Below are 116,258 nucleotides of genomic sequence, written 5' to 3' on the forward strand. Positions count from 1 at the left end.
AGTCTTAATTCCATTTTTGTATCTGCAGCTGGAAATTTTGGTCCACTCATTTCATATTCAGTGTTAAAGAATGAAGACCTTCAGTATGGTACCTGGTATGACTATATTTTTCTCTTTTGTTTTTTCAATCCCACTCTCTCCCCTAATTCTAGACTCCACCTGAGTAGGTGCTGCCTTAAAATTCTCAGCTGATGGCCAAATGACTCAACAATAAATGGAAACATTTCAATTTGGTCTGGTGAATATGCCCTAAACTATCTGTCATGTCCCATTTCTTGGAACAGAGTTGGCTGACCCTAAAATTCTTAAGTGAGAACTATTACATTTCTGCAAAAACTTCTAAATTGCAGAAAATGTTTGTGTGTGTGACAAAGATGTAAATTTAGGACTTATTTAGCTTCTTAAATGCCGAGACTCATTAGGCATATTACAGTGCATTTATCATTAACTGTAAGTAGGGTCTTTTTATGTTTCCTAATTAAAACTCATTTTGTCCTCAAAGAGGAGTCCTTCTGCCTGAACTTTCAATCACAATTTGAAGAATATCAGAAAATTTTAAGCTTTTAGTTGCTTATTCAAATAAGGTTTATTCAAATAAGGCTTATTCAAATAAGGTTCTGAAACAGAAATCTTCTACAATGTTCCTTCTCAACCTTTCTTTGCTCAGTTCCATTCATATTCACTGTCTTTAACAGATAAGCATTCTGAACTCTAAAACTGTATCAGCTGAGCTGCTGAATCCTTCCTCTGTATAAGAAGCAGGTTCTTCTCCTTCGTTAAATTGACATTGTAAATTTAAAAGAAATATAAAAGAAGTTAATTTGTCTATGCTCTTTTTCTTTTGAAATCATTCCAAATTCTACTACATATCTTTTCCTGAAGTGACTCTTTACTTTTGTACAATCATGTCACTGCACATTGCTACAAACATATAATGGAAAAGAAGATATTATTTCCAGTACTAATTCCTGAAGGAATGAACTAGATGTCTTCTTATGTCACTGAGTGCATATCCACTGTCACCTAAAGTACAGTTTATCATCTACTCACGCAGTCCTACTACTACTACTGATTTTACTGACTGGTATTTAGCACAGTAATACAGAGAATACTCTCCTAATACCCCAGGCAATTTGGTTATGACTACACTTCATGGCCCTAAGTCAATTATTTTTTAATGCCTCAGAAATGCCAATCAGATATATTATGTAATTATGCATACCATCTACTTTTACTGTACTTACCCAGCATACATAGCCCATTTGTAGGTATTCTGCCACAGTTTCTCTGATTAGTATTTCCAGTATCTTACTCTCAACAAGTAAAGCTTACAGGTCTGAAGTTTCCTGGATAAGGCCATTACTCTTTATCAATGCTTTCTGATAAAGTAGTGCTGTCAGACTGTAAAGAAATTTTTGGTCATACTCATTCATCTTCTTGACAGAGGTTGTTGCAATGTAGTTAGGGCTAAAGTATCAAATACAAATGGGAATATTTTTGGAAAAAAACACTTTGGTAGATTAAGTTATTTCCATCAGTTTCATAAATAAAACCACAGTAGTAAACTATTGAATAAGCCCACTGTACCTGGATATCAATGTTTTTTCTAACCTTTGCAATCTTGCAGTTTTTATCCTGGATTATTCTCAGAGAACAACAATGTCATTTCTGAAGCATTCAAACTTTTCTGGACTTCACTGTTTATGAAATTTCTTATTTCAAGAAGGTGGAAGTTAATACAAATTCATGAAAACTGTCATGTAGCAAGGCAGACAAGGCTTCATGATTCCCATTGAATACACTTTTTTTCAAAGCCTTTTACGTTACAGAAAAAGAGATAGCACTAGAAAGATGGCATTTCAGGTAAAAAATGCCATTAACAGCAGGGAAATACAGTTTCATAGCAATGAATGCGTTGGAGAATGATGTGGAAATTAATCTAGGAAATTATTAAAGAAATTAACAATATAGTGCACATTTGCTATACTGAACAACAAGTGTGGACATTTGCTTCATTCAAGAGAAATTGCTTCTTCAAACTCAGAAATACTTGAGTTTCCCAAATACCATGCATGGGATTTTAAAAAAGCAGCTGCATAATAGTGATGCAACGAAAAGGTACCCAGTTAAGACCTAAAAATAAATAAACAAATAAATGCGAGAACTTGGGGAAAGGGACTCATGCCAGTATCTGGTGAAACATGGCAACAAGTTCAGAGACTTGAAAATACCTTACACTGAATCCTTAATTTTCAGGCTGGATAACTTAAGTACAGTCTATGATCTCTTCTTTACTTAATTTGCATTGTTACTGAATGACCAGATACATGCCATAAAAAATATGTCCTATGTCTAAATAAAGAAGAAGATTACATATAAAGGGAATAAAAATCATGCATGTTATGGAACACAGTTTGACAGAGCAGCTGCAGTTCATATAAGGTCATCTAATTAAACTGTGAGAGCAAGGGGGAAGGAAGCACAAATTTATATTCTATTGTGTGCATGAAAAAAGTATTTTGCATGTCATGATTTTGTAATTATGGTCTATATAGCCCTATAACTCTTATCAGGTTCTAATTAACTATAGCACAGCAGGTAGACAAGACAGTATCTTTTCAGTGCCATTTTAATGCTCTGTCAGGAACACAAAAAAATGTATCACAGGAAACAGACATCACCATTTTATTGGAAAAAAAAAAGAGACTCTTAAAATGGTTTTAGTTGCAATAATGATCAAAACTTTGTATTTTCCGTAAGTGCTAAATTATTTTACATTTATTTCTACCATTATCATTACAAATAAAGTTTTAAAGTACGTATTTTAAAAATACATTGCTGATTAAAAGAGCATGTTACAAAACCTATACACGTAATAATCTTATTTGGGATTTTGGAATAATTGAATGTATCTTCGTATGTTATTCAGGAAAACTATAGGGAAATAAAGAAAGCAAAAGTTATTAAACATTTTCTTTAATATTACCTTGTTTTCTAATTAAACTACAACTACCACTATATAAAAAGTTAAAAATCAATTCACTCAGAATAAGGTGACTTGGTAAATTTTTCAGCTATGCTCCTGATAAATCTTCCATGTAAAAATAAAATACGTCAAGGCAAAGTTTTTCCAAATGTAAATACTGACAATGATACATTCCAATTCCACTCATGCATCAATGCCCAAAAATACTAGCCTAATTTTCTTTAAGATGTGTTGGTACTCACCAAATTCTTTGAAGAGATTCACTGAGTTCAGAAAACCTTAGAGTACTAACTGAAATCTCTAAAAGAAATGTTCTTTGATATTGTCCTGACACTTATTCTAATATCAAACTGTTTACATCTGAAACAGAAATCAGTCTATCAGCAAAACGTACATTTTCTTAAGCTCACCTCTCCTTAGGCCATATAGAAATAAGTATCTGCCACACCTTTAAATGCAAAGTGTGCCCTATGCACAGTGTAGTGGTATTCCTAGTATGAAAACTCTGACACAAACTACCTAATAATTATGTTGGGTAAACCATATAGCACACAATTAAAAAATGATGGATGAGTTGCAGGAAGATTTGAGGAAGTGTGAATGGTCTGTTCTTCTGCTTTGTCTCTAGGAGAACTGTGAGAATCCACTTCCACTATAAAAATATTTTAAAAACATTATTATTTCTGAATACAACTGAATATAAGAATGCTTTAAGTGCAGTAATTTATCACGTCTTCTCTTTGATTAATATTTGCGGTTCTTTTACATTCTTTTTATAATATTAATAACTGCCACTATATCCAAGAAGCATTTTCTAAAAAACCAGAAAACTAGGCAACATTTCTGATCTGAACTCTCTCTCTCCTCAATTCTATGACACTGTAAGTTATAATTAAAATTTATTTTATTTACCCTTGTTTTAAGAGCTAAGTCTCATACAAAGAAAAATATCTATATAATTTTAAAAACAGTATATTAAAAGTTGTTTTACTCAAAAATCCTTCTCCCCTCTCCCACAAGGAATTTCGTATATACAGTGTGCCCTTTACAATGCAGACCGTCTGATCACTGCAGGTTCAACTTACCATTTTCCAGTCTATAATCCATACCATTTATATTGTTCATGTCATGCTCCTGATGTAACTTTTCAGTCACACTACTTCATTTTATAACAGTTCAGTGGAGCATAAATTTTAGCTTTTGGTCAGCTATGACAAAGTCTCCCCAAAAATTTTATATATGTAAAATACAGCTACTCCAATTATAATATTGTATCAGTGGTCTTCCCACTCTCAATTCTTGTAAGAAGTGTCACAAAAATTTGTCATAGCTCATCTGAAAGATTTCACTTATACCTGTGAACTACCCATAGGTCTATCAGGTTCTAGTTAACATGCACTGCCAGTCTTTTGTACTAAGCTTTTTAATTCTTACTTTTAATGGAATCCCTTTCCCTGTGAATCTCACTCTTCTGAAGAATATGGACTGTCTGCCCAGTTGTTCTACCAATGCTCAACAAATCTGGAAAGAAATGTTAGTTTCTGTGAGTTCTTAATGAAAGATTTGAAAAACAAGAAAATATCAACCATACAGCCTGGTGTCTTCACATTTAAAACTTAATGAAAAAGGATACCTTTACAGATTTAGTTTTGTATCTCTGAAGATGTGAGTTATCTCCAGCTTTTGTCTTCCCCATAGTTTATGTAACTACAGACTGCCAAGTCCTAGGGCACTGCTCCTCACCACAGAAATCCTATTCTCACCATATGACCATAAACACACAGACCCCCAAAACTAATTTAAGTAGGTTACTGTTCTGTTTGAAAGATCAACCTGTCAACAACACGGTGGCTCCTGTATGCAGTTTACCTCCTATGGAAATTGCAGCCAAAATTTGGTGAGGAGCAAAGAAAGAGGAGAGATGGGAGACAAGTAGATACACACACTCCATGAGTGCATACATACAAATGTCTGAAATAATAATACACATGCAAATGAAGATGAATACAAATACTTACTCTCAAACAAAATTTCTAGCCTTTCTGCATTCTCTTGCAAGGTAGTGTACCACTGGTTGGCTATTATAGAACGAACACCAGTAAGGCTTAGAAGCATTGCTGTCTCTTTTGGTCTCTCTATAGCAATATGTAGACAACTAAAGAAAATCAAAAGTACGACACCAATAAAGTAAAAATGTACGTAATATATCAAAAAATATAACTAAATATACAGTGCTTTTTAATAGAAGGGGAAAGGGAATATCAGACTGCATTTTCTTGTGTGCTGAGCATAAAGTGTTTTCTAATAGTCATACAGCACCTTAAATTTAATACAAAGAATTTAGGTAACTTTCTCTCTACTTTTTTTCATGATGCAATTTTACCATGTGGATTGCTCCCCATCATATTACTGTTCTGGGCATCTCAGGATATGTGAAAGGAGGAGTAACATACTAACTTTTACAAAATACTGCAGAATACCCTTTATAAGATAGTCAAAATGTTGGGAATCAGGTGAAAAGACTTGATTAGTTCTGCTTAGGTTGTTAAAGGGAAACAAAATATTGCAGGAACTGAAAGCTTGCTCTTTGTCATAAGCATGGCAGTAATGTGGAGGCTTAAAAGCAAATCACTTGTAAAGTGGGATTAGATTTTTTACTGCTGAATATTTAAGTACCTTTGGTATTATTGTTTTGGTGATGAGAGGGGAGTGATTCTCTGTAGGGTTGGAACTGCAGTAAATTGAAGGCAGAATTTTGTTTTTATTAGCCTCTGCTTTTCCTGGTAACTTTATCAGAAGATGATAGTTAAAGTTTTCTGTAATCTTTTGGGGAGATGCTGTCTGATTGTCTATGGAGTTATGTGACTTAGCTTTAACTGAATGTTATTCTAAACTTTCTGGAAGCTTTTAGGCTTAAACATGTAAGTCCTGTTGAAAAATTCACCAATCTATTAAAGTGAGACTTCAAAAGTTCAGAGTTGGAAAAACTAGTTTAAGGAATTATGTTTTGTTTTGGTTTAGGAAATGGCTATTTCAGGGAAGTGAAGAAGGATATCAAAAATAAAAACACCAGGAGGTTGTTTAAACACTCAGAGATCTGCATATTTACACATGTAGATGTGTGTATAACTACTATATATCTTACACACAATTCATTTTAACTTACACATTGTTGCATTGATTAAACAGTATTTCTAGAGAAGAATTTTTTCCATTTCTTTTTCATGGAATGAATAATATGCAGCCCTAACAGGATTGGAAATAAGATTTAATCGGCTGCAGAACTATGGCAGTCCCAAAAATGACATGAATAAAAGTACATACATTTTGATATGGTCGGAGAGGAGAGGAGAGGAGAGGAGAGGAGAGGAGAGGAGACTAGAATATTTTCAGTTGGAAGGGACCTACAACGATCATCTAGTCCAACTGCCTGACCAATTCAGGGCTGACCAAAAGCTAAAGCATGTCATTAAGGGCATTGTCCAAATGCCTCTTAAACACTGACAGGTTTGGGGCATCAACCACCTCTCCAGGGAGCCTGTTCCAGTGTTTGAACATCCTCTTGGTAAAGAAATGTTTCCTAATGTCCAGTCTGAACCTCCCCTGATGCAGCTTTGAACGATTCCCATGCGTCCTGTCCCTGGATCCCAGGGAAAAGAGATCAGCACCTCCCTCTCCAGGTCCCCTCCCCAGGAAGCTGTAGAGAGGTCGTCCCTCAGCCTCCTTCTCTCCAAACTAGACAAACCCAGAGTCCTCAGCCACTCCTCAGAGGACATTCCTTCTAGCCCTGTCACCAGCTTTGTTGCCCTCCTCTGGACACATTCAAGGACCTTCACATCCTTTCTAAATTGAGGGGCCCAGCACTGCACACAGTATTCCAGGTGAGGCCGCACCAATGCTGAATACATCGAGATAATCACCTCTTTTGACCAGCTGGTTATGCTGTGTTTGATGCACCCCAGGATGCGGTTTGCCCTCTTGGCTGCCAGGGCACACTGCTGGCTCCTATTGAGCCTCCTGCAAACCAGCACCCCCAGATCCCTTTCTGTAGAGCTGTTCTGCAGCCACTCCTCTTCCCGTTTATACTTGTGCCCAGTGTTACTCTGTCCCCGGTGCAGAATCCGGCATTTAGACTTGCTAAATTTCATGCCACTGATGATTGCCCAATGCTGCAATCTATCTAGATCCCTCTGCAAGGCCTCTTGTCTCTCAAGAGTATCATAGAATCATAGAATCCTTTAGGCTGGAAAAGACCTTTAAGATCATCAAGTCCAACCGTTAACCTAACACTGCCAAGTCCACCACTAAACCATGTCCCTAAGCGCCACATCTACACGTCTTTTAAATACTTCCAGGGATGGGGACTCAACCACTTCCCTGGGCAGCCTCTTCCATTGCTTGACAACCCTTTTGATGAAGAAATTTTTCCTAATATCCTCCCCTGTCACAACTTGAGGCCATTTCCTCTTGTCCTATCACTTGTTACTTGGGAGAAGAGACTGACACCCACCTCGCTACAACCTCCTTTCAGGTAGTTGTAGAGAGCGGTAAGGTATTCCCTCAGCCTCCTTTTCTCCAGGCTAAACAACCCCAGTGCCCTCAGCTGCTCCTCATAGGACTTGTGCTCTAGACCCTTCACTGGCTTCATTGCCCTTCTTTGGACACGCTCCAGCACCTCAATGTCTTTGTTGTAGTGAGGGGCCCAAAACTGAACACAGTATTCGAGGTGCGGCCTCACCAGTGCCAAGTACAGAGGGATGATCACTTCCCTACTCCTGCTGGCCACACTAGTTCTGATACAGGCCAGGATGCCATTGGCCTTCTTGGCCGCCTGGGCACACTGCCGGCTCATGTTCAGCCGGCTGTCAACCAGCACCCCCAGGTCCTTTTCCGCCGGGCAGCTTTCCAGCCACTCTTCCCCAAGCCTGTATTGTTTGTGAACAGAGGACTTGTGGGTGATGTGATGGTTGGAGGCCGTCTTGGGCATAGTGATCATGAAATGATAGAGTTTTTGATTCTTGGAGAAGTAAGGAGCGGGGTCAGCAGAACTGCCACCTTGGATTTCCAGAGGGCAGACTTTGGCCTGTTTAGGAGACTGGTTGACAGAGTCCCTTGGGAGGCAGTCCTGAAGGGCAAAGGAGTCCAGGAAGGCTGGACATTCTTCAGGAAGGAAATCGTAAAGGCGCAGGAGCAGGCCGTCCCCATGTGCCGAAAGATGAGCCAGCGGGGAAGAAGACCGGCCTGGCTGAACAGAGAGTTTTGGCTGGAACTCAGGAAAGAAAGGAGAGTTTCTGACCTTTGGAAGAAGGGGCAGGCAACTCAGGAGGACTACAAGGATGTCGTGAGGTTACGCAGGGAGAAAATTAGAAGGGCCAAAGCCCAACTAGAACTTAATCTGGCTACTGCTGTAAAAGACAGTAAAAAACTGTTTCTATATATACGTTAGCAACAAAAGGAGGGCTAAGGAGAATCTCCATCCTTTATTGGATGCGGGGGGAAACATAGTGACAAAGGATGAGGAAAAGGCTGAGGTACTTAATGCCTTCTTTGCCTCAGTGTTTAATAGTAAGACCAGTTGTTCTCCAGGTGCCCAGCCCCCTGAGCTGGAAGACAGGGACGGGAAGCAGAATGAAGCCCCCATAATCCAAGGGGAAATGGTTAGCGGCCTGCTACACCACTTAGACACACACAAGTCTATGGGGCCAGATGGGATCCACCCAAGGGTACTGAGGGAGCTGGTGGAAGTGCTCACCAAGCCCCTTTCAATCCTTTATCAGCAGTCCTGGCTAACCGGGGAGGTCCCAGTTGACTGGAGGTTAGCAAATGTGATGCCCATCTACAAGAAGGGCCAGAAGGAAGATCCGGGGAACTACAGGCCTGTCAGCCTGACCTCAGTGCCAGGGAAGGGTATGGAGCAGATCATCCTGAGTGCCATCACGCAGCACGTACAGGACAACCAGGTGATCAGGCCCAGTCAGCATGGGTTTATGAAAGGCAGGTCCTGCTTGACTAACCTGATCTCCTTCTATGACAAGGTGACCCGCCTAGTGGATGAGGGAAAGGCTGCAGATGTTGTGTACCTAGACTTTAGTAAAGCCTTTGACACCATTTCCCACAGCATTCTCCTGGAGAAACTGGCTGCTAATGGCTTGGACAGGTGTACCCTTCACTGGGTTAAAAACTGGCTGGATGGCCTGGCCTGAAGAGTTGTGGTGAATGGAATTAAATCCCATTGGCAGTCGGTCACAAGTGGTGTTCCCCAGGGCTCAGTATTGGGGCCAGTTCTGTTTAATATCTTTATCAACGATCTGGATGAGGGGATTGAGTGCACCCTCAGTAAGTTTGCAGACGACACCAGGTTGGGCGGGAGTGTTGATCTGCTCGAGGGTAGGAAGGCTCTGCAGAGGGATCTGAACAGGCTGGATTGATGGGCCAAGGCCAATTGTATGAGGTTCAACAAGGCCAAGTGCCGGGTCCTGCACTTGGGTATAATTGGGTTATCTGAAAATTCAGCATGGAATAAATAACTCATTAATAAAATTAGGACACTAAAACCGTTCTTTTTGCTTTTAATACCTTAAAAGTTATTTGTCGGGTGCCATCTGTCAAGAATTCATAATGGATATACAATAAAAGTATATAAACCCTGCCACCTGTCAACTTAAAAGCAAGGAAAATACTGAGATGCTTTTGAAGCTAAAAAAACTCTGATTAATAATATTAAAGATTCTGAACAGGTTATTTAACATACCATAATAATTTATTTAAATAAAAAACTGGCTGATTGTTAAACTGTTCAGTGTATGAAACCTTAGATGGACTCTTAACAGTTTATCTGTTAAAGGAAAGTTTTATATATTTAATTAAAACATTTTGAGAATCTTGAACTCAGAATTAGGAGGTATGTGTAATGCAGCAATGTTTCTGTGTCATATTTTCTTGATCGTTGCCTTGTAACAGAGCTTTCATCCTGTTTAGCCCTATGTAAAGAATGAAGCTACAAGATGAAGAGGCTAACTTCTCCCTTAGGTGTAGATATGAGCCCTTCTACTTGCAGAAGTAAATGAGAATATTTATAACTCAATATTTTAACTTTGCTTTGAAATAAAAATAATCTGCCTTATGGTGGATTTACCAAAAGTTTACCAAAATAAACTTTATCCTACCTTTTGTGGATATCAGAGTTTGTAATTCTTCGATAACTTTGCTTTGATCGCACCAGATCTAGAATTATCATCAAATGGCACTCTGGAAAAAAATATGTTATAGAAATGGTATTTGCACTAATAATAATGCCCGACATAATAAATACAAGTAAATCAGGCCTTTTTTAAGTTAATGACTTTCTTGAACACAGTCTAAACAACTAATATAAGATTTATATATTTCAGCCAAAATTGTCAAGTATTAAGTAAAAGAATACTAATAAAGTAACCCTAACATTATTTAATGTAACTTTGCTACACTTTTCCACAGTGTTTTGCAGGTTTTTTTTCCTCTGCCACTTTAGTATAACTAATAATGAAGTCCACATACCATCTTATTACAGGCTAATGCCCTATATAACTCAATTCTGCAGTTATAAACTCTTGTAAGATGGAGGTATGGAAATGTTATCTACCACAGGTCCTCTCCACAAGTTAGGACCAAGTTACATCTCAAACATTCCTTATTTTCCTTAAAGGCCCCCAGTGAAATAACTTAGAATATTCTTAGAATTAAAAAGCTTTCCCTACTGTTTGGTTTGCTGCAGCTTAAACCTGTTACTTATTCTCCTAACCCAAGCAGATGAGAAGTAAATCACCTTTCTGCTTGGAAAGCCTTTGACATACTTGAGAACTATTATCATGTCTCCCCTCAATATGTCAATCTTTCCTCCTAAAGTATGTTTTATATGCATATATATGTATGAATGCACATACACATTTATTAATAAAACTATGCACACAAATCTGTGGTATAGCCTTCTGACCACTCTTAACGTTCTCCACTGGTAACTTATTCTATTTGGTCAATATTCTTCTCCAGTTGAGACCTTTGCAAAACTAAGTAGAGTGCAGAATTATTTCACCTATCTTGCAAATGACACTCCTGTATAGTTACCCCTATACAAAGCTTTGGGTTTTTTTTCCCTAGCAAGATGACGTCGTTTAATTTGTGATGCACCTCTTGACTCTATTCTGTAATTCTGCCCCTTAAGCTGTCATTCCCTAACTTATTAATGTTTAAATTATTATTTCTGCTTAAGCATAACACCTCCCTCTAGCTCTTCCTGAATTACACCCTGTTAATTATCTCCATAAAGCAAGGTTAATTTGCATTCTAATCCTGCATTTCAAGAGTTGCTGAACCTCTTTTTCAGTCTGGTCTCATACCCAGATTCAGCAATGATATACTCTATTTCATCATGCAAATGACCTACAACAATATTTAATAATATTGGGACCAGGTTAGAGCCCTCAGAAACCTCAGACACAGTTCATAGTTATTAATAAAAGTACTTTTAACATGAAGGTTGGCTCAACAACAGATTCAAACTCAGTCTGCAAGACAACAGTAATTTTACCAGCTAACAAGTAGAAGTTGTGTAGGTGGTCAGAAAATAGAACAATCCTTTGAGGACTAAAATCAATAAATTTAAAATTAGTTTATTCTCCATTAAAGGAAATAAGATGCACTGGAGAATTAATCCTGGCATATTTTAAGAGCAGGACACAGGGTGAGAGTTAACAAGGTGCTCAGGAACTTTCCAAAAGTTGCCAGACTTGTAAATATCTGGCCTACCGACATCTGAAACCTCACTTTCAAGAGTGACCAATGTATATAGGAAGACATATTTTCTTGATTTACATATACATGTTTAAATCCCTTTGAAAAACACCACTTCCTGAAGAAGCTTCCTGTTACTTGCAGGGCTTCACAATCTGATGTGTACTGTCCTTCTGAATTTTACATCTCAACACAATATAGATGAAAGCTAGCAATTCAGCTACCCTGACAAATTCAGCACAACTCCAAAGCTGAGCTTCGTCCAGATGTACAAGGGGAATAGGAGGAGAAAGGAAGATTGTGAATCCGAAAAAACAGTCCTGAATCTAAGCCTTATGCTACAACACCAGAAAGGCTAATTAGTTGTGAAGAAGCAGAGAAAAAAATACCTTCTCAGAGTCTACAAATGCTCCATAATACCAGAGAAATCATTCAGTATTAACCCAGTCTCGACAGACAATTCTGCTTTGCCTGAGAGGAGACTGAGGAATTTTGGAGAAGTGGTACTGCAGAGGTTGTTCTTAACAATAAAAAATACTTTGCTACCAAATACTAAATTCCATAGAAAGGGAGGGGAGTTACTGGGAAAACCATCAGATGATGACTCAATTTTTGGAACTTAAGAAATTCCAACATTTGGAAGTGGAGAAGGACTAAACTTATTTGTGAGGAATAACAGGGAAGCTGTGCAATAGAATAAAATCTACATAATGCAAAGTTTTTCCGATTAAAACCCTGGATCTTGAAAAAAGCCCTTAATTGCTAACATCAATACTGTGATAATCATACAGTATGAAATAAACACAACTGGGAACAAAAGGTGGTGTAATTAAAAAAGTATTTTTCAGTTTGCTTATCTCACTTGGGATGTTCATAGCAACCAGTCTGTTGAGTAAAATTTGAGACATTAATCTCTCCATCCCATAGAATAGAAATGCACTGCAGGTTGTCAGCAGCTGCTCCCATTCAGCTTGGCTGAAAGGAAGGAAGAAGAAAGGAAGGAAGTTACTTTTGTGTTACTATTTTACAAGAGTATTTTTCAGAAATTATCCATAGCAAACACTTCAGTGTTATTTACTCCAGAAGTATTTATAAGAAAAGTCAGCATGCAAAGCAAGGAGACAAAGACGACTGCAGAATTCTATGGAAAGTGTAATAACTCATATGAACTATTAATAATAATTATTTTAATACAGAGGTATAGTTAGTTTATTAACATCATAGTAAACAAGAGACACTGTATTTTTAGATAAATACCAGACTCTCAAAAAAAAAAAAAAGTCATTGATGTATGCATTGTACATCTTTGAAATAACAATATTCAGCCTAACGTCCCATGGGAGTATTCATGTATGCACCCATCAGGATACGAAGAAATTAGGTCTTGAAAAGAGATGCAAATAATCAGCCTAGCTGGCAGCAAAACCTATGCAATTTGATAACAAGTAACAATCTTTGTAATTGTTATGAAGAAACACTAGAGTACCTACACAGTGATTTTACCGAAGTAGAGAAGATTTCAAAGGACTGATTAAAGTAGCAGTTATAAAGGAAGGTCCAGTGATGACTGTGTCGACTCACAGGACTTGTCACTGCTTGACCTCTCGAGATCCCTTTTATCCCTCTATTTCTATGATCTTAAAAGTACTTCTATAAAGAACGAAGTGTGTTTATGAATAAACTCCAGAAAATGGTATTAGTTTCACGATCAGATATTTGAAATTGTAAACTGTGAGATGCACCTTCACTACTTTGCTTCTGAAATCTGTGCTCCCATCTTACAGCTGACTCAATGTGCATGGAGATGCTATAGTTTTTAATATTTGGATTTAAAAACAGTTACGAGCAAAGCCAGAAATTACATTTATGCTCACATATACTTATAATAATCACCAAAGACTGCACCAGTAGACTTTTTGTCAAAATTGGATTATCTACATATACAGCAACTCTGATGCAACCAATCTGGCTAAATCACTTTGTGGCACTGTATTTCAGATCCCTAAAATATTCTGTCTACAAATCTAAATATGCATTTGAAACAAAGACAATGGTTAGCTATGTGTTTACCAGCTCAGCAAAATGTGACCCTATTTTATGACTGAAGCCTCTGGGAATAGGCACAATTTTAAAAAAGAAACATGGATAAAACATGAAAGCAGACAGAATATTACAAACCTTGGAACACGTATGTTGCCAATAACTCCTTCCCACTGTAGTGTAAATAGGTCATGGTATTTTTCTAGGATTTCCTTTATCTTTTGGGAAGGACTTAAAGCTTCTGTAACAATAGAATTTCATAATTATGAGCTTAACGTGCTACAAAGGACGTTGGGCAATCTTAATTTCAAACATTTTAAATGACAATATAATATTTAGGGTTTTTTAGGCCATCATTAGATCTTAAGTTTTTTGTAACCTAAGTCTGGCTTTTAAAACTGTAGCAATTGTGACATTTTCTGAGTAAAATTGTTCGTAATTCTCATTTGAAATATATTTTATAACTGACAAGGATTACTCAGTAGACAGGTTAAAGACTTTAAAAGCACAAAGAAAAAATTTTAGATACCCTGAGAAAAGTGTAAAGAGTTGAAAACACCAGCACTGCTCATAGAGTTCTGTTCCAGAGGCTCAGAGAGGACTTAAGTAGATGATGAAAATAACTGAGTTTCCAGTGCCCTGATTTCAGAAAGCAAGACTCCAAACCCACCTCTGCTCTCCAAGGACATTGCATATTTAATGATAATTCATTTTCTCTTTTTTGACTACATTTTCATACTACTGTAAATTAAAGATACACTCTGGAGCCAGATATTGAGCACATGGTAAACAGTGTTTTATTTTGAACTGCTGTGAAGGGGAAACTGCAAACATATGGAGTCATACTCTATTATGCTACTGATTGTTCAGTAGCTTCTTTTGCATTGAGTTCAGGTTTAATAACTATCTCAATTAAAAACCTCCATTAAATCAATTTTTGGCATTTGATATACATGTGAGTTTGCTAATGAATGTGAATCAGTTAAACTATTGCACACATTGGGAGAAAAAGTGAGGTAGAAGAAAGAAATAATAAGACAATCTGATTTCTTTCCTGAACCTGAAACAGGTTATATTGTTTCACTGATGCACCATTTGACAGGTGATAAGCAGTACTGTTCTCATGAAAAGCTAAGCTTTTTTGTCAACACCTTGATGTCATGACTTCATTTTCTGTTACAAAAATTTCTAAATTCCATGGGTCGTTTGTGGAGAAAACATTATTTAATATATATTACCTGCCTCTCTTCCTTCATTATAGGGGTCCACAATATCTGATAAACAGTTAAGTGTAAACAATGCAATGTAAACAACAAAAAAAGAAAGTTTAACTGATACACTTAGCTAATAGTTTGTGAAAGGATACATTTAAAATTATGAGTGTCAACAGATAAGCAATTAGAGGGTAAATCACGATTAACTGGTGCCTACAATTAAAAAGAATACATATTCTATTACATGCAGAAGCCTCAATCAAATATTAACAGTATTGCATTCTTTGTGTCAAACAACTAACAAAAAAGATGTCCTAAAGTTTTGAAGGTAGGATTAAAAGCAGCATGATATTCAACTGCCAATGGAAACTAAAAGCATAAGCTATTCTGCATTATCTACAACGCATATACATACATTACATATATATACACGTGCACGCACATATATAGATATATGCATACATACATATATATTTATAAAAATATGTGCATACACTATATAAATATACTATATTGTTGGGGGAAGTATTTTAGTAACTTTAAACAGCTCCCTTGGTGAGTTGTTAAGTATGTCACATTTACACAGAGAGTATGATTTTTCAATGAAACAACAACTATCATTATTGCAAAATCAACAAGAAGCAAAATTCTTATGGACTTAACGTGACATTTATTCCACTTCAGAATTCTAGCGTATATAATGAGCTTCTATGCAAGCCACTTGTAGTTCTTCAACATTTTTTACACAAAAAGAAGACCTACTCCTATCACGTTTACTTAAAAAATGTGGAAAGTTCACCATTTTGACATTCTTTTTCTGATGAGCTTTTGGTTTTGTTTCTTTAGACATTTCAACATCTGTTTTAACTTCAGTCTCTGTGGAATTGAAAAGAATAGATTTTTTTTTTTTTAAGATATAGGCAGTTTTAGAAAAATACAACTTTCTTGAAGGAATACTTATATTTGTTATGATGTAATAACACATTAAACTAGAAAAATAAAAATTAATTTCACATCACAGCAAGGCAAGGACATTCCCCAAACCCTCTTGCCTAAAAATAATGGCTTGAAAGTGGAAAATAAGCAAGAGATGTGATCCCTTAGACATGCAAGTGCTTCATTACATTGCAGATTTAGGACAGAGTTGAACAGTGGTTACCAAAGCACTTTCTAAGCCTACTGCCATATCTATTAATTGTTGATGTTACTGGAATAACTGAAGCTTCTGTGAGACGCAGAGACCGAAAGGAAAAAGGAAGTTTCATATTTGAATCTGATTTTTTATTTCTTTAAGGGATTTAAGAAAAAAAGCACAGAAAACTGACTTATATTTCTCACTGTATGTATGACTATCACCCAAAGTACATGTCTCAGCCAGTTATCACTGCAGTGCACTGCAAGTTGGCTGAAGTTTGAGATACGCATTATTACTCATATGGCTAGTGTTTCTCTCCTCATTCAGTGGCTACTTTCATAACTGCATGAACATAAACTTTTCAACTATGTTTCCTCTCATTTATCCGCTTCTAAAATTATGCAACCATAAGAAGTTTGACTTTAAAAAAGGGAAAAACAGAAATAGAAAAGAAACATCCACATGTTCTAAAACTCCTATTTCTAACAGACCTGTAACAGTATATGAGTATGTATGTAGACAAAAAATACTCTAATCTCAGATTATTCACAATTTAAATTCTGTTTAGAAAGGAGGGGTGAAATGGAAAAACAGAGGACAGGTTATACTGACGGTGCTAAATATTACAGATACGAACACAATACAAGAACCTCTCTGGAACAGAATACTTTTATGGTACAGAGTGAGATTTTCTAAACTTAGCCTATTTTTTAGCTTAGGCCCACTAGTTTTAATAATTTAATTTGAGTAAAAATGTGTTTTTATCTATGTATGAGCAAAATGTGACTTCAAATTTTTAGCTTTGGTAATAGAAGGTATCTTTGATTTATACAAAAAACTGCTTAATGCTTGCATTTATTACTCACTTTTAGAATAAATAAGAAATTAATTTTAGGATGCCATAAGGACAAGTTTACCAACTGTCCAACCACCTCACTTAAACTCATTTCACTGAAGAGTTTATATAGGGTGCAAGTGTCTGCAGTAATGACAGAAGTCCATAAAGCCCGTGGGATCTGGTTTTGCTCATGCAGAGCACAAGAATCACTGGATTGACCTCAGCCCTTAATGTAATCTTAGCTGTACAGAGAGGAAGTAGCTCAATGATGAAAAGTTTTTTACATTTGATATTTTGAGCAAAGACTTACACTAATGTTAAAGGAAATTAACAGAAGTCTGAATTCTTATTTCAGTTTTTTCAGTGCAGCTGAAAACAGCTTTAAAGAGTTTAAGACCATACTTGTATAACTAAGACTTTGCAAGCCAATTTAGACTCCACCGTGTTTTACGTAATTCTTTAATATCTAGAGGTTATTTTACATTAGCTAGCATTGCAACTATAATCAGCCTGTACGTTACTGAAATAAGCCTACTGTACTATCTATTCCATCTAAAATACCGGAAACCTATTGTATGTGGCAGTCTTCCAGTAAAATATAATACACCATTCATATTATTTAAATTTTAAGCATCTTGTTCGCTGCATCATTATGCTAATGCAAAGAATTTTTATCTAATAGTACCTGATTCAGCCAGATGTACTCGATTGTAGAGAATCTGGAGAGAAAAATCTCTGGATACAGAACTTATTCCTTTCTCTTTAAAGATACTCAGAGCTTCCAAAGGCAATTCCATAAATAATGTATCTGCTAGTAATACCACACACAATCCTAAATCCATAGGTGTACCTGAAGAAATGTGACAGAACATGATTGAGATTTAGTGGCTCTCAGTATGTACATAAATAATTGAAGTTAGATGTAAAAACCTAAATTTCCTCTATTGTATGACACCTGAACTCCATTTTACTGTGGATTAAGTGCATTATGCAAAAATATTTCTTTTGATACCATTACTCCTAAGATGATGTCAAACTTCTATGCATATGCACTTGTGAGCACTTTCCCTTCAGAGGGAAAAATATCCCCATATTAATAACCAACCATCTCAGATCCAAGTCCAGGTGTATGCAATGTATTCAAGAAAATGATGTATCAGTCTATCAGTACTTAAAGGGGGCTTCTAAAAAAGATGGTGGCAAACTTTTTAGCAGGGCCTGTTGTGACAGGACAAGGGGGAATGGTTTTAAACTGAAGGGGGGTAGATTTAGACTAGATGTAAGGAAGAAATTTTTTACGCTGAGGGTGGTGAAATGCTGGCACAGGTTGCCCAGAGAGGTGGTGGATGCCCCATCCCTGGAAACATTCCAGGTCAGGTTGAACGGGGCTCTGAGCAACCCGATCTAGTTGAAGATGTCCAGATTCCAGCATTAGGCTTGCATTAAAGCAAACAACCCTTGAGAGTCCATAAAGTAAAAAGCAGGAAAAGACAAAACAAAGAGATCAACAGACTTAAGAAAGTTCTTTCTTTTGGCCTTTCTCCTGAAAAGACTGGTTTACAATAAAGCCATTTTATTCAGCTGTCTAAAGCCTGTATAGTTTCAAGACTGGTGGTGGAGCTGGAGCGTGTCCAGAGAAGGGCAACGAAGCTGGTGAGGGATCTGGAGAACAAGTCTTATGAAGAGCAGCTGAGGGAACTGGGGTTGTTTAGCCTGGAGAAAAGAAGGCTCAGGGGAGACCTTATCACTCTCTACAACTGCCTGAAAGAAGGTTGTAGCGAGGTGGGTGTTGGTCTCTTTTCCCAAGTAACTAGCGATAAGACAAGAGGAAATGGCCTCAAGTTGTGCCAGGGGAGGTTTAGATTGGACATGAGGAACAATTTCTTTCCTGAAAGAGTGGTTAAACATTGGAAGAGGCTGCCCAGGGAAGTGGTTGAGTCACCATCCCTGGAAGTATTTAAAAGACGTGTAGATGAGGCGCTTAGGGACATGGTTTAGTGGGCATGGTGGTGTTGGGTTGATGGTTGGACTCGATGATCTTAGAGGTCTTTTCCAACCTTAATGATTCTATCATTCTATGATTCTGTGACTGTAAATACATGCAGAAGGATAGCTCCTTCCAGTGTATGAATAATCTCTTTGGAAGTATTCTAAAATACTTGACTTGATATAGAAAATAAACAGACAAAACCATTGCTAAAGCCTTTTTCTTCTCCCTGGCTTCAAAAAAATTGAAACTAAAATGAGAGGATTTTGGTATCTGTCCATACACAAACACATATACATATATTGTACTCAAGAGAGCACATACCCCGCATTCTAGTGTGTTTGGTGTCCTTGTCTTTCACTTTTATTTTTCCTGATTCAGCTGCTGAAACTGATGTGCTCTGTTCTCTGGGAAGAGGAATTACAGTGAAAATATTACCAGCACTAATACTTATGTAAGTAAAAGTTTTCACAAGAAACACAAAGACAAAACTGCTTCAATCTCAGTGAAATTTTACACAAAGGATGTACTCCCTTTGGAGTCCCTGTCCTTTGGAAATCCTTAACTAGTTAAATTATAATGTTTCATCCTGAACTCAATATTGTATAACTTAAGCTGGAGAACAGTGCTTGTTAGAGATGGCCATTAGTCTATCATATGGTTCAATCCTCTTAGTCTTGCATATCCTGCATATACTGTCTTTCAAGATGTAAAAGTTCATTCAACAGGGTCTATTCTTGCTAAAACCATTCCTGTATTTGTAGGACTTCAGTCACCATTCTATTTTCATGAATGATGATAAAACAAGTCTAAATGTCTTACCTGATATCAGAAAAATCAAACTGTGACAGCACCGGTTTCAGATATTCTTCCATAATTTCTAATATTTCTGAGAAATCTGATGTCAAATCATGTCCATAATCATCTATTTTCTCTGTTGGAGTCTATCACACACATTGCAACAAAAACCAGAATACTTACAAAATGCTATTTAACAAGGATGGAGGATGTATTAAGTTAAATCAGAGGCTAAATCAAATAATTTGAAACATCATAAAATGGAAAATATAAATATAGAAAGTCAGTTTCAAAACTACTTTACTTCAAAACATCACTCCTATCAGCATTTTGCAAAATATTCTAAAAATCAGTAATCAGTAACAGTGTAATCTTGTATGTACAAGATGTCCATATTTGTTATTTAAGCAATTAATATACTTCTGCAATTTTAATGGGGAACGGCAGGGAAGTCCAGCAGAAAGAAAAGATAATGTGGCGATCCAAATCACGGGAAGAAATTGTGAAAGGACAACTTTGAGAAGTAAACAGAAACTGCAAGATGAATGTAGAAGAAGCAAATGAAAGTGTATGGAGAGATCAGTGGAGCCAATTTAGGAAAAAACTAAACAGAATTAAGAAAATAGGTAAGGAGAGAATAGAAACATGTAGGAGAAGATGACACTAAAAACTCAAGCTCTTAAAAGCCAATACAGATGGACACAAAAACACTAACTGGAAAAACGAGCTCAACTAAATGGCAGAGTGTTGGTATTAATGAATGGACTTCTCACCCAAAGCTCTCTTTGTGTGGCTCTGTGCAGGTTGCATGCATAATTATTGAAAGTTGTAATGCACATGCATTTTAAAAACCTAAGCCACTTTTTTTTTCGTCTGTTCTACCTGACATTATCTTACCACCTTTTTCTTTACTTATGCAACTACCGCAATCTATGTAACTTGCCATTACAACAAAGGCTGGCCATGGACAAGAGAAAAAGTGATCAACACTTCAACCATCTGCAATAATCAGCATTTTAACTGAAAGAAGCTAACATGATGAATAAAACAGAATTATAATTCAAGAACCAGATGTGTCAAAGTTGTGTGATTTAAACAAAGAAAACTTGTACAGAAAATTCAGTATGATCTATATTTTTTACCTTTATATTAATGATGGAAATAGGCCTTTACCAGCTTTTGTTAATATGCTATATTTTAACAGTTAATTTTGATTGATATCGAAAAACCTAAATTTTATCTAAGGCAGCCAAAATTAAAGTAAATTAGAGTGCTAGGATGTAGACTTGCACATTTCACATGTAGAAAACTTTCTGTCACCTTGCAGCTTAAAAGCTTATGTGAAAGTCACAGGCTTTTCCAGTGTACCTTTATGCTACACGTGTTCACTGATTGTGAAAAACAATGTCCTTATAGAAATGAGCCTTCTTGCAGTAACAGAAAACTTTTATCATCTAGAATTTAAGAGTGTTCATAGCTACAAACTTGGAATTCCAATGAGATGTGTCCGTCAAGCAAAATTTTGTGACTAACAGACTTGGATCAACTGCGTCCAAATAAACACCTATAGCGCAAAAGATATTGCCCTAGAAAGAAACTTTTCTGTGTTGGAAATCAGTAATAAATCTCTGGCTAAGATAGTTTTATTTTGATTAAAGGGTTGAGATCTATAATCCCATTTTTTTTTCTTGGGACAGCTGGGTCTTTCATGTGATATGAAAGGCAATGTACATCTGCAAATGCAGATCTTAAAGGTTCAGCACATTTTCAAGTAAACTGATCTCAACTGCATCAATTTTCAATTCTGATAAACTACTGAACGTTTCAAAGCTGCTGAATGACATTGAAAACTGTAACAGAATAACAGTAAGATTTAATTTTGAAGCAGAATACACAGTATTTAGCAACTGTGAAGACTAGAGATATCACACTTGGAATAAACAGAAAATTCTGCATACAGAATGTTTATGATAGTTTTTTAGTACATGTTTTTCACCCTATTTTAAATATAAGGTAATCAAATATATTACCACATCTGTTTTGGAGACACACTCTTGCAAGTTTTGAATGACAGTCTGTTTAAGATGACTCTTCATCTTTTGCTGCTTGTAAAGATGCACTTTTTCCAACAAAATACTAAATGTATCAGGATTCACAGGAAATCGAGAAACTTTAGCTTGCACTATTAAAAGGAGGATAACACCATCTTAAAACTCTTTTTGAGACATCATATTTGTACTTGAAGAAATGACTGTACAGAAATCATCAGTTTCTAAAGCCACGGTATTCTTTGAAAATGAAGTAACTGTTTATATATTCAGCACAAAATATATACAGAAATGTACAATGAAAAAAACTCTACAATTATTTATTTTTAACAAATTTAGCCTTCAAATATAAACAAAATTTCTGTAAATAGTGACTAGATACATTGTATCTGATAATGAAACACATGTATTTAGGTACTTACTTTCCTCTGGTATTAATAAGTTACAATTATTTTAAAAATTATTTTAAAATTTTACTGACTGCAACAGTGAAAGATATGAACCTTCTCATAACACCAGTGCAATGATTTTTATCTCTTAAATGTAAGAGGCACTTACCCATTGGCTGAGTGGGTTTTCCTTTTTGCTGTGCAGTACTTACTTTTGGCATGTCAATCAATGAACTGTACAAATTTGATCTACGGGAAAGCAGAAAACTGCTGAGTAGATTATTTGACTGCTCAGCCTTGTTTCTATGAAGCAAATTTATTAGATGAGTAATTATTACCCTCTAATTTAATGTGCTCACAAATACTCTCAAGATGCAGTATTTACCCTCACCTTGGGGTGCAAAACCTAGAAAATCTAACTGGAACAAACTGAGAGCTGTAAGGAAAGGTGTTTCATTGCTATATATCCAGTAAGGTAGATTTTTATTTGTTCCATGACAATTTTTTAAGACTTTTCACAACTGGTGAAGGTACTCATAGTCAGTTGCTGTAGCTCAATTTATGAGTCATCGCTAATTAGGCTGCAGTAATGAGATCATTTGTGGCTTTTTAAAGCTAAATATGACCCCTCCTAACATTTTCAAGAGCATAAGCAATAAGAGCTGGAAACTATTAACAGAATGGCCTGAAACTTTTAAGAGATAATTAAGGAAATCAAAAGTACAGAAAAACGCAGAGCTTTGAGCTGCAGGCAGTTTTATTTACATATTAATTTGTTCACTATCCTAAAATTCAAGTCCAGCAAAATTAGAAGTAAAAGGCAATAAACAACCAAAATAGTGATCGTTTACAGGTAAAAAAAGATGACTTTCATAACAAACAGAATGCTAAATCAAAATGATTGAATTTTATACCTGTCTTCTGAATGTTGGAGAATAATTATGCAGAAATCAGATGGCAATTCATCCATTATATTAAAATGTTCAACAGGAACACAGAGATTTCTCCATGCCTGTACAATAATTCAAAAGTAGCATTATTTTCATAGATTTTATATACCCCAATCTCAGTTCTTTCATCAGAAAATTGATAATAATTCTAGGAAAGAAGGTGCTAATATTATAATTAATATAATAATATATAATATTATATAATAATATATAATTAATATAATATAATAATATAATTTTAAAAAGCCAAAACACTCAGCAGATGTGCCAGGACAGGATGCTCTGTACAAACAACAGGATTTAAGGGGGGGAAGATCTTTTTTAGTTTTGTTTTTATTTTTTGCTATCCTACTCTGTTATTAATTGGCAATAAATTAATTTCCCCAAGTTGGCTCTGTTTTGCCTGTGACAGTAATGGATGACTGATAGCCCTGTCCATATCTTGACCCATGAGCTTTTCATTGTATTTTCTCCCCTGTCCTGTTGAGGAGGGGGAGTGACAGAGCAGCTTGCTGGGCACCTGGCAACCAGCCAAGGTCAACCCACCACAAAAATATATTACTAAATAATATACAACCCTTTTTGAGGAAATACAACCAAAACCAACCAAAAACCTCCTAATGACTAAGGAGTCTGACTCCAGGTGAAAAACTGGTCCTAGTAGAGGACCATAAATGTTTTTTTGAGACTGCTGCCTTTAAACATGTGTGTTTATGTGTTTTTCAGATTGAAGTTTTATGTGCTTAAGCACACTGGGTACACTCTGGGTATACCTACATTATCAAGTGGTACAGATCACCAGGAGCAGAATTATACACTGTGCACTTTTCATTGACTTTTACTTCAGAGTACTTCTGGACTGGCCCCCTGGACTGAATGCCCACTCAATGTGGCTTGAGTGCATCAGAGAAACCTGTTCAGTTTTTGTCTGAGAGAAACCCAGCTCATACAGTCATTGTACCACGACACAAAGCAAAGCACTGTACGCAAGGACAATTGGGAGATTCACTTTCAAAGTGCATTCCTGGTCTGAACTAAAATTCTCAACTGAATTTTAAAAAACACTAATAGACCCTCAGAGAGAACTACTTCAGTGACCACTTTGATTTCTTTCATCTCACGCTGCCTGGAATCATGCAGTTCAAGAATGCAGCCATGAACAAACGTCTTGATTGCCACCTTTTCTTTCCTGAGCTACTGCAACAGGCACAGACATGGTGGGCATTGATGAATGTTTTCAGCTAGGGTATCTGTTACCAGTTAGACAATTACAGCAACTCAGAAACAGTGGCTTCTAAACAAAGTATTATCCTATTCCTTCTGCTAAATAAGATAATACAGCACATACAGAGAAAAGCCAAAACAGTAGCCTACAAACACATACTTTTCTTATCCTGTACTGTATCTCTGCTTGCCACATTTTGTAAATGCTTAAACCCTGCCAGCTACAGCTAATCCTTTGTATCTCACTCACTGGCAGTTTTTAATTTCATTCATTTCTAACCTAGGGTCTTCCAATCTTAGTTTTGGTATTCACTTTTAAATCTCAGACATTTGAAGAATACGCAGTTCTCAGCCAGCTTAGACCGAAAGACAGTATTTATCTCCCAGAAAAGTTTATCCATTATTTGCTCCAGAACTATGAATTACATTTTACTGGTTGGTTTAAATATCCAGTTTGCAACACCACAGTTTAGTTGATGCCCAGACTCATGGATAGAGTGTTTGTTAAGAGAAAAAAAAAAAAAAAAAAAAAAAAAAAAAATCAGGCTCTTTTCATAGGGTAACACTTGCATGGGGACCTGAGTATCTCAAACAGGATGACTGGATGCTGTCCAGACGGTGGCAGGAGTCTCTGTTGCAAGTGTCCTTTACAATGGCATCTTCAGCTGGATTGCACGAGACTCACAAGGAATTAATGATTTAGGTGTGCAGACAGCACAACTCTGACATCCAGCTGTAAGACAGACTGGAATTGCATCCTTAGAATCTCACTTCTGACTTAAATTATGTAGCTCATGCCATACAGATAACCTAGCATAAACAAAACCACAAACAGTACATACCATACTAATAAAAATGTATTTCAATTCATGACCAAGTCAACCCATGACTCAAATTAAGAAAACAAAAAAGTTAATAGAGTTTAAAGAAAACAGGTGGAATATTATTTCATCCCAGGAGTAACTGAAATGATATATATCTGTGCATGTGTGTGTATATATGTATGTATACGTATATATACGTGTCTCTGTGTGTATTTATATAACATACATATAAACCCCTAATAAGTGGCACATCTCAAAAAGTTACCATTGAAGTAGCAGTCAGTTGCTGTTCCACATTTTTTAGAAGATCACTTGTGTTTCTGTTTTGTTTTAAATGATTCTGAAGATGCAGTAATGCTGCCAGCTGAGAGCTGCTGGTGTTAGATGTAGCTGTTAGAAGGATACTCTTCATCATCATAGACGCTGAACAGCTCTGTAAAATTTTTACATCTATTTATTTTCTCTCCCAAAATAATATAAATACATATATACTCTATGTTTGTTATAACATGTATGTATGTTAAAGTCCCTTGTTTGAAAGGTGAGATGGATTAGCAAAACCCTGTCTGCTACTTGTGTTTACAATCTAATGTAAATAGTCTGGTAATAACTTACGAAGATTTCTTAAATATGAATAGCTAGAATTGACTTCTTTGTCTACATTTATCATCTATGTTCCTGCATTTAGTCATCTAAGGTCTACATGGAAAGGTAAATGCCTGTGTTCTGAACTTAGCCTTTCAAGTAAGCTGAGTCTTTTCTCTGTTTCTGTGCCTTTTACTGTATAGCCATCACATCACACATTTTAACAGACCTCCTACAAAGAGCAATATAAAGGGTAAGACTTTATATCCTTTTCTTTCAGCAAACATGCCAACCCCGTCCTTTGAACCGATGCTTGCTAAGAGCTAAAGCATTTTTTTTTCTTTTAATGCAGCTGTCACATTAAAAAAATGCAATTCAGGTTGACCTAATCAAAAATTCCAAAGGGAGGCTTAATATTGATGTGGAGTGACATTTTAAACTTTTTTTTTTTTTAAATACAAACCTTTCTGGGCAGGATAGTAACTAAATTAGCAGAATTTTTTGCCCAGTAAAAGACATGACTACTCATGGTTTTGGTGCCTTGATATGCATTCTACTTAGCTTGTTCACTAAGTATGACAGCAAACCATAAATAATATGGTGTGCTGCAGGAGTACAGGAATAAAGGACTGAACAACGAAACCCAGTACTAGCTGTTTTCTCAAAAGACCTACCTAGTCCATTCCACCCATGGGTGGAGATATTTGCAAATCTAAGTGTTGACACAGAGGCAGGTGCTTACTGTCTGTCGTAATTTCCTGTGATTGCCTTGATGTGGCAGGAAGGAAACTAGTATAAGGTGCGTTTCTGTATTTCTACAACGGAGATGATGGTGTAGGAAGTATGTATTATTTGCTCCTGATGTAGCCATTCCTCATCTTCTCTGTGATGAAGGCACATACTCACATGAATGATTCATACACCTTCGAGCCATCTATGCGACCACGCTGTGTAGGTGTTGATTTGATGAACTGAATGTAAACCTTTCCTATCTACTTCAAAATAATGAATGAACAAATCCAGAGAAACATTTTAAAAACTATTTGTTAGGGAAGGATGAAACTGTATTTTGTGGTAATGTCTTATCTTAGCTAATCACATTATAGTAATTTATTCATATTAAAATCTTTTCATGTATGCAATCATCAGTGAAAACATCGAGTCAAACACAACAGATACTAGAATTCTTAAAAAGCCACTGATCAAACATTTTGAACTCAGCAAACATATGTATTTGGTTACCTGTATTACTCGCTAATTCTTATATGTATTCATACATTGTGTTCTGTATGACAAATTTTCAGGCCATATGAATAGACATTTTTGCTTATGTAACTTAAAACACCCTTTTTATACTGGAAAGAAGCACAATACGTTAGCTTCATTACCTGATGAAGTGCCAAGAACTGGCTCGTTGAAACTGGATCAAATTGTCGAAAGCATTCAACCATTTCAAAACTAGCAGGAGCCAGTACATCAGTAATATCATGACTGAATGCAATACCCATACACTGTAGCAAAGCTTCACTGGATTGAGAAAGATATTTCTGAGCCAACCTATGTTCCTTCTAGATGATAAAAATAAAATGGTTTGTATTAAAATATGTATTAATATTAAATATTTGTTAGACATATACAGATTACTAGTGTGTTAGAAAAGATCAGTACTACTTTTTCATGACTAATTTTAATGCTTTTTCTCCTTTTTAAGGCATTTACTTAATGTATGATCAAAATATGCAAATACAGATTATTTAGCAGACACCAACATCTGTTATACAGCATTAAAAAATGTATGTTTTAATAAGATATTTTCTTTAATATGAAATGTGCACTTAGCAGAACAGTATTTAAATTCCAGGCAATATGAGCCATTCAGAACAAAGGGATTTTCTGTCAAGTCTCAGTACAGTTGTTTCCATTGACAGTTGACTATATTTAATACAAATAAACCCACAAATCTCTTATCTCAGGTATTGATTATAGTAGCAACACAAACTGCACATTCCCAATTCCTAGTGTGCTTTGAACTGCAGTAGTTAACAGAGATCAGTTCACCATGCAATACAACTTAAATTTTGTAAGAATTTTACAAATGTTTTGTGATAGAAGTTATTTATTTCTTTGTTCCCAGTCTGCAAAATGTTATGCTCCCTTAGAAAGGCATGTCTGTGAAGCAGAGAGAAAGCTGCCTGTTCACGTTGTTGTGGCTGCTACATGCTCAATCAGTGGGAAACCACTGAAGGAGAAATTATTTCTTTCTGGGAGCAACTGGGAAAGCTCAATCAGGAGCTCCCACAGCACGTATTGAGAGGACAGAGATACACAGCAGAGTAGTGATGGAAAGCTGGGGTTTTGGGGGTTGTTTTGGAGATGTTTTTTCTTTTGTAAGATCAAATTTATGTTACAAACATTTCATTATCAGTTGAACATTATCAGTTCAAACAGAACTGATAAGGTAAGGTGACTACTATTCCATAAAAAGGAAGCACTCAAATTCTAATGCAAGCACATACGCTAATATACCTTTAATTCCTGTATTTTCCTCCTATACTTATCATATTGACATTTATTAGTCGGTAATCTGCTGTCTGTCACTTCCTGTTCACTGCAACCTGCTGAAGTCAGGAAAGTTTTTGTGATGTCTGATTTAGCTTCTTCCTGCTCATCACAGTATAAAAAAAGAATAATTAATCATTCCATTAAGTATGGCTGGCTTCATTTCTTTTGTGAAAGTCTAAGTGAAAATGGAACTCATCTTAAAAGAAATCATCTCACTATGTGAATCACTTGATGGTGAGAGATTTAGCAATATTACCAGGCATCAAAATTTCTTAATATGTTATGATGACAATATGACTAATAGAAACTAAAAAGGCCCACCATACAACCTCTAAGATTTTGATATTCTGGTATTTGTCCTCAGTTAATTTCTTCTGAACACTTTAATTCATCACTGAATTTATAATGACTCAATCAACTTTCCTTTTCTTACATGGTGTTCTTACTACAACACAAAAGGAACTTACGAATCTGACCTTTTAAGCTACAAGTCATTACTTCTTGTTTGCATGGATACAGAGACCAACGTACCTAGCCCTTTAAGGCATTCAAGGAATTTTTTTTCTGTCTCTTTTGAAAATATTGTAATTAGCACATCTCAGGAAAGAATCAAAAAATTATCTACATGAGGATGGCATGTAAGGCAGAAGCATTTTTCTGAAATTACTTGGGTCAGTATATATTTTTATTATGGCTTGCATGCAATACGTAAAACCAAGCTCTAAATAAAGAGTAGTATTATATAAATGTATGCAGAAAAAATATTGTGACAGACAAACTTTACACATAGGAACGAATTTAAATGCAGAAAAGAATGCATACCATAACATCTGGCTTCCAATAAATCTCTGAATGTACAGGATCTACGTTAATGGCAAGTAAATGAAGAGTTTTTCCAGTGAGATATAGGCATTTGGATTTGATGTCAGGACAGCCTTTACAAAGATTCTGTACGTTTGCTAACTGGGCCAGTGCAATATGACTCACAGTGCATTCCATATGCTTCCAATCCTGGTAAAATACATATTTATGTTTATTTGCTCATATATACCCACACATACAGAAACATACTTTTTTAAAAAACATAACACATATTTACATACAAACACATTTGTTAAATGTGATTACACTTTCAACTACAAACAAGCTGTCTTTAACAGATATACAAATTCATTAACAATTGATAAAAAAACCTGTAATATCCATAAGCAAACAACAATCAGTGCTGAGGAAACCATGAGATAAGGGGAGGGTACCGAGGAGAATGGTGGGGATACTGTGCTTTGCTGTAACAGCATTTCCTATTGTCATTGTCAGAGACAGAATAAGGGGCAAGAATTACTGCTTTGTTCTAGTGGGGCATGTCTTATGTTCTTATTCATCAGCTCAGTTAGGCAGTTCTGCTTAAAACCAACTGTTTTAAAAAGAAGAGACAATAATGCAAAAAACCTCCCTGTCAATTATAAAGCCTCAAGTAATTTCCCTGCTACTCTTAGTGGTTTTTAAGTCTCTGCATCTGAGAAACAAAATCTTTCCGAGAAAAAACAAAAACAACCCCAATAAACCATCCCCAAGACAAAAACCACACGCTTGAACTTTCTTTGCTGCAGAACTACATGAATGGTCTGGGGACCCATTTCCTCAGTAGTGGAAGAAGTTCTGCTATGGAAAACATCCCTGGGAAACTTTGTTATACCTTTTATATGTAAATCATAGGACTAAATCTTTTTTATTACCTGTTCTGCTGCATCATCTTCAATAGTTCCCCTGATGAATGCCTCCACAATTCTACGAGATGATGCTTCTCCCACCTTTTTAAGCTTTTTCTCAGTAATAACAAGATGAAAAATATCCAAAAGAATTTCTACAAGATTTATCTTCCTGTTAGCTAGTTGCCTCATTAATGGGATACTAATATTTGTAGTCTGAAATAGAAAGTAGAATTCTAATTTCAAATATTTTTGCAAATTTACCTGTTAAGAAGTTAGAATGTTGTATTTCTTTTAAATAAAGAAGCAAACATTTTAACAATATCACCTCAATAGACCAGAGAGATTGCTATGAAGATACTTAAGTAATTTAAAGGATAAACTTCAATGTCAAATGTATTATAAAGCAATCAAAGTAGCTGCATAGAAAAAGAGCAGCTGGGTTTTTGCTTTACACATTTTATGTACCTGGTACAAATATCTAATGCCAAAGGAGGTACAAATGTGTACATAAAACCAGGATTTTAATATTAATGGTTTTGGTAGCTGCACAAAAATCCTTGCTCTTTAAAAAAGGCAAAGCAGAAAAAAAGCTGGATGCTAGACTATAATAATGGTACACACTAGCAAAGTAGGCTGCAGGCTTTCATTACCCAAAATATGCAATTTTGAAGACAGGCTTTCTTTATTTACATAACGTTCTGTGTAACCTTTTTTCCTGTCTGAGAAATAAACACTTTATTGTGGAGAATTTTAAACTCGTGAGGTATTTAGAGAATCAAAAGTATCTCCAAGTTTAGACCTTTCCTTTTATAGCGATTGATAAATTTTAGAATTAAATAAAATTGACAAAGACCAAACAAATCTTCTTATTTCTGCTTCTCTTCTTCCCTTTTAAACTGTAAATTCTTTTGGCATGCAACATTTCCTTCTATATTCAAACAATGCTTATCACTACAGGAAGATAATCTCATTTGGGGCTTCCAGGAATTATCCAAAAATGAGTGAATAGTACAACTAAACCAGATTTATTTTCCATGAGTAGGAAAATATATATATATCGCCATACCTCATTAACTGCAAATAAGCTGCAAACATTATGAAACACTTCCTCTGTTTTGGATACTGCCCTCTGAGCTAAGTCATAAGCATCTAGATAGTGACTATGTTTTTCTTGTTCGTTTCTTTCCTGCTTGGCAATCATCCTGAAAAAACAAAACATAAACCCAAAGGAACTAAGGTAAGAGAGTGTTTATTTTTATGGTATCAACACTCTTGAACATATATAATAAAATAATTAGATTAATTGATTAGATTAATAGATTAAATAGATAAATTAATAGATAAAATAGATTAATTTTGTACATGTGTTTTCTAAATGTTTGAATAGGAAAAGTGAACATTCAACACATTATTTTTTTCAAGGTCTTTTCTTGGAACTGTACTGCTGCAATGCAACAAGATGCCAAGACACAAAGAGAAGAAAGTCAGAAAATTCTAGAGTATGTATTCACCAGGAACAAAATGGCAGAATAGCCAGGTACAAAACATATCTCAGTCGTTTTAAGGGGACATCTTGGAAACAGCTGGGAGTCAAGTCACCGTGTTTTGCATTTTTGCTATTACAGCAATTTCTAGAGAACCATTTCAACAGTAAGAATTGTAAAAGCCTATAAATACTTGAGAATGATTGGTGTGGCTGCCAAAATGCCGTTACAAATGGGAAGACAAAAAGCTGACTTAGAGACCTTGATACTTTGTTTTGACCTCAAAAACAGTACAAAAATGACTAGTAGCATGTAAGATTAACTTTGCCTTCAGTGAAAAGAATTTTTGATTCTGCACTATTTTTCTGAATACAGAACACATCAAGAATGCAAATAGATGTGTAACACCAAGATATAAAACCTGACAATATTATCTTCTCTTTTCCATCTTTAATTAGACTATAAAAATGTAAACAATACACTCCGTGGACCAGTTAAATAAAATTTTTCATCAGAGGTATAATCTTACCTGTGAATATTTGCACATTCTAGCAGTATCTCAGCGCTGCAGTTTTTATGCCCATAATGAAAGAAGTCCTTCTCAATTTGAACTAATTTATTGTAAGATTCCTGTAGCGTATGTGGCAACTGACAAGACTCAGCATTAATTGTCATACAATCTTGGGCAAAATGTATCTGAATAAGTGTTTTCCTAGGAATAAAAATTAAGTACAAGATAGCAGTCAGACAGCACAGGCTGTGTTTGAAAACAGACATTACTTCTCTCTGCTCTCCTTTAAATTATAAGAAATCTAGAAAAAGCCTCTTCATTCTTTAAATCTGTGGTCTACAAATTATAGTAGGTCCCGAAAAAAATCAAAATACTGTATTTTCAGATTAGAATTGATGTGTCACTTGTTCCATGTATCTAATTATTCAAACTGCCTAGGCCTAATCAGTCTTCTAAATACAGCTGAACTGAGAAGACTATTAGTCTTCCCTTTCTAACCCAAAAGTTTCACACTTCTGGAAGGAGAAGGAAGTGTAAATGTTATATACTTCTCTCCTTTCACCAACACATTTTAAACTCCCTGTGCTTGGATTTCAATGCAACCAAAATCATTGTTTAGTTTCACCATAAAAAGAATTCTTGGATCATGGTGAGGAGAGAAGTAGGTCAATACTGCAGACTACAATAGTGTTGTGGGAATATCTGTGCTCAAACAGATACCTCTGCATAGGCAAATGTATCTTGCTCCTTTGGGTAACCTCTACCAGAAACTATGCACAATAGGTTGTGGTATCTGAACTAGCTTACTAACTTAACGGGTAGCAGGGCTACATCTAAGAATGAAGACATTGGAATGGAAATCTAAATTTAAAAAAACCCCAAACCATGGATTACTTAGAAGAAAAATATTTGAGAATCCACAGAATGCACCATACTAAAGAAAAGATGAATAGTAAAAATCACCATGTATTTGCAATGTAGCTGCATAGTAGAGGCTGGGCATATTTTAATGAAAAGACCGTTACCTGGCTTCAAGGGATGCAATTATAAAACCCAACTCTGATTGTCTGTTAGGTCTCTTCAGTAAAGTAGATCTGAGCACATTTACAGTGTGTTCCAGTATCTCACAAGCCTGCAGGTAACATCAGAAATTTCGTAATTCTTTTCAAAATGTCTAATATTAAACATGAATTCAGAAAGCTTAAATTTCGTGCAGAACGTGTTAAGTATCTTTCCCTAATATTCCCCAAGATGACTGATTCTTGACAACTGTATATAAGTCTAGAAAGTATGAGTTATGATCATATTTAGATACTTTGATATGATTAAGTGAATGGAGCACATACACACAAGGAGAGACGATGGAGCCAGACTCATCTTAGAGATACACAGCAAAAGGACGAGGGGCAACAGACCCAATTTGGAAAAAGGGGAATTCTAAACAGATGTTCCAGTGTTTGGCAATCTTCATAGTCACTTTTTTGTTTTTTTTTGGTAACAAGGGCCCAGAAAGGTTGTGGAATTTCCATTCTTGGAGATATTTGAAAAGTGAGCAACTTGATTCAACAGTAAGGTCAGATTTCACTTCAAAATTGCCCCTTTTTACCTGGGGTTAGACCAGATGACCTCTAACCTAAATAGTCATTTGATTCTATATTTCACTGGCATCCTCTTAGGGACAGATTCCTGCATGCTTACTTACACCGACTAGCGTATTAATCCACAAGTAAACCTTACACTATTATAGTTTTGCCACCTGGGGATGTAAAAGAAGTCCCCAACTAATAGTTTTGAATGAAAAAGCCCTTAGATGATACTCAAAGCCTCATCTACCGATTTGTCCTTATTAAAAAATTTTGCTGCTGCATTCATGTTGGTCAGACATGTAAAGGAAAAAAAAAAAAACACCTCACACATTTCATTAATAGCTATACTGGTAAAACCTTAGTAAATACTCTCACTGGTAACCAGGTATTTTGTCCTTCAATGATTGTAAATGTGAGTTCAGCCCAAATTAAAATAATCCCCCTATACAAAACAGACACACACAGATTATCAATAAAGGACAGATCATCACAGACACAACAGCATTGTATTTATGCTGAAACTCATGAAAGTTAAGGGTTGAACAGTAAATGGATATTTTAATGTTAAGGGTCAAATAGGAAAAGGTTTTTAATAAACATATATATTATACTTACAGTAGTATCTTTCAGAATCTAGAAATAATATTTGTAAAACTATTTGAAATATTTGAAAAGGAAGTGCATACTAGGAAATAATATTGAAAGTTATAATCTTCATTAAATATGGAAAATAAACACAGCAGTGTTAACAGAATTGTCTGAGTACAAAAGCATTCTAACCAAGAGAATCAGATCTCTGGGATTTAGTTACACATACTAGATTACAATTGCTCTTATTTCAATAGAAGGATATACAGCTTATCATAAAAACATCCTAAACTTCTGTGGGTAAAATCTCATTCCTACTGGCCTGCATCTGTTTAGAATCTGTAATTAATATTTGTTGAATGCACAACAGAGAAAACAACACTAACTGCATTTAACACCTATTTTTGCTTTTATTGAAATGCAAAGGCTGTAACATTTCTCTTCACTGAAAGAGAGGCACCACTGCTGCAAAAAAAACCAACCACCAAACCCAAAAAAATTCCTTACCATGCTCTGTTTTCCTTCCCCCTCTTCCTCAAGAATTGCTTCTATTAGACTAAGAGTACTGTTGTACCAAAACTGTTCATTTCCTCCTAGAAGCTGTGCTTTCTCAAGGAGTGCTTTAGCTTGTCCGTGGTTTCTTTCCAGATTAGCCAACACAGCAAATAAGTACAAGCACCTTGACACATCGTACAGGGCCCTCAATTCCTAGGAAGAAAGATATGTGACCTATATACAAAAGACCTACTACCGCTATTCATATTTACTTCTATTCATATTTTAGATTAAACTTATGAACAGGCACAGAAATAAGAAGTGAATGGTATTTCCTTAATTATCTGTAGAATTTCTTAGTTACTCCTTATATTACTTTGGTTTTTTTCAAAAACATAAAGTGTCTACTTCATATCAAGAACTTCAGATCTTCAAATATACTTTATATTTCTTTATGTTCCCTTATCTTCTACCCCACAAGTCAAATAAGCTATTTTTCTGCTATTATTTAGTATGTATATATCTGCTATCATTTGTCAGTATCTGATGAAGAAATGTCGTGATGACAAATTTTTTAGTGAACTGGGATCTAGATACACTAGAGCTCCAGTAAATTTACAATGCTACTTTATGCTAGTTATAAGCGATATACTAGTAGTATACAAGAGACAAATATAGTGTACAGTATAGATAGTATGCTAGCATACAGACATACAGGATACTAGTAAGCAATTATATCATTAAATTATTGTCCTCCCTAATGTCTTTTGAACTTTTCCCAATGTACAATACTAAATTCATGCTTTAATAAGAGACATATATTATTAATGAATATTTTATTCATATATTATTATTCAAAGTATTCATGATCCATGCTAAATATACATAGGCAGTTTTTACTTACATGAGAAAAATTATTATGTGGAATAACAGGATAACAATTACATTTTTTTGAAAGTAAAGGATTTATTGCAATAATTATGTTTCAGTAACCCGTATAACCACGAAGAGAGCTATAATGGAGAACGGTAGATATAGGAAGAATATCTTTAATGTAAACCCTTCATAATAATGAGGCGATGTGGATTTGTTTGGTGGAACATACAGGCACTTATTTCAGATTTGCCAGAATTCTAAGTCATAATTTCAGTGTCAGTGGCTGTTTATCAAAACACAGTAAAACCGTAACAAATTCAAAATGATATAACTAGACTTTCAAATGATCAGAATGTTGAGAGGATGGAGCTAAATGCTCACTCTCTCTTATAAGCAAATCTTGAATGTCCCTAACTATTTTAACAAACAAGGTTTGGATATACATACATCTTCCAAGGTCACTGCAAAGCAGAGATGCTGACACTACTTCACAAGATGAAATAATCTTTGGACAATTCCCATAAATTTGGACAGTGCCATACATTTAAATGTACACCTTATATATGTTGAAACTGAAATGACATAGGTTTGGGGCAGGGGGGAGAGGTTTGGTTTTGCAATTTTATTATTATTATTATTATTAGGAACGACCTGCATCAAAATGAACATTTTTCCTCTACCTTTTATTAATTTTCCTTTTTCTATTTTATTTCTGATGTACCTGAGTTGCAGCATGGGCCTCTGAAAGCAGAAGTCTTGCTGGTTGATACAAGCCTAGCTGAATTAGTACTTCAGCTTTTTCCATCCACAAGTAAGGGAAAGAAAGTGCACTCAGTCCCTTTCCTGTTACCGCATTTAACTCAAAAAACTGAAAAATAACAAAATATTACACCTTCATAAATTTCAAAAAACCTAGATGGAATACAAATTGTTATTAACTATCATATTCAATTCTTGATATAACCCACAGTCCAGCTCTATTTTCTAACTTCGAAATTCAACGTTATATTACAGGAAAAACAGGTTTACTGTGAGATTTGGATTTTATAATCCTCAAAAGGCATTCAACTAATAAGTATATACTATTAAAACTAATTTTAGAACAGATTAACTACTTCAGATCTGCTACTGTCGTGAAGAAGTTGATTCTTGGTGATAACTAAAACAATCAAAGCGAAAAACTTTGCAAAAGCTAGAAGAGGTGACTTGAGAGGGATTAGTAATTAGAAAAAAAGATATTTTACATGCACAAGAATGGAAAAAAATACAAAGGGAGCAAAATGATGTGATGAAAACAAGGACAGAATTGCCATAATAAAGAGGAAAGTGGAGGTAAGCTTTAAGAATATCAGTAAGGCAATTATCTTCGTAAGGAAGAGACAGAAAGACAGAGCTGAAATATTTGCATGCCTTTAAAACAATGTATAAGAGGGAGCAAGACAGTATGTAGTGATGTAATGGAGAGAGGAAGAAGAAAAAATTGAGACCAAGAGTAAATACAATGTCTTTTTTGCTTCTCAGTCTTTTCCATTGATTTGCATTAATCCCAAATTCCATTTGTAGAAAAGTAGTTTTACTTTGTATGAATACAGATTCTATTTTTGTTGTTCCACAATACAAATAATATGCCAGGCAAACCCAGCTCACATTCAGCTGATGCCTGCCAGCAGAATTTAAGTAGTATGCATTTTTAATGATTTTTTGTGTTCATGTATTTCTTAAGTATAAAATTATTTAAAAACAAACTAGCAAGTATATTAAAACAAAAAGTGAAGAGTAATTTATTAAAGAAACTGGAGTAGAAATAAAACCTTTTCACTTGAAGTAAGGATATTATTCTCATCCCTACTACCATTCAGCTGAGCATTTTCAAAAAATGTTTTTCTTTCTTCTGTCTTAGTATGTACTTTTTTTTCTTTTTTCAGTGCAATCTCTTGCCTACACCTAAAACACAAGAAAGAAAAAGTAAATTCAAGAATATTTTAAAAGTATTTCATAATGAAGTACTAGTGTGTTAGGCATCTTCACCATACACTCACTCTGTGGATAGATACAAAACAATCACGCACAGAATTTTAGGGCACAGCTAATATACCAAATTTGCCCTGTAGAGATCATGGTTTTTAATAATTTTTCCCCCCCAACAACATTGTAGGGAAAAAAAACCCAACTAAATACAGCCTCTGTAGTGAAAATACATACATTGCTTGTTCTAATTCACTAATGTATGCTTCTCCAGCAGCTTTCTCATGATACAAAGATGCCTGACTCAGTTTTAGGTCTGAACATATCAGGGCAATTCTAAGAATAAAAAGAAGACATGTTTAAGAAACAATCAGAATCTTTCATATGTTGCTTCATATAAACACATTATATATAAAGAGCATACATTCCACATTTGTCAATCCTACCTTCTTATGTCTTGATTAATATTGGCAATAACAAAAATTTTAAATAAAAAAAAGGGGAAATGCAGTAGTTGAAATTACCCATTGATAGAGGTCATAAAACCATAGAATGGTTTGGGATGGAAGGCACATTTTGAAGATCATCTAGTCCAACCCCCCTGCCACTGGCAGGGGCATCTTTCACTACATAAAGGTTGCTCAAAGCCCTGTCCAACTGACCTTGAACACTTCCAATGATGGGGCATCCACTAGTATCCCCAGTCCATCCATCAAACCCGTATCTCTCCAATTTAGCAGCAAAAATTATGTGGTAAAAGTACGAAAATATTTATAATATGGTCTCACTACAGCATGCAAAAAAACCCCATACATATGTACGTGCTAACCCACTTTTCTGTTATTGAGTAAAGAGTAATATATTCATGTACACCTATCTGATCATAAATAAAAATCAGGTTATAGATATAAATAAAATATCATGAAATAAAAACAAATCTTGAGGAGTCAACAAAAAAATTTGTCTTTCAAAGCTTGGCTGCAAATCAATTTCCTATTAGTAAATCACTTTTAGTCTTGTAAGACAGTAAGTCAGTAATCAATTGGCAATCCAGATAAACACACATATGTTTGTATACATGAATATTTATCTATTCTGGTATGTGGGATCAGTTTCAGGCATTTTAAAAATATGTGAAATTTGTGGCATTTCACAAACTATCAGGAATTAAGCAATTATTGCTTATAACTTAATTATTAAGCAAACATTATGCAATACATTTCAGAAAAGCACAATGAAATGTTGTAACTAAAACAGCAATAATTTGCCATTGCATGCATATTAAATATTTTTGAATCAAAACTTTTAGGGCTAATCATCCATAAAAATAACAGAATTTTGGTCACAAAGGCAAATCTCTACAAAAGAGCGTGCGCTTATTGGGGATATTTATTTGGGTTCTTAAGCTATAGACAATACATTTTTGATGCAACATGGGACTCTGCCTTTTGAATACTTAAAAGATAATACTTTAATTGAAATTTTTTTGGACTTTGCTTTTTTCAGTTAGGTGACAATAAGGCATTACAAAAATTATTCACATCAAAGTGGCTTCAGTTCATAATCTTGTACACCTTTCCCCATGAAGATCATGTTTAATAACAGATAAACTTAGTGGCTTTAATTCCACAAGCAAGCCAATTCATCAAAACTCTATTGAAAAGTATAAAAAAGGAACAAAAAGAAATAAAAAGCATTACAAATATAAACCAGTAAGTCACAAAAAGCCTTGTTACTATTTAGTAATGGTCCACTCCATTCAGTTTCTCTTTTATTTAAAATAAATAAAGGATACAAACCGAAGGTGATAGAGATCAGACAGACTTCTACATTCCACAACTTCATTAGCAATAACTTCAGCTAGCTGAAAGACGGGAAGAATCAAGTGGGGGCAAAAAATTTTCTGTAGTTCTTTAGATAAAAGGTCCATAAAATACAAAGTGCAAGTCTGAAAAGAAATTTTTTTTTATCCAATCAGTATAAACATCATTTTGTAGAGAATAAATTTTAAATTAATGATTACATCTTCAGTTCCAAACCTTACTAAAAAAAAAAAAATTATACAAACTTTCAAGCTGAAAAAGCAGCTAGGTACACAGAAAGCCAGTAAATTTATTCTGTAAATTAAGTTCATTTCAGAACGCAGAGGACAGACTAACACTTTTTGAAGTATTAATGAATACTATGACAAGGAAGTATTTCTGACAGCTGTCTGAACATACTTTTATCGCAGACAGAAAAACTAAAATGCAACATAGTTCGCTGCTACTCATGTTTTTCCTAAATAATAAATGCTCTAGAATTTTGTGCTAGTTTTGGCTCGGGTGGAGTTAATTTTCTTCATAGTAGCTAGTATGGGGCTATGTTTTGGATTTGTGCTGGAAACAGTGTTGATAACACAGGGATGTTTTCCTTACTGCTGAGCAGCGCTGACACAGAGTCAGGGCCTTTTCTGCCTCTCACACCACCCCACCAGCGAGTAGGCTGGGGGTGCACAAGAAGCTGGGAGGGGACACAGCTGGGACAGCTGACCCCAACTGACCAAAGGGATATTCCACACCATATGATGTCATGCTCAGCATATGAAGCTGGGGGAAGAAGAAGGAAGCGGGGGACATTCCTAGTTACGGCGTTTGTCTTCCCAGGTAACTGTTACATGTGATGGAGCCCTGCTTTCCTGGAGATGGCTGAACACCTGCCTGCCGATGGGAAGCAGTGAATGAATTCCTGGTTTTGCTTTGCTTGCGTGCGCGGTTTTTGCTTTACCTATTAAACTGTCTTTATCTCAACCCACGAGTTTTCTCACTTTTACTCTTCTGATTCTCTCCCCCAACACACCGCAGGAGGAGTGAGCGAGCAACTGTATGGTGCTTAGTTGCTGGCTGGGGTTAAACCATGACAAATTTTGAGGAGTATACTTACAGGTTTTGGGAAATTATCCCAGTTAATACCGTAATTATTTGTTTTCTGTTTAAAAGTATCTCTGATTTCATTGGGACAGTCATAATGAGCCCATTCTTCCACATTTGCTGGTAAGGTATCAACTGATCCTTTCCCTCTAGGCTTCTCTTTCGCAACAGAAACTTCAACCTATAATAAAAATAAGGACATTTATGAGGCCAAATTAACATTCCTGTTGGTATTAAATATTCAGCTAACATTAAAAAAAAAAGGTATCTGCTTAATATCCTTTGAAGTTTTGTCTTTTTTTTTTGACCTCTAGACTGTGGGTTTTATGAAACAGCAGTATTTTGACCAATGCAACAAACAAAAGAAAAGAAAAAGTATCTGTAATTTTATGACCTGCCAAGTCCATGCGACCAAGAGTGAAGGTAAGATATACAGACTCACAGAGAAATGATTCACAGGTTATGAGAGTCTTTACAGGAATGCATCTGAACTATTTAACAAATGAGCCCAGGGAAACATCTCTTAGAAAGAGATGATTGTTTTAATTCCACAGGAAAGGGGTTCTTACTTGTTTCTCTTTCTTTTTGCCTTTCTCTTTTTTAGGAGCAATTATTGACTGTACCTTCTGAGGAGCTGTAAGTTGTGAAGACTTTGATAATATTTTTGTAATAGGTCCTGATGCTGACAACGATACCTAGATAATAAAATAATTAAAATTAATTATTTTCAATTTTCAATAACAATGTAAATTTCTAGTAATAATGATTATTCACTGTAAGTCACTATCTACAGCTATTAACAATTGTCACATACCATGTTATGTTTGTGTAAGAGCTTTCTTCAGAAAACTAAAATTTCAAAGACTCTTAGATGCTCGCATTATTTGTACAAGCATTTAGGATGATCATGACAATGCACTTAAGCAGCTGAACTGTCAAAAGATGACATCATCCCTGTGATAAATACTACTGCTACTTTTTTAACCCATATGGTTGCAAATTCAACTCTTTTTTTAAAACTGCTAGTCTACATTGCTTAATCTTCTACAAAGGATGAATTTCATATCAAAGTAATCTGGAAGACTGCAAAGAGCCACTCTGTTCTCCTTCTGGATTAGTCTTCTATAATGCTAATAATGAATATTATAAAAAAGACATTTCTAAATATCTAAGCATATGAAAGCATCCACTGAAAATTTCTCTGCGCATGCAATAGTACAGCTTCTGATCTTCCCTAAAATACCAAAAACACATTAATTGAGAAAATGAATATATTTTGCTGGAGGGATCAAGAGTAGAACACAAAATCTGAACAAAAAATAATGCTGGGTGCTGCAGAACTTGTGAAAATTTCATATTAAGCGTAACACGTGTCTTTAAAAAAGTCAGAGGCAGCTGATTTGGCTTGGATTATTCAGGTTTTCAGACAACATTTTAATATCTTCTACTGAGTTATTTATGGAGTCCTAACACTTGAGACACTGCTTTAGAAATGGACATCTGCAGTCAAGTGTGCTTTACTTTTACTCCAAAACAAGGTTAAGCTGTCCGAGTACTTTCATTCCTTAATGCCACATGGTTATTCTTTTTCTCACAGTACTGTTCAGCTGCAAATATGAGTTCTTAGGATTATTGTCATTGTCCTACAGCTGGCACCGACAGCTGCATTAACTCTTAATTTTTTAACTTTTAATAGTTTATTCAAACAGTAATACTCCTTTCAGGTATTTTTTTCTCTAGCAAGACACTCAGACAGTCAAGTTCAGGATATTAAAAATTATGCTTATGTAAAATCTTAAAATATCAATAATCCATTTTTCTTTTTCAAATTCCTGTCTTCCATCAAATGTTAGAGTCTAAACTGATTGGCCAATGAAAACTTGATCATAATTACCACAGGAGTAACAAATTGCAGGCTTTTACAGCTAATTGGTAGGCTATAGCTTGTATATAATTTTATTGCAATCTAGTTGATATGTCCCATCTATAGCACTAAGATTGTTTCTATAATGATTTGTGGCATTACTATTATCAAGTATAGATTTAGTCCCTTCAAAGATTCACTCATATTTAATGTATAATTGTTTTCCTATGATTTTTGCTATGATTCTCAATAGCCATTTAAATTAGGCATTCACGTCAATGAGAAATGAAATAGGTTTGTTTGATTTGACATGCTGTAACAATGAAAAAGTGATTAGAGAATAATAATCAGTGAACACTGCCTGTCTATACTTTTTCTCAAAACTTAACAAACAAATGAACATCTGAATTTAATTTAACTATGTCACACAAATCCTTTCAGTCAAATGACAGCCCCTTTGATTCAGCCTAAGTGAAGGTCCATCTGTAATTACCATTCCTCAGAACTGCCAGCAATGTCTTCAGCATGTATTCTGCCACTACTAAGATTACTTAACAAGTTAAAAATACAAAATTTTAGAACCTTTTGCATGAAACGTATGAACGTACTCCAGAGAAACAATGGGCCACTGCTTTTATCCTTAATGTCTGTTCTCTATTTTCCTGAGAGAAAAAAATTTCTTGTTTAATCCTTAAACCTGAGAAAATATACTAACTATACCATAAAATTGGAAATTCTAAAGATGTAGTTAAAACATCAAATGAATAGCTGGCACCATAATTACACAAGATAACTTGAAATATACTGGCCGCATTATAATATAATATAATACAACCTTATCCAATCTCACCTGCCAGATACGGATGATACAAGCATATGCCATCAAACAGTGCTGCTGATGAAAAGGAGAACTATGACCAGAAAATAAAGCCATTAACGTCTGTGCTCTAAACAAAGCTTCCAATTGTTTAATATTACTCAAATCTTCCAAATTAATTTGGGGCATGGTATCATTTGCTCCAATGTCTATCTTCAAATTTTCTGTAGGTGAAAATTTTGGTATAGTATTTTTTTCTGTTAAAAAACAAATAACATGCTCACAGTGACAGTATTTAAAAAATGTATTCAAAAGTTAAAATTTCTGACATGAAAATGAAAATATTTATGGAAAAAAAAACAGAAAAATTGAAATCTATCTACTGAAGATGTTCTTCTTATGGTGATGCAATGCTACTTGTACCAAGTTTTCAATGAATAATGTAAGAGTTATGAATATTAAATTATTTCAGTCTGACACAGAAATGAAATCCACAGCAAGCACACTTCAACTACGTCTTCTTGAAAATAAATCTGTGGGAAAGACGGTCTAACTTATTTATTTCAGCCACTTCAATAGTGTTGCAGTTAAATCAAAAATCCTCTTGATCCTGACGTAGTGGTTTCTACAGTGACCAAAGACCATGTCCTAACTACCAGTAGCCTAGTCGGCAAGAAGTGTATTTGGCCAGCACTCATTTCCAAAACAGAAACGGGCAATAATCCAATTACAGATAGGTCAATGTCAACTAAGTCTAGAACGTAGCTCAAGTTCACCCCTATGTCTGTAACAAGATATCTTAATGGCTCTTGATGGCAACTACAGAAGATACTCTGCTACTCAATCCTCTCTTTTGTGCTGTATAATTCTAGTAATTTTTCAGTGAACACTGATGTTTTACAGAAATTCCAGTTGTTTGAAATTCAGCTCAAAACCAAGTAATTCAGCAGATTTTCAGCTTAAAGTGAAGTACTATAAAGACACAGTTCTCTTTCAACATCAAATTGATGCTCTACAACATAAAGCAGAGTGCAGTAACATAACACCTATCACATAATCCGATGACTGTCACAGATGAAGTTATTAAAGTAACAGGCAAGTCAAGTTAATTCTGAGCATGCCTAACAGTATAAAGTTAGGGAAAGGGACAGTTCAGCAGATTAATTTTATTCTTTCACAACAAAAGATACAGATGGCAAGATACAGACAGGATAGGTGGTCTGCAAGATGGGTAGGAAATTGGCTAACAGGCTGCACTCAGATGGTGGTGATCAATGGTTTTTACTCAGGCTGCCAGCCTGTCACAAGTGGGGTCTCCCAGGGATTGGTACCCACGCTGTTCAACATCTTCATAAATGATCTGGACGATGGGATTGAAAGAACCCTCACCAAGATTGCTGATGACACCAAACTGGGTGGTGAGGTGGACATGTCAGAAGGAAGAGCCTTCTTACAGAGAGACCAGGACAGGCTGGAAAAGTGGGCTAGAAAGAACTATGAAGTTTAACAAAGACAAGTGCAAGGTCCTGCACCTGGGACAATATAACCAAAGAGCCCAGTACAGACGAGGACCTGTGTAGCTGGGGAGCAGCTGAAAGGGACCTGGGTCTTGGTGGACAACCAGCCGAACATGAGTCAGCAGTGTGGTGCCACAGCAATGAAGACAAGTCAGATCATGGGCTGCATCAGCAAGGCATTACTAGCAGAGATAGAGATGTGACCATCCCACCCACTGTACTCAGTGCTTGTAAGGCTGCAGCTGGAGTACTGTGTCCAGTTCTGGTTCCCACAAATCAAAAAAGACACGGACAGACGAGAGACTGTTCAAAGGAGGGCCACGAAGATGATCAAAGGGCTGGAGAACCTGCCCGATGAAGAAAGTCTTAAAGAGTTAAGGTCTTTTCACCCTGGAAAAGACAAGGCTCACGGGGACCTCATCACAGTTTTCCAGTACTTAAAGGGCAGCTACAAAGAAGACATAGGTTCTCTCTTCACAAGAAGCCACACGGAGGGGACAAGGGGCAATGGGTACAAGTTGCACTGGGAGAGGTTTCATCTTGATGTAAGAAATAAATTTTTTACAGTGAGAACAATCTACCAGTGGAACAACCTCCCCAGGGATGTGGTGGAGTCCCCCATCACTGGAGGTTTTCAAGACACAGCTGGACAGGTGCTAGATAATCTCATCTAGGCTGCCTTTTCCACAAAAGGTTGGACCAGATGATCTTTGGAGGTCCCTTCCGACTTGGGTTGTTTTATATTTGAATCTCATTTTTCTTATTATATTATTTCAGTTTCCATTAGAAGTTTTGTAAAAAATTTCTTGAAACATAGGCAGTATAAGAAGTTCAGTAATCATAAGCAACCATGTGAAACTGAGTGGGAAGATCATTAAAGAACAAGTACAAACTTTAAATCGCCATAGGGCTGTAAAAAAACCCAACAAAACCACTAACAGAAAAGTATGAACAGACTATTGCTACTGTGACTTTAATCAAATGTGTGGTACTAGAGACACTGAACATTTATCTTCTTCAATGCAAACACCAGAAGTACTTGTCTCATCTATCTCATCTATCCACACAAAAATAAGAGCAGAGCAGATGTTGATTAATGCCACAGAGTACAGTATTGTTCCAGAAATTAGATACTTTTTTTTTCCAATTAAATAATGGGGTATCCTATCAAAATAGGTCAGAGTCCATACCACTGCAAGTGGACACAAAGTAAAAGGACCAAAGAATTTTTACACAGTTACATAAGTACTTGAAAGTGTACATCCCTTTGAAAGTCATTTTTGAAAAACCAATCCTAAAATACTAGATAAAGCCAAGGAAAGAGCAATGGACATAGGCACACAAATCTTGGCACAGAAACCATTTCCTACAGTTACATCTGGCCCTCCATGAGGATGCATTTGAAACAAATTGCCTAGCACTGCCTTCTGGTAGCATCTCACAACTCAGGAACCCCTATGTCAGATAGGAGCTGTATTTTACTATACCAAAAGATTGAGGGTAGGTCTCCATGGCATGACACAGAATTCACAGATGTATTTAAACTAGTGTTGAACAAATGACAGTGAATATTGGAGAAAGTACAGCCAAGCTGGTGCCATTCTTTGCGGTAACTAAGTTGTAAATTAAAAATATCCCTTGCATTTGCTGCTGAGAAATTCCTCTGAAGGATATACACCTTTTACATACCTTCTTCTTGTGAGGATTGCATAGAAAATTTCATATGCAGCAAGAGATCTACTACCCAGTCCAGAGGTTTAATAACATCATTGAGGGGAAACTGGTTACAATATAACCATTCAGCAAATTCCATCAGATAATCAACTTTCTGCCATTCATTTTCTTGTTTCTGTAACAGTAATAAAGCAAGAGTTCGTTTATATTTGGTGATGTAAACCATAGAAATTATATTCAAAAGTTCAATATAGTCTTAACAGAAGCAAAAAATAATCATTTGACAGTAAGCAGTTTTATTGGCATCACATAATCAGAGTTATGCTAAACAGAATGTAACAGAAAACTCTACCAGTTAATTCTTTGCTTTATCAAAACTTCTTGCAATTGGCTACTCTTAGACATTTTTCTTTGACAGGACTCAACTGAACTTTTACTGGATACCAAGATTCAACCATACACAGTTTTCCAACTGAAGAGCAATTTCGAAGTTATAAAAAGTAATGGTCAAGTATATGGCCTTCCTACCAGTTCAATTATATACTTCACAGAATTTGCAATCCCATGAATCACTTGAGAAACATCACTCCATCAGCATTTGAACATATAGTAAAAACTGACAAACCTGTAAAGCAATAACTGCATTTTGAAAACAGCTTAACTGTCCAACAGCACTTCTGGAGACTGTTACCAAATGACGCCACATACGTGACAAATAATCTTCACTTTCACCTCTGAATTTCTGAATGTCCATCATAAAATTGCATCCCAATCCTGCCTTCACTGTAGCCATATGTTTAAAAATCAGGCTAGAAAAAGACCAAAAAAATTGCAAACTACTTGCATCTGTACTTGTAAAGTAACTTTGTGAGTAGGATAGATATACTAGTTCATATCAGTACAGTACAGAGATGTAAAGTTCATAAACTGACATAAAAGGGCATAAATCTTTGAACTCGGATAAGACTATGTAAACAGTACCCTAGATAATTTAGTTTCCATTTAACATAAATGGTTTACAGCTAGGAAAATTAAAGCTTCTGCTATATAGCCACATTTCATGGCCTATTTTCTTGGAAAAGTAAGATACTACTTATATACAAGTTTTAAAAAAATGAAATTTACAAATAATACGAACAGATTAACTATAAGAAGCACTGCCAACATACGTCTTTTTTATTGAAAAGACACAACAGTGTTTTCTAAGAACTGACAAGCTGACAAAAAGTAATCAATATTTTCCCAATGCAAAATAAAAAAAATACTCAGTTTTATACTTCTCAAGAATCAGGATGCTTATTTTAATAAAAATAAGTCAAGCAACTTACAGCCTGTGTCTTGTCTGAGGCAAAACTTGAATAGCTTCATCCAGGACTTTTAGTGCTGTCTCCCAATCAGCTTTATCAGCATATATGTGGAATAATAACCCATATAGGGAGGTTCTTAATGTCAGATCTTCCTCAGCACCTTTGAAGTATATTCAAATGATTTATTAATATACTGCAGAATTAGAATAATGATATTACAAAATACTGGGTGTTTTTTTTATTACCAGATCAAAAAAAGGAAGAACATGCCTGGTAGAAAGCATCCAACTGATAACCCAATACTTTGAAAATCCTTTGTAATCCACTGATGCAAAGGCAACGTATCTTTCTTCTCCTAAAAACACACAAAAAAAAAAAGAAAAAAAAAAAAAGAAAAAAAAAAGCCCTTTATCTTTCGGTTAACATATGTCTTTAAGTATTACTGTACTTCTGTTTCATTTGTAAACCAATTAATATGGTTAATATGAACTATTAACCTGTTACTTAAATAGCTACTTGTGCAGGAGATGAAAACCACAGCCATTTCTCCAGAATGAGTTCTATAATACAAAACCAATACAGCACTAACCAGACTCAGTAATATTCAATCAGTTACACTGATTAAATAACATGAAATCTTGAAGTCTCTGTCAGAGAATCACGGAACAGTTGAAGTTGGCAGGGACCCTCTGGAGCTCTCTAGTCTACACCCTTGCTCAAAGCAGGCTGAAATAGAGCAGGTTGCTCTGGCCCTTGTTCAGTCATCTTTTGAGTACTCCAGGCAGAGACTCCACAACCTCTCTGGTCAAGAATGAGTAACAGCTTATTTTTTCAGGCTATTTTCAGATCGTTTTTAATTATGACTTAATGTCTCTTGTCCCATTTTGCTTAGCTGGCTTTACCTGTGAAAATTTGACCATCACAATTCTCACCCAAAGGTGACAGACATGATAACTGTTTCCCTCCCCTCTACAGCACAGTTTTGCAACTTCAAAGATAAATTCACTATCTTGTTTCACAAATAGATCCATATACATTTCTACTGATATACTGACCACTGAATACATAAAGGACTATGGTAATAAATCATCTGATCTGTAGCTACAACTTTTGTGTAATCATTACATTAGCATCATCAAAGATTTATCAGATTTGGTCAAAACAGCATTTACTTCCATGAAGGCACGAAGTCCTACTAATCTAGTGGCCTTCTACGATGGAGTGACTGCATCAGGGGACAAGGGAAGAGCTATGGATGTCATCTACCTGGATTTCTGTAAGACCTTTGATACGGTCCCCAGCAACCTTCTTGCTGCTAAATTGGAGAGATACAGGTTTGATGGATGGACTGTTAGATGGATAAGGAAGTGGCTGGATGGCCATGTCCAAAGAATTAGTCAATAGCTCAATGTCCAAGTGGAAACCAGTAATGAGTGGCATCCCTCAAGGGTCCATACTGGGACCAATACTGTTTAATATCTTCATCAGTGACACAGACAATGGGATTGAGTGTGCTCTCAGCAAATTTGCTGATGACACCAAGCTGAGTGCTGCAGTTGATTCACTAGAGGGAAGGGATGTCATCCACAGGGACCTTGACAGGCTTGAGGAGTGGGCCTGTGCAAGGCCAAGTGCAAGGCCCTGTACCTGGGTTGGGGCAATCCTCAATTTCAGTCCAGACTGGGGGATGAATTGAGAGCAGCCCTGCAGTGAAGGACTGGTGGATGAAAAACTGGACATGAGCTGGCAACGTGTACTTGCAGCCCAGAAAGCCAATCGTAACCTGGGCTGCATCAAAAGAAGCGTGGCCAGCAGGTCGAGGGAGGTGATTCTGCCCCTCTGCTCTACTCTGCTGAGACCCCACCTGGAGTACTGCACCCAGTTCAGGGGTCCCCAGTACAAGAAAGACAGGGACCTGCTACAGCAGGTCCAGAAGAGGGCCACAAAAATGGTCAAAGGGCTGGAACACCTCTCCTATGAAGAAAGGCTGAGAGAGTTGGGGTTGTTCAGCCTGGAGAAGAGAAGGCTCTGAGGAGACCTATTTGTAGACTTTCAATATAGAAAGGGGTTTTACAAGAAAGATGGAGAAAGACTTTTTACCAAGGCCTGTAGTGACAGGACAAGGGGCAACGGTTTTAAACTGAAAGAGGGTAGATTTAGATTGGACATAAGGAGGGGACTTTTTATGTTGAGGGTGGTGAAACACTGGAACAGGTTACCCAGAGAAGTTGCGGATGCCCCATCACTGGAAGTGTTCAAAGTCAGGTTGGACAGGGCTTTGAGCAACCTGATCTAGTGGAAGATGCCCCTGCCCATGGCAGGGGGGTTGGACTAGATATCTTTAAAGGTCCCTTCCAACCCAAACCATTCTATGATTTTATGATTCTGTGGAAGTAACGTGAGGGTAAAGGACAGCTTCAATCTGACCACAGCAAATTGAGAGAAAAACCAATCTGTAACCTTGTTTTAAGAAAGCTAGAAATAGCAGTGGTAAAGTACTTGCTTTTACTTTTTTTTTTTTTAACCCGTTTTTAGTTTTCAGGCTGGTACATATCTCAAGTAAGTGAACCATTGCCTTGCTGAACTAAACTGAAAAGTTATCTTCTGGTATATGCTTCTCCACATGTGATTGCATTTAAAAATTGCCTAGAGTTAGCCTGATCAAGGATCACTGGAGACCAGTTCCAGCCTCTTACAATGGTTACTACAGTATATAAAAAAAAATTCAGTAACTCTGGAAATAATCAAATATAGAATGCTCTGTTTGTAGGAAATATTTTTTTCAGACAGAAGAAGTCCATGCTATCTACAACTGTATACTTTCATTATCTACATTAATGTCTTGCTTTTTAATACAACTTACTAAGGGTTCACTCTGAAAATACGCTATTAACTATACATACATAATGGAATATTCCTTTTTATTGGTTTTAAATATATCATCTCTGCAAACAACTAAACCTTTAGAACTGTGCCTATGGGCAATTACTGTCATATATCCAAACACTGTCAAAGTTCCATTAAGTTTACAGTCTTCACTGCGCTTCGAAGTACACAGTGTACTCATCAGTTCTGTCTCCTACACACCCAGAATCAAGCAGACCAGTCACCATCTCTGATTATTTGTGATTTATACATGGCTTGAGGAGAAAGCAAAATTAAGTTTTCTATTCTTGTACTACACTGCTTGATGATCTGAGATGCAGACTCACATTGGTACCACTGAGCTTGAATGCAAGAGTTATTAATAAACCCTCCAAGCTCTACTTGAAATTGTGCCCATGGAAATGCACAGGAAAACTCACATCAGCTTCACTGACATGTAAATCAAATCTAGAAAGAGAAATGGATCAGCTCTGGGGAATTTTGAAGTTAAGAAAAGTTGTATATATGTAGGGATGTTTCAATGCGCAGAAGAAATTTCATATTGCGAGATGTGTTATATGATACACATCACCTACACATTGTTTCAAAGGGATGACTCCTTCAGTTTACACATGCTGTTCATAACCAACAAGTATTTAATTTTATCACTGATTCCCAGCACAGTTTGAATTATAACTCCTTCCTACTGCCAAAGTGCTAAACAGTCTGTTAAAAAACTGAAGATAACAAAGTAAAAATTCCTTTTTGGGTAGAAGAGAAGTGGGGAACCTTAATTTATTTACATTTTTTTTCCTGAGTTTGTGTTTTAAGATCTATTATCCTTTCCGGAAGTGACAGATTTTTTTTCTGGATTTTCTTTTGAATATTTTCTAAACATTCCCTTTTGTAAGCTTCACAAAGTGAAACACTACAGCCCTTCAGACAGCAAATTGTTTTGAAGAAAACTGTTGCAAGTCTGACAATTGCCTAAAACCAGAAGAATCACCAAATGGAAAAAAAGAGCATGTGATTCCCTGTATGTGTGAATGTCTGCTATGAGAATGCAGGTAAGAAACGATATATGTGTTTATGACAAATAAGTCACTTTCCCCTCTTAGGAAAGGTATCTTGAAGTATGGACCCAGAGCTTCAGAGCAAACCAGATTTTTTCTTTATCATCACTACCAATCACTAAACACAAGCACAATTAACAATACCTATTAGATATTCTTACCTGTTCATTTTTAGATTCTGCTTTAATTATATTCTTAAGAATTATTTCAGTAGGTTCTTTAAACTGCTCTCTGTCATGTGGAGAACCCAGCAAAGGTAAACATGTATTCCAAAAGTGTCTAGCTGCAAACATTACAAGGGAATAATTTCCAGCTTCACCTGCGTACCTGAAGAAAGTGAAGTACAGCTTAATGAAGGAAAACAATCACACTCTAGCCAAAATAAAGGATTCTACTTCTACAAACATCTGGGTTTACTTGATCTAGGCACCACCATATATAATCTCAGCAATGAAGGGTTAGCATATGAGCTTCATACAAAAGGTATTTTCCATTTTTATATACAAAACACTTTCACACATTCAGCAGAAGTAGCAATAAACAAGTACCATATTGATGGTTTTACTCTATTTCTGTGTAATCTTAGCTCAAGAGCCTTCATTAAGAAAATAGTAGAAGTCTACTTGAGATGTTCTCATTGGAATAATCTACTTTTTTGGCTTCCTATTATGTTAATTTCTCATTCTAATAACATTACAAAATAGAACAAGACAATTATTAAAATGCTATGGATTTTGCATAGTACAGTACCACTGTAACACAAGAATATACCCCGAATGCCTCTAGCTGCATTCAAATTGTTTTGAGCATATTCCATGCAAATGTTATGTTGAATTAATAAAATTTAATAATTCTCCAGATTGTGATACAACACAGTACTCATATGAGTGAGCAAAAGCTTTAGAATTTAGCTAAAAATTATGGATTGGTATTAAACAATCACCCATTGAATAGTTTCACTATTTTACAAAAAGTAGGTTTTGAATCTGGCGATCTTTATCATTTTCTCCCACAGTTTCATGATTTTTAGAGTCCATATGCTCACATACCTTATGTCTTAACACTAGACTTATTAAGGCCTAATTTTTGCTCACCACTTTTTGTTTCCCTTTTGGAATGTGTTGAGCTATATATATATATATATATATATATATGCGCAATCCTTCCTGAAAAAGTGCTTGTCATAGCATGCAAATCTAAAAAAATACAGATTCATCCGCAACGTGACATGACCTTAGAGTTCTGTTACACTGGCTAGTCTAACTTCATTCATCACTCTCTTTTTAATGATCAATGGAAGGAAGAAAGTATTACAATGTTAACAGCCTCACATCAGCCATCACATGCTCATCTTCTAAGAGTTCTAATTGCCTACTTTTGCTCATTAATTTATTTCTTCCAAATAGCAAAGAACTCATACCAAAGTCACGCAGCATTCATGTATCACCTTCTCCTGCCTATTCATTATTTAAATCAATCTTTCTACTTTGGGTTCATGACATACAGTTAACAATATTAATATGATGCTCTGCAACAGTAGAGGCTGAGGACTGACTGGCTGAGGAGTAGCTCTGCTGAAAAGGACGTGGGGGTCTTGGTGGACAGCAAGCTGAAAACCAGCCAGCAGCATGCTCTGGCAACAGCAGCATCCTGGGCTGTATTAACAGGAACAGACAATAGATTGAGGGAATTGATTATCACCCTCTAGTCAGCACTCTTTAGACCACATCTAGACTACTGCATTCAGTTCTAGGCCACCCCAACACATGCTAGACATGGACAAACTGCAAGGAGCTCAGTGGAGGGCCACCAAGATGATCCACGGAGTAGAGCACTGGCTTGAGAGGAGAGGCTGAGAGTACAGGGCTAGTTCAGCATGGAGAAGAGTTGGCTTTGGGGGACCTAACACAGAGAAGTTTCTTAATAACCTAACAAAGTTATTGAGAAGCAGCAGACAGGCTCTCCATAGTGGATGGCACGACAAGCAAGAACGGGCATAAGTTGAAATAAGAAAGGTTCAGAGTGGATACGAGCAGCAACTTTTCCCCCATGAGTACAGTCAAGCAGTGGAGCAGGTTACTCACAGAGGTCATGCAGTCTCTGTTCCTGGAGGTTTTCAAGACCAGACTGGATAAAGCCCTGGGCCGGCCCTGCTTTCAGCAGGAGTTTGGACTAGAGCCCTTCTGAGGTCCCTTCCAACCAGATTTTCCTATGATCCTATGACCCTATGACATTACAAGATCAGCTATGTGGAAGATATAGTACTTGACAAATTTACTGAACTGTAAAAATCTGTCAAATCCTTTGTTAAGCATTTCAACTCACAACTACTTTGATTTTTATCAGTCTTGGGAGAGAATACGTTGATCCCCAAATCTGTAAATGAAAGCTTAGGTTTGTTTTATATTAGTCTTCTCTCAAAATAAAACATACCTGGCACTCTGAACAAAGGCTTTTGACGCTGCTACACGCAAATGTTTTCTTCCAGACAAATTTTCCATTATAATCTTTCCTTGTATACAGGCAGTAGTGCTTAACATTTCTTGTCTCAGTCTGTTACTGAATAAAGGCAAATAATTCAAGAAGTGCTAGTCTTACAGTCTAAGAACATACCGGTTCCTATTAATGATGCTTTCAGATTGTTACTAAATAGATGTCCCTAGCTTTGGAAGTTGACTTTTCTTTTAAAATCAGAAAATATTTGAAAAACTGAACATTTTGTGAAAAGATATCAGAAATAAAGTATCTTTTTCACAGCTGTAATGAAAATAACCGTGAAATCAGAATTAAAAAATTATTATCTACATTTAGCAAGGGGAGAAAATAGATTTGGGATTTTCTCCCCATTATTCACTATTGTACATCAAACAAAATATTAGTCCAAAGTCAAACTTACAAGGCAAGCAATTAAAAACAGAAATAGGGAAAATTAGACAATTTTTGATACTCTCTTTTGGAATTGGTCTCGCTTATGTCTGGTAAAGTATGCACCGGGCTTCGGAGAAATTGATTTGGATCATATTCCACTACATTTAAAAGAAAAGAATGTAGATTTCAGTCCCAGCAGTTAATCAGTTAAAAATAAATAAGTAAATAAATTTGATATCTTTGGTTAATAGGGATTTTGTAAGAAAATAAGTAATACAATTTGCAAGATTTTTTTTCAATGTCTTAGTTACAATGTGCAACCATACGCAGAAACATAGACATTCTAGTTGGTCTAGTTCCTACCCTGAGGTGAGGACTATCATGCAGTTATGATTTGTGTCCACGAGAGGACACCAGTGTTCTACAGTACAAGTTAACAACAACAAAAAAAAGTTTTAAAAAAAAAAATTAACCCTTCTTTGTCCTGAAGTTATGCTTTACCATGAGAAGACTAATTTTATCTTCCATTTCTCTGGAAACAGCATTGACAATCCATGACTACGTTTCTTTCTCAAAGAATCAAACATTTTATCATTCACTAGTTTGCAGATTGCTGGATACGCAGCAAGTATTTTCTCAATTTCTGTAATGTTCTGAAACTATATATTTCATATTAAGATACCTTATTTGGGTTTACAGGTAGCAAACATGTAGCAAACAACCCATGTAGCAAACAACCATGAACTTCAAAGAGCAGAATATTTTTTTAAAAGAGAAATTATTTTTCAGAGAGAAAAATGAACAATAAATTATATTTGAAGTGTTTCACATGTTTATTTCAAACTTCCTACATTCCAACAAAGTGTTACTAAATGGAGTGATTCCTTCCTCTTTTGATAAAATTACATACTGTTTTTGGAGGAAATTATATTAAAAAATAGAAGGATCAAAGGATATCACCTTTTTAGAATAAAGGACTCCACCAACAGATCCGTTTATATACGAAACCTTTTTTTTCTTCTTTTCTTTGAGATCAAAGTTTTAAATTACCAGTTAAGTAAGACACTGGGCTTTTAAAGGAATGAGCTACATTCCTATTGCACCCATATGCATAGGTGGTAATAAAGACCATAAAGACTACCTGACACCAGAGCTTGGAATATAATAGCTGCTATCACCTATTATCATTCACAGCTCCATCTTGTTCCAGGAACTGCATAGACCCTTTGTGTATTAGAGCCAGTTCAGCATTGGAAGCAATTTGCATCAGCAAAAGAACTGGAATAAGCTACTTTCTGCTTGGAAATTACAGAAGTGTGAAAAGACCGTGATTGCCAGAGACCATTTCAGAAAAGCAATGCTCCTCAGGAAGACACTCAAACGCATTTATATATGACCTGTTGACTCACTTGGATAACAAAATTCATCTGTCTTCCTGAACTGGGTCCAGAGCCACAATCTGGATCTCACAGTGCCTTTTACTCAGGCTGCGCTGCGGAGTTAAAACATCATCTGCAGTACTTAAGTAATTGGCAATAACAGAGTCAGCAGAAGTAGGAAAATTTCGCTTTCATCTCTAACTGTACAGTTTTTTTGTAAAAAAGATTCTTTCACTTTTGATTATGTCATCAGATGCATTTACCCTATATACTCTTTCTTCAAAACTTAGTTGAAGTATACCACAGTATCATGCAAAATTCCATGTACTTACATTTCATATTTCTTAGTATCTCTGTTTTGGAAAAATTTCTCATCTGATTGCAAGATCCTTTTGGAACAAGTCATCGCTATTTCATATTCATGTGATACATATGCAAAATATGTAAGTCGTGTCAGTGTCTGCAATTCCACTAAGGAATCTGACCAACTGCATTCTAAAGCCAATTTCACTAACTGGAAAAAAAAAAAAGGAAAAAAAAAAAAGAAAAAAAAAAGAGAGTTTAAATCTCAGGTTTTTATCATGCTCTTTTCTATAGCACTTACATGCTTACAGCTGTATGTTCCATACAATCCACATGGACATGGAACAAGTACGTGATAAAACAATCTAGAAAACCAAAGAGTTACAAGAACAATCAAAATATACAATAGAGAAGCATCGTTCACCCTGTAGTAAGTATTATAATAGTATATGTAAATCCAGCTGTAAGTGTGCGTGCCTTTTGACCAGCACTATCTGCCAGGATGTATTACATGTCCTCAGTCCTCTTCTGAAAACCAGTGGAACAGGACTTCTGAAATTCACAGTCCATTTTAGTTAAGCCAAAGGTAAGAATGGGAGATAGAACTGGTTTTACAACAGTGTTTCATACATAGTTTCATTATAGGTTCTAAACGTCTTCCTTGCTTTTGCATGTGTCAGTCAGAAAGTTCCACTTTTTAAGATAATGGGAATTGTTAATGAATTGGTCAAAATGAGGATACTACAATACTGCTCTCCAAAACTAAGCCACTGAAGTAATAGCTAAAGCTAACTCATAATATTTGGCATAAATCTGTAGACCAACTAGAATTAGATACCCATAGATTTGTAAGGACACAGATCCTAAACTTTAGAAAGAAGGACTTCTACAGAAGTGTTAGAAAATGTCACCATATTCCTAGCTAAATGGGGAAATACGTCTTAGTCCTTTAAGAAAGCTCTTTACAGGAGGTAGAAATTATAAATGTGGTAATCCAACAGGTAAGACTACAACTCACTGTTTTGAAAATACAGGGTATAAACCTTTCTACACCACCTTTATTCCTCTTGAATAGCCTGGTAACCAACAGGATCACAGGAAAAGTGTGGCATTATTCAGCGTGAATAATCATGGAAGACTGATCAAAAGCAAGTACTTTAAGAAACTATGCCTCATATAAGACTCGTCAAAAAGCCACCTAATTCTTTAAATAGTAACAAATTGTAGTTGTGTTCTACCTTGCAACTGCCAAAAGTAAATTCACTATAACATGAAGTTTTCTGTTGAAATTCTGCATGCTTCCAATACAAACCCTAAAATACACCTCTCTACAACTACCTGAAAGGAGGTTGCAATGAGGTGGGTGTCAGTCTCTTCTCCCAAGTAACAATAGGACAAGAGGAAACAGCCTCAAGTTGCACCAGGGGAGGTTTAAATTGGATATTAAGAAAAAATTCTTCACCGAAAGGGTTGTCAAGCATTGGAACAGGCTGCCCAGGGAAGTGGCTGAGTCACCATCCCTGGAGGTATTGAAAAGACGTGTAGATGTGGTGCTTAGGGACATGGTTTAGTGGTGGACTTGGTAGTGTTAACGGTTGGACTTGATGATCTTAAACCTAAATGATTCTATGATTCTATGATTCTCTGAAGTTTTCTCCACCAAAAATGAAAGGTCAGAAGTATGGTTCCATTCAGAATTCACCTGAATCCATTATGCTCATCTGATGGTTATGGAAATAATCTGTTAGAGCAACATGGGAATAATTCTAATACTGGTATTCTAATGCTACCTGTTTTTTGGATAAATGAAAATATTCAGTCACAAAAATCTTCTACCTGTCATAACTATTCAATCTCTTGGGAAGTTTTAAAGGAAATAATGGTACAATAAAAGTTTCAGAATGAATTTTGCCTCCATCCAAAACTGAAACTGAAATCACATTTATACTACGCAATTTCTTAAAACTTGAGAGCTAATAAAAAATCTAAATACCTGAGATAAGCTAGGAACAGTGAAATCCATGAGACCCAAGCCATTACATGAATACATTTCTAGACCAACAAGAATTCTTGCCATAGGATTTTGTGCTTCATCATTATTCTAAGCAGAAATAAAAAATTCACATTAACAGATTTTTTTTTTTTTGCAAGTAAACATTATTAAGGACATTAATTGAGATTAAAAGGTAATAATAACTATGTTTGAAAATCTCAATTTGCATTAAGCAAGTCTTCCTCTCTTTATTGTGTCCTTAAAATGGGGGATTTTATGTATTTATTTATTTTTAATTAACAATGTGAACTCTGAACTACTACAGTTTCAACATTAAAAAAACAGAGCAACAATACAATGAATGTAAATTCCATATAATACTGAGGGATTCTAGTTTTACAGACATAATAAAATAAAAGGTAGGAATAAAATATTAATTTCCAACTTACTAGGTCCATATTGTATATATAAAGAGACCATATTAAATGTTGATATAAATATAGCTGATTTTTCTTAACATTTTTTAATGTAGCCATTTTATTATTTTAAATGTATGAATTCAAAACCAACTTTGTTATACAGTCATCATATGACAAAGATCACCATCATTATTCTTGGCAGCTAAAACCAGAAGGCAGAGTTAAGAAATGTAGACTCACTGCTACACCCAATGTGAAAAATTTGCTGTATTCCGTAAAGATTTATGGGAACTACAGCCAAAATGTATTTTCACATTGTATTCAAACATACAGAAGAAAATACACATTGATAATTTCAGTCATTATTAAATTATGAATTTAATTTTAATTTTCAAAGAAAAGTTTCAACATTATGCAGAATTTCAGAGAAATAATACCTCCTCCTCAGTCCCAAGTTTATATCCGATCTGCTGCTGATGTAACTGTTTTGCTTTCACCCATGTAGCAATGATCTGTTGTTGTGCAGCAATAGGTACTGTTTCATTAGTTATGGTTCCAGTTGTCACATTTAGGGCAAATTCACAAATCTAAACACCAAGAAGAAGAAAAAAACTGAAACACAGGAGAAATGTGGAAAGCTCTTTGTATGGAACATGCCATCCATTAGTTATTTTAAAATTATTGCGCATGCATCTCTAAGCCTAACAACATCTCCATTAAGTCAACTCATATAGCAAATAGAAGTTACAGTACTCAGCCCCAGCTGGAAAGGAGCTTCAGTGTGCATTTGGGGAGGACCTGTGGCGGCAGGAACTGTAAAAGATGGTAGCTTATTTTTTGCAAAAATTTCTACAATTTAACTTATATGAATTGTAATATATGACAGCAGACCAAAAAAGACTACAAAAAACTGAGGGCTTTGTACCTCTAAGGCAGCTTTGATATCAGGAAGTCCACTGGGATCTACTGAGAAAGACTGGACAACATTTGCTTTTTCATGTTTCTTTGCTGCAGCTTTTCTGCTTCTGTCTGTTGCTGCATCTTTTTTTTTCTTCTCAGCAAGTTTTGGCTTTGGAATCCAACAAAGAATTAAGCCCCGAGCCAAAGCATTACATAACATCAATAAAATCTCAGTACTTCTGTAGAAGAACACAAAAATCAGAAGTGCATACTGCAACAGATATAAGAGGAAAGTAATAAAAGTTTATTACTTTCAAGTAATAAACTTTACTTAAAAATCTAGATTTTTCTTAGAAAGCAAAATTATGGATGTCATGAAGAATTTTCCCATTGGAAAAGCAGTTAAAATGGTTAAACAAAAAAAACCCACAACCAACTTTCATAGTTTACACCATATTTTTTCAGCTCTTTCTATAATTGAAGCTTCTATTTCCTCACAGAAAAAAAAATCATATTTATGTCAAACACATTTAAAATATAATTTTTTATTAGTGAGCTGCTATGTATGAAAATAATAACTATTTCCTAAAAAATTAGCCTAAGCCTAACCCCTCAGATAAAACCATTTATTTATTACACTGTATTACTCTTCATGCCAATCAACTGCTGAGCTGGAATTACCTTTTTTTTTTTTTGAGAAAACACAAACTGAATTATGTCTAAGAGATTATTGCTGGTACATGCTAATATAAATATCAGAATTAATAAGCAGGTATTACCAGTCTTCATCTCTGCACAAACTGCACTTCAGTCTTTGTTCTCCAATACTGTTAAAAGAGCCTTCTTTGCTACTGGTCCTAACAGTTCACCTACTGCTAAGGTCACTGTCAATCATGTGCTAAAATGTCTAGGATTTTGTCCCACAGTCAGACTGACTTGAGCATCTCCTGTGTCACAGCCAATCATTCTCCCATTGCATTTACTACAGAACAGGATTTCTCTAAACCACTGTGGAATCTATGTTCCCATTTTCATGGTCTATAATGTGCACATTCCCTTTATTTTTTTTTTCTCTTTTCTCTTATATTTCAGAACCAGTAGTAACCACCTTACTCTGATTAGAAATATTTACAATGAACTATACTTACAATATAATTCAACTTCAGTGCAACTGACAGTAAGCAAACGCATTTCGAGCTGGCCTGCAAACTCACACACTAAGAAAATTTTCCTGATTCTTTCTGACTAGCTTAACAAAATGCTATTTCACATGCACATGTTGCTATTCCACAATGAAGAGAAACTAATATTGCTTAGTCTAAAGTTAATATGGCTTATAGTGAATAGTAACAAAGAACAAAGAGAAATGATTAAAAAGTCATTTTCACACCACAAAATTAAATTTATCTTCTGAACTACTCTGTATATACCAAAGTCCTTCCACTAATAAAAGCCAGCAATAAGAGTCTTTCACAACACGAAGTGATTTACAACGTTTGTAAAAATATTTTTTCTGTTTTAGAAAAAAAAGAGCACATTCATAACCAAACATCTAAGTTTACCCATTATGCCCAACTGTCTTGACGGCTCCAAGAAGAGTCTGCAGATATGCAATAATTTCCCTCTGTCTTCCTGAAGAGATAAGATGTCTATTGTAGTTTAAGATATACACCACAGCATTGTGAACAATCCAGGCTTCATTCAATTCTTCTCCTATTTCGGCTGCACGTTGGAAGTTTTCCATAGCGTACTGAGATAAGTAGTCTATCCATAAACTATAAAATTAGTATAAAGGAGCTGTTATTCCAAAACTTCAACACTAGAAGGACTTATATCGCAAGGTTAAATATGCAGTAGTACATCTCAATCAACAACAGTAAAATTTTTTTAATTACTCTTTAGTTACATTTATTAAGTCTTCATCCATTAACTTATATTTTACTTGGATGAGAAGATGACTCAGGAAAGGAATTAGTTTCAACATAAAATGAATAGTCTCTGACACTCAAATGCTATTAGCTTAAAAAATAGTGGCTTTAGTTCATGCTTCATCCACATGGTTTTTTACAATGCATGTGTGAATCCACACATCAGTGCTAGAAAACATTACATATCCGTGACAGGGCTCTACTTGAATACAGATGCAAGTAAGGCATTCAACTCAAGTGTTAAGGAGGAGTGTTCTTCACTTAACAACTGCATGTGTTCTTGCACTCAAGATATCTCCAGATGTTCTGAAATGCTAAATTAATTTTTAATAGAATAACATCTTTTTCATAGTCCATGCAATAACTTTCTTTCAATAACTTTATTTCTTTTTTTTTTCTTATCGAGATGTACCATTACTTAGAAAAAGCAATATTAAAAATACAGTCTTGAATGACCATACAGAATGGCCATGGTTAAGTCACAAAACCAAAAGCACAAACTGACACAGGGTATTACTATGTCAACAATGGTACAGGACAGAGTAGATCAAAGTGCTTTTTGCCTACAAGTTTTTAATCTAATTGGATACACTCAAAAACAGCTTAGCAGCAACTTCTGGAACAGAATCTTCATCTTTGTCCCTTGGTTCTGATCAGTTTATACTTTTTCCTGTTTTACTGAACATTTGCAAGCAGACAGTGTGAGAAACTTTACTTAATCTTCAGACTTAATGAACAGACTTAGGGACACAACTCTGACATCCTACTCTTTCAGGACATGACCACTGTCACAATAAGGCTAATATCAGTATGAATGTGAACAGAAGAGAGTTTAAACATCATCTTCAAAATTCTCCCTCCTCTCCTCCTTCGCAAGAAATAATCGCGTGAGACCAGAAAAAAAAATATACTTGCTATGTTCTACTCTCCCTTATTCATTTCAGTTGACTGAATGGAACAGACTGGTTTTGCAAACTGAAGTAATTCATTGTATGTATTCGGGTACTCAGACATCATTATAGTTATAGGAGCTATAAAGCCAGACAAAGAGTTTTTTGATTTGGGGAAATATATTTTTAAATACAGAATCTCATGGTCTAAATGTCAATATAACACAGATTTAATAGTTTTTAAGGTTGGGATAATAGCTTCTAGTTTCAGAGAAATAAATGTTAAATGAAAAATAAAAAGAATACTCCAGAATGAAAGCAAACTAAAGAAAAATTATTTCAAACGATTTTTTTTAGATTCTTTTCCTTTTCCCATTACCATGACTACCTAAAAATATGAAGCATCTAGTGACAATGAATTTTACTAAGAAGAAATAACTTTTGCAATTATCATCTGTGTGTGATAATAACAATCTGCTAGAGTTCCTAGGTCTTGTTATATATTAAAGAAAAGCACCTGTATGTTTTCCATTCTGGATCACTTTCAGGAAGACATGAAACATATCCTGGATGATACTGGCTTGTATCTTCTGGAGGTACAGCATGATCATTCAGTTCAATTCCCTGCAATCTTAATAAATGAACAGTTGCCTGGAAAGATACAGAGAAATAAATTTTCTACGCAGGTTATCATTGTGAAAACAGACTGTGACTTAGTATTAGTGTTGTTACCTCTTCAAAAATTAAAAAATACAAAATGCTTTCCAGATGTTGTACAGGTCTGTACAACTATATGAAATACAATGTAAAATACTTCATAACCTTCCAATTGTCTACAGCTAATTTTACTAAATAATTTCATTAAGAAAAAAATATATCTATTATATAAATATATATTTTTTAATCATGCTGGAACTTTAAGGATCCAGAAATGTGTCACACATCAAACATTTACAATAGAATCCCTTGTAAAAAAGTGTTATCACCACCTGCAGTGAAATTATTGCTATAGTTACTTTCACACGGTATTTTGATAAAGATGCTTCATGAAACTACTACTTCCTTTAGTTCCTGTGGAGATAGACAGGATTAATTAAACTCAAAATTCCAGTGCTTTAAGATTTATACATAAAATCATACATAAAACAAAACTAAATGAAACAAATATGAATGACAGCTGTGTAATTTATTTACCTCTGCATTAATGAATCTTATTTCTGCTAATATTCTCAGTAAATCTCTTTCAAAAGAGAAGGATTTAGCAGGTAGTAATGATTCTCCTGGTAAGCTGCCACCTTGATCATCATCCATCATAGTTGTACTAGCTTTCTTCTTCTGTGCTAAAAATAAATAAATAAATAAAACCATTATTATAACCAGGCAAATCAGAAAAAAACCCACCTTCATTTTAAAATTTAAAATTCCCTACACATTCTTAAATCTACAAGAAAGAGTTAACAAGTACAGACTTAAAATTATTTCACTCCCTTTTTTTTTTTCATCAGTACAATTTATTGCACTCAAACCCCATTCTTCTCAAGCAGTGCTGAGGTATTGGTTACCTGTGATTGTGCTGCATTTGTGCATAAACTTCAGTATTTGCAGCAAATAACTTGCTCCAGTCATAACATGCATACTGAAATTACATTAATATGAATATAACCCATAGCCTCTAGTTCAATTTTATTGCTTCAATGGAAGTGGAGCACTGGACATTATGTAGTGGCTAAAATCTCAGTGTTTAAATCATGGATGGGGTTGACTTTCTGGCAACATACACACCAATAAAGAGAAAAATAGCATTATTTATCTTTGGTTTAATAATGAAGAGAAAGGCCCAAGATTATTTTAATATAAATACAAAAGTAAGAGCATAAAAGCTGTCACAGTGGGTTCCGTCTACATTGTTGGCCAATGGTGGGTGTTTGAGGAAAGGCATAAAAAGTAGGATACACAAAGCTACTTTTTTTCCTGGCCTATCTTCACAGTTTTTCAGAATCTGCATCCAAGCAATCTCCTGAACCAGAGGTTCTGTTCGACCCATCAAGTTCAATACTCTTCGATAAATCTAACTTACTAGTCTTTGTCTAATTTTTTAAATCATATTCATTATTCCAAAATAACCTTTTAATTTCTGTTAAAAAGTAATGTTTTTATTTTCTTAAAACCTACAGTCTGATAATTTGACTGGATTGCTCCTGGTTCCTAGACCTATCACACGTATTTACTTTCTCCAGACTAGCCATGTTTCATCTTTCATCTCTTTTCCAAACTAAAGGGAAAAAGAAGTACTTACCAGAAACTCAGGACAACCATGCACCAAAAGCATCATTAATAGGAACTGGTATGTTCTTCTTCTGTAACTCTAGAACGTCTTCAACTATTTGCCTTTATTCAGGCCTGAGAACCCAGCAAGCCTCTGTAGAGGGTCTTCACACCACAACAATTATCTTTGCCCTATCCTCAATATATATAAAGACAACCTTTCATTCTTCTCACCCACTAATCCTAGAATTAGTAATAGTAAAGAAAAATTAAGTTGTATATGAAAATGAACGGTGCCAGCAGTTCCCAGAGAACTCCAGCCAATCATAAATTTCTCTTCCTGCCTTGAGTATCTACAAGCTTATTCACATTTCATTTAACTACAAGTAGTATTCCCACAGTTGGAAACTGCCCGGAATAGACTACTTCAACTGCTCCACCAAATGCAGCATTGTTTCCTTTGCATTTACAGAAACATGCAGCACTCAATGAAAGTATGAATGGGTTTCCAGGAGGCCACTCTACAGTTCTTGAGAATGGAGACCTTCAGCAAGGTCACAGTTATTGTTTGATTTCTGAAGCAGGTCTACCTCTGAAAGCATTGTCCAACTTCAGCAACCTCGTAACAAACTTTGATTGAACCATTTGAAACACTTCTGAACGGAGATGTCTTGGTCTCCTGCCTACCCAGGAAACGTGTTTAGACTGACACAGATAGAATTTTAAAGCCCTGTAAACATTCAGAGCATGAGAAAGACACCTTTACCCTGGAGATGCAAAACTTATGAAAGAAAAAAAGAACATACCAGTTCCTATTAATGATGCTTTTGGTGCATGGCTGCCCTGAGTTTCTGGTAAGTGCTTCTTTTTCCCTTTAGTTTGGAAAAGAGATGAAAGATGAAACATGGCTAGTCTAGAGATGCAAAACTTGTGAAAGAAAACAGGTAAATTAATGCCCTATTTTAAGTGGATCTTGGAAACAATCTAGAGAAAAAATGTGGAATAGGCTCAATTAACATTGGCTAGAGAAAAAAACTAGCCAACAGGGTGTATACTAGAATTTCATCTATTCTTAAATGTGAGTTTTACGAACTCCCAGGCAAAAAAAAACTTTAACAGAGATACGTAAAAGTCAGCAAGCAGCTAGTGGTTTGAAAGTGCTCTTTCCCGGAGTTAAGAACTCTTTTAACGTGTGTGGTAGGTTCTCAGCAGACCCTCAAGGAACAAGGCACAAACCATGTTGGATACCTCAGAGGAACCACTAGTAAGGGCATAAAGGGTAAAAAATGTTACCACATGAGCCTCATACAAAGTGACTGATAATCCATTTTTCTTCAGCTTCCTCAGGTAATTAAGTATGACAGAGATGGATAATACAGACCTAGATGACCATTAGGGAATGAACCTATTTTCTTAGATCGGTAGATACATCTCATGTAAGTACTTTTCTTTAGCACTGGTGAAACACTTCTGAAGGCAAAGTATGGTTTCAACAGAAAAATGTATTGACTGATTTCTAGATTCGGAGGTAGAAAGAATATTCCATGTATGCCAAGACACAGTGACAGACAAGAGTCTCAGGGAACTCTGGGAACAGGAGGGAAGAAAATAATAATATTGGCTGACTCCTTCAAGTAACTCTAATAAATGAGGAAAAAGTTCCTCTTACAACATTCAAAAGAATTTGTTCACTTACTTTTTTTAGGTTTTGTTACCCTCCTAAACAAAGTTTCATCATACAAGAGACAAAATCTGCATGCTGCACGGCAGACATCCCATACTTCTTGTTTACGTGCAACTTTTGCCAAATCTGCCCAAAGTATAATTCTACCAAAGAAAAAGCATACATAAAATTAATTTATAAGCAGGATTATCTTCCACACTTCAGGATCGACAAAAAAAATCATGTAAATGATGGCCATCATAAATAAAATTTTAAATCTAATAAAAATTAATAAAGGAGACTTCTTATCAGTAGCAAAGATAACACTATTTATTAATTGAAAAAAAAAATCCCCTCAGCATATCAAGAGGGAACAAAATTCTTGTTTTGGATAGTAACTATACTGAAATTTCAAAATGTGTGTGACACCCCTAATTATCTATCTTATAAAATAAACTAAACTAAATATTTCAGAACTGATGTTGAGAATTTCAAAATAAGTCTTGAAAACAAGTTTGGATTTAGAATTTTTTAGAAAACAATTTAGTTTAAACTTCATCACAGGAATTTTTAGTGCAGCAAAAAAAAAGGAAACAACTCCTTTTAAATAAAGAATGATAAAATGATATACAAATAGTCAAAACAAAACCTGTGATTTTCCTACAGATTAATCTTTCTGACTCTCAGAATGGACTACTTCACTTCTTTATGAAAAAAGTTGTAGCATGCGATGTGGTAGAAGGACCTAATAAGACACTTCAGCAGTTTCAATTGTACATCGTGCTTGAGTGTATCCACTCGTTCTTCTGTGTGTTCAGTTCATATCAATAGAATAGGTGAGTTCATGTGTGTATGTGAAAGAGCGGATTAGAAACAGCGGAAGAATACAATTATGCATAGCATGTGAATGTAATGGAACTTTTCAGACATAAAGTTAAACACATGTTTAAATGCTCTGCCAGGTCTGACTGAAGTATTCAGCATCTTACAAGGTATCATCAAGTAACTTAACAGCTGCAAGAAGCAACTTTCCCATTAGAGAGACCTCTACACAAGACGAAAGAGATGCTTCTTGTCTACAGTAATTACCTCTCTCTGTCATTTTCATTTCTTAAGTGTTTCAAATGTTCATCAACTTTCTCCACACTTTTAATATGATGTTGTGCTTTTGCACGGAGGTAGCTTATTTGACTCCTACTTTTACCTGAGGAAACTTAGCAAAGAAAAAGGAATTTAAGGCAATTTTTAAGTGTTAGAGATGAAAAAATCCACATGAAGGGTATGCAGTTTGATTCATAACTACTTCCTGAAACACTTGAAATCCAGCCCTTTTTTCAGTCCTTCAAGCTTTCCCAAAACCAACCAACCATCATGAAAAAAACCACACCCCACCAGCATCTATTCTGTTTTTCCTATGTCGTCAGATATAGTTGTCCCATACAAAAACTGATTTATGCTTGTTTGGCCCCCAAATATCTCAAGTACACCTCTTTTCTGACAGGACATGCATTGCTCTAATTAGCCTCAGTTCAGAGTAAACGGATGAAGTAATACGTAAAGTTCACATTCATGCCGAATTTTAAGAACACTTATCAAACACATTTTCAATCAATATTGAAGTTTGCTGTTTTGTTTTAATTTGAGAATACTGACTTTTGTTTTACTTAGTCAACAAGATATTGGGCAAAAATATTAAACAAAGAAATAACCAACACAGAAAAATGATGCAAGGGAGGAATAAGCTGGCCCCCTGAGGTAGAAAATTACTCCAGTCGTACTGATACATCAAAAAGAGATTATTTTTGCAGTGTAATGACATAGACGAGATGCTTTGCATCAGAATACAAGTAACTTGATGTGACTGGGAAATCCAATGAGTTTGTACATCACTAAGTGATGGTCCCTACCATAATGCAGACTGAGTAAGTTTTAATTTGATCCTCAAAAAATTTGCCAAATAATAGCAGCAAATACATATAAACTATTTTGGGCTTTAAAATATATATATAAGCAGGTTCACCTACATTCACTTACAATGAAAAGAGTAGGCATAGTGTCTTACCATTCTTGTTAAAAATATTTTGCAATGCATTATCCAACATATGATAAGGTTGTGTTACCTAACTATACACATAGATCAACTGACAGAAATTGTTCAGTATAATACCCAATATTGTATGTAATCAACACAGAATATTATGGGGTGAAACTTCTGAAAATACCACTTAAAACTGACCTTGGGCAAGAACATTCAGGACTTGCAAACAGTGAAAATAAAATTACAGCACAACTTACAGAACACTACAGCACAGCAATAAGATTCAGATGAATTCAGAGAGGAAAACATTAACATTTCCTCTTCCAGTATCACAATATAAATCTTAGATCCCTAATGAAATCGGTAGGAGCTTTGCCACAGAATTCAGCAGAACTGTCACTTCACCTGTACTGCAGTATTCTCTACATGTTGCCACTAGATGTTATGTCCAACCTTTAAGACTGTGCAAAGCAAAGTCAAGTATAGTAACTTTCAGTCACACATACGTACATTACCTTTAGTTTCATTTTCACTGTCAAGGACTATTTGAAATGAATCAGGAGCTAGTGCAAGACCTGCATTTACCAGAAGAGACCTCTTTTTCCTCACATTATCCTTCTGCTTTCCCCTTTTAGCCTACGTAAAGAAAAGAACTAATTGTTGTAAGGTTCATTTTTATTATATTCCTATTTATATATCTTATTTACTAAACATAGCAGAATGCAGATCATAGAACTTGGTACTACCAAAAAAAACCCTACAGGAATTATGTATCTTCATCTATCTTACACATCATTCTGCAGTATTATTGTTGTTGAAAGTGACTGTAGAACTTTGGTTGATCTTGACATGAATACATCAAAGATAACTGAAAACAAAGTACTGTTCATGCTCCTCATGGATCTTTACAGTATATTCCTCAGTGCATAACCTGTCATTATGTCATACTTTCTTAAATAAAGAACAGTATTTATTTAGAAACCAACAGTAACATATCCGTTGTGCAGTAACTAGGAATTGCTACAAAATATAAAAAATTCCTAGTCCACTCAGAATTAGCCAAAGTCAGAGGAGCTGTAAGTGCTTTTTTTAAAATAACATTTAAATGAGTAAGCTTGCATGGAAAAACATTAAAACTAGACAAAAAAATCTTTACTTTTCTTTGTCTTAACAATAGACATATCAACTCACCAGCAGTTTTCCAGTACCGATTTTAGGTTCAGTGAACACATCTTAATTTCTGTGAATGTCCCAAAATGGTGTATAGCTGAAATTTCTTTTAGCCAACTAACAATCAGTTGCCAATATGATTTTTGTTCAGGTGCTGAGGCACCACAACAGAATTAGATGCAGTAACTCTTAACAATGACTACACTGTGACTTTAGATCATATTATTTAGCATCATTTGTAAGTATGACATAATACTGATTTATCTCAAAGTCAGCTAGGATGTTTAGCCATTTGGCCACTGCTCCTCTCATTAATTAAAACACTGTTCCATGCAATGAAATCTTAATTGTTGACAATTATAAATAGGCTTCTTTTTTGCTGATATTTTTGCTAATGAGTAACTTCCCGTCTCCCCTCCAAGAAACAAGCTTTGAACATAACTGGAAAAAATTCTCTATCGCAATCTTCAGAGTGTGAAGCAGCATGACCCCATAGAGAGAATTCAAGAGAGTTTTTCAAGGCATCCAACCAACGCCAATTTGCTGAAAGCAAGCTGATGCTGGCTCTACTAATATGCAGTTCTACTAAACAGCTGGCTTTCCTCTGCCAGAATTTAATAAGCAAACCTATTTCAGCTACTGACCTTATTCTTCATCATTACCTGTTCAATCATCATTACTGCCCGATCCTCTAGGCGCTCAGGTGACTTATACAGCATAGTGCACAAACGAAGACGGTTAAAAGTCAATCTTAGATGTTCTTGATACTGCCCACTGTTGTTTAGATGTATAGCTTTTTGCAAATGTTCCACAGCAGCCTCTATTCTATCCCCATCTTCTTCAATACGAGCTATTTCCATATGAACTTGGCAACGCAACAAAACCAACATGCTAAGGAATATGAATTTAAATGTAAACTGTTAAAATGAGGCAAACTAAAATTCTTAGACCCTAAAAATTACCCGAAAGTGAAACTCAATAATTAAAAGTGACTCCAGTATGAAAATAGATATTCCCTTTTTAACTTGTCTCTTTCATTTTCACTATCATGCCTTTTTAATAAAATAACTTAAAATTTAACTGCATTTTACTTCCATTAACCCTGCATGAGAAAACACAGCCATGAGGAAGCAACACATCTTGTAGACTAACTGATCTTTGTGTATTAGCAGAACTCTTCTTCAGTACCACACTGAACTTACCACTTAGGTATCCAAATCAAGTGAACAGATTTTCAAAAGTATTTATTAACTCCCAGAGAAAGTACGGTGTACTGGATAATGGCCCCTTTTGGTAACAGTTCACTCTCTGTTTGTAACATTTAAGTAGAAGCTAATACTTCTAAAACTCTAGCCCTGATTGTACTTGCTCACCACTTTTAAAGATTTGGTTCACCATAGGCGTACACACTCACTGTAGGCAGTGTCTTTGCCCCAGTGTTGCTGAAACCACATTATGAAGTCAGTATGTTTTCAGTGAAGACTGCCATGTTCTCCAGTCTCAGGCACACTACGCTCCCTATCCATCACCTGCCTCAGGAAGCTGTTCATGACAGCTGTGAGCTCTACATGCTACTTTAGATTATTTCCAGGAAGAAAAACAAAATATCAGATAAATGAAAGCAATGTTATGAAACATAGAACAGAAGGAAGGTTTTCAAGGCTATCAAATGTCATGCCAAAGAACTAATGTATGTCCACATTAGAGCTAACCTGACTGAGCAAGTATCACCCTTTTACTGCTGACCAAAGTAGTTACAATTAATGCTACAATCAAAACAAAAATGAAGACAGGCAAATTAATAGGGACAAGTGACTTCAGTCAATCTCTAGTGACAGTACCACCTCAGAGCTGATGTTGAGTCTACTGGATTGTTAGGAATACACGGATAACAAAAGCCAAAACCCTAACCCCCAAAAAACCCTAACCTGCAAGCTTTTAGAGAAAAATTGTCATTACTGACGTAGTATAAATATCAAAGTCACATATGCTGATATTGCACTCTTTATATGGAAAGCATAAGAAATGCTTGAATAACAGTATAGTAATACAACACAGTGTTTTTATACATGGGTATATCTGCTTCTTCAGGCTTCTGTTTCCTCTTTATGCAACTAAAAAATTACATTTTAAAAACACTGAAAAGATACTCCTCACCTTCCTCTGTAATACTTTTATCAGAAACCACCTACCATTCTGCTCAAATGACAGATTATGTCGATTGTAATTAGCTCTACTACAAAAGTTATGATCTTTGTTCTTATTAGTCTGATATGTATAGGTCCAAACTTAACTAAGTACCACATACTAAGGTTTACTTGTTCCACGCAAATTAACGAAAAAGGTGAAGCTATTTAGGTGCTTAAGGTTAAGTACAGCATTAACAGCAAACAGAAGGATGTATCTACAATTTCTTAATACAGTAGGTTTTTCAATTAAAAAGAAGTATCACCAAAGATACAAAAATAGTATCTTGCAAGAAGTGTCTTATTTGATAAGTAATACAGAAGCCATGATGTTTTTTAAAAGTAATTTTTTAATTGTATGTTTTTAACCAACAAAAGTGATGTTAATACAAGCCTCTAAACCACATTCCAACACACTTACTCGTACTGCAGCTTTGGAATTTTCTCACATAATTTTGATTAACTATAGTATCTTTCAGTTCCTGGCAAATTTCAATATTTGCTATAGGCCATTAAACAGTGTGAGATTTTGCCTGAAAGGAACCTATATTTAAATGATTAATGAGGAAATGTACACAATAGGTAGACGTTAATTTATTACAAGCTAGTGGAAAATTTTCAAAGACACTTGACATCATAGAGCTTGAGCTTTTAAATGAGTTTGATGCTCGGTCATTAGACCTTTCAAAGTAACAAATAAAAAAGTACACAGCATAGAAAGTTACCTGTCAATCTCTTCAAGGACATTAGCAACTGATATCAACGGCTTTCGCACATGTTGATGCAAATTGTGTTGTAGTAGTGGTAAGCACAGATTCCACTGGGTTGTACAAACAACCTGAATCACATCAGGATCTCCCAATTGAACTGCATGTTTTAAGGTTAACTCAAGATTTTTTATCAATTCCAGCTGAGCCTACACAAATGAAAAATTAATTGGCATATATTGCATTTAATGGATACAACTTCTTACATGTTCCTCCAAATTTTAATCTTAGGGCTGTTTCCAACAAAAAGCAGTCCCTCAGCCAGCAGACTTCAGAAACTTTGTGGGTTTTTTAGTAATTTTAAAAAAATCATTTAATAAAAACTTTTTTTTTTAAATAGGCATTGACAACTAAGGAGTATTTCTTTCAGGTACTCCATGCTGCTACTACATATTTCAGGCAGAAGTCTGTCAGCTATTTCCCTTTCTTATTATAAACAGAAATTGATAATTGTGAAATATTTGTGAATTCAGAAGGCTTAGCTTCTTTTTTTTTTTATACTAAGCTACAAATGCAGTGTAGGAGAGGAAAAAAAGAAATATTATGAATGGGATTTGCCGTTAAATTAAATCTTGGTTCCTATCAATTAAACTTGGTTCCTATTAAATCTAAAAGCAAATCCTTACCTACAGTAACAGACACTTGCTAATTATTAGGTTCTTTTTAGAGGTTATGCGATTTAAAAAAAAGAAAAAAGAAAAAAATCAAACAAAAAAACTCTCCAACTGCATACACTGTGGTAGGAATATTTAGAAATACCTAAATGTCTAAATATCCTATTTTTTATTTAAGTAGTATTAGCAGTGTTTCATATTATGAGGAATTAACGAAATTTTTTTTTCAAAAGGTGAATGGAATTTCAGAACCCCAAAATGAGAATGGGCATAGATAGGAGTAAGTTTATGCACTAACACTATTGATTTCCATGAAGCATATTCATACTTCCCATTTTAGGAACTTTAGGTGCCTCTAATAGCTATTCTAAATTGCCCATTGTAGGCATCTATCTAATCCCACTGACAATATTGACAATTTAGGCTTCTACTTTTGATGGTCTGAATTTTAAGTGAGTCAACTGACTATAGAAATCTACGAAAATCCTCCTCAGTGTGACAATTTATCAGGAATAATCTGCATTTCTCTGACTTAAGAATTTGTATAAGATCACCCATAACATGCAATAATAGTTGGGTTGGACTCGATGATCCTTATGGGTCCCTTCCAACTCGAGATATTCTATGAAAACACCTCCCATAAATGTAAAATATGAAAACAAGAGTGTTGCCTTTGTATGCCTCAATGCTACCATCTTTACTCTTGGAAGGTAATATATTATGAAACTTTATAGTCAGACAGAAGACTTAAGGAAGAAATATACAACTGTTGTTTATTTTTCCCTGTTTTCTTCTTGGCAGCCCAATTAGAAAGAATATAAAGTTTAAAAGAATTTCTGATCAGTATAATGTAATTAAGATACACAAGTCCAATGCAATTTTCCGTATTTAACAAATTAAAACTTTTACTTTTCTCTCAAAATTAATGTTAAAGAACATACCTCAACAATTCCTTTGGTGTAAGTCACAATTTTAGTGCCAATTTTTTTAATTTCATATTCACATTCCAGGCATTCTATTTCAATAAGCTTCCCTTGCTCCTATGAAATATTAATATACAAAATGCTAATTTTAATAATTAAAAAGGAACACAATGAAGATTAAACCCATGCAATTACACTAATACAGCACTGTACTTTCTTACTGAAAATCCCACTGTACTAGCTAATTAACTGAAACAATAAAAAGGGAGTAGAATTTGTTGTTTGAACAGCAGTCACTTCTTACTAAGCCAAAGATGCAAAATAACTTTACCAGGATTTTTAAAGTTGTTCATTGCCAGACATTGCAATAAGAAAACCAGTGTACATTTAATTTTTCCTATATTGTAATTTGATTTCAGTTCTAGTAGATTCTTGCTCACTAACGTTATTAAAAATGTACATGCTTGGAATAAAGGAGAGCTAGTCAAGACAGAAAGGATTCATCTTGATGGGTAGTGCAACTTTTAAGTGAAGAAAGAGGTTAGATTTTTAACACCTCAGGAAAGATCTGGCTATTAAATCATACAAATTATATGTATGGATCATCTAAGATATTTTGTATTTGGTTTCATATGGTGCAGTAGGAAAATCCAGACAGCATCTCCATTCATCATTCATTATGAACTATTACCAAATCACGCAGCATGACCTTTGTTAATTTAACATCCCCATGACCGGAAAACAGATGAAATCTTGAAAAACTTAGATCAATGCAGAACTGCCACTATCATGTAATGACAAATACATAAAGAGATGGAATTCATGTTATGGCTGAGAAATCTGTCAGTATTTGGCAAAAGCCAAGGAACTGGAACTTGATATATATTTATCTCGCTCTACCACGAAGAGGTCACTGTCAAAACAATGCCGGGCAATCTGAAGATGGTCACTTAAACGCCCACTAACTCTAAGGGAGAAGAGAAGGTTAAGATAGAAGCAAGGCTTCTCTACTGCTGCTGCAGAAGGGATACTTGCTATTACTGTCTATACAAATACTCGAACTAAATCCTTGTGAATCTTTGATCTAGGGGATTTAAACACATCTTCCAGTGGAATGCTATGGAATTGTGTATGATTTTAGACTTGTGGGAAATTTTCAGAAAAAATGGGCCTGAAGCAGACACCTGGAATAAAAAAAATTCAGTGAGGATAAGTAAAATTTATATTACAAGTAACTCAAAGTAGGATCATTATAATAGAAATTTGGAAATACATTTTGAAATTTGTTTGGCAGTATTTGCCACATATTTCCTGAAAGGCACATTTCAGATAACTAAAAACTTACTCATGGGGATCACAACACAACCAGGCACTTTTTCATACATTTTTGTATCTGAAAAAGATACTGATTTTCTGAATACAGTGATGAACAGTTCTGTTTCTCAATAGGTGTACTTGTTTTCAATGTTTTGGATTTGTGCTGGAAACAGCGTTGATAACACAGGGATGTTTTAGTTACTGCTGAGCAATGCTTAACACAGCATCAAGGCCTTTTCTCTTACTCATACCACCCCGCCAGCAAGTAGGCTGGGGGTGCACAAGGAGTTGGGAAGGGACACAGCTGGGACAGCTGACCCCAACTGACCAAAGGGATATTCCACGCCATATGGCATCAATTTCAGCAATAAAACTAGGGGTGAAGGTTGGAGGGCGGGGGGGGTGGCACTGCTCGGGGACTGGTTGGGCATTGGTTGGTTGGTAGTGAGCAATTGTTTTCATTTGCATCACTTATCTTTTCTTGGGTTTTATTTTTCTCTGGTTTTTTTTTCTCCTCTTTTCCTTACAATTTATTATTATTATTTTCTTATTTTTAATTATTAAAACTGTTTTTATCTCAACCCACGAGTTTTCTCACTCTTACCCTTCCGACACTCTCCCCGTCCCACTGGAGGGGGGTAGTGAGTGAGCAGCTGTGTGGTGCTTAGTTGCCGGCTGGGGTTAAACCACGACAAGGGGGAAGGAACAGAAAAAACAAATCTCAGAGCCAGCTGGACATAAGAATCAAAAAGGACACATACGTTGAAAGACCAGTTATTAGGGAGACCACACAAAATTTTAATCTAAGAATACCCCTACAGTAACATAATAAAAATACTACAGAAGAGTAAAAAATTATTAAATGTTAGCAAATAACAAATCAAATAATAGTTTGCTGGAAAATGAATCATTCTCACTAAAGGAAACTGAGAAATTTGTAGGAACAAACACTATCAGAAAGGATCCACACAAAGGAAAGGACTAGGGAGTGCAGTTTGTGGCACAACCTCTCTGGATTTCTCACTCCAATGACAGAACTATACTGCTGAAGTCCTACTTTCCAGAAAAGTTAACAACTTTGGGGCTTTTTTTTTGGCAAGCTTTCTTGAACTCCTTCTGTCAGTCCCCTAATCACGCTCCAGACAAATGTTCTGTTTTCTCCTCATCAAAAGTAGAATTCATATGCTGTTCTGCAAGGTTGATATTGTACTCATGAAGACTAAAGTGAATGTATGTAACATTAACTGCTTTTAGAGCCTACATCTTGGTGACCAATTACAATCTCAATGGGTAAACTGATTAAATCTTCGAAATCTGCAGGCAGCATTTAACTTCCAATCAAACTGTTCCACAGATAACATTTAAAAAACATAGGCAAAAATTTACAGTTAACATTTATTTGCCAAAACTAACTGCACTGCTAATTACCCTATTCTACCTATACCCTACCTTCTGACCTTACATCTTCTCTCTCATTTAGGAATAGACCACTTATGCAAGTAATTATTTAGATTAATGAATATATAAACAACACAGAGATGGACAGAAGATCCCAGAACCATCAGTATTATTTTTAAAGCATAATCACAATGGGGGGTGTGTGGGGGTGTGTTTGTAAAAAAAAAACCAAACCAACCATAATTAATACTTACAGTAATCCCAGCTCTCTTCAAATCAAGTATACAATCATATGCGAGCTTAATGCAGTTTACTTTCATAGAAAAACGAGCTAATTCCAGAATCAAAGGAATCCTTCAAAAATAGAAAAATGTCATTTCAGAGAATCTGGTATTGCTCTTTTATGGAATTAGAAAAACACTATATAAAAGTAACTTTGTGCAATATATCTGAAAACCTTGAAGTCATCTGAATATTAGAGGATGTGATTATACTAGTAATGCTCACAGTTAACAAGGAAAAAGGAAAAAGATTATAGTTGGCTACATGAAAAATACAAAAGTTCATCTGTTTATGGAAAATAATTACCATACTTCTACTGTAGTCTTGCACAAACTGTTCCTGAAGAACATCAAAAATACAGAATGAAATGTATGCAGCACAAAGATGGTGAAATAGCAAACAAAGATTGCAGGTAATTCTGTAAATGCAATGCAGTCAACTGGCACACAACTTACACTGACCGATGGATTTGACTGTTTTATTCAGGAACTAAGAACACAGAACACACACAGTAGGAGACGGTGTTCTAAATGTTTGGATCTCCGTAAATAACCGAATGAGCACAGTGTACTGTCTGGGATAGGAGAAGTAATGAGATACCTGGATATCATCAAAGAACATTGACCTTAACAAGTAAAAATGTAATATTACTTCCATAGGTAACAGCTGTGATGTAACTACTGGAATAGAGAGTTCAGTTTAGCCTGCATTTCAAAATTATGCTGAAGAATTGGGAAGGGCCCCAAGAAAAGCTAAAAATGAACTAAAGTCTGAAAAGCACTTGTCAATTCTAAGACCTCTTAAAAATCTCATTTTATCAACAACAAAGGGTTATGGAAAAGATTTAATCACGTTATACAAACAGCTATATGGAAGAAGACATTTAATCTTGGGTTCTTTAATAGAGCCTAATAGGACCTTTGTCTTTTTTTAAGATGACCTAAGCATTAACGCAACACAAACTATTATAACTAAGTACGAGTTCACTCTCTTCAAGGTCAATGGGAATTTTGACAGGCTTCAGTGGAAGCAGAATCAGCATCAACTTTCACGGGGCTATGACAAGTGAAACTCACTTCACACTGAGAACAGATGCTGGAGGTACATCGTATTGTTTCAAAAGTACGTATACAGAATTCAGATTTGCGGTGGCATCACTTGGAAATTCATTTGTGTCCCACTGCCTGCAATATATTAGGAATTGATCATAATTTTTCACAAGAAATATTACTGCATTAAAAATTCGAAATAACTCTCCTAACTTTAGAATGGATGGCTCTTAGTCCAATGTGTCAGTGGAATACCTGGATTTTGAAATATCAAAGAAAAAAAATTTAAAAATCAAGTCAACAAAATCTACTTCAGTATGCCAAAGTTACTCAGAGACAGCCAGATACAAAGCAGAAAGAACATTCCAGCATAAGAATTAATATTTCAGACGGTAAAGTAAATTTTATTCCAGAAACGAAGAAAAATGGTGTGCAAAACTCCTTTCCTATAACGTCAACATAAATTAATCCACTGTTACTAAGAAAAGAATTAATACTTTTAAAATTAGGAAGTGTTGAGACATTGAAAAAAAATTAAATGAGATTTTGTTGTGAAGTCTAATTTTCAAAATTGTTTTATGCCTTTAAAATTTAAAAAGTTTAAAAAGTATTATGCTTCCCATCCTTGCGATTCATGCATTATATTTTAGGTGTGATTTCCCCACTTCATCTTTACTCTCTTATACATGACCTGTGTACAGAACCACAATCTGTTGGATACAAAAATGTCTTTCAATCTCTTGAATTCTTTCACCTGAGAATATCTGTACAACACACTATTCCCTACCTTCCCAAAGACCTATCTCACTTTTTAGCTGAGGCTGTTCTCTAGACAGGCCTGACAGTTACTACCCAAACTGTCATTATAATTTTCCGTTTGAGAAACTAATCTTTGCAGTAGATTTTTCTACTGGCATATTGGATACCAGAATCTGACCCTACCTCTGTACTATCAAGCATCAAAGTACAAGTGGAAGGATACAGTTTAATACTTACAATTTTAACATCTGCATTTTATAAATAACTGAAAAATGGATGGAATTTTGTACTTCCTTCTCTACCTGGGCAATATCCATTAGCTTGTGATATACCTATAAAATAATAATTTAATTATTAATTGACTAAATAAACAAACAAAGGACAGACACTCAACGGGGCTAAAATAAAGCAGGTGTGTTGACTGTAGGCTTTTTCATGGACTTTAAGGGCAGTGAGGCTACTACAATAATCTATGTTGTTCTGCATAGATACCACAAAGATCACCTAGTAGAGCTATACTAATCTTCACATGGTGAGGATCAGAAGTATTAGCAGAAATCTTAATGTGGAACTAACATCTGAGTTAGAATTCTAATTAATGCATTTTTAATAACACCTTTTGATAGTACTCATTCTGAAATCATCTCATCCAGCTATGAGAAACGAGCCCTATTCAAATTTATCTGTAACTATAAATTATATATAACAAAAAATATTATGAAGAAATGACAATAAACTGTAGTTACTTCAATTTAACTGTGGAGTTACACATTAAACGTGCACATCCTTCTGACTCTCTCACACTGACTGCCCGTAGCAATCAATACTGATTACTTAAGCTGTACTGGAACAATAAGTTTTGCAGGACTTAATTATGCTGTTACTAAAGCACTCAATAGTGTGGATCATACTTCTGTAGCCCTGCTGAGACACATAGCCCAAGTACAATTTTAGAACTACTTTATTCTTCTGTTTAAGGCCACTGTCAAATAGCTTTGCTCAACACTGCCTCTAAAAAATACAAAAGTCATTTCAACCTTGCCTAAATGTTATTGTTTCATTAATATCGCACCTCTGGAAGGTTGTACGTTGGTTCTCTTAATTCAAATGTTAGAGAACTTTATATTATAAACGTATGGTCTTGAAATGCAGTGATTGAGAGTGGACAGAAAAAGACAATAGTGTAACAGAATGAAAGAAAATATGACTGTATGCAACAAGTTCCAAGTTTTATTTGCCTATTTCTGCTTTTGCCACATTAGCCTTCACCCTCTTATTTCCCAGATTAAGGGCACGCAAGAAGTGTGAACTGTTGTCATATGCTCCGATTCCTAGAACTATTTATAGTGTTCAAGCTGGGTCATTTAAGTATTTATCAGCATGAGAAAAGTCAATAGATGCTAAATATGCTCAATGGCATAAGGCAGGTTAAGTTGCACCCACTACACCTTCAGTGTTAATAGTAATTATTCCCAAACAGAAGTTTTAGGGTTAGCAACAGTTATCCCGATGATACTATGTTGTATTAAAATAACACAGAGCAGTAGGGCGCTCTTTAGATTATAGTATCAAAAATATACAAATTGTAAAAATCTCTGCATATCTACTATATCATTTGGTAGCTCACAAAATTTAAATGAAGGAAACAACATATTTAACAATTATAGCTATGATCTTATGAAATGTAGAGAAAGCTCCTGTCTTACTGGGAGTTTAAAATATTTTACAACATTACCATTAGAGAAAATATTTGAGAGTATTTATCTGGAACGTTGTCCTTAATAAAGACTGCTGCAGTAGATGAAAACTCTTTTGCTTCTTTCAGTTTTGAAGCATCAAGGAAGCACTCAAGTAAATTTCTGCAGATCAAATAAATATTTGTATTAAATATTTATTAACGCTTTCTGAAATAATTCTTATTTATATTTTTTCAAGAGACTCTTTATATTCAAGGTACCACCCCTAAAAGCAGTACAAGCGATTGGTGCTATAAAGCATTGACTCAACACAAAAGAGATCCTCTAACTTCTGCATCTTTGTTTCTTCTGGATATACACAGCCGTTAACATACATTTATTGCAGATCACAAAAATAATCTTGGAAAAGGAGATTTTTGTGAAAACTTTTCTCAGCAGGACACCTGGAATTAAAATGATTAATTATTTAACGTTGTATGAGAAAAACATTTCTGTGAGATGTATTCTAAGATTCTCCCTTACCTACTGGAAAGGCTAGTATTTCAAAGCCATCTAGCAAAAGAAAACTATTCATGTTGGGAACTGCAACATATCTACTGGATTTTCAATACTTTATCTGATTTAACTGAAAAAGAATCCGTGATTCCATGAAATTAATTAAAACAACAACAACAACAATAATAATTATTATTCTTATTCAAAAAATAAATACAAATGTAAGAAAAAATAAATGCTACCATTAGTTTCACAACACAAACACATTGTGTGCACTTGTTAGTTCTCATCAATACCTCAGCAAAAGTATGTTTGGTATTAAAAAAACTATGCATGCATGGTATACTAGATAACCTTTAGCACACCCTTTGGAATGTTTTGTTACTTACTTTTTTTATTTCCCTCCAGTTTCAGCTTATAAAGAAAATGCTGCATAGCAATAAACCATCAGTCATAGACCAAAGAAATAGAAAAGTTCACAAAAAGAACAGAAAAAACTGTGGCAGAAGTGTAACAGGAACTGGAAATGGTCTGTAGAATAGCAGACCAAAACATCTCTGAGAAAAGGTTGTCTGACCTTGAAAAATTACATGGACACTCCATTTTGCACATAAAACTGTTTCTCTCAGTAGAGATATCTCAAGGTTTATGCTCCAGCTTTACTCAGGAAATGTAAGAATGGTAATACATTGATATTGATACACCATTTATTACCAATTATTATCAAATTATTATCAAATAATTGGTAATAATGCAAATGTGTATAATAGTACTGATAGTGCACTTGGTTGATTGTGGGTTTTCTTTTGACTTCCATTTTAATCTTGCTTCAGAAAAAAACCATTCAGTTCAGTTCTAAAAGTAGAATTACCAACAACAAATTAATTTACTAGCAGAATCAGGTATTATAAAAATATGTATCTTCTAACTTTCTGTATTCCTTATAATCTTTAAATTAGAAGATGAGAGCTGAGACTTGATGCCGCCTTTGCCTCAGTCTTCACCAGAAAGGTCTCCCAGGCCTTCTGCCTGGTGAAAGCATTCAAAAAAATTCAGTAAAGCAGATCTACCGAAAAGAACCTGGGGGTCCTGGTGGCCAGCCAACTGAACACCAGCCAGCAGTGTGCTCTGGAACCAAAGGTGGCCAACAGCATCCTGGGCTGTATTAACAGGAGCACAGACAGTAGATCGTGGAGGCATGTGCCTACAGGGAGGCAGGTCACTGAGAAGATGGACCCAGGCTCTTTACTAAGGTACATGGCAGGAAGACAAGTGACAATGGGTGCACATTGAAACAAGAGAGGTTTGGAGTGGTAATAAAGAAAAACTTTCTCCCCATAAGGACAGTCAAGCAGAGTTGCTGCAGCTCAGAGAGGTTGTGCAGTCTCCATCTTTGACTGCTTCCAGACCTGCCTGGATAAAGTCCTAAGCCTGACCCCACAGCTGACCCAGCTTTGAGCAGGAGGTTGGATTACCCATCTCATGAGGTCCCTTCCCACCTGAATTGCCTTGCAATCCTAAAGTATGTGCTATATCTCTAGACATCATCTCTCAGGATTATTCCAGATGTCAGCTGTCAGGTTTAGTTTTTTGAAGCAATATAGTACCTATGTAATGAACTTGTCTTCAACTTTTGGAATAGCTTGTGAAAATAGATACCTTTACCCTTGGTTCAGTTCCACTGTGTATTCTAAGTATTAAAGCTTCCCATTAACAGTAATTTTCTGCTCAACCGACATTATTTCTCTTGTGATTTATTTTTACTGAGGTTTTTGGATATTATTTGCTGTTTCTTTCACTGAAATTAAATACTGAAGATGCAATAAATCTGTCTGCATGTTGACTAGGTTGCTTTCTAACATTACTTTTCCTTAGTGACCATAGACTTATGAATATCTGTGCTGGTTTTGGCTGGGGTAGAGTTAATTTTCTTCATAGTAGCTAGTATGGGGCTACGTTTTGGATTTGTGCTGAAAACAGTGTTGGTAACACAGAGATGTTTTCGTTACTGCTGAGCAGTGCTTACACACAGTCAAGGCCTTTTCTGCTTCTCACACCACCCCACCAGCGAGTAGGCTGGGGGTGCACAAGAAGCTGGGAAGGGACACAGCTGGGACAGCTGACCCCAACTGACCAAAGGGATATTCCACGCCATATGATGTCATGCTCAGCAATAAAACTAGAGGTGAAGGTTGACAGGGGGGCTGCTGCTCAGGGACTGGTTGGGCATTGGTTGGTTGGTGGTGAGCAATTGTTTTCATTTGCATCGCTTGTCTTCCTTGGGTTTTATTTCTCTCTGTTATTTTCCTTTTCATTACAATTTTTTATTGTTATTACTACTACTATTATTTTATTTCAATTATTAAACCATTCTTATCTCAACCCATGTGTTTTCTCACTTTTACCCTTCCAATTCTCTTCCCCCATCCTGCTGGGGGCGGGGGGAGTAAGCAAGCGGCTGTGTGGTGCTTAGTTGCCAGCTGGGGTTAAACCATGACAGCCCACTTGTGCTGCTCAATCCAGAAACATCTGTTCTCACTAGCAAAGACTTGAAATTATCTAACAGGTATCTCTTTCTCTTAAAATTTGTATTTCAGTAAAATATGAACTGCAATCAGAGATTGCAAATCAGATACTATCACCTCAGATGCTTTAAATTTTGTTCTTTACATTTATTTTAGAGAAACTTAACATACAAAACAGAAATAGTGTGGCCAGTAGGACTAGGGAAGCGGTCGTCCCCCTGTACTCAGCACTGGTGAGGCTGCACCTCAAATACTGTGTTCAGTTTTGGGCTCCTCACTACAGGAAAGACATTGAGGTGCTGGAGTGTGTCCAGAAAAGGGCAACGAAGCTGGTGAAGGGTCTAGAGCACAAGTCTTATGAGGAGCGGCTGAGGGAACTGGGGTTGTTTAGCCTGGAGAAAAGGAGGCTGAGGGGAGACCTCATTGCTCTCTACAACTACCTGAAAGGAGGTTGTAGCGAGGTGGGTGTCGGTCTCTTCTCCCAAGCAACAAGTAATAGGACAAGAGGAAATGGCCTCAAGTTGTACCACGGGAGGTTTAAATTGGATATTAGGAAAAAATTCTTCACCAAAAGGGTTGTCAAGCATTGGAACAGGCTGCACAGGGAAGTGGTTGAGTCACCATCCCTGGAGGTATTGAAAAGATGTGTAGATGTGGTGCTTAGGGACATGGTTTAGTGGTGGACTTGGCAGTGTTAGGTTAACGGTTGGACTTGATGATCTTAAAGGTCTTTTCCAACCTAAATGATTCTATGATTCTAAAACCAAGTGAAACTCTGCCAAAAGGTCTAACTCTGAATATCAGATCTGTAAACCTACAACTATATTTAAACAAAAGTAACATTAGGACCTTATTTTTGCCTGAATTCGTAACAATAAAATTTCTTCTTGTTAGTGAACAGCTGTCAGAGACATCGAGCAGATTATATTAGCATATGCCTTATACATCTTATTTACCATTGATCTAAATTTCCACAGCACAGCTTCACATCTAATCTAAATCAAGGAATTAATCATTTAAGCCTTCCAGTTAGATTAATTAAAATGACACAATAATCTGGGCACACACATAATTTATACAATTATACCCTCAAAAGAAGCCAGTATCAGCCTTAAATATATGTAGCCACTCCATAAAAAAAAGACACACTGCTCTCAACAAATATCAACTATATTGTACCAAGATGTTTGAGCAGGAGCGTTGGACTAGGTGATCTTGAGAGGTCCCTTCCAACCTCAACTGTTCTGTGAAGATGGCAGAACCAGGGGCCTTTCACTGAGAAGATGTACGCTTTGTTATAACCCAGGACTGTTAACTCAAGCAATTTAGTCAACCTCCATTGTCAAAGGCTCTCACATTCTAAAGAATTAAAGAAAAACTAATCTTTTAACTAGGATCCCATATTCCTAGGAAAATAGTTTCCAAGACTATTTTGCTAAAACCCTCTACTCTGTCTGAAGAAAACTCCTTCGCACATATTTTTTCTTAGCAGGAGGGACCACGTTTAAACACAATAATATTTAAATTCTACCATCTGAACAACCCACTGATGATGTCTGAAAAATAAGTGTGCAGCTGTCATCATATATACACCGTTCAACATGCAATGGGAAGTCAGATTAAGACCACTCATACATAGCTCAAACGAACAGGGATATTTTCAATAGATACACTGATAATTATTTAAGCATATTGCATAATACGTTAACATGTACCTTTCTGCTATTCTCATTATGGAAAAATGTATTTAAAGGCAATATACCAAAAAGTATTAATTTATTCAGTCGCTTAAAACCCAGCAGCTATAGCAGAAAGTAACAACATACATGTCTATTTAAAAACTCTGTATTTGTACCTATCTTTTAAAATTACATTTAATCACGTTGCATTTTTCATTTACTTATACAAGCAATAAGGACTTTCAGTCATGCTTAATAAGAACATCCTTGAAATGGGGAAAATAACTACAACGTACTTCTTCAGCCACAAATTGTCTTCAGTGAAATAGCAATTGCTAAAGATTCTTACTAGAATTAGTTATTTAATTCCATGTAAATTACACTATACACACATCTGAACAGTATGTATGCAGAAAACCCTACATATTTCCCAAATAAAACATGAAATTAGTTGACAAATTTCAGTTATGACAGACATAAATATGGCAGGTATTTTTATCCAACCCTAGATTACTAATCTCTTCCCTAAAAATTATTAGACTTTTAATTCTAAATTTTTTGCATAATACTTAAAGATATTCTGTGAATTCACCTTGTTGGGAGGTTTAACTCTCAAATAACAATCTGTCCTGGTTTCGGCAGGGATAGAGTTAATTTCCTTCCTAGTAGGTGGTACAGTGCTGTGTTTTGGATTTAGGATGAGAACAAAGTTGATAACGCACCCATGTTTTAGTTGTTGCTAGGTAATGCTTACACTAGCCGAGGACTTTTTAGTTTTCCATGCTCTACCGACTGAGAAGGCTGGAGGTGCACAAGAAGCTGGGAGGGGGCACAGCCAAACTGGCCAAAGGGACATTCCATACCATGGGACGTCATGCTCAGTACATAAACTGGGGAAAGCTGGCCGGGGGGGGCCGCTGCTCGGGGACTGGCTGGGCATCGGTCGGCGGGTGGTGAGCAATTGTACTGTGCATCACTTGCTTTGTGTATTATTATTATTATTATCATATTATTATTATCATTTTATTTCAATTATTAAACTGTTTTTATCTCAACCCACGAGTTTTTCTCACTTGTGCTCTTCCAGTTCTCTCCCCCATCCCACCGGGGGGCCAGGGGGGAGTGAGCAAGCGGCTGCGTGGTGCTTAATTGCCGACTGAGGTTAAACCGCAACACAATCTATTTCCCTTCGTTAATTCCCAGAAAGAAAACCTGTTGGTTTAAATCTTAATAGCCTTGTTTATGCAAGTTATTCTCCTTTTTGTAACTTTTGGGCTCTTATTTTCCATAAGACTGGTTAAAAGAAGACCTATTTAATTTATGCTTTGAAATATTAGGCCAAGCAGTATATCCAAATTAGCAGGGACAGCCTCTAATTTAATACTGAAGAAAACTGGATATAACACTAATTAGAAAGGAAAAAGCTTGATCTAAACTAATTACATTGATAAGAACCATACAGTACCAAATTGTACACTAAAGCATGTGACTGACATATAAAAACCCCATCACTACTGATGACAACTCATCTCGGTATTCTTAATTGTTGTATTTGCAATACAAATACGTATTTTGCTCACTGATTTTTCATAAAGTTTCATTTCAACACACAGTTATGGGTTAACAAGAGGAAAAAAATAGTAAGAAAGATAACAAGTCAATATACATAAAATCTTCATAATGAAGAAGGAGGAAATGAGAAGGTATCCTAAATACGTTCTCACAACCTTACCAGGCTGTTCCTTTCTCTTCAGGGATCAGAGGACAGAAGAGATCTTTGTTTATCTATTTAAAGGCTATGTTTCTTTACCTGAAGAAAATAGTTCTCTAAAGAAAAAGGGAGTTTGTCTTTCTCCTCACTTAAAAGGACTGCACATAAGCAATGACTCAAACACTACATCCAAAATGACTGTGATATTCAGATCGGACACAGGGCCTAACTGCCTCTGCCACTAAAATTTTAACCTCAAAGTAAGTATTAAAATGAAGCACCTTTTATGTGTACATTTATATATCTTTAAAAATTATGACTTAAGATTTCCACAATAAATGTATCTACAATGTTACCAATGAAATATACATTATTAAAGACTACCTCAGGTGGCAGCCACATGTACAAGAGGACTACAGAATGCCCATATGAAAAAATACAATTGAACTTACATCATGAGTTCTGCTCTCCATTCATTGTCTTGCTCTTCAGTTTGGTTTAACGCTTTAACAATCTGAGAAAGGCTGGGAATAAGACAATAGCGGAATCCAGGCTTAAGATATGGCCTCACAAGTTGCCAATAAAGAACTGAGGCATTATATATCAAAAAATAGTATCTGAAAAACAATAATCAAGCATTTAGTATTTCATGGACTTAGATAAACATAAAATTACAGACAGAGTATTTTAAGACACTTCTAGGAAGCAAAAATTGGAACTTTTCCTATGTGTTTAGATAAGAACCAATCCTGACTAAGAACTGGGAACAGAAGTACAGCACAAGAAGAATACGGTAACTTGCAACTACACTCTACCCAGTAATTAACCACTTAAAATAAGCTAACATGGTGCTCTCTTTCTACAGAGCATAAATATAAAAGAGGAAGAAACGCTCAGAGTACCTACCAGCCTTAAACAGGCTGATTCATCCCATCTCTTTAAGACTGTTCAGTATTCTTATATTGTTGCAGAACTCACAGCAGTTACAGAAGTGCAGTAACAAAATGGAAGGAAAATCCACAAAAGCAAAAAAACCCCAAACAACACAACTCCAGTCTACCTAGTGAAAATCTGAGACAAACAACTATGAAAACCTAACTCAGTAACATTTCCTGAGATTTAAAGAGTTAATCCTATCAGTAGGGCCCACCTTCGATCATGGGTGGCAAAATCTATTGCCTTCATGAAAAACAGCACAAACTTTTCAAACTCTTCCTAGAACAGAACAAAAAAATTGTTAATGCAATTTGAATATGGCTTTCATAAATCAGTACATTATTTTCCTATTTCAGTATGTTCACGTCTCATAATTTTTATTTTCAGACCAATCTCAAATAAAACACGCTGCCATAGTAAGTTGCTGCCATAGACACAGAATAACTAAAAATCAGTAGCATTGACTATTACTATGTTTTCCTGATTTCAAATTTTAAGACTATATTTTCACCATAGTCTTTCATTTAAGACTATTTCTTTTATTTCTTCCAAACTTTAATTATCAGGACTGAAATTTTTCAAAACTGCAAAGCTGCATACTTTTTAAGCTTTCAGCAAAGAAGGCTCAGAAACATCCAAGAGCAAAGCCAGGAAAAAAAAAAAATTGGTTTGTCCCATTAAAAAACTTGAGGTATTATTTTCTTCAGAAAAGCTCCAACAAGAATTTGTCAGCTGAATGGTGTGTCAGGCATGCTCTTTTTATCATTAAAGCAGCTGGGAAGCAGCTTTTCAGAGGAGGACCCAGGGGTCCTGGTGGACACCAAGTTGAACACAAGCCAGCAGCATGCCCTTGCCGCAAAGGTGGCTAACGGTGTCCTGGGCTGCCTTAGGAGGAGTGTTGACAGCAGGTGGAGGGAGGTGATCCTTCCCCTCTACTCAGCACTGGTGAGGCCACACCTGGAGTACTGTACCCAGTTCTGGGCTCTCCAGTACGAGAGAGACATGGACACTGTGGAGAGGGTCCAACAAAGGGCCACAAAGATGATGAAGGGACTGAAGCACCTCTTGTATGAGGAAAGGCTGAGCGAGCTGGGACTGTTTAGCCTGGAGAAGGTGGCTCGGGGGGATCTCATTAGTATGTACAAATACCTGAAGGGAGGGTGTAAAGAAGATGGATGGGATCATAAAAACGGATTTTTGAAAGCCTAAGAGAAAGATGCAGTGGAAATGGCAAAGCAGAGGTGGAACTGGATGGGCAGGAAGGGGATGACACCAGAGGGCTCCCTATAGTGAGACAGAACAGAATAACTAAAAACTCCAAGAGAGTTGGGATTGATTTACTGGACTCTGGGACTGGCATAAGAAGGCTACTGAGCAATAAGTGGGAACTGCCTAGATAAAGAGAAAACCAGGATTAAGAGCCTGAGAGGTATAAGATACTAAAGCAGAGAAGTTGCACTTGGCCCTGAAGAACATAAGCATCTTAATCAGCTAACAAGGATTCCTTAGGATGGAAACCAAAATAAGGACAAATTTATCTTTTCTAAGTGAATGATGATTACTAGTCATACAGCATGAGACATTGTGCCACTCCTATCTTTATAAATGATCTAGGAACACAGCAGTGGAAAAACTTTACAACTGATACGAAGTGTAGCTTAAAAGCACATTACAACACACAGCACAAGGGAACCAAGTTAGGATTGCACATACTGGGGCGGTTCTTAACTTCTAAGAAGTCAGCAAGAGCCAAGAAGAAAACAGCAAAATTTGGCTGAGATTTAGAAAACATCACAGAATAGTTTGTTTAATTTAGAAACATAAAAGGCTAACTGGACATTAGAAAAGATTTTTCAAATGCATACAAAGTTTTAAAGGGACCACTGATCAGTCGTTCTGCACATGCGCTCAGAGAAGGCAGAGAAAGTACAGTTAACATGATAGGGAAAAGATTCTAGCTTGAAAGTTAATTCAAACACATTATTCAAAGAAACTACAGCAACATCCGCCAAGGAAATCTGTGAACACAAATAACACAAACACCTATTAAGGCCATTTTAGGGGGTCAGATATCATTGACAAAATTGTCAAAGCTGACTGATCACAGTATGAGGACAAGAGAAATAGTGAAGACTATTCTCCATTATGGATCCCACTCCATTTCAAATTCAGCAGGAGGTAAAAACTGCTCATCGTGTACACAGTACCACCGAATAGTAACACACAGAAGCTTTTAGAAGTGGAAGTATCCTGCTGAGTTGCTACCAGAAAGCTTCATCTCTCATTTCAAAAAGCCATATCCAAAGTACTACATGGAAAGGTTACTGGTGGAAGTGGTGGAAGCACATTGCCACAGAAGAGAAATTAACTGTACAACCTCTCTGAGGGCCCCTTTAGTCCTCCATTTCCCATGATTCTGTGAAATGCTTAGTGTGATCCTGAATAAAACTGGTAATTGTTTTACCAGTTACAGCTAAATTTGGTCTGAAAGTATCGTATTGATGTAAAAAGTGAAAAGGTTGACTTTAAAAGAATCAACCGTCTGAAAAATTCTGCAAACATTCTTTTTTTTTCCCCCCCAAAGTATCTGCAATATTAGTCTAATTCAGTTGGTAAGTTTTGTTTACTCCCAAACTCCCCATTAATATATTTTCCTTCGATTTTTCCCACAGTCCTAATTACCCTTGTGTATTTTAAATGACTGAAAGCAATACATAAAAACCTAGGAAGAAATACTCTTAAAAACTGGCTTAATACAATGCAACCTTCATAATTTCTCACCAAATTATCTGTAGAGAGTGGAGTGTGCAACTGGCCTTGGCACAAATATGCTCTGCCAAGAAATTGGTTCACAGGAAATCTTCCTTTAAAATACATCTGTAGACAGTCACTGCTCATTTCCAGATATCCCAGCTAAGGCCAAAAAAAGCATTTTAATATTTAAAAAATGCAACAAATACTTAATTAAGAATTGTTAGTTTTTAAAAATGCATGCCTACTCAAAGTGTAACACCTAGCTGCATACCAGTATGCAAACAATATTCCATAAAGCTGCATATCAGACCTGGTACAAACCCATTAAGATTTATTAAAATTTAAAGCTTGATTTTCGTCATTCCAAATGTATAGAAAAATAGCTCCTTTATTTAACAAAGCTCCTGAGTCATTCAGTCATAGAACCCCTTACAGTATACAAAAAATGTTTCCTTTTTTAATAGCCATTAACAGAATTGTTAACATAAAGGCAAAATTCTTAGTAGAATTTTTTTTTTAAAAGGACAGATGTTAGCCCGCAGGATTTTGTATGGATGTCAGTGCTGCACCTCAATTTTCAGATAACAGATAGAATTTGAGTGGCTTGCAACTTGGAAAAAAAAAATAATTGATTTATCAGAAACTCTGCTTGAAATCAAGTCACTTGTACCCATGGATTGAAAATTTAAAAATACTTCAAAATTAAGAACCTCTACCACTTTTTATAGAAGTCAGCTCAATTAGCAGCAATCTTTCATAATTAGAATGTCACCTTTTCTTCTTTTGCCCAGTAGGGACTGTTCAAAAACACATTTTCTTCAGTCATAACCAAATTGCTAACGTTAGTTTTCTGTAACACGAAAAAACAGGCATGGCAAACTATTTTATATTACTATGGCATACCTTGCATATTTTGGTCTAATTACAAACTTCACAAACCACAGTTTGCTGACTGATTACAAAGAAGTGATAATTTAGAGGCCGAGTTTTAACTGAAAATGCACATTTAAACAATTGCTCTCCAAAAACAGAAGAGTGTAATATTTTTCACAGGTACTTCTGGGAATATTTTTAAGTAGTAACTTTAACAACTGTAAATAAAATATGTCATATGAATGTTTTTATTCAATACAGATAAACTGCCTAAATTACAAACCTGAAATGCTTGTTCAGCACATAAAACATACAAGTCGGTGCTGAAGTTATCTGATGAGTCAAGTGCAGATTTTCCTTGACTGGCTGATTTGATCAACTCATAAGCATTCTTCAAAGCCTGAACATCTGAAAGAAAAAAGGAATACAGAATGTAACAGATAATTTATGCTTCAAGGTGGACTGACAAGACATGATTGCATTATATCAAATCAACTACACGGCATCCCATTTCTCCTTTACAGAGATAAATTATGAATGTTTAAGGAAAATAACGTCAAACAAATGTTGTTCAAAGTCAGCCACAGTTGTAAGATGAAGCATTAACAACTCTCTTGCAATTTAAAACCACTGATGTTAGCACAGAAGAAAGCAAACTACTTTGAAGGCCCGATTCACCATTTCCTGAACTCAACAGTACCCTTTCTGTTGACACAGAAATTCGAGATTCGCTCCTTAAAGCTTTTATATGAAGTAAACTTGACTGGAAGAAAACTAGATTAAATGAAGAACGCTATAGCAGTTACTTCTTTTCATGGCTAAGAAGCACGTTTAAAGCATTCAGAGAAAGAATACGTTTTCTATGTATTTAGAAACAAAACAGATTAAGATCAAGCAGTTTTCGTGTTCAAAGTGCGATTTTTATTTTACTTACTGTTAAAGACGGGCAAAACTTCGCAACCGGCTGACACCCTCTTACCTCGGCGGCTCTCAGCGGCGAGGAGCCGCTCCCTGACGGCCAGGTCCATGCCGCCCGCCGCCCGCCGCCGCCGAGCGCGGCTCGGCTCGGCTCGGCTCCCTCCCGCCGCGCCTCGCTCCGCGGGCGGGCCGCAGGCGCCACGGGCGAAGCTTCACCCCGGGAGACGTGGGGCAGCTCTACGAAGCGAGCGCGAGGCTTCGGGGAGGCGTTTTCCGAGGGGACCTTCCGACAGCTCCCCCGAACAACCGAGACAACTGGCTGCGGAAGGCGTCCGCCCGGAGACGCGAGGACGGGGCGGCCGCCGGCGGCCCCGCCGCCGCCCCGACCCCCTACCTGCCCCACCTCCCCGCTCCCGGCCTCCGACCCTCTTTCTCCGCGCCCTCCGCCGCCGCCCAGGGCTGCCGTTACCCCTCCGGGCGCTCCTGCCGGCGCGCGTATCCTAGCAGCGCTCCCACAACACGCCCGCCTGCCCCCCCACCCCACCCCCCCCCCCGCTCCCGGCCTCACTCGAGGGGACGAACGACCCCCGGCGGGATCCGCTCCCGCCGCCCCGCCCCGCGCGCGGCGGCCCCGGGCGCGGTGGCCACTGCCGAGGAGCCCGCGGCACCGCGCAGGAGAGCGAAGGCTGCCGCAGGAGGAGGAGCCGGAGCACGCCGTAGCAGGCCTGCTTCTGTCCCGTTAGGAAACAGCCGCGGCAACAGGCGTTACAAAAGCGCGAGGGAGTTGGAACGGCCTGCGCCCAAGTCTGATTCTGAAAGAAGGTAAAAACATCTTCCTCCGGGAAAGACTGCTACTACTTTTTAGCAGTGTTATTGCTGCGGCTTATGCCACGGCACAGATCTCTTACTCCCCCTAAAAATCAGTGCATTTAAGCATGTAAGGCACACTTCCATCATTAAGCATACACTGTATAAAAATCACTTCTCAGACAGACACAGGTTAACAAAGGCAATGATTGATAGCTTCCTGTAGATAAATGTATTGCCAAGAAATGCTATCTCCAGTAATTTTTGTCCCTGTCTCGCGAGCTTCTAACGTGAAACCTTTTGAAATAAAGCATACAGCACCAGTGACCGAAGCTTTGGGCTCAAGCAGAACAAAATGCCAAAGGACGTTTGGATCATATCTGCCAATGCAGAAAGAAGCCGTAGGCTAGGGCATGAACAATTACCTTTTGAGACTCATTTCACTGTATGTCACCAGGCACAATTTTATGATTAAAAAACCCCAAACCTTCAGAAAACAACAGTCCAGAAAAGAGATGCAGTCAAAAAATCCTGGAAGCTCCCTGACCGTGCTGACATCAAGACATACCAAATGAAGCGTTTAGGCCTTCATGATTTCCCCCCAACTGCTTAGTCATGACAGATTCTATGAGGTAAATCACTGTAGTCATGAAGACAGTATAAAGGCTCACATATAAAGGCTTAAAATTCAATTTTAAACCTAAGCCCTTCGCACTTTGAGCTAAATTGAAATTCTGTACCGGTAGGGTGTTCCAATCCCGATGGACAGAACACATCTTTCTGAAGTGCGGCATTCCTGGTGAGTTTCCGAAGACGTTTCTTGCAGCCATCCTTATCTGAATGAAATATGGATATTAGAAGAGGCCATAAGGGTGACAAAGCAATACAAATGGCAAGTGCAACGAATTCTTATGCTGCAGGCCCAGCTACTGAATAAGTCACACATACTGTGTATTTCAGAACAGTAGAAGATCCTTCAGTTTATGAAGCATCGGAAACATTACAAATATACACAAGGACCTCTAAAGAATTCAGCAGTAGACTCCTTCCTATTCTCTACCTGTTCTCTTACCTACTCCTGTCCACACAGTCCACTGAAATTAAGTAACTGTCTTGCTTGTATGAATGTTAATAAACAGAAATAAAACTCATCTGAAAACTTTAGATGGGCAAGAAAACCCTATAGCGAACCTGTGGCGATTTCTGAAGCAGAAAGCAATATATTGGTCTTGTGTAATTGTTAGGTAGTTATGGCAATGGCTTACTATGACTTACCATGATACGCTGACAATGTTTGTACCCAAACTTTGTATCTCTTAGCGCATGGCTCAGCTACAGTCCAGCCACTTCTTCTTGATGTCCTTTGGCAGAATCCCAGACACAGGTAGGACTAGTGTCTCCTGATATAAAAATCAAGATGTGGAAGCTCTACACATACTGACTCAGGAAGAAGCACTCCTGAAATGTAGGTAATAGCCACAATAATATAAAGGTCTCAAATTATTCCATTTATTATTCATCCTCATGAAATACCTGTGCTAAGAGTCTGGCTGTATTATCCCCAAATTTAATTAAAAATTGCTGACTGCTACATAATGAAAAGTGGTCACATGGTTTGTGATATTGTCCTGGTTTCAGCTGGGATAGAGTTAATTTCCTTCCTAGTAGGTGGTACAGTGCTGTGTTTTGGATTTAGGTTGAGAACAATGTTGATAACACACCGATGTTTTAGTTGTTGCTAAGTGGTGCTTACACTAGTCAAGGACTTTTCAGCTTCCCATGCTCTACCGACTGAGAAGGCTGCAGGTGCACAAGAAGCTGGGAGGGGGCAGAGCCAGGACAGCTGACCCAAACTGGCCAAAGGGGTATTCCACACCATATGACGTCATGCTCAGTATATAAACTGGGGGAAATCTGGCCGGGGGGTCCGCTGCTCGGGGACTGGCTGGGCATCGGTCAGCAGGTGGTGAGCAATTGCATTGTGCATCACTTGCTTTGTGTATTTTTTTATTATTGTTACTATTGTTATTACTATTTTATTGTATTTCAATTATTAAACTGTTCTTACCTCAACCCACGAGTTTTCTCACTTTTACTCTTCCGATTCTCTCCCCCATCCCACCGGGGGGCGGGGGAGCGAGCGAGCGGCTGCGTGGTGCTCAGTTGCTGGCTGGGGTTGAGCCACAACAGATATAAAAGTGAATATAAAAGTCTACTAAGTATGTCATAGTAAAATGACCAGGAAAATACAGAAAGGAAACAAACAAACAGACAAAAGAGACCAAGTTAAAATCACCCATTTGAATTAATTTGGAAGTGAACTGAAAGGAATTAAATCAAAGAATTGATGAAAAAAAAAAAAGAAGCGTAGAGCTGGGGGATGGTCACATTTTACTTAGCTAAGCTCTCTGACTTTTCTTTAAATTGTAACCCAATATAGAATGACTGTGGTACTCAATTCTGGAAAGGAAGAAAGAGGTGTTCATCCTCCCAGTTGTTACCCAACAACAGTTATGACCTCCCGACAACTTACAGATAGAAACAAAGTATTCCTGGTTTGCGTTTTGGCTATTCACAGATAGCTTTTGCTAAAAGGTCTTGGTGTACCCTTTACTGGCACTATAGTCACCTCTATTTGCACAAATAAAGACATTACAGTAGTTATATTAACCAACATAATTAAAACTTTAAAAATAGAACATCTGTAAATGGTCAAAAGAAAGTGCATCAGGAAGGTTACTTCACACTCCAGTTGCCTTTTATAGGAATTCTTTCACTTTCCATGAATAGATGAGGTACAGGATAATGTGCCTGATTCCAGTCCTCCTACAGGCAAGGTGACTCTAATGAGAATGAGAAATAGTACAGACCTAATACTCCCTAACGAGAATAGCACAGACCTCAAACGAACCATTGGTTTGCTCCATATGCACTAGCTTTTTTATTATAATTACTTCCTGGCTCTTTCGTGCTCTGGTTTGCAGACTCAAACATCTCATTTCATGCGTTACAAGTTTATCCTTCTCAAAGGGCTTTTCTGTAGTGTGTTTTTTTAACATGTAAGAGAGAACAAAAATGGTTTCCTGTAACATTTTCTCATCTGTTGCTCCTTTCCCTCTGCTCCAAGCTAAGTATCTCAGGGGAGCTTAAGGCCAACTGTGCTATCTGTACTGCAGATGCTGTCCCATCTCATGACGTACCCTGGAATTCATGTATGACTCTGAGGAGACTAGACATATACATTCCATTTATCCCCAAGCCGCATACTAGCATAAAGCCACAAATGCACATAAAGAAGAGCAAAAAAAGGGGGGAGACAAAATTTCTAGGCAGCAAAGAGATTTAGACAAACTGGAAGTATTATCTATAGACACTATGCATCTCATTTTGTTTAGAAATTGATCATGAACAGATAACTTGTATTAAATTAATTTCCATTCTTAATTCTCTGAATAAGAGTTTAAATCAATCTATTTGGATTTAAGTTTTTATCATATGTTCCTAGAAAGCACTCATAGTCAAATCACTGGAGCAGTAAATCTACTGAGGAGCGGAAGTAAGTATTGTAGGGACAGTAGGAGACAGCAGATGATAAAGAAATATCCGATGACACAATGCATCTGTTGTCTGTGCTGTCATTACTTCTTGCCAAAAAAATAATGGCTTAATATATCTCTTCTCCATCTCTGCTTCCGATAAAAATCTAGTACTTACTCAACAGCATAAGAATGTAACTCGATCTGATCAAAGGTCTAGCCAGTTAGCTTTCCTTTGACAGAGATGAACAGTAGAAGGCTAAAGAGGAGTTTAGAACAGGGTATTGCGGTATTTCCTCAGTAAGGAACCCCCTAAGCTTCCAACAGCTCACGACCAGAAACCTTGAGTGTCTGGCCCTGTTACAGTAGCTGTGTTTTTAATAATCTTTGACAGGCTTTTTGTCATGAATTTGCCTTATTTGACTCTTTGAACGCATGCAGGCTTTTGTTATCTATATTATATTGTGCCAGTGGGTTTCAGACTTTAACTAAATATTGCATGAAAAGGAACCTCACAAAAAGTACCTCCAAAAATATTTTAAATTAAAAAATGTAACTTTACAAGCCAAACTCAGCCAGGAATTAGCTGTCGGTGGTTTTAACTAAGCTCTGGCATTTGTCTGAGAAGAATTTTCATTATGTCGAAATTAAGAATCTTTTCCCATCTGAACCACCATATGGAAATGCTTGTAATAAAAAGTCTAGAATTACTGAAATACTGTGTTTCTCGCTAGGCAGCTCTGCAGACCAAATGGTGCACTGTAACGTAATGTAAAAAAGAGATTAGTGACTTACTCAATTCATATCATGTAAATGATAGCAGAATAGGATATCTCACGTTGAACGTTACTCACAACTGCTCTAAGGCAATCATTATTCCACAATATGAATACATTAACATTTGATAATTTCTAGTATCTTTTAACATATAGTATCTACAGTTATCTGAAATTAACTCTTTTAAACATGCTACTTTAGAAAAGCAAAACCCAACAAATTAAGCACTGTATAATTATAGCAGAATATTTAATTCTACCAGAGAAATAACACACCAAGATTTGCTGTGAAACAACCTCTTTAAAACATTCAGTATACAGTAAGCATGCCATTTAACTTTTGAAGATATATTAGCATTACAGGGCTGTACCACTACTTGTCTACTTCCTAATATGTACCTCTTTACATTGTTGCTTCTCCACATCCTTTGCTGGGATGAGTTTGCAAAGAGGCAGCTCCATGCCATACTACTGTAAGGTAGTATGCTAAGGAAACGCACACGCTTTCAGGTACAGTGCTTCTGCAGACTGATGCAGCACCCAGAGCTGCAGGAAGCACAAAGGAAGAGTTAACCTGCCATCCTTTAGGAGACACGCTGCAAGACAGCGCACTACTAAGGCCCCGGAACAGAAAGCTCGGGGCAAACCACCCTGCTCCCCCCCTCAGCTCTGAAACCAAGCACCTTCGCCAGCACTTTCACTGCAGCTACGGTAAAGGGCTTGTTCTCAGCTTTGAACACCCGAGACAAATCACAGGATTTTGTGGGGCAAATCCTCAACCCAGCGGAATCGACGGCAACGTTAATACCGACGGGTACAATCTGATTGTGCGCTTGTTTCGCTGACAACCTTTCTATAACGAAAAAAAGGAAAAATAGAAGTTAAGTCTCCGGGGCTTCCTGATGACGATGACGACTAGTACCTGGGGCCAGTCCGTCCCAGCTAAGAGAGAGAAAGCCAGTTGCCCGGCGAGAAGGCCACCGTCTCCGATGGGCCGCGCCGCCCACCCAGGCGACGCCGCCGCCGCTCACGCTCCTCCCCCGCAGCGTCCCCACAGCAGAGACCTCCCCGGCTTTCCAGCAGGCGCCTCGGGCGACCTCAAGCCCTGCCGCCGAGAGCCGCGGAACGAGCGGAGCGCAGCAGAGGGCAGCCCGGCCGGGCCAGGCCGGCACCCCGCCGGGCGCCCCCAGCCCGGAGGCGGGGGCAGACGCCAGCCGCGCATGCGCCTCGCCTCCCCGCTGTCCGGAGGGGCGGCGGGCCGCGTTTCTTAGCGACGAGGTGCTGCCATGCGCGGGGCCCGGGGGTTGCTGCTGGCCCTGCTGCTGGCGCGGCTGGCCGCCGCTAGCCCCGGCACCCCGCCTGGAGCCGCCGCCGCTGAGCTCGCCGCAGGGGCCACGCATCGGGCTGCTCCCCGAAGCGAGGAAGCGGCCTCGCGCCGAGCCCCCGCTGCCCGCGCCGTCCGGGCCGGCGCCCAGATCGCCGCCGCCGGGCCCCGCCGCGGCGGTCCTGCTCCTCCGCTCCGCCGCCGCGCTCCGCGGACAGCCCGCGCCGCGCGCCACCGCCCCGCCGGCGGCGGCTTCCCCGCCCGCCACTTGCCGCCCGGCGCCTGCGGCCTGCGCGACCCCGGCGCCGCCGAGTCGTCCCGCCTCTCCGGCGGCAGCAGGTGGGCAGGGAACGGGCTCCCACCGCTGCTGGCGCCGCCCCGGCCGCTGCCGCGCGTGGGCCAAGGCGGGCCGAGGGACAGGGACCGGGCACCCGGCAGGAACCGCAGTTCAGCCGCGTTAGTTTCGCTGTCGGGTTTGCCACGGCTCTCGGGGACGGGGGACAGCTTACTTCTGAGTCGAGGGCTCGTGAAAGGCTTCCCGTGGCCAACGTTTTAATGGCCTAGGTAAAGCAGGGCTTGGTGACTCTGTGGTGAGGCTACAGGCGGTGGGAACTAGGAAGTCTTATCTTAGGAAAAAAGAACTTTAATATACAATTGGGAGACAGTAAAGCAGTTACAAACTGCGAGATGCTGTCAGTGAGGAAGGCAGTTTCAGCTATTTGGAGAGTAAAATCTGTGAGTGAACCCTGTCTTTGCAGATTGCAGTTGTGAGGAGGACCGAGAGGAGCTGTAATACACGGACACTGAATTTCTTTACCACTTTTTGTTCCAGGGAATTTTAGAGTGATTTCTAAATATACAAATAGAGAGTATCCACAAAGTTACTACAATGACGAGAGAGCCTTTCTGTAATTGATTGTCAATGCAAATTGTACAATCACTCATGTAAGCCGATGAAAAGTAATACTGCGTTCTGTTGCTGGCATTTAGTAATGTAAAATACAAAATTATGCAAGAATAGCCTCTTTAACAGTTTGCTGGGGGGGAGGGGGTCTTGTCTTTGCAGGTCTGTGAGTCAAGTGTGTGTGGAAAAATCACTCATCTTCAGAAGTAACACCCCTTATCCTACTGATACCGTGGCTGTCCCTGGTGGACATGATCTGCTGTTCTGTGTGCAGCTGGATGACTGTAAGTAACCTTTCTTTCCACACATTTAATTCATAGATTGCCTCTGCTTAAGGAATCTTTTTTTAAACTTACCTGTTATAATTGTTACTAATTATTTGGGCTGTAATAGTGCCAGAGAGACCGTAGTGAATCAGGGTCCCATCACTAAAGACAAACAAAAAAAAGAATATTGTACTCAGTTTGAGGGTAGGGTCTCTGGCTAAACACAAATCAGCCTTTATCAATTGCTTCTGTAACTGAGATACCTTCCTTACTTTGCTACACTTAAAGCAGCAAATAAGGGTGGATGTTTGAAATATACCACTATTATCCTTTTCAGAAAGTGATTTCTTACCATATCTTGGATTCTTTATTTCATATGCTTATTTTTATACTTTCTTCTCTGCTGGCAATGATTTTTCTCTAGTAATCGTATACCCTCGTACGGTATGCCATTAACACTTTTTTCTCTTTCTGCTTTCCACATGGTACTTCATTTAACTGATTTGGTGTCCAACTCTGGCATTCATTGCAATTCACTAGGGTCTCACATTTGAACACTCACCGTTTTCTCTTTTGAGCCTTTTGCCTGGGAGTTTTGACCCACAGTCCCATCTACTTCGGACCTAAATCATAGAGCATTTTAGGTTGGGAGAGGCTCAGGAGGTTAACTGGTCCAACAACTAGTCAAAACAGGGTTAGCTTCCTTTTATCTAGTCCTGCTTTCAGCTCTTCACAGATGTTGCCTGAATGTTTTGCCTACAAGGAAGAGCAAAGAAACAATGAGAGCCTCATAGTACATAGTATAATAGGTAGCAGTGCTAGAATTTCACCCATCCCAATTTTCAGTAGGTCTCAGAGTAAAGATAAATTTTGATGAGGGTTTAACCACAGCTGAAAGTGCTGTCAGGCTCCTGGGTATTCCAGCCTGTAACTTGGAAGTAGCTACATTTTATCCTTTTCCCACACTACCCATAGTGTCATAAAAATAGGATTAGAAGGATTCTGAATTTGTAATCTCATCCAAAGGAAGGATCATCTGTGTCCAGATTGATGGCACCAGATTTTTCTGGCCATTTAATATTTGGGCCCCATATCTATCACATGATTAGGACCACTGAACAAGCCGTAGACATTTGATTGCATGTGAACGTTAGGTGTGGCACACCTGGGAACAACAGAATTCACTGCTCACGTGGCCTTTTCCTTTTCTGTGCTTGTTCTTGGAAGAACATCTGGGAAAGACTTTATTTGGGATCACCTGAAGGATGATAAAGTTTTCTGGTAGAAACAGTGTTCTCCCCTTTGGCCTTCCCCAAGGAAATATGGAAACACATATGTTCTCATCAACTGATTGTGGAAGAAGCCTTTCCAGGGTGGATGGTGACATCTGACCACTGCCAGAAATATAATCAAGCCTGCTCCAGAGGGCCTCCTGTAAAAGGGCAAGTGGGAACAGGCTCTGAACCTAATGAATTATTGTGGCCATTAACAAAGAGATTGTGATGCACAAGTTGACTTCACCTCATTGAAACCATTGCTAGCAGATGCCAGAGTAGTGTTCAAGTTTTACTAATACTTCTTTATGATACTTCTAAAAGATGCAGGTTTTTCTTCCTCTGCTTGTCACTAATGGCTCTTCCACGCCTGTCCTCATTCTTTCTTGACTGCAGTACTTTATTTCAGCTGTCTTTCCTGAAGTGTAAAACATCCTTTGCTTCACCCAGTCATCTTTTCTTGCCTATTTTTCTGACTGTTGCCATCCTTTGATTGCTTTATTTTTCTACTTTTTCATACTGTTGTTCTCCATCTGACAGCTGTTCACAACTCTGGCATTCCTCTAACCTTGATAGCTCATCACACCCAATCTTCTCTTTCTTTTGTGCCCTCTGTGGCCCTTTCTTCCTTTTGTAATTTTTCCCAGTACTGCCTTTTCACTGTCTTGTGCTAAAGGTGGAGTTTCACATATGTCTTAAACTGATTTTAGACTGTATTGGTACTAAATGGAGCAGTGTGACTGCTCACCACGTCCCTAACAGTTCCTTCTGTCTAATGATCATGTAGCTGGCTGAGTCAGGTAGTCTTGCTGATCCAACTGACAATTAATTTATTAAGAGGAAGAGGTGAGTTCTCAGGGACAGTTGGAAATACTGGATATTTTCAAAATACTTAAAGTACTTTTAAAAGCATTCTTATTTCACATACTAGCTCCTCAAGATAACAACTTTGTCTCTAGTCTTTGTAGGTGTTAGGAGAATATTGCTGCTATTTCTGCTTCTAAATGAGTGGAAGAACTAATATGAGTGCATTTTAAAGTTACAAGAATCATTATCCATGAGCCTGACTCCTGGTTTTTTTTTTTTTTTGAAGTTTGTTTGGTTTCAGACAAATTAAATTGTCTGAAATTCTTTTTTGCCTTTTCCTACAAGATTAAATAGCCTTTAGTAGCTAGCATGCTTTCTTGAGCAAACTACACTATGAACAAGTTATATATGTCTTTTCTCTGAAAACTTGAGCAGTTTGAATATCTTAAGTTTTGCTGCAGAAGGCCTTTTCTTCCAGTTTTCAGGTATATTTTGCATTATGTAATGTTGTTAACCTGCATTCAGCTTTGGTAATAGAAGAGTACATAAAGAACTGCATTCCAAAGAAAAAAAATGATTGTGAGTAGCACAACTACCAGTGTTTTCTTTTTCAGTCTAATGATTATACCCTCAAGTGAATAATAAGAAAGTTGCTCTGTGCACCTATTTTTGTGAACCTTGTAGGACCTTAATACTCCTTCAGCCTTTATCTCCTTAAGATATTTAGTTGACTGCTTGACTAATGCTGTATTCGGATATAAAAATCTTTTATTTCTGCTTGCTGCTCTGTACATCTGAGGATCTGCTCTGCCCTCAAACAGCAGAATTACATTGAGAGCTTAAGTTCTTTTTTTTTTTCTCCCCCCCCCCCCCCCCCCCCCAACCTACTAGACTGCCTAAATTCTTTTTGGTACTACTGTAATCGAGGATACTGCCACTCACTCCTGTTGGTATGATCTGTAGTCCTCGAACCTTGTAAGACATTTTATTTGGATGTATTAAAAAGTTTATTGTTTGAACAAGTCCATTAGGATGAGTCTACATAGTATGTCCCTAATAACTTGCTATTTTATGACTTAGTGTTTTAGCATTAATAATTTAATACATTATAACATTGTAACCATACCGAATACCACTGGGTCAGGAGGGCATCACTGTGGGATACCAGTAGAAAGTCTGGGTTTTTTAGGATGCCTATTCCCTATTCATACTTACTTTGAGTTTTACCAACTTTAATTATTTTGAGTCCATTTAATGTTGGTTTTAGTGAACTCATATATTGGTAGTGTTTTGTCATTAAAATGTCATGTGTGTCTAATTTGGGCATCTTACAGAAATTAGAGCACATATTAAGATAGTTGTCTTAAGCAGTTTTCATGCTTTTTGGAAAGTCACATTTGTGTGTTAGCACCTGTTTCCCATGAAACAGTACAAACTAGTACTCATTATATCATCCTGTTCATAGCTCATATTAGCCTGTTAGCAGTGTTACTATGGATTAATTAATATAAGGCACTATCTAGCTTATAATTACTAAAGTTGTTCCTTTTAAAAATATTGGCATAATATTTACTTTTTCTTAGATCTCTCTTTTCTAGTAATTTGATATTGGCGGATTTTTTTTTTTTCTCTTTTCAACCTTTAGCAAAGCTGAACTATTTCCAACAGCCACAGGATATCAAAGAATCTGATTTTTTGAAGTTCTTGGAGAAGTATGGCAGACACTCTTTCTTAGCACCATCACAAGTCCAGCCATCATTCTCTGCCTTTTACCGGGTGAGTTGAAAGAAAATAGCAATCAGTTTGCAGATACACTTTTACTAAAGCTGTCTGTAATGAGATCTAATGAGAACAGATGGAAAGATTCTTATTTTTCTACCTATAATCCATATTATCACTCATTTCTTTTCATTCCTTATTGTGTAAAAAGTTTCTGATTAGTTTTCTTGTATTTAAAAGTTTGGGCAACCCTTTAGACAAAAAGGGTTTGTATAGTATACAATATATATACGTATAAAGTATAGTATACTATACTATAAATTTATATAGTATAGTATATAAATATATATAGATAGAGAAGTATAAATGTGCCTCTGTGCCCTGATGATGTCATCACCTTGTGCTTGGCCTTAGTATTCCATAGTCACTTTGCCTGTGATTTCTCCAAATTGTCTTTTCAGGCTGGTGATCCAATCCTAATCTACTTTGATTCATCATCTGTACTGAGCACGCTTAGACAGCCAGTAAAAATGGGAGCCAGTGGACTTTGTGTTGATGGAAATCCTGCTGGTTAGTAAAGGGGGAAGAATTTCTTGGGGTGGTTTGCTTCTGTTTTATATGTTGTCGTGTCTTAACTCAGGCTTCCTGGACAGTAAAAGCACAAGCTGTACTCGGATTTTTGCCAACTTGAGCAAGAGCTGCGTTACTGATCCTGCCCTAGATGCTGCCTCCTACTACCGTGACTTCACCGTGCTAAAGGTACATGTCATATTTCTTCCTTTTGCTCAACGTCTTATTTGCTTGACTTTCCATTGCCTTCCATTGCAACTTCAGCTAAATGGAAAACTAAGTCACCTGGTATGTCATCCCTGATCTCCCGCTTGTTAAGGCCTTCTTGCTGGAAATCCTGTCAAAAATGTCATGATTTGTGATAAACCCTCAATTCAAACTACTTTCCAATAAATTTCAGTTATTAGCAAATTCTTAATGCATTTAACAGGTACTTCATTGACACTTCATAGTTTTAATGGTTTAACTAGAACTCTCTTGCATTTTAAACAGACTGTTTATCAAAGTATTTCTATCTGTTCCATCAACTTGGTCAACCAAGCAATGCATGTTCTTAGTAAAGAATGAGGATGTTTGACACGATATGTTATCTCTAAAATCATACTGAAGGCCAGTTATCAATATTAGCTTTATTTACATTCATAAATTGAATTCATATCAATTTCTCCATTATTTATCCTGACAATAATTTCAAAATAACCGAATTGTTATTGTTCTGGGTTTATAATGCTGGTCTTACTGAATGTTAACATTCAGTATCTCCTTTCGCCTTCTAGAGTTTCTCTGGTGTTCCAAGATAAAACGACAGTGTAAATATTAACACCTTATTAAGGCTAATGACTCAGTTTAGCCTTATATTGGAAATATAAATCTACATAACTGTAGTAGAGAGTCTTCTATTGATCAAATTTAACTCATGTTTTCAGGGCTTGCTTTGTCACTGTGGCCAAAATTTAATTTTTCCTTAAATGGAAGCTGAAGTAATTACTTGATTCCAGAAGGGGGAGCTCCAGGAATGGGTCAAAGATGCTGATATTTTAAAGTATCTGCATTCTGCGGGTCATTAGCAGGGCCAAGAATAAAATTTGTCTTCTGATGTTCTAAAAATGCTTTATGTGGATTATGTCTGTGATTTCTAGGTTGCAAACTGATGACAATTTTTACATATCTGGAATAAACAAAGTAATTTTTGTCAATATAGTATGTAGGGTCTATTTAGTGATGTTTTCATGACTTTAGGCACTTGCAAACACTGAAAATTGGTTGTTTTTGTGGTGTTGTATGTTGGTTTGTTTGTTTTCCCAGGTCCCAATTAATGACACCATTGTGCAGGCCATGAAGGTCAGTCTCTATTGGCAATGAAAATAATTTCTGCTTATGAAATAAAACATATCTGGAATCTTAGGCATTCATAGTAATGCCCATAGGTTGGGAACTTGGGAGAATGGGAATGTTCTGTGTCTGAGACAAGATTTTTTGGACAAAAGTGTGACATTATAGAAAAAGAAGGGATATAAGGAAAGATGTACTTTTAATTGAATGGGCATAGATAGGGCTGGAGTCAGGGAGGTAGCTTGTTTTCTTAGAAAAGATTGGGCATCTGGAGCAGGGTGATGTGTCCACAGAGCACAGCTACAGCAGCAAGGTAAATCTGACTTGGATGGAAAAGCAGTGGAAAAGAGTAAGAAAGGCACACTCCTTTTAAAACAATTGCTAATTGTTAATATGCTTACTGTCTCCAGGTAGAGGTCACCGCAGTCGCACCACCTGGAGCTCCCCACATGAAAGACAACATATGTAACAATGTTGTTTCTGAGGTATCTGAATCTTCTTTCCTTTGGGGAGCTCAACACTAGCTTAAAGTCACTGTCCTATTACCTGCCTCCGCCTCTGATTCTTCTCTGAATTGGACTTTCAGGTGATCTATGAGATAGAATTCAGTGGCACACATGGGATTCAGAGTGTTTCCGTCCGGTTCAAAGTGAGCAACATCTCTGGGAACTCAGGATCCTCTCTGCAGCAGCACTTCACTTTGCACTTCTGGGTCAGTGTCCCCATCCTCCCTGGGCTCTTACCGAGTTTGTAGTCTGTAGTTTGTGACCCAGTTTTGTACAGATGAGATGTGAAAAGATTAGAGCAGTGTCACTGTGGTATGGTAGTACCAGAACCCTGGGACACAGCTGGTGGTCGAAGGAAGGAGGGGACACTGCTCTGGTCTCAAGTAAACCATGTTAGTAGAAAAACTCAGGCTCAGTGCAAGCATGCAGTCTTGCACTGCACCAGTTTGAAGGGTCTGATTATTTTTATCTGACTATTTTTTGCTGTTGTTTTGATTTGGGTTTTTTTTTTTTTTTGGTGGGGGGAGAAGGGGAGAGGATGAGATCAGCGTCACCAGCACGGTCTTGTGAAGGAAAGGGTTGGAGCTGGTGCTGTGTCTGAGGTGTTCAGTGTTTGTGAACAAAGTTGCTAAATTTATTCCAGGTACTTATTTAACTTTGCCCGTGCAGCGGGAAAAAGAGTTACTTTGGAGGGGGTGGAAATCTGGGAAATGCTAATGTGTGTTGAAGTTCATATAAACCTTGTCCCATAGAGGCAATGTAAAGTGGGATAAGTGGTGACCTCAGGGGTTGATAAGTGTGCAGTGCAACCTTGCAACCTTGCTGAAGTTATCCCCAGAGGCTCTCCCCATAAAACAATTTAGAAGTGGAATCTGCCACTCAGAGTTGGGGTCAAGGCAGGGTTTGTTCTGCAGGTCATCTGTAGAAAATTGCCAAGACTGATATGTTCACTTCCTTAGAGACAAATGCTGAGCAACAGGAATTCATTGTCTCAAGAACTGTCCTGGTGGTATCCACATTTCAGGGTACTGACATTTAGTTTTTTACCTCCCGGACTGCAGATGAACTTGCCAGGTAAGAAAGAGGATTTGGAAATAAATAATGGAGGTTTTAGTAGTGCACAATATTCAGTCATTCAAAAAATGGGTTACATTTACATTTTTGAGAATGTGAATTTGATCTTCTGAGATGAATGGATCTCATTGGTGCTAATGTTTTCTTCTTCCTTTTTCTTTCCTTTGCCTCTTTGTAGACCAGGACTCTTTCTCATACGTTGCCTAGAAGTGGAAACCCTGGCTACATCACCGGAGCACCATTGTTGGTTGCAAACAGTGGTGCCATGCAGCATGTATCCTTTTTCTGCTATCAAGTTTTATTTATCACTGGGTTTATTGACTTCTGGTACTCTACTGTCCGGACTTCTGAGATTCTACCTTCACCTGTGAGGGCATACCTCAGTATTACATTGCAGCCATCAGCAGGCCTTTTGGTCATGACTGAATTGGAGTCCTGTGTTAGGGATAAGGAGCAATTTGGGGTGAGAGGATTGTTAAATACAAGTTGGGTGTCCTATATTGTCTGTTTATGCTTTTGTTTGGCTTCTTGACATGCAGTCTGTCAGATGAGCATTTTACAGAGCAAAGGTGATGGAAGTTGCTCACAGTTCTTCAGACACACAGTACAATTTGGAAGAAATATGAGGACAGGCTGCAAGCTCAGGTAACAACACACTCTGCGGTCACCCTTCCTGACACATTTGGAAGGTGTGGACTCACTTAGCACATTTTTCCGTGGTTTCTCACCACTGCTGTGGAGCCTAGGTCCTTCCCTGAGGTCACCAATGGGTCTCTACCGATCTTTCATATACTCCTAAGAGGACCTGAATATCAGAGAGATGGTGGACCTCTAGAACAATCTGAACATTGTGAAGGTCTTCTGGGACATTTTGAGGCTGTAGTCTGGCAACATGTCTTGGGCAAGAGTAGAGTCTGTATTTGAGGAGTGAATTATAATGGAACCTTAAAAAGTGATTGTTTTGATAATTTGGATCATTCTTTTGTTGGTGACAGGGCAGGTATACGACCACTGATGTGACAAGATGCTAAAGAGCTGTCAGTTTTCCTTATCATGGTGTTACCCTGTTATGTTCTTCTTCTCCCTTCTCATTGCAGAGATGATTGAAACTGCATCCATTTAATACCAATACTTCCGTAATGATTCTGTTGACTCATTACAAGAGTGGAACAAATGCTCGTTATGAAGGAAGGATGTTGATAGTGGTTTTTTTCTGTCCTGGAAATCACTTTGTCAAATCTGTTATTTTCTCATTTCCAGCCTATCCCCAATACTGGAAGAAAGTAACTGTAGTTACATCCAGCAGAAGTTATACAAGGCTCTTCAGGGGATGAACAGAGCAGAGGACCTTGCTATAACTGGCAGTGCTCATTCAACCCAGGCAGAAGAGTGGACGACCATTCTGATTCAGAACTGCAGTGTGCAGGTAATATGAATGCAAAAAGACCAGCTGTGAGTATTTTTCCTTTCATATCTTTGTCTTGCCTTGGGGAAGCGTGGTCATGGGAAAAAAAGAACCAGCTTGTTCATCTGGGCTTACTTTCTTTGTGTGATGATCTACTGATTCTCAGGGGTCTTAATGCCTTTAAGCAGTCATTTTTATTATGGTTCATATTACTAGGATACTTACTAAACAAAAAAAAGCCCCTGACAGATTTAGTATCACTTGAATCCTGTTCCTGCTATTTAAATGGGCAAAAAGAGTTTAAAACTGAATCCAGTGTTGTATTACCTAGTTTTCTGACAGCCTTCTATAACTAATACTACCTGGTTACTTCCTATTATTTTGATGCTTTTATTATTATCATCCTTTCTGATTTTCCAGTTTCTAGGGATATTTATACATTACCTAATAAGGGTAAAAGTTTGCGATCCAAGTACTTATGGAGGAGGGAAATTCTATTTTAATAATTATTAATCTGTCAGGAGATGGCCTAATAGAATGCAAAATCCAAGTGGTAGAGCTGAGACAAATTCTGTTTGGAAATGAGATGACAACAAGATGGATATAGCTCTAAAATGGGTGGCTGACCTGACCAGAAGTTATGGGGTTAGTGCTGAAGTGACTGATTCAAGTTCTGTGACCTATGCTATCCAAAATATTAGACTTTGACCATAATGGTCCTTTTTCACCTTGAAAATACTATATTAAGGTGTTTGGGGTATATTTCATTTTCAGGCTGTGAATTGCACTTCCTGTTGCACGGTTCCTGTGACCCTGGAGATACAGATATTGTGGACCAAGGTGGGCCTCCTGTCCAACCCACAAGCTCAAATACTGGGTGCACGGTACTTTTATCAGTGTCATCCCCTGAAGGTATGGAATTTAAAACCCCTCCCTCACACACAGAGGCAATTAAATGGGATTCAAAGGTTATTTAAGAAGCAAGAAATCAAATGGTCTTGATTTTACTGAGTTGAGATTTACTGAACTTTAGCAGTGGTCTGGCTGCAATGGCAAAAGTTTGTATTTAACAGCTCCACAGAGGAAGGTGGTTTTATGGTCTTATCAGTACTGTCCTCAATCAGTTGTACAACTGGAAAAGGTATCTTCTTTCCAACCCCAAACCACCTTCTGCCACTTAAGGACTCAAACTTTATACCAAGCATAATTAAAAGTTTAAAGTTGTAGTTACAAACATTCAATAACTACATGTTTATCTAGTTGTCTCTTAAAGTCTCGATATGGAATTTGAGTTGATTTATATTTCACAGACTCCACAGCGTGCTGATAATCTGTGCAGGAAGATATTTCTATTCCTCTAGTGGTTCTGAAATCACCCACAGGTAGCTGAGGAGGAGGCTAATGCTGATGGCAGCAGATTTGAAGAATTAGGGGGAAAGGTTGTAGGCCAGAAAGCAGGTTTCTAAGAGAAGATTACATGATGGAAACATTCAAGGTCAGGTTGGATGGGGCTCTGAGCAACCTGATCCAGTTGAAGATATCCCTGCTCATTGCAAGGGGGTTGGACTAGATGACCTTTAAAGGTCCCTTCCAACCCAAACTATTCTATGATTCTATGATGTCAGCAGGAAGGTGGAGCTAACAGGTCCGCAAAGGAGAATGAATAGTCTTTTTCAAGCGTGTGTCAGTGGATTCTGTTCTGGTGCAAGGCTGGATTCCTGACATCACAAAGTCTTTTGGGCAGCACATACATTTCAAGGCTTCAAAGATTCTATAGGTATGTCGGGGATAAAAGGAAGACAAGGGAAAATGTGGGCCCTCTCCGGAACGAAATGGGAGACCTGGTTACCTGGGATATGGAGAAGGTGGAGGTACTCAATGACTTTTTTGCCTCAGTCTTCACCGGCAAGTGCTCGAGCCTCACCGCCCAAGCCACAGAAGGCAAAGAGAGAGATTCCCCATTCTCTCACAACTGGGAGAATGAAGAACTGCCCACTGTGGGAGAACATCAGGTTCGAGACCATCTAAGGCACCCAAAGGTGCACAAGTCCATGGGACCCGATGAGATCCATCCGCGGGTCCTGAAGGAACTGGCGGTGAAGTTGCTAAGCCACTATCCATCGTATTTGGGAAGTTGTGGCAGTCCGGTGAAGTTCCCACTGACTGGAAAAGGGGAAACATAACCCTCATTTTTAAAAGGGGAAAAAAGGAAGACCCAGGGAACTACAGGCCAGTCAGTCTCACCTCTGTGCCTGGGAAGATCATGGAACAGATCCTCCTGGAAGCTATGCTAAGGCATGTGGAGGACAGGGAGGTGATTCGAGACAGCCAGCACGGCTTCACCAAGGGCAAGTCCTGCCTGACTAACCTAGTGGCCTTCTATGATGGAGTGACTACATGAGTGGACACAGGAAGGGCTACAGATGTCATCTGTCTGGACCTCTGTAAGGCCTCTGACATGGTCCCCCACAACATCCTTCTCTCTAAACTGGAGAGGTATGGATTTGATGGGTGGACTGTCCGGTAGGTGAGGAATTGGTTAGATGGTCGCATCCAGAGGGTAGTGGTCAACGGCTCAATGTCCAGATGGAGGTTGGTGACGAGTGGCGTCCTGCAGGGGTCCTTATTGGGACCAGTACTATTTAATATCTTCATCAATGACATAGCGGGATCGAGTGCACCCTCAGCAAGTTTGCAGATGACGCCAAGCTGAGTGGTGCAGTCGACACGCCAGAGGGACGGGATGCCATCCAGAGGGACCTGGACAAGCTCGAGAAGTGGGCCTGTGTGAACCTCATGAGGCTTAACAAGGCCAAGTGCAAGGTCCTGCACATGGGTCGGGGCAACCCCCAGTATCAATACAGGCTGGGGGATGAAGGGATTGAGAACAGCCCTGCCGAGAAGGACTTGGGGGTACTGCTGGATGAAAAGCTGGACATGAGCCAGCGATGTGCGCTCGCAGCCCAGAAGGCCAATCGTATCCTGGGCTGCATCAAAAGAAGCGTGGCCAGCAGGTCGAGGGAGGTGATTCTGCCCCTCTACTCTGCTCTGGTGAGACCCCACCTGGAGTACTGCGTCCAGCTCTGGAGCCCTCAGCACAAGAAAGACACGGACCTGTTGGAGCGGGTCCAGAGGAGGGCCATGAAAATGATCAGGGGGACAGAACACCTCTCCTATGAAGAAAGGCTGAGAGAGTTGGGGTTGTTCAGCCTAGAGAAGAGGAGGCTTCGGGGAGACCTTATTGCAGCCTATCAGTACTTAAAGGGGGCTTCTAAAAAAGATGGCAGCAAACTTTTTAGCAGGGCCTGTTGTGACAGGACAAGGGGGAATGGCTTTAAACTAAAGGAGGGTAGATATAGACTAGATATAAGGAAGAAATTTTTTACGCTGAGGGTGGTGAAACACTGGCACAGGTTGCCCAGAGAGGTGGTGGATGCCCCATCCCTGGGAACATTCCAGGTCAGGTTGGACGGGGCTCTGAGCAACCTGATCTAGTTGAAGAAGTCCCTGCCCACGGCAGGGGGGTTGGACTAGATGACCTTTAGAGGTCCCTTCCAACCCAAACTATTCTATGATTCTATACTTCTCTGCAAGCTCTTTAGGGGGAGCAGCTGACTGCCCATGGTGTTCTCATGGCAATGAGGTATGACATGGCAAGTGTCTGTCTGATCTGTTACTACCCTTTGAACTTTAGACTCGGTCTAAATGAGATTTTACATCACTTGTTTGGATGTGTCTCATGGTACCTCTTCATCCTCCCTTCTTGCAACATACAGGAAAAGAACATGATAGGAAAATGTTCACCTTGTAAAACACATGTTGCCCTGAGGCAAACTGAAACCCCCGCCCCACGAAGATATTTTCTAAATCTGAGCTGTTACATGGCTCCATTAACAAAACATCTGTCTGAGGAGGGAGACTTGCATGCCTAGTAGAAGTGCAGGGTGCATATCCCTCAGTTAAGGATTAGCCAATCTAGAACTATGCGATTCAGATTTCATCTGTTTGAGCAACTGATGCTAATTACTTTAGAGCTGTAAGGTATATTGCAAAGCAAATGATAAGAAAGCAAGTTTGTGGCAGCGAGAAAAAACCACACCATTAAAATCAGTACCGACTTCATCAGTAGCAATCCACAAATTAGCGTTGTTAGTAAAGACATTTTAGGAAAGGCACCAGTCGGTACCATACCCAGCAGTTAAGAATTGCAGCCATTTGTAAGCATACCAGTGAGACCACCAATGCATGCTGTATATTGCTTTACTTTTAAATTATGTCACTTCCCAGTTTTAGCCTACAGATTCTCTATCCAAGAACTATCCATTCTTTAGAGAAAACCTTTTCCTTTAGACCACACTGTGTCTCTGGAGAGTTGCCTTAGTGACTGACCGAAAAACAGAACCCAGGAAAGACATCCCATTTTCTACACCCATCCACAGTATCTGGTCACAGTTGTGTTTGGACTTCCTGAAAATACAAGACAGTCTTAAATGATGTAGAGCTATACAGGAGCATGCTGGAAGTTGCTTGTGGCCGTCTTCTCCCAGCTGTTGAGGAGGGGTTGTGTATGGGGTTTTTTCCCCGCTAATCTCTCTGATTTTAAGGCAGATTTTGAAGGTCCAGACACAAAGCCAGAATCATTTTGAGGCTTCTTGTTGACTAAGGTGATTGTGCCTACTGTATGTTTACTCATTGATAGGAGAACTTATATCCATCAGGAGTGAAGGGGGAATTCTAATTGTAACTGCTCAGCAGTGGTAATTTGTGACCAAGGAATGATCCAGTATGGAAGGCAAGAAGGCGGCCCAACTGCAAGAAGGGGTTAAACTGGCTGGAAGCAGCAATGCCAGAGACAGACTCCTTGCAAGGGAGTGAAGTTTCCCTTGGTGATGAGATAAGAAATAGCCTCAGCATTGACTTGTCCTGGAATGGGAACGCTCAGGGCCCCAAGCTCAGGGGTCACCTTTGGGCAGCAGAGCTAGGCTGGGGGATGGACCCACAGCCGGCCTGAGGTGCCCCATGCTGACGCTCTCGGGATTGGTGCTGGTGCAAGTGTATATAAGGAATCTGCTCGTGACACATCTCTGCAGACTCCATGTAGAACCATGTATTGCAGTAGGACTCTGCCCAATGCATTGTTCATTACAGTTTTCTTTTATATTTAAGCACAAAAGTGTTTTTAATTTGCCTCGAGAGGTACCACAAAATTCCCCAACAGGAGTCTCAGGATTTTTCTCTTAAGAGTCATGAATTCTGTCTTGGAGCTTTTTTGAATGCTTCCTGCACAACTTTGCTCTAAAGGCAATCTTCCAAATTGTTTCCAAGGAAGTGAATGAGGTGGTGATTTCTCAGATTGGCTTAAACCAGTGCAAACACAGAAGGTATGCTGCCAGTAGATTCCCTCTCTTGAGGTTAGCATGCAGAGCTGGGAAGCCAGGGTAGGGGGTTGCTCTTTTGGCAGCAGCATGGTCTTAAATCAGCCCAAGCTAGCCATGAAACTTCACGCAGCTCAAGGAGCAAGTGTATGAGTTTACAGCATTCTATTGAAACAGAATGGAACTGAGGCCTTAGAAGTTCAGTCACCTGTTCCATCTTTACCAACTGACCTACCAATCTGTCTCATTTCCGAAACAAGATCCTAAAATGTGAGAAATAAATTCATTGTTGTATTGGGTCCCTGCTTTATTTTATTGATATTTTATTGGAAGGATCAAATCTTGTAGCAGTCCTGTCGGTTTCTGGCAGCCATCACCTGTTCAAAGGGCCAGGTGATCTTATCTTACATAAAATATATAATTTTATAAAAAATAAAGCTGGCTTTGCTTCTGATTACCAACTAGCTGATATGTCTTTCCTCTGAATAGAAGGCTTACTCTAGCAGAGCTTGAGTCACTGCTTCCATTCTGGAGATCTGTAACATATGATGCATAGTAGCTACTGATCTTTCCTGACACCCGTACCCTTGATTTACCTGCCAAGTATCAATTTTGGGAAAGAGGAGTTACTCCTCTAAAAAATATATCTGGAACACTTAACTCCTACCATCCTAAAGACATCTTGCTTGCCCATTCTTTACAGTGGGTCTCCATTAGCAAATCGAGGAGAGATGCATCTTTTGTATTAAACTTGCTAAACTCTTTGTGCTTTCCTTCTTGTTACAGTTCCTAAGCACAAGCGTGGTACCTTTGACAACTGTCGTTACCTTCACTGACATGACGGAATGGCCAGAACTTCCACGAGGCCAGCCCCAAATGCATTGGAAACTCCCTTTTGACATCTTTTTCCCATTCAAGGTGGCACCGAATTTGGAAAGAAGTTATAGAGGTGATCTGGCTGTCTATTTTTTTTTGATTCTAATAATGTTTAGTATTCTCTGCTTTTGAAAAGTCAAATAGATGGGGCCTGTACTTAAAGTTCGGTGAGTAAATTGATACATTCAGAACTATGATCCAGATCATGAGACTTCTCAGGTTCTTATACTGTGCCTATGATACCAATGTGCCTTCTGTTCTTGGATTAAGCCACATGACCAGCTTCTGTCCCGAGTCCTCTCATGCCCCTATTCTCCGTATGCACCATCTGTGAACCTCACTGCAGTGAAGCACTTGAGAGATGGAGGGATCAAGAGATATTGCATTAATGAGGAACAAGGAGGAGGCTGTTCAAATGAGCATTCCATGTTCCCAGAAACCAAGAGTGCTTTCTAAACCGAGGAGTATGGAGAGAGGAGCAAGGTTCAATCCAAGCATTTTGGAGCTACATGCAGTCATCTTCCTGTTGGAGAAGCATCTGATTTTTCTACATGGAACTAACTGAACATTTAAAATACAGGAGCCCTCCGAGGTGGCCTGAATCATTATTTTATGAGTAGACATGTCTGCCAGTCACCTTTTAACCTGTCCTTGTTACATGGCAGCCATGCCTCTGTGACAGTTTTGGACTCTTATCTATGTCTTTTCAAATACAGACATTCAATTGAAATTTTCGTGTTTTAATCACTGTTTACATTAGCAATAGTGTTACACAAAGCAAAGTAATTGTAAATGTCCCATCCTCTGAAAAACAATTGCATTTTAGTTGTTTGTCAAGACAGCTTCCTTCCTGATCTTTTTTTTTCTTGAAGAAACAGGCCCGAATATGGATTTTCCTAGATAAGAAACATTCTCTTGTGGCTCCAGATAGGAACTGGGCTGATAATGATAGCCATTGAAATTCTAGGTAGTACATCACAGTGAGTTGTGAACAGTCCTAAAGAAAAAAATCAATTATTTTAGGAAGAATGTGTAGATCTATTATGAGACTGAAGCTTACCGCAATACCTTACCTTTGGCTCAGTCTCTGGGCTCAGAACATACGTTTATTGTTTTTGAAGTTGAAGGTGATCTAGTCTGCCCCACTCCATCACACAGGCTAAGGAAATCTGCTCAATCATTCCATGAGGTTGTTGGATGACAGTATATTTTTTTTTTAGCAAAGTATTTATTATTTATCTTAAATTCTTCAGATGATAGAAAAATCTGTCCCATCTAATGTCAAGTAATCCAGTGAATCAATAATGGGCAAGAAAATCGGAGAAATCTGGCCTACCTTTAACAAAATGTATTTGTTGCTTTTGTACGTATACTGTGTATAGCAACTTTGTTGCTCTTCCTCATTACAAACTTAAA

At 37.2% G+C, this 116,258-nt stretch overlaps 2 protein-coding genes across 4 annotated transcripts; one reads left to right on the top strand and one right to left on the bottom strand.

The window, feature by feature from the left end:
- Positions 1 to 2,611: 2,611 nt before the first annotated feature.
- Positions 2,612 to 94,488, bottom strand: CFAP46 (cilia and flagella associated protein 46; the record flags this gene model as incomplete). The annotated part of the gene is made up of 60 exons (XM_076338020.1): positions 2,612 to 3,638; positions 4,421 to 4,507; positions 5,005 to 5,141; positions 10,153 to 10,234; positions 12,618 to 12,730; positions 13,934 to 14,036; positions 15,034 to 15,069; positions 15,162 to 15,222; positions 15,809 to 15,885; positions 17,668 to 17,832; positions 19,294 to 19,376; positions 19,792 to 19,913; positions 21,798 to 21,949; positions 22,374 to 22,453; positions 23,119 to 23,216; positions 25,468 to 25,635; positions 27,176 to 27,355; positions 28,314 to 28,448; positions 29,172 to 29,360; positions 30,086 to 30,274; positions 31,128 to 31,263; positions 32,075 to 32,257; positions 33,082 to 33,188; positions 34,738 to 34,938; positions 36,323 to 36,469; positions 37,413 to 37,545; positions 37,804 to 37,902; positions 39,366 to 39,514; positions 40,489 to 40,656; positions 41,045 to 41,170; positions 43,190 to 43,413; positions 46,363 to 46,522; positions 46,973 to 47,156; positions 47,676 to 47,814; positions 47,925 to 48,009; positions 51,754 to 51,919; positions 54,026 to 54,151; positions 56,172 to 56,353; positions 58,136 to 58,243; positions 58,992 to 59,141; positions 59,480 to 59,693; positions 61,017 to 61,229; positions 62,790 to 62,923; positions 63,467 to 63,612; positions 66,234 to 66,364; positions 67,290 to 67,413; positions 68,754 to 68,874; positions 70,071 to 70,299; positions 72,320 to 72,510; positions 73,917 to 74,015; positions 76,868 to 76,967; positions 77,972 to 78,079; positions 78,941 to 79,035; positions 80,439 to 80,562; positions 87,263 to 87,427; positions 87,961 to 88,025; positions 90,528 to 90,659; positions 91,657 to 91,781; positions 93,839 to 93,934; positions 94,374 to 94,488. Coding segments are annotated over 60 exons (8,094 nt in total), but the record flags the coding sequence as incomplete, so codon positions are not given.
- Positions 94,489 to 98,696: 4,208 nt separating this feature from the next.
- TCTN3 (tectonic family member 3) lies at positions 98,697 to 115,572 on the top strand. 3 transcript variants are annotated; one of them, XM_076339288.1, is made up of 14 exons: positions 98,697 to 99,073; positions 99,801 to 99,922; positions 103,631 to 103,761; positions 104,166 to 104,274; positions 104,345 to 104,463; positions 105,580 to 105,615; positions 106,017 to 106,091; positions 106,193 to 106,318; positions 107,365 to 107,460; positions 107,734 to 107,831; positions 108,447 to 108,612; positions 109,366 to 109,503; positions 114,753 to 114,915; positions 115,113 to 115,572. In XM_076339288.1, exons 1-14 carry the CDS (start codon positions 98,697 to 98,699, stop codon positions 115,118 to 115,120), a joined length of 1,764 nt encoding a protein of 587 aa, XP_076195403.1. In that variant the 3' UTR covers positions 115,121 to 115,572. The 3 variants fall into 3 exon arrangements, with proteins under 3 accessions (XP_076195403.1, XP_076195402.1, XP_076195404.1); XM_076339287.1 differs by having other exon boundaries at positions 114,753 to 115,572; XM_076339289.1 differs by having other exon boundaries at positions 109,366 to 109,431; positions 114,753 to 115,572.
- The last annotated feature ends 686 nt before the right edge of the window (positions 115,573 to 116,258 follow it).

The sequence above is a fragment of the Aptenodytes patagonicus genome, chromosome 5 (assembly GCF_965638725.1).
Source record: "Aptenodytes patagonicus chromosome 5, bAptPat1.pri.cur, whole genome shotgun sequence".
Classification (NCBI taxonomy): Eukaryota; Metazoa; Chordata; class Aves; order Sphenisciformes; family Spheniscidae; genus Aptenodytes; species Aptenodytes patagonicus.

Coding starts and splice junctions, on each gene's coding strand:
- TCTN3 (XM_076339287.1), top strand. CDS start 98,697: ATGCGCGGGGCCCGGGGGTTGCTGCTGGCCCTGCTGCTGGCGCGGCTG. Junction 99,074..99,800: donor CGCCTCTCCGGCGGCAGCAG/GTGGGCAGGGAA, acceptor TTGTCTTTGCAG/GTCTGTGAGTCAAGTGTGTG. Junction 106,319..107,364: donor ACTTCACTTTGCACTTCTGG/GTCAGTGTCCCC, acceptor GCCTCTTTGTAG/ACCAGGACTCTTTCTCATAC.